The sequence below is a fragment of the Lygodium microphyllum genome, chromosome 16 (assembly GCF_053477565.2).
Source record: "Lygodium microphyllum isolate KBCC chromosome 16, Lygodium_microphyllum_v1.1.10, whole genome shotgun sequence".
Lineage (NCBI taxonomy): Eukaryota > Viridiplantae > Streptophyta > Polypodiopsida > Schizaeales > Lygodiaceae > Lygodium > Lygodium microphyllum.
In genome coordinates this window covers 59,629,462-59,745,127 of record NC_141150.1, presented here as the reverse complement: position 1 = coordinate 59,745,127, position 115,666 = coordinate 59,629,462, and the positions used below count along the sequence as shown (strand labels likewise).

Below are 115,666 nucleotides of genomic sequence, written 5' to 3'. Positions count from 1 at the left end.
CCTTACCCGAGTTGATTAGTTTGATCGACACCCTAGCAGCCCAAGAGACTAACGAAATGTCAGAATCCAACACCACTCCCAAAAACGGTGAGCTCAACTTGGGGGAATTCCTAGTTGACATCTAGCATACGATAAATTGATACGACTTGCCAACCAAAATGGAGTACCATGGAAGACCACCAACCGAGGACATCATAGTGGACCTTGAGGATGTTGAGTTAGTTGCAATGGAGCTTATGTGTAGAGATGCAAGTTGAGAGAGAGAAGAGATAGAGACACATGATTTGTGGTACTGAAGAGTGTACCTTGATAATGATTTTAGATAGGTATATGCACTATGTACAACCTGGCCCTCACGAGTAGACACAGGTACTACCCTTTATCCCAACAACGTCCCCCCTAAAGGCAATGTGCCCAAAGGTAGAGGAAAAGAATCAGCTAAGTCTAAGTATGTACAAAGTTGAAAAGATTATACCTATCCAATACCCTTCATTTGCTAGCAAACCTCTCTGCTGGAAGACCCTTCGTGATGAGAAGGTCTGTAGGGTTATCATTAGTGTGCACCTTGACCAATTCAATGCTCTTGCTGTCAAAATTACCTCTCTAATGAAATGATACTTCACCTATATGTGTTTTGTCTTTGCATGAAAGAAAGGGTTCCGTGCTAACATGATAGCATTTTGACTATCATAGTGGAGAACATGAACCTTAGTAATCCCAAGCTCAGTAACCAAACGTGACATCCATAAGGCTTCTTTGCATGCCTCAGTGGTAGCCACATACTCTGTCTCTGTAGTAGATAGTGCAACACACTTCTGCGGCCTAAATATCCAAAAGTCAGATCCCCCTGTGAAGTTAAACACATACCCTGTAGTGGACTTCCTTCGGTTCGCATGTCTAGCATAGTCTGCATGCGTAAAGCCAATGACAGCTGTCTTCTGCTTACCAAAGCAGATGCACAAATCCTTTGTGCCCTTAAGGTATCTCAAAATATCTTTCACTGCTTCCCAAAGCTTCTTGCTAGGGTTTGCAATGTACATGCTAACCACTCCCATATCAGAGGCAATGTCGAGATGTGCAGTAACCATAACATACATCAAACTGCCAAACGGTTGAAGCATATAGAATCTTGGCCATTTCAGCCTTTTCATCATCAGATGTAGGGCTGTCCTCTACATTGAGTTTCACATATGGAGGCAATGGAACTCCGATTGCTTTCCCTCCCTCCATATTTAAATGCTGCAAAATCTTGGATACATATTCCTACTGAGATAGATAGAGTAACCCCTTTGATCTATCTTTGAGTATCCGCATCATCTTAAGAATGTGATTGGCATCACCAAGATCCTTCATGTCAAAGCTGCCCCATGAAGACTTTGCTTCAATGAATCCAAGGCATGAGTATCCCTACTAGCAACTAGCATATCATCAACATATAGAACCAAGATAATGAGGTTGCCATCTACTGCCTTCTTGGTGTACAAGTAGTGATCAACTTGACTTCTCTGAAAGCCCTGAGACTGCATGAAAGCATCAAACTTATGATACCATTCCCTTGATGCCTGTTTCAGCCCATACAAACTCCGTTTTAGTTTAGAGACCATCGTCTCGTTGCCTTTAGCAACAAAACCTTCAGGCTGCTACATATATATGTCCTCATGTAGATCACCATGTAAGAATGGAGTCTTTACATCCATCTGTATGAGCTCCATATCTTCAACTGCAACCAAGCCCAAAGTGGTTCTTAGAGTAGTCATCTTGACAATGGGAGAGAAGATATCGTCAAAGTCAATTCCATATTCGTGCTTGTACCCCTTTGCAACTAACGGTGCTTTGTACTTTGGCAAAGAACCAGAAGTGACCTTCATCTTATAAACCCACTTGTATGGAAGAGTTTTTTTCCCTTTAGGCAACTACACCAAGTCCCATTCAAGAGATTCCATCTATGATAGCATGGCCTTGAACCACTTCTTACTGTCTAGTCTAGTCATTACTTCCTTGAAGCATGACAGTTCACCACAATCCATCAACATGACATAATCTGTAGCATACTGCGTACAAGGAATAAACCTATTTAGCTGCCTTGAAGGTCGGGTTGACCTACACAGTGAAGATTCTGCATTTGTTGGCTCTGCTAGGTCTAAAATTTTGCATTTATAGGTTTTTTTCCTGAAATATGGGCTTGTAATTATGCATGTACAGTGTTGTCTTGAAATATGGGCCTGCAATTTTGCATGTACAGGTTACTATCCTGAAATTCCAACATTCTGTTCCTGACAGTTTAGGCTGTCCTAACTACATGTTTTTAGGCTGAAACTATGGTGTATCATGGGCAATACCTTATTGGTCATTTCCAGCACCATTTTCTACAGGTATACGCTGTTATCCACTGGGCACAAATGGCTGTCTAAAAGGTACGTCCTCCCTGAAAACAACCCTCTTGACTTCCTCAGTCTTCATAGGCTATTTATGCATGCGATCTTCATGGAAGACAACATCATTGCTGCGTACTATGTTTCTTTTCTCGGGATCCCAAAGTCTATACCCCATCTCACCCTCGTCACCGTATCCTAGGAATATGCATTTACAGGACTTTGGTTCCAGTTTGCTGTGCTCTTCTTTTTGTATATGTGCACAAAAGCCTCGTAGCAGCCAAACACTTGCAAATGAGCATATGAAGGTGGCTTTCTCGACCACTCTTCGTGAGAGGGACTCTCCCCCCCAAAGACCTATTCGACGACCTGTTAATCAAATGAACGACTGCCATTATAGCCTCTGCCCAAAAACCATGAGATAATGCAGCATGGGACAACATCATATGGACCTTATCCTGTATGGTCCGATTCATGTGCTCTGCAACTCCATATTGGGGTGGATTATGAGGGGCAGTGAGCTCCCTCTTTATCCCCTTGCTGTCACAAAATGCTTGAAAGGCTTTGGAGACATACTCCCCATCGTTGTCAGAGTGAAGATACTGGTATCTTATCAGTTTGGTTCTCAACCAATGCCAAGAATTTCTGAAACTTGTTAAGCAGTTTATCCTTGCTATGAATAGGGTAAACCCATACCTTCCGAGTAGCATCATCGACAAATGTGACAAAGTATTTCTTGCCTCCTAGAGAGATAACCCTAGCATCTGACATACATTGGAATGTACTAACTCTAGAGGCAAAGATTTCATTGAAAGAGACTTTTTATGAGATGCATGCGCATGCTTACCATAAACACAATTATCATAGTGCTCAAAATCAACATAACAAAGACAAGGCAAGTAACCTAAACGAGAAAGTACTTTCATTCATGTTTGACTCATGTGTCCCAATCGACCATGCCACAAGGAAACACTTGGCTACTCGGTCATGGCAACAACATGGTCATGCATACTAGATACATGAAGAGGATACATAGTATCGCTCTTTGAGCCTCTAGCAATAACCCTAGATCCTCTGATTTCCCATCGCCAAAGGTGGTATGAAATCCATCATCATCTAGCTGTCCAGTACTAATCAAGCTCTTCTTGAGTTGAAATACATGCCTTACATTCTGAAGAGTGAAGACAGTTCCATGCTAGAACTACAGTTGCACACTACCAATGCCTGTAATGTCACATGCATAATTGTCCCCAAGATGGACAACACCATGTTGACCTCTTGTATAGTCTATAAAGCACTCATGGTGAGGGGTGACATGAAAAGAGGCACCTGATTCCAAAATCCAAGTGTGCATGCCATCATCCGTATCGGCTATCAAAGCATGTGCACTGAAACATGAATAGACAAAGAGTATATCATTCCCAGTGTCACTCTCATGGCTAACTACATTCACCTCTTCAATCTTTACACTGCTCTTCTTAGCAGACTAACTCTCTTTCTTCTCTTCCTTGTTGCCATTCGTCTTCTTGCCCTTCCCTTTCTCTTTTGTTCCATTTATAGCAGTCACGTTTGAAGTGACCCTTCTTGCCACAGTGATGGCATTCAACATCCTTACCACTTAATTTACTTGCGTCCCTTGCTATCAGATTTTCCTTTCTGCTTTGATCTGCCTCTAGTATGCAAAGAATTGGAAGACTTATTGGATGAATTGTTATGCTGATTCATTTCTTCCATGAGTAGAGCACTCTCTACATCAGCATACAAAAGCATAGCATTAGAATCGCTCATAGAAGTCTTGAAGGTATCCCAACTCTCTAGCAGCAGAGTGTAAAGCAAGAACGTAGCTTTGAACTCATCATCAATATTGAACTTCAAAGTGGAAAGCTAGCTAAAAATGGAGTTAAACTTACTAAGGTGAGTAACATTGCAATACCCTCTTTCATACGCAAATCCATGAGTTTCTTCAACTAGTAGACTTTGTTTGCAGCACTCTTCTGGGCATACAATTCTTCCAGTCGCTTCCAAATGTCATAAGCAAAATCCAACCCTTCAATGTTAAACAGCAAGGCATCAGAAATTGATAGCTCAATGGTCGAGCATGCAAGCTCATTCAACTTATCCCAGTCGTCCTGCTCTACATCAACTGGTTTTGTTTCCTTTACTTTAATCGACTTTGCTTGCTTCTTCTACAACACGGTATTATTGCACTACTTTTGCCAAACTGCAAAGTTGTGTGCTCCTTCAAGCTTCTTGATATGCATAAGATGATTGTCACTGTTGCTAGCCATGATTTACAGCCAAATAATTATATGATAGTAAATGGCAGCTAATGCCAAGCAATGGAAGCTCCAAAATCCACTCAATAGTATGTTAGGAATACCCCAAGTATGTAGCAGCAAGAATATACATCATTTCATTGCCCAAAATGCCTCAAAAGCATTCAATGATAGTAAATATACCAATTTCCTGACAAAAACAGAGTGTAGTCCTCAAATTGTTGACAATACAGGTGGTTGTCTTGCAATTCAGGAGTGCAGTCCTGACATTTGAAAAAAATGTATCCTAGAAATTTAGAACTGAAATAACCTCTCAAATTGACTAAGATTGAGCTTTGAAGATCATCCAAAGCTGCTCAAAACATCACCATAATGTTCTTGCATAGAAACATATCAAATTTCCTAATTGATAGTGAGGTATGTTGTCCTGAATATGTAGGAAACTATCCTGAATGTACAGCAATAAACCTGTAGGTAAAGTTGATCCAAGAATGAACTTTAATAATTGCTCAAATGCATTCCAGAATCAAATCCAAGCATGTAACATCAACCATAAGCATGAATACTTGGTTTAGAATGCCTGAGACCAAGTCTAGAAGCAAGACATAATGCATATGCAATCAAAATGTCATTCAGCCCTATTATTCCAGTAGCCAAATATGTTTGCAAAATGAGCCAAATCTCTGTCAAAACCAAGCAAAATGATGGCTCTAATCACCCCAAAATGATCTCTAATCATGGGACATAACATCTCCAAGTTATGTAGCACCAAATGGGCATCAGATAGTTATCACATAAGTGAATCATAAGCATTATTCACTCAAGAAATAGTTGCCACCTTGTTTATTACAGATTTGAATACTGTGTATTTCAGACCTAAAGCTGAATGTATATTAGCCCCAACTGTAGTACTACACTTCAATGCTAAGCATTAGATGCAAAGTTTGAAGCACAACCATGATGCAAAATGAAGAGGAGCAGCTCTATTGCAGGTCTTGATCATGTTGAAAACCAGATCTTCATATCCATGTTGATGGTGCCTTCAGCCTTGATGAAGAGATTGGAATGCTGGTCCAAGTGTTGGAGATGATGGGAAGGGTCCCCAAGTGGCCAATGATGGCTGCCAAAACAAGCTCAAATGAAGAGGGAAGCTTCAAGCTTCAAGACGAAGCTTCAAACCTTGCTACCTTGCCTATAGACTCTTCACAGTGAACTCTTCTTCAACTTCAAACTCCTGCACTTGAAGAAATGCCAAGCTCCTGATTACCTAAACCAAGCTACTCTGATACCAGTTTGTTGAGTTAGCTACAATGGAGCTTCCATGTTGAGATGCGGGTTGAGAGAGAGAAGAGATAGAGACACACAATTTGTGGTACTTAAGAGTGTACCTCAATAATGATTTTAGATAGGTATATGTACTATGTACAACCTGGCCCTTACGAGTGGACATGGGTGAAAGGTGAGAAGGATCGAAGCTTGCACGCGAGCTATGGCGGGAGAGCAAGAGCAAGAAAGAGAGAGACAAGAAATGGGAACTCCAACAGTCACAATGTGTGACCGGGCCTTCCTTTATTCAAACTGTCACTAAAAGAATAAAGAATAAAGTGACATGACGGGCGCTCGCCACCTGCAGTGTGCAGTGGCGGGTACTGTCAGTGTAGTAATACACGGGGCGGCACGGCGGAGGCGCCTTTACCCCCAACAACCTCCCACTTAAAGGCGAATCTGCCCTAGTGAGAGAGAAAAGAAAAAAGAAAAGACAGTACAAATGTACATAGGTACAAGGGATGAGGAAAGGCGATATCTCATCCAACGCCCATCAACCTCCTGAGGAAGGCAAAGCGCTCAGTAGTGAGGCTCTTCGTGAGCATATCTGCAGGATTCTCGTCAATGGAGATCTTGACAAGGTCAACAGACCTGTCCTCCACGACACCACATATGAAGTGATACCTCACCTCAATGTGTTTCGTCTTCGCATGGAAGACCGGATTCTTAGCCAACTGAATGGCACTCATAGAATCCGAATGCAGTGTAGGTGTAGCAGCAATCCCAAGGTCAGCAACTAGATGGCCTAACCATATGGCCTCCTTGCAAGCCTCAGTGGCTGCAACATACTCGGCCTCAGTGGTAGACAAAGCCGTACACTTCTGAACCCTGGACATCCAAGAGACAGCCCCTCCAGCATAGGTGAATACATAGCCAGAAGTGGACTTCCTACTATCTGCATGCCCTGCATAATCGGAGTCAGTGTACCCCACGACCCCTGTATCCTGGCTGCCATAGCAAATACACATATCTGCTGTGCCCTTCAGGTACCTCATGATACCCTTCACGGCATCCCAACGTCTGCAGCCAGGTGTAGCCATATAGCGTGCCACAACACCAACTGCATGCACAATATCTGGACGAGTGGCTATCATGGCATACATCAAACTGCCCACGGCTGAAGCATAAGGGATCTTGGCCATCTCGGCCCTCTGCTCATCTGTCTGCGGACAATCGGCCTGCGATACCTTCACATAAGAAGGTAATGGACAGCCAATAGGCTTTACGTCCTGCATGCGGAAGCGCTCAAGGACTTTATGAATGTACTCCCGCTGTGAGAGATACAAAAGCCCCTGATGCCTATCGCGCTTAATGCGCATCCCAAGTATATGTGAGGCCTATCCCAAATCCTTCATCTCAAAGCTCTTCTTCAGCTGAGATTTAAGAGCATCTAGCTCATCATGAGCTTTCCCTGCTATCAGCATATCATCAACATAGAGTACCAAGATAAGCAAACTGCCATCACGGGCTTTCTTCGTGTAAAGACACGGATCCATAGCACTCCTGCTGTAGCCCTGTGACTGCATAAAGGCATCAAACTTATGATACCATTCCCTAGGTGCCTGCTTCAAGCCATACAAGCTCTTCTTCAACTTGCACACTAGGTGCTCCCTGCTAGGTTCTGCAAAGCCCTTAGGCTGATCCATATAGATCTCATCATGCAAGTCCCCATGTAGAAAAGCCGTCTTGACATCCATCTGATATAGATCTAAGTCAAGCTGTGCAACCAAAGCCAAGACTAAGCGCAGGGTGGTCATCTTAACCACAGGAGAGAAGACCTCATCAAAGTCCACACCATGTTCCTGCTTAAAACCCTTTTCTACCAATCTAGCCTTGTATGCCGGCTTGGGGTGTCCAGGGGTACTTTTCAGCTTGTACACCCACTTGCATGGCAAAGCCTTCTTGCCCTTAGGCAAGGCAACCAAATCCCAAGTCTCATTCTTATGCAGGGAGTCTATCTCAGACTGCATAGCCCTCTCCCAGGAGTTACTGTCACCCCTGCGCATAGCCTCATCATAAGTGAAAGGCTCTCCTGCATCGGTAACCAAAACATAATGCATAGAGGGCTGAAATCTGTCAGGTGGACGTCTGTCTCTAGTAGACCGTCTCACCGCAGGCTCTGCTGCCTGTCTAACTGCCTGTCCAACACCCTGGCCCTGTGGAGGAACTGCTGCAGGCTGTACTACTGGTTGTGCTGGAGCTCTAGGCTCCTCCTGAAAGATCACTCTGCGGATGTCAACCACCTTCTCAGGCTGCCTGTGCATCTTGTCTTCATGGAAGACGACATCATGGCTGCATACTATTTTCCGTGCCGGTGGATCCCATAGGCGATAGCCCATCTCTCCTGACTCACCATAGCCAAGGAATATGCATTTAATGCTCTTTGGATCCAATTTACTCCTCTTGTCCTTGGGCACATGGCAGAATGCCTCACATCCAAAGACATGGAGATGCGCATAAGAGGGTGGCTTACCAGCCCAAACTTCCTCTGCAACCTGGAAATCCAATCCACTGGAAGGAGATCGGTTTATGACATGCACTGCCGTACTAACTGCCTCAGCCCAAAAACTCTCGGGTAGGCCTGCATGGCTAAGCATAGAGCGCACACGCTCCTGAATAGTCCTGTTCATGCGCTCAGCCAAACCATTCTGGGGTGGGGTGTAAGGGGCGGTTAACTGACGCTTAATACGCCTGTCATCACAAAACTGCTCAAAAGCATGCGAGACATATTCTCCCCCATTATATGTCCTAAGGCATTTCAGCCTATACCCAGTCTGGTTCTCAACAAGAGCAAGCCATCTCTGAAAAACTGCCAAGACATCGGACTTCTGCTTTATGGGATAAGCCCACACTTTCCTAGAAAAATCATCAATGAAGGTAACGAAGTACTTCACGCCACCCATAGACATGCAAGGCATAGGCCCACAAACATCGAAATGCACCAATGCCAAGGGCTCACTCATGCGTGGCCTACCCGATTTCTTATGCGTAGACCTATTCTGCTTACCATAAAGACAATGATCACACGAGTCAAAACATGCATAATCCAAAGGCGAAAGATACTGCAAACCAGATAACATTTTCATTCCCTTCAAAGACATGTGCCCTAAACGAGCATGCCAAAGTGATACATGTGGGATAGAACCCACTGCCAAAACATGGTCAAATGAGGACCCAGATACAACAAGAGGATAGAGGCTGCCAGCCTTGGCGCCTCTAGCAAGCACAAGTCTGCCACGAGTAATCTTCCAGGCAGAATCCCCAAAACATACATGAAATCCTGCATCATCCAGCTGTCCTGCAGACATAAGACTGCGCGTAAGCGCAGGTACATGACGTACATCCCTAAGCAAAAATGAACTGCCAGTGGAAAACTGCAACTGAATATCACCCATGCCCACAATGTCAAGAGACCTGTCGTCTCCAAGTCTGACTGAACCAGATATAGTGCGGTAAGAGTGGAACCACTCACGGTGAGGCGTCACATGGAAGGATGCTCCTGAATCCAATAACCAGCACTGTGCATACATACTAGATGTCTCAGTCAAGTGTGAAGCATCAGAAGAACTAGCTACAAGTATAAACTCATCACCACCATCGGACTCCTCAGTCTGCGTGACATTAATTTCCTCAATCTTGACACTGGACTTCGCAGGTACTATGCTGCGATCAGAGGACTTCTCCTGCACTTTATCTTTCCCCTTATCCTTGCGCTTCTCATTGCGCAACTTATGACATTGTGGTCTAATATGGCCCTTTTTTCCACAATGATGACAAGTGACATTTGCATTGCGCCCACGCGACTTACTACGTGACTTGCCACGAGATTTAGATCGACCCTTCTGCGAGTCACGGCCTCGGCCATTACCACGGTCATACCTGTCATTCCTGCCTCTAACTGTCAAAGCATGACTACCACGAGAGGCATCCAAGTTTTTGCGATTCACCTCTTCCTGAAGAAGAGCACTCTCAACATCTGCCAATTTTAGAGTAGCACTAGAGGCACAAAGAGCAGTGCGGAATACATCCCATGACTCATTCAGAGTCCCAAGCAAGAAAAGAGGAGTTACTTCCTCTCCAAAGGTGATATCCTGCGAAGTTAGGTTCTTCAGTATAGCATGGAACTGGCTCAAGTGAGCAGACATAGTCGCATTATCCTTCATGCGCAAATCCGTAAGCTGCTTCAACCAGTACATCTGACTCGCCGGACTTTTCTTATCATAAAGATTCTTGATCTTATTCCATAGATCCCATGCACTCTGTGCTTCCTCAAATACATTATAATGTACCTGTTCAGTGAGAGACAATACAATCGTGGACTTGCATAGCTCATCAAGTTCAAGCCAGTCGTCATTGTCCATAGTTTCATGCTGCTCCCCACTCAGCCGAAGTGGCTTAATCTGAGATTTCTGCACCAAGACCTGCCAAATTTGACTCTTCCAGTAAGAGTAGTTGGTACCATCCAACTTTGTAATGTTAAAGATGGCACTATCATGCGAAGATAGACGATAACCAAATAACAATACTTGTTAATGAAGCAGAACGAGCTACCGAAATCGATCCTGAAGAAGCTCGAGAGACGTTTCGGACAGCTCAGGCTAATTCAGCTAAGGCCCAAGGGAAAAAAGAGATGATCGAGGCTAACTTGATATTCAAAAGGGCCAAAGCTCGATTAGAGGCTTTAGATCCTAATTAATTATAGTTTTTCTATCTCCTAAATTGTGAGAAACAAAAAGTAGAACGGTTCAAGAAGAAAAAATGATTTAAGTAAATAGAGATTCCTTCGGAAAAGTGCCGTGGTTTCTGCGCTTAACCCAAAAGATTATCTCAAATCATAGAACTTATTAGGTATCGACGTACCATAGTATGGTACCTAATAAGTTTTACCTACTATTGGATTCGAACCAATGACGCCATTATGCAGGCTGGAAATGCCTAAACAGTCCAAAACTGCTTGCTGTTTTACTGCAGAAACTGCCCAAAAATGACCAAAACGGGGTCCAAAGGGCGAGCAAAGTGTGCCAAAAGTTGCTGCCCACTTAGTACTAGGTGCGGTACACCAAATCAAGATATTTCAGCATGAAAAGTACACTTCAGTCCACCAATAACTGCTTGCTGTAATAAATTGCAGGTATGCAGTCTAGAGAGCAAACTGTCCCAAAATAGGATCCAATGTCAAGCAAACAATGCTAGGTCCAAAGCCGGCATGAAACGGACATAAGCAAGGCCAATGATAGTGAAAAGAACATGAGCTCAACACCGAAGCATGTCAAAATAACATCCGCCAGTGAAAGGCACACCCCCAGACACTCTAGGCAAAGTGTTCCTGTAACTGCCAAAACCTGACACAAATAGGTGTCTGCTTAAAAAGAAAGATCCAAATATGAGACTTAGCTCATAAGCATCCTGTGAACCAAGAGTACATCAATGCATATCCATAAAGATCGGAGTATGATCCCAAAGTCTCAATGCGTATGTAGCTGCTCAAGACATAAACTGCTCCAAATACATGTAAGTGCTCCAATAGCATGCAGCTGTCAAAGGTCAAGCAAGCATGTAAAATGCTCCCACTGGCACAAAAGGCGTACAAAGCGAGCTCAGAAGCTCAAACAACCCAAGAGAAAGCACCAGTGATAAGTGACCCTGTCAATGCATCAAGCACATCCAAGAGAGCATGACATACATGAAGCACCGGTCGTATTAACCATGAAGCAATACATAAGCCTAAATAAGCTCTCGGTCAACTCAATGACATCCAAATAGCAACCAAGATCAATGATCAAGTAAGCCGGGAATGCTCAAATACATCCAAATCCAAGCTCCAAATGTCGGTATGGCATACACGAACCAAATAGCATATGTCACGAACCAAAGCATGTAATGCAAAAGCCTAACTGTCAATCAGAGACATGAGGCATAGGCGGTCCACGAGCATGCCAAGTCGGTCCAAATGCCAGTGAAGATAGAGCTAATGCGAAGCTCAAAAGCATCCCATAATCTCATACATATGCTCCAAGTCGTCCCCAAATGTCAGAGACATCATGCCAAAGCTCAAAGCATACATCCGGTATCGGTAGGTAAGTGCCAAAGCATGTAAAGTACCTTCAGCCCACTATTATTCCAGCATGTATTTACTGTTCTAAATAGTAGATTTCAGCCCCGAATTCAAGCCAAAATCATGGTCAAACCAAATGCATACATCCTCAATACATCCGGGTAGGAAGTAGACCGCATACGGGCATCAAATAGCTCCAATGGAATGAGGCATAAGCAACAAATGTCAGTGTCAGGGGTGCTGCCCTGTTTCCAGCACTGTTATGCAATAAATGACAGTTTCAAAACTGAGAATGATCAGCTCCCAACCTCAATGTCAAGCCAAAGCATCAAAATGACATCCAAAAATGGCTCAAATGCCCTCCAAATAGGCCAATGATGAGTGCTCCATGAGCAGCAAAGCATTCAGCTGTAAAACGTGGAGGTCAAAATCTGAAAATGGGCACCATATTCAGCGTGTTGAGGCCTGGAGTGCTGCTTTAATCACGTGGCTGAATGTTGAGTGTGGGGGGGCTCAATGATGGCCCAAGGTAGGCACATACCAAGCCATGAAGGCCCAATGCAAAGGGGAGGGAAGATATGAGCTATGGAGCTCAAGAAGAGTGGCTGCCCTTTGTTCCTGCCCTGTTTCAAACTGAGAATACACTCAAATGCCTGCAAATGCTGAAGCAATACCTCAAGGGCAAGGCCCTGATGAAGCTCAAGAAGGCCGGGATGGAGCTCGGGAAGCCGGGGAGAGTCGGAAGCTCAAGAGGTCGGCTATGGCTGCCGGGATGGAGACCCAATGCATGAAGCGAGTCGATGCGAAGGTCAGGAAGCACCGAGTCAAGCTCGAGCAAGAGAATGCCAAGCTCTGATACCAGTTGAAAGGTGAGAAGGATCGAAGCTTGCACGCGAGCTATGGCGGGAGAGCAAGAGCAAGAAAGAGAGAGACAAGAAATGGGAACTCCAACAGTCACAATGTGTGACCGGGCCTTCCTTTATTCAAACTGTCACTAAAAGAATAAAGAATAAAGTGATGTGACGGGCGCCCGCCACCTGCAGTGTGCAGTGGCGGGTACTGTCAATGTAGTAATGCACGGGGCGGCACGGCGGAGGCGCCTTTACCCCCAACAATGGGCACTATCCTTTATCCCAATAGAGGAAGAGCGGATACTAGCACAGTAAGCACTTCAAGGCATAGCCACCCATAATCAGGAGCAACAAACTTAGAGGCTGACGTAGGAGATAGAAATACAGGAGGTCTAGTGAGTTTTATCACTTGCCAATAGAAACATGACATGACCCAATGATGAGAGTGAAGGAGCGCTTGAAGCGACCTTATGTTGAGCGAGCTTCTCATGAAGCGACTCATAGATAACATGGCTACATAGCAGCCCTAGCAACTTTGTTGTTTGCTAACCGGACTAGGTATCACTCCGAACTCCAAAAAGCCAAACAAAGATACTCGTAGTTGCCAAGCAACTCAACAAGTATAAGCTCAACAATGACCCATATAATTTCATAGAGCAGTTTGAGTAGGTATGCGAGGCAAATGGCCTAACAGACCCTAGCCAATGCACACAAGATTTTGGTCTTTGCCTTGGGGATAAAGGACAAACGTGGTACATTAGTCTAGACAATGCCAAACGAAATAATTTCAACAACCTCAAGAGTCTCTTCATCAAGAGATTCTCTGAGACAGGGTACTTAGACAGCCTTATTGTTCGACAGATGAATGTCAGTCAAAAGGACAAAGAGGACATTTGAGACTATGTCACCCACGTGCGAAGTCTCTTCATCAAGAGAATCCCAACTACCCGTAGAGTGATCCAATGAATGAGCTGTCTCCACGATGTTCATAAGTGAGATTCGAAGCGAAGAGCTTTGTAAGGCCTTGGTGAGGAATTCGAACCTACAAAGGGATGTGCTAGCTAGGGTCTTTGAAGAAGCCATACGAATGAATGATCCACTCAAAGAGAGAAGCTCAAGGACCACAAGCCAAGGTAGTGCAACCTTGAGAACCTTAGAGAGAGCCATGACCGCTATAGCGATGAGAGATCAAGCCAAAGTGTCCCAGGAGAAAGGAAAGAATGTTGATCAGAGCCAAGAGTTGGCAGACATGAAGCTAGAGTTGGCTAAGATTCAAGAGATGATGAGAAGGCCTGTAAGACCTCACATTTAGGTTTGCATTGCCGAAGAAACCACCTTCTAGCTGAGTGCATGGATCCTAGATCTAGACCATGTGTCAATTTTTGAGGTGGTTGCCATATCCACAGCCATACAACTAGCCTTACTACTACCTAGGAAGAAATAGACTGCCACCTCATGGAAGGGGAGCTCCATTAGCCCTTCTAGCACCCAATGATTCAAGGCTAGCTATCCCTAGGATGGGCATCAACCCTATGGCTATACCTAGACCACCTGGACCTTTGTGACCCATCCATTGAGTGATGCTCTGGTGCATTATGTTGAGAGGAGCCAAATGAGGAAGATGCATAGGTAAACACCAAATGGGTTTCAGTAAAAAATGTAATTTTTATTTTCCGTATCCTATGAAAGTAATCCAGTGTTCTAATGGATATCAGACTAGTACCAGTGATGGGGTTAGGTCAAGGAAGGGGTAGAGGCCTAGGATCTCAAAACCAAGAACCTATTGCATGCTGGACTTGTAACTAACCACCAGGACACATCTCATCTCGTTGCCCTAAAGAAGAGTAAGATAATCGAGAAAAGACCGAATTGAGATGCCTTGAGTGTGAAATCACTCATTTATATGCCAAGTTCCCTAGGAAGAAAGCATTCACTAATTCAGCTATTGTGCCATCCGTGCCTTTGGGGCTATTTGGAGTCAAGACGCTTGATGGTGAGGCCACTCCCATGTTATTGAATGTCATGACTAGGGTGCAAACAAGGCAAGGCCAGCATCTCATTACCTGGATCTAGCAACCTTGATGTAGCCTCCATGGGGAAGAGGAGTCATAGGAGGAGAATAAAGAGAGTTGAGACATAAATTGCACTTAAAATTGATAGTGCCACTATGTTACCAAAAGGGAAGCAAGTCATGGATGCAAAAGTAGAGACATTTTCTCCTAGGACAATAGAAAAGAGAAGTGCCAAGGTTAGAGAATATCCCGATCCAAGGCACCAATTATAAGTGTTCGATAAGGTCAAGAAGTAGGTGAGAGAAGCATAGAGCATAATGAAAGGCAAGCAGCTAGTAGCTTGCTTGCAATGTTGATATCAGCCATGGTGACTCTACCAATGGGGGATTTGCTTAGTCAAAGTTCCTCATTATGGCGAGAGTTAAAGTAGTGGGTAGAGGGATCTAACAAGCTAGGAGCAGCTAATTTGCATGACCACGATGCAACCATGCAGATATTGAGCCTAACATGAATTCAATGCCTAAGTCCTTGCATGTAAATGCCTTTTGGGAGGGCACAGAGATGCATGCATTCCTACCAGTGGTAGCATTAGGAGACGTCACGAGGAAGCGGATTGTACACACATGAGTAGGAGTCAGTGTGCTTAGCCATGTAGTCCTATAGGCATGGGGTAAGCCATCAGTGGAGACCACAAGGTTTAATGTCACAGTGGCTAATGGCATGAAAGTTAGGCTATTTGGGGTGCTAAAGAATTGGCCCTTGAAAATAGTGGATGTCCAGTTATGAAGGGAGTGGACTATGATATTCTACTAGGCCAACCCTAGATGCGGAATGCACGAGTAATCGAAGACTAGGGTAATGATCTTATATTCCTAGATAATAGGTGTCGAAGGTAGTAAGAGCCAAGATGGACACCTGGAAGATCATGCCGGTCTACTTGGATGCCATCTCCTCTATCTTAAGGGGGACTCATAGGCCAGGAATTTTTATGGGCCATTAATGAAGTATATTCCCCGTCGTGAAGATGAGCAAGATTGGATGCATGTGCTAGCGACCAATCGACCTGCCATTTTTGGACAAAAAAGAGGATTATAAGCAAGCTGCAAGGACAATAGGTGAGTCTCATAAAGCCACCACATCTCAGCTAGGGTGAGACCCCACCTTCAACACCACTTTGCATGATGGCCAAAATCCCTAGTAGACGACAACCTCTTGCCCCTTTCCATATTCCTTCTAATAGACTTGAGCTCCAAGGGCTTCTTGAGTACTTGATGAGGAGGCTAGCCAGTAAACCACCCACCAATCTCAAGCCACTCCAACCTCATGGATGAACTAAAATGGCAATGGACCATGGTGTAGGACCTAAAACTCATGTACAATTGGGCACTGATCACGGATGAAAAAAGAAATGAGAATAGAGACCTAGATAATAGAGCAATCAAAATATAGTGATTTGAACGACGAGTATGAGGACTATTGCTCCACGAATGAGGAAAGTGAAGAAGAGACCAAGACGATAGAGTACAACACAAACAACTGATTGATCGAACAAATAAGAGTAGAATCCACATTGCAAAGAGTCAATGCTTTTAGAATTGAAAGAGGACTCTATAGAATTGAATCTGATCGCACTTGGTTGGATCACTTAAGCATGATAGATTATGAGCAAGTAGAGCTAGTCTAACCAAGTGCCACGCCTCTCTTTAGAACAGAATCAACCTCATAGCTACGACTACCAAGGGAGAATCCCTCCTTTAGCGACGGTTGCAAGTTTAGCTTAGAATTAGAAGTAAGCTCTGAGAGTGAGACCACCTAAAATCAGGCGCACCAAGGGGGACTTGTTAGTCCATTTGAGGCACAGAGATGGTTGAAGTAGGAAAGGAGAGGACAACCAAAGGGGTTGGAGGCCAAACAACAAAGGAAGCCTCAAGACCTACCAAAGTGCTTCACTAAATTCAAGAAGGGAGATAGGGTAGTGATCTTGATGGGAGTGAAGAGGCAGGGATAGGCAAGTGAACCAATAGAAGGGCATGCCAAGGTTAGGGAAGTCAACATAGCAGTCAAGGAAAGGGAGAAGCCTTGACCCATGTTTATAGCTGATGACCTAACCGAGCAAGAGGAGGCCAATCTCATTGCTCTCTTGCAAGAGTACATAGATGTGTTTGCATGAACTCAAATGAGTTGATCCAAGAGTTGTAACACATAACATTCCAATGACTCCTAATGCAACACCAGTAAAGCAATGACCTTATCCGATGAATCCGAAGCATACTCATGCCGTCAAGGAAGAGATTGATAAACTATCGAGGGCTGGATTCATCTATGAGATTGAGCATATGGACTAGGTATATCACCCATCGTTATTGTTTTAAAAAAGAATGTAAAAATCCAAGTGTGCATAAACTACAAAAAAGTCAATGCTGCAACTAAGAGAGACAATTATCCATTTCCCTATACGGAGCACATGCTTAAGATAGTGGAAAAAGAATCCTACAGTTTCCTAGATGGCTTCTCAAGCTATAACCAAGTTCAGGTGGAGCCTGAGGATAGACATAAGACAACATTTGCCACGGAATGGGGTGTGTTTGCTTGCATAGTCATGCCATGTAGACTTACTAATGCACCTGCCACCTTCCAACATCTAATGTGCGCCATCTTCAAGGACATGCTTAGGCAAGAATTAGAAGTATTTGTTGATGACCTATGCATACACTCTAGTTGGGTGGAACACCTAGACAAGCTTTGTGTAGTCTTTGAATGGTGTAGATTATAGTCTCTCTTTAAACCCCTTGAAGTGCCAATTCTAGGTAAAACATAGATGTATCCTAGGGCACGTGGTGTATAAGAATGGCATTGATAATAACTTCTCCAAAATCAAGGTTATTGTTGACTTGCCACTCCCAATGAATTATAAGGGAGTTCAGTGCTACGTGGGACACATAGGGTACTATTGGCGCTTCGTCTTGAACTACACATTGATTGCTAGACTACTTTATAAGTTGCTGATTCTATTCAAGTGGAATGAGGAGTGTCGATGTGCTTATGAGGAACTGAAAAAGGCTCTCACAACTGCACCTATGCTATGAGCCCCAGATTGGAGCATGACCTTCCATGTTCACATTAATGCATCAAAGTTTGTTGTGGGAGCTATTTTGTGCCATATTGGAAAACATAATCTTGACTATCTAATGAGCTTTGCTAGCAAAAAACTCACAAATATACGGAGATGAACTACTCCACGACGGAGAGGGAAGGCCTAGCCATGGTATTTGCTATTGTGAAGAAGTTTTTGCATTATATTTTGGCGATGCCTTTCACCTTCTTTGTATACCATCAAGCTTTGCTTTATCTTGTAAACAAACCTTGCACTATAGGATGGATAGCTAGATGGTTGCATTTGCTTTTAGAGCTTGACTTCTTTGTGGTAGTACATGAAAGGGCAAGCAACATTGCATGGCCGATTGCATGTCCCACATACCCATAGAAGAAGCCACTGGATAGGGGATTGTAGACGAGTTACCCAATGCGTATCTATTTAGCATGCCTACTACTGATGAAAAGAACTTGTCCACGACCGTAGAATTAATGCCATATTGGGCGGATGACATAATCCAGATCTTAGAGCACGGATTACCTCAGAGACCTATCAAAAAGGCCAGGCTAAAGCACCTTATTCTTAAGATTCAACCCTATTAGTAAATTCCTGGCCAACTCTATAGGTTGGGACATGATGACTTATTGTGAAGATGCGTGTGTGAGTACGAAATGCATGATGTGCTAATTGAAGCACATGCTGAAATCACTAGAGGGCACTTTAGTATAGATACCATGATCCACAAGGTGCTACAATCTCGATTGCGGTAGCCCACCCTATTCCGCGATGCTACTAAATTTGTATAGCATTGTGAGGAGTGCTAAATGATCAAATTCCATGTTTGTAAAGATAAGATGGAGTTGACCCCGATCATAGCATGACAACCCTTTGAAAAATGGGGAATCGACTTCATTGGGCCGATGAGTCCTGCGGCGGCACAGTACTCCCAGGCCAAGTACATCATAGTAGCCACCACTGACTATCTCACAAAATGGACTGAAGCTTAAGCCACCATGAAGAACGATTCTAGGACTATGGCTAAGTTCCTTTGGGAGTAGGTGATCTCATGATTCGGCTATCCCATTGAGTTAGTTAGTGACCAAGGCATGTACTTCATTAATAAAGTGATTTCTCATTTGCTATCCACATTCTTGATCATCCATAGGAAGTCATCACCTTACTATCCTCAAGACAATAGTCAAGCAAAATCCATGAAAAAGATCCTAGTGAATATCCTGACCAAAGTGGTCTTTGCCACCTCATGCAAAGCGACTGGGATAACAAGCTCATGGTAGCACTATGGGCCTATAGGATAATCTACAAGATGGCCGTGGGGAAAATGCCCTTCAAGTTGACCTATGGGATCAAAGCAATCTTGCCAGTAGAGTTTTTCGTTCCAAGCTTGAGAGTAGTAGTACAAGAGAGATGGGATGGAAGGGAGGCATGGACGGAATACCTACTCGAGCTAGAATGTCTTACTGAGATCCGGCTCTTAGCTACCCATGCACTAATTTGTGAAAAAGCATGCCACAAGGGTTGGTTTGACAAGCATGTCAAACAGTGTGACTTCAAGCAAGGTGACCTCGTGTTGCTATACTTGGTGAAGGGCCATAAGCAGAAAATGAAATTAAGAGGATTAGAGCACTTCAAAGTCCACAACATTAGTTGAACCGGCAATGTCAAGCTCAAAACCTTAGAGCATGAGGGTATAGGCATCTTGAATGGAAGTTGCCTCAAGAAGTACTACCCTCCAACCCATCCATTGCATGAGCCGCCCAATGCTGAATGTTGAATATGACTCATAGCGCATTCACCTTGCCATTGGCAATGTGCGAATAGTGACAGCTTTCAGTGAGGTTGGCGTGGCCCCATCCAAGCCCGCAGAGCCACCAGTAGGGGAACCTACTGCAAAGTCTAAGGAGGGGGGTCGTGGCTTGTCCCATCCCACTAGGACAAACCGACTACAACCCAAAGAAGACATGGCCTAGCCACTGAGCCACAACTCAAATGGGTTCCCAAATGACAATCATGGACACCTAAAAGCCAACTTACATGGATCCATAATCCCTAAATATCACGCCCTAAGCCTAAGTGACAAGGTCATTGGTATAGAACCAAACAAATGACCAAGCTGCGATGGATTCCTAAAGCCATGTTGCTCGCTCAAGGCTATTATGAAGGCAACAACTGGCTTTGGTTGCTTAAGATCATGAGTGACACGTGCACCCCTCAACTGCCAATCTCCAAAACCTTCTAAGTCACCTAGAACTGAGAAGCTACTTGAACTAAAAGCCACCAAACCCATAGAGCCTCAACGGGTCTATCGACCAAAACCGCAGCTTGCTATCCCTAAACTAACTCAACTTGACACTCTCAATGTCCCTGTTATTCTATAAGTAGGAAGAAGTAGTGCAACCCTGAAGCCCCAAGACAAGCCCCTCACACAAGTCGCTGATGAGGACTCTACTAATGAACAATCCACGCACCAGGCAATAAATGGCTAAGTTATCTAGCCCAGTCAAACCCCAACCTCCTGTAGGCCTTAGACCCTCTTATGAGCATCAATCTATTCTCACTTTGGCCTCAAATTTACCCAAGAACATGAGGGATGTCTTGGTCACTTGCATTAGATGTTTGGATGCCACCTTCAGTATGCTTGCTAAAAGCTACGAGCGGTTGTGGACTTAGGTCTCTTAGAAGAACCTTTAGCAACTGGTATATGCATGATGCCATGCACTTGGGAAGATTTTGAATTCATGTTCACTAAAGTCCCCATGGTATTGTACTTGGTGGTTCTTCCCTACTTGAAATACCATGAGCTATTTGAGAGGCACCTAAGTCATGTCATATTCCTTGATGGAGTATATGCAGGTGGTGACAGTGGTCACAAAGTATTCCAATACCTAAAAGGGAGGATCCAACGGTGAGAGTACGCATTCAAGGTTGAAGTTCTTTGAGAAGACCTCAAAGATCTCATCACCCTAGTTGGTAAAGAGAGTCTTATGGATCCATGCATCAAAGTATACACGAGCATCCATAGTGTATTTGTAAAGTTCACATTGATATGTAAACATATCAATGTGGCAATTGCATATTATATCAGTTGTTATCTAGAAGGAACCCCTCTTCTCCCCTCATTACATAGGTGTATACATGTACATCAGATTTTAATTAAAGGATGTTATATATGTTCAAAAATTTCATTGTAAATTTATTTGAAAGGGAGATCCCTTCTCCCCATTCTCAACTGGATGCTTGGGTGCGCACACACACACACACACATGTTCAAAAGAGTCAAGGTTAGGGTAGGCATTTTTCTCTCCCAGTGTGCAATTGGATGCATGCATCTTATCTCAAAATTTAAAGTGCATGTACACATACACACATTTGAATAGTTTTAAATGTAATTACATAAACACATAATAAATAAAAATAAAAGTAAAAGTATTGTAATGATATGATTTTATCAAGTAATAATATTTAATTAGCCAAAGAATCCAAAAGTTTAGAAGTGTTGGATATTACAACTTATGGAATCTGAATTTTAAGGAGACTATAATTTCTAAAATATGTGGAGCCACATACTTTCCACTGGGGGAATAGTACCCTCAGCTCGGCTGTGAATCCTCCTACTATCTTTTTAAAAAATAGAAGCTAACAGGTGGATTCTCCATTAACATTGTGATTTCATGATGCATTATACTCAAGGGCCAATCATCCTCCATTTGCAACACTTGGGGTGATGGCATCCCTCACAGATGATAGTAACATCCACAGTTGTACTTTCATGTGTATCTTGATCAAGGCACAACCATTCATCCTTGAGAATCCTCCATCTATGATACTTGAACACTAAGCATAAAGTCTACCGTGTAACAAAGTATCTACAATTGGGAAGGAAAGTTGGCTTATCCATCTCAAGTAAGAAAATAATCAACCAAGAGAGTAAACTTGTACTTGAAAGCCATGTTTCTTGTTGTGACTCAACTCTCTACCATGTCAGGACTATGAGTGATTTTCAATGTCTAAGTTTTGCCTACAATCCTTGTTATATAATCCTTTGATGCACTTTTCATGATGTACGTGCTTTTGGTACATCTCAAACCCTCACATTCCTTGAACATATGCGCAAAAATTGTAATCGGTAAGAACCAACTTAAATGTATATTCTTTGAGTCAGTGCTTGGCTTCATAGAGTTTAATATATTTGCTAAAAATTTTGTGCTACACATATGTAAAATATCACTATTACACAATGGCCATTCTATGCTATTGAGATTTGGTACATGTATAGACTCAAGGGTTCCATATTCTTGGCCCTCCTTTGGCAATATATGCTAGCCATAGAAAAATACAAAATTATTTGTGAGTTGCTTGGTTGTATGCCCCTCAAAGAAAAATCTACCAATTTCGAGGTGGTAACACTTAAAACAACGCATAAAACTCTAAACATTTTGCTACTCACAACAATTTGAAGGGTATACTTCTATAAATACAAGATAATTAGCTACATAGATATTACAAAATTGCTCATTTCCAATGTGCTACAAAGACTTATTATTTGCAATGTTTCATTGAATGGTTACAGTGGTGGATGCAATATGTATTTGCTTTTGCATGAATACATGTTGTACTAACACCTTTGTTACAATGTGAGAATAAACCTAGATCAGAAAGAAATCTAGAACTCATGCCATGTACACTTTGCTTGGCTTTATGGGGAAAAAGGTGCTTGCAATGAGGAAGCAATAGAAAAACATCCTCAATCATGATGGCATTTATGTCCACCTCAAATTTTAGGGGCCATTCACTAGAAATTTTTTACATATGTAATTAGAATAGGTTAGACTTTCAACGCCATTCCTTTGATTTTGGAAATGGTTTAATTGTTTCATGTCTCATGGAAATGTGATTACAAAACTTGCAAGGTATTATTAAGGTCTAGATACGTGCACTTGGATTGTGGCATTGAGATGGTGAATTAGTAACATGCTAGATCTTTATCATGTATAGACTACAATCAAGGTGTGCTTGCTTTCAATGTTCCACTTTGTAATGATGTGAGCTCACTTTTAATTTTCTCACACAAAGAGACCTTGGGATTATTTTAGCTATCAAATTTGTAGATTTTATATTTATTTTAAATATCAAATCGTAAAATGTAATGTGTGGTTCATTGACCAGTCCATTGACCATCTTAGTTGGATGAAGATCCCTTGAAAACGTCCTCACTTTTCTTGGAACTATTGATTTAAAATATAGGATAAAGAAAATGAGTATTGTATTTCCATCACATAGATTTGGTGATGGAGGAGCAAAACCAATGTTGCACAACGTTTGTCTATAAGAAAAAAGTTCAATGCTCAACTTTCAGATTATAATATTTAATTTGCTAGATTATGTTCTATCATCCACAATGGTCTCAATTATTAGCACTCCTAATTTTGAGCCAAAACACCACTTTTGGGATTGGTTTGTGGGGTGATGGTGGAGGTAACGAATGACCCCATTCTTCACCAACGTAGGCACAGTGACTTTGGGATTTATCAACCTCTACCCCTAATGTATTTTATGCGGTAATGTGTAACGTACCCGCCTTTATTACGTGTGACGAGTAATGTTTTAGTAGTCACCTAGAGTTTACCTTCCAATCATCACCATCCGTACTCTAACCAAAATGATCGGATTTTGTCTGGCTCTATAACCCTAGGTGTACCATGTAGGGGAAGCGTCCTTCCGTTACCCACGAAGGACCGACCTGAAGGTTCCTAATTGACCTAACATTCACCTATTAACAACTAGCTCACATCTGAAAGTGTCCTTCAAGAGCCTTCTTGTCTAGAAGGAGCAACTGCCATTACCCTTGTTTCATGGAGTACAACTCTTTTTCCCAGTAGCACACTAAGGATTTATGAAATCCCTCGCAGTGCTCTAGCGGCACAGCCATCGTACCTTTCTCCTGAGATAATTTACAATTTGGATTTTGAGACCAAACCCTACGTAATTCAGCAAATCGGCCCTTCCTAGAGTTTACTTCTAGCATTTGTTTTTGGGGAAACTTCTCGTCTAATCGAGACCACCCTGCCATAGGACTGGATTCACGGGGAATCCATCCACCCACTTCCCTCTATGGAAGTTCTTAGTTATCTAATTAGCTACCACATTACATGAAACATATAAAAACAGCTTCACTAATTAAAAAGAATCCTCTTATGCACATTTATTCATTTGTGTAATTTACTCACGGACATATAATCAAAATTTAAAAAAAAATCATTGATTATATTCCATAATGTGTGTTCTCCCACCCATACAGGAGAAAAATTACAATTTCACATGCTGCCTTATCCGGCGCATCTACACATCACCAACATCAAATCCACTTATAGCAATGGTTTTTCGGTGTCCCAAGTAGAACTTGGGACATACATGGGACCAAGTAGTTCCTAGGTGTGTAATAAAGTTACTAGCCAGAGTCCCCCTTGGCACCTTACCCACCTCCTACTTAATACCATCCTTGATGGGAGACCTCTTGCCATTAGAGTCGAGGTCCATGCTTCCGTGGCAGTAAAAACATCCCGTCTTGATATGGGGATTGAGTACCTATCCTTGGGGAAGGTATAGGACTCCTCAATTTATATATGTTCCAATACTTAATTCAATCATGATCTAATCTAGAAAATCACAAACAAGATTGATATCTTCAAGCAGTTATGACTTCAATCAATCATGCAACTTTCAAGTGATGATTAATCTAGTAGCAATCAATAATTGAATTTCACATAATGAACTCTTTCCCTTGGAATTTAACTAAGGGTATCTAGATTTTGGGGTCTCTAACTTCCCAATTTAAGGTTTATTCTTGTAACCAAATTTATTAGCCTTAAGTCCGTTTCTTCAACTTAGAGATATTTTTGGCCTTCAAATCCTCTATCAAAGCTTCTAGATTAAACTATATCCTTGACTAATTTATTCGAGGTTCATTCTTAATAAATCCGTCTTGAAACATTCCTCATGATTTCTCTTTAGTTCTAGAATTCCTTAGTTTTCCTAATAGATTTTAGCATATAAGATGTTCTAATAATTTACCAAGTGAATACTCTAATATCACAATATTTCTTAAGAGACTTATCTTATCTTTATTGAATTTGGATAGAAATTTTTAGAAAAATGTGTGGTATTGCAATTGGTAAAGGATTGTTATCCACACTCATGACTCTATTAGTGACTCCCGTGCTCACAACTCCAATTGTTGGTTCCACATTAGTAGGGTCATTCGCGATTTCTGCTTTTGAATTCTTTTTCTTAAGGGCCATGATGGAAATATGATTCGTATAAGAAGAAGAACACGGTTGTAATACCAATTGGCAAGGGTGTAAGACTCTCAATGATGATGCTGGTTATTGCAGGATTCAATGATGTAGGCCTCGTGGATGGTTCTTCTTGCCTCATGGAGAGCAATACTTATCTCTCTCTAGTAGACGGAAAAGGGACGAAAGTAGAGGTATGACTTCTAATCGAATCGATAGAATAGGATAAAGTTCTTCAGTGTCTTCTCTTCTCAGATTAGAGTAGAAGAGGACGAGAGACCTTCTGCGTATCCCCTTCCTTGGGTTGAATGGAATGATGTCTCTTTGTCTCACAGAATAGAGTCTCCTCCTTCTTGATCAACGTTTCGACCTCATCAAGATTGCTCTTGTTCCCCTTCATGGTCATCCCCAAGCCCTCAATCTATAATTTTGCAAGGGGAAAGAGAGGACGCTTTCTTTTTTAGCATTTTTTGATGATATCATCGATGTTTTAGCGCTTTTGATGACATCATTGATGATGTCAGAGAGAGAGTTCCATTTTTGTAGTGCGAAGATAAAAATTTACGAATCTATGGGTGAGCACCGTCTGGCACGTCATCGAGCGACAGTTACTCCAAGGCTTACAACCAAGGAGCTCCCACTAGGTTGTAGGAAAAACTTCTCGAGAGGTCACCCATCCCGCCAGTGTCGTCACTCAAGTGCACTTAACTGCCAAGTGACTATCCACTAGGCTAGTTCTTTTTTTGTTGTTCTATACTACAAATATAGTTTTAATAAGCTAGTCTTAGGAGGGTCTCCCAAGTCTTTCTTCCATGAACTGGCATATAATACCTCATTAATGATAATAATTATCTTCATAATGAGAGACTATTTAATAATTAGAGTTACTATTTTTTTTAATGTGCAACATAAATCAATTTTCTTTGGAATGTATAAGCACATTAAAATAAACTAAGTAATGGGGATATTACATTCTTTCCTCTTTAGAGAAATCAAGATGTCCTGATCTCGAGAGAAACTGGGGGTTTTCTTTCATAAGGGTTACCTCATCGCCCTAGGTGGCATCCTCTTCAAGATAATCCTTCCACTGGATGACAGATTCTCTAAGGGCCCTATTCCTAAGGATTCTTTCTTTTACATCCAAGATTCTATCAGGTTGAAGTTCAAGTAAACCTTGACTCGGCATTACAACTTGTTGATCATCAAGAATATGGTCAGGATTAGCTACATAGGGCTTCAAGAAACTGACATGGAATACATCATGAACTTTTAGGGTTTCAAAAAGTTGCAGCTTATAAGCATTAGGTCCAAGAGCCTTTATGACTTTGTAAGGTTCACAGTATCTTGGGCTTAGCTTCTTGAATTTTCCTAAGGATAAAGAACTCTTCTTTGGGCGTGAAGACCAAACCCTAGATAAGTCAGCGAATCAGCCCTTCCTAGAGCTTCTTCCTAGCGTTTGTTTTTGGGAAAACCTCTCGGCTAACCAAGACAACCCTTTCATAGGACTCGATTCATCAGGAATCCATCCACCCGCTTCCCTCTATGGAAGTTATTAGTTATCTAATTGCCTACCACATTACCTGAAATATATAAAAATAGCTTCATTAATTTTAAAAAAATCCTCTTGTGCACACTTATTTGTTTGTGTAATTTACTCGTAGACATACAATCAAAATAAAACAAATTCATTGATTATGTTCCATAATGTGTGTTCTCCCGCCCATACAAGAGAAAAATTACAATTTCACGTACTGCCTCATTCGATGCATCTGCACGTCGCCAACATCAAATCCACCTATAGCTAGCATTTTTAGGTGTCCCAAGTAGAACTTTGGCCATATAGGGAACCAAGTAATTCCTAGGTGCATAAAAGATTTACTAGCCAGAGTCCCCTCGGCACGTTAACCACCTCCTACTTAATACGATCCCTACTAGGAGAGCAATCGCCATTGGAGTTGGTCCATACTTCCAAGGTGGTAAAAACATCCCCTCTTGGTATGGGGATTCAACACCTATCCTTGGGGAAGGTATAGGGCTCCTCAATTTATATAGGTTCCAATACTTAATTCAATCATGATCTAATCTAGAAAATCACAAAAAGATTGATGTCTTCAAGCAGTTATGGCTTCAATCAATCATGCAATTTTTAAGTGATGATTAATCTAGTAGCAATCAATACTTGAATTTCACATAATGAGCTCTCCCCCTTGGAATTCAACTAAGGGTATCTAGATTTTTGGGTCTCTAACATCCCAGTTTAAGGTTTATTCTTGTAACCAAGTTTCTTGGCCTTAAGTTTGTTTCTTCAACTTAGAGATATTTTCGGCCTTCAAATCCTCTATCAAAGCTTCTAGATTAGACTATATCATCGACTAATTTCTTCAAGGTTCATTCTTAATAAATCCTTCTTGAAAAACTCCTCATGATTTCTCTTGAGTTCTAGAATTTCATAGTTTTTCTAACAAATTCTAGCATATAAGATGTTCTAATAATTTACCAAGTGAATACTCTAAGATCACAGTATTTCTTAAGAGACTTATCTTATCCTTATTGAATTCGGATAGAAATTTTTAGAAAAACCTATGGTATCGCAATTGGTAAAGGGTTGTTATCCGTGCTCGTGACTCCGTTAGTGACTCCCATGCTTGCAAGTCTAATTGTTGCTTCCACATTAGTAGGGTCATTCACGATTTTTGCTTTTGAATTCTTTTTCTTCGGGGCCATGACGGAAATATGATTCGTATAAGAAGAAGAACACGGTAGTAATACCAATTGGCAAGGGTGTAAGACTCTCGATGATGATGCTGGTTATTGCAGGATTCAATGATATAGGCCTCATGGATGGTTCTTCTTGCCTCGTGGAGAGCAATACTTCTCTCTCTCTAGTAGACGAAAAAGGGACGAGAGTAAAGGTATGACTTCTAATCGAATTGATAGAATAGGATAAAGTTCTTCAGTGTCTTCTTCTCATGTCAAATTATGTATGTGAAAAAGACCATAATTAATTTTTTCATTACAAAGGTGAACAATGAATGGCTTTGTTTCTTCACATGAGTTACAAGTTTTTGACTTGATTTGTGAGAAGCTAGGAAGACATAAAGAGTTTTTAAATAATATCTTGTCACACTAGCATAGATATAAAAGATGTGAGACATGTAATTTTCATCACTTGTGAAAATAATTCAATTATTTTATTTCATCTCACCTCCTTGTTCTCACAGCTTCCATGGCTTCTTTTTCTTCTCTCATATCTTTCTCGTCTTTCTCTCTCCTCATCACTCATTCTTTCTCTTCTACACTCCTTTCTCTCACCTCTTAGTCCTCTTCTTGAAAAATGGTATTAAAGAATCAATCTTTGATCCATTTGGTTACAATTTTCCCCTAGGTTTCCTTCTCAAACTAGTTACATTCAAGTTTCTCAAGGACAAGGTGTCAACCTTGAAGTGAACAAGTGTTGTGATATCCTGACTTTAATTCAAAATATTTTCAACTTCTCACAAAATGGACTTCAAGAACTCTAAAATCATTAAATAGAGAAGATCTCAAGAAAAAATGTGAGAAATGCGGGATCTAGAGCATGGCAAAGGCGGAAGCTATGGAGGATGGAAGATGAAGATACTACTCATGTTGACATTGACAAAGAAGACAACTGTTACACAAGTGAATTAGGTTTCAAGATTGAGACTTGAACTCATAAACACAATCTTGTGTAGGACTGACAATGACACAGAGACTTGACAAAAAGAGACAAGTACTATTGCATTATCATCATATGAAAGTGATAGTCAAGTACATCATTATATAGGAATGCTTGGTAGCACCTTTCATCACTGTGCCTATGGAATCTGTCTCTCTTCCTAGAATGAACTGCATCTTCCTAGCCTAGTTGTTCCATACAAAGGGGCATACATAGGGTGTGATTGGCAGATTCTCAACACCCCTCCTCAATCACAACCTGAAAGTACAAAGTGTGTAGAGGCTTTAGTGAGAGCTGCACCTGCAAAGTGTGGGCATACCACAAACATGGCAAAACACCAGAGGCTATCGCAGAAAAGGCTAAGTGTGGGTACCATAAACATGGTGGACATCCAGAGGCTGTAACAGGGGCCTCACAAAGTGTACAGAGTCTGTAGTACAAGGCTACATGAGGAGTTTTTTTCAAGCTTATGAAAGGAACATTAAGGCAGGTACAATGCTTTTAAAACAGAAAATGAGAGACAAGGACCGATAGGCCCTTGTGGTCTTTTTCAGCATATGATTTCTCTTTGTCAGCATGAAAAATCTTCTTGTCTTTCATCTTTGGTTCTTCAACTTTGAATGACGTGTTCTTTTGGTCTTCATGGCTGATCTTCTTATTGTCCTTTTTCCTTTGCTCTTTGATCTTATGGTCTTCTTGGTCTGGTTTTTCTTTGACTTTGCTTGCAACTTTAGTCTTCATGTCCGTGTCTTTGTCCCCCTCAAGCAAAGGTATCCTCTTTGAAGTAGTGGAAATGTCTTCAAAATCTTCTGATGGATTCATTGATTGAACTTTGATGTAGACAGCTCCATGTCTTTCTGCAAGTAAAATAGCCAAGTCTTGCATGCAATGTAAATGGGCACCAAGAGTAATGTTACTCTTTATAATAGGTAACCACCCAAGAGACTTCATGCTTGGCATTTCCATGATGGAATCAGTTTAAAATTTTTGAAACTTTCCAGCACAAAGTTGAAATCTAATGTGTCAGAAGACACAACAAATGGCAGTGTGAAAAACACACTATGTAGTATCAAAAGATACTATGGTTGAACTGATGATGATTCTTAATGCTTTGATTTTGTTGAAGCTTATCTTCTTGAATCTTTTTCTTGCTGGGAACTTCAGTAACACAGTGAATCAGAGTGACAGAGGCTTGGGTTGAGTGTCAGGAGAGAGAAAATGAAGAATTTTTGAGTTTGAAGGATTTTGGCTATGGTGGAATTAGGGTTTCTGAGACAGGGGCCTGGTTTTTCTCAGATTGCAGGAGCTATACTTGATCATTTTCAAAAATTTTTACATGCCTAGGAAGCTGACTTCATGGGCTATCAAACCCCCATGATAATCGTCAAGATCGCTGGCTGTATGAAGCACGCAGGCAGCTCGAACAGATTCGACACAGTTCAGGATAGGTTTCCGCGATTTCCGCAATGCTGGGCTCGATGATGAGCAATGTTGGACTGTGATGTATCAGGGAGCTTCGCCACGAGTAGAGGAACGTTTCTCCAGAAGGAATCGTGGGCTAAGATGGCCTGTAAGTAAGATATAGAAGCTCCAAGTGCTGTATGTCCTGTCTGGCTATGGCAGACACAGAGCAGAGATTGACAATTTAAGCAATGCTGAGCTATGGAGTGGCCAGTGTCAAGCTCTTAAGTGATAAAAAGAAGCCTTGGAAGTCAAGGAAAAAATGTCTAGAAGAGAGCAGGTTCAGATATGACCTATGGAGAGAGATCCAGGAGCTTCAAGTTGACAGGGTGCTACTGGCTATGACTGCCATGGAAGCTTCAGTGAGGATAGAGGTAAGAAATGGAACCATGAGCTGGACTTGAGCTGACCTGAGGTTAAGAGGGACTGAGAAAGCAGATAAGGGAGTTATGCCATGCCCGACTGGGCTCTGATACCATGTGAGAAATGTGGGATCTAGAGCATGGCAAAGGCGGAAGATATGGAGGATGGAAGATGAAGATACTACTCATGTTGACATTGACAAAGAAGACAACTGTTACACAAGTGAATTAGGTTTCAAGATTGAGACTTGAACTCATAAACACAATCTTGTGTAGGACTGACAATGACACAGAGACTTGACAGAAAGAGACAAGTACTATTGCATTATCATCATATGAAAGTGATAGTCAAGTACATCATTATATAGGAATGCTTGGTAGCACATTTCATCACTGTGCCTATGGGATCTGTCTCTCTTCCTAGAATGAACTGCATCTTCCTAGCCTAGTTGTTCCATACAAAGGGACATACATAGGGTGTGATTGGCAGATTCTCAACAAAAAAGACCCGAGGATCATAACTTGACATTTTCCAAATTGACAAGGACAGTAGCCACCCGTCATGGAAGTTACCGCGTGAACGAGAGTTATGAGTCATATTAGCCATTATTACTGGTCCAAAAATACATCCTATTCCCCCCTGTGGAATCAAGACTCTTCTCGATTTCTCAAAATTCTTGGTGATCGCTTTTTCCCTCGTGAATCAAAATTCCATCAATCTAATTACCCCCAAGCTCCTTCACCAAATTTCCATTTTTGTGGTCTCATGATTAAAGACCATGGCCCCGAAGAAGAAAGCTACAAAGGTCACGGAGGCAGGAGTTGCCAATAATGTTGTAAACATAATTACTACAAATGGAATGCCGAGTACGGGGATTACAAACCAAGCCGCGAATACCATCAACCAAGCACCAGCATTGATCTTCAGGTACTAATTTTCTTAAATAAAAATAGCTAACATGCCTTTATCCCATGAATAGGCAACATAAGCTACATGTGTAAAATAAGATTTTATTCGATTCCTGTAAATAATTTCTTTGAGGAATTCTTAACCCCTGCAAATTCCAAGGGCTAACTTGGGTTTGTACAAGATGAACCTAAGCGAGTATAAGGAAGTTACTGTGTCCCAAAGATTTAATATTTCTGATTTTTGTGTCGATCAAACAAAATCTTTGATGGTGGGTAATAACGGATGCTAATCCTCGGTATATAAGAGACCTTGAGATGCAATTACCAAATGATATTGTTCGTAATTAAACTAACCAAGATTTTCATTTATTCCGGGGGGCAAAGAACCATGAAACTCTAAGGAAGTTATTCTCAAGTATGAAATTCTTGCTTAAATTCAATCCAAACTAATCCCCAAGTAAAAGGAAGTCCAAGAAGACTATTGGAATGTATTTTCACTTATGTTGATTTGTCTCGAAGTTATTTTGCCACTTATGCTAATTTTCCTCGATGTTATTATTTTTGGAAAGAATAGATTTGTCTTGGAATATAAACTTGTTAAATTTTATGTATAATCATTCGAAATAAGATGTTTGTGATTGTAAGCTAGGCACTAACCTTTCCTAAAATTATCAGATTAAAAGATGGATGACTGAGTACAGATCGCCAAGACTAAAGAAGTATTCTAGTGAACACAGAATGCCAACTAAGGTAGTGTTCTTGATGGTGCTAGACCTCCCCAAGGCCAGCGTGAATAAAACCTACTCCAATGGGGTTTTTTTTTTTTACGTTGGTGAGTTAAGACCAATCATAATGTGAAAGGTCTTGCCGTGTTAGGAAACTCTAGTCCGGTAGGAGGAGGTGAGATACCAAGGGGCTCTGGTCATGAACTCCTCATGCCCTTACAAACTGCCACCTACCCTTCAATTTCCAGACTGTGTTTTGGAAGTTCCAATACTAGTTGGGGAACTGAACTTGGAGAGAATAATACTTCGAACAGAAAGCATTGTAAAAGTCATTTTTTTAAATGAACTATTAAGAAGGAATTTATTTACTCTATTTTTATGTCATAAATTAGAGGCGTGTAACAAATTTGTATCAAGAGATAATTCAAGGAAGTTAATTTTATATATTGAACCTAAAGTGGTAGGTAATTAAATAACTAAAACTACTCTCTCGAGGGAAGTGGGAGGATGGACCCCTAACACGGATCTAGACCTATGGCTCGGTGGTCTCATTAAGCCAAGAGCTTCCTAATAAGGAATAAAATCCCCACTTGATGGACCATTAGAAACTAGAAATACTGACTCACATCACTTTAGAATCGACTAATATGGGAGTGACCGAAACTTCCACTATGGGGTAGACTCAAGCAAGCCTAGTTAGCAAACTCTAAGGGTTTTATCAAAGTCCCAGACGGCACTTGCTAGGACATCTCTTGATGGGCTACTAAGAATGTACCGCCAAGGAATAGCTCGAGCAGCACGTTACAGTTGGTAACAAAGCACATGTTGATATAGGATGATGCAAGTAAATAAAACTATTTATATTTACAGCAAAAAAGATATCCTTTTCTTAAATGGTTAAATCTTCTCTTGTTGATATATATTCTTGTTTTCTAGCAAAAAGACAAACCTTGGGAACGATTCTTGATTTTCCAAGTTATGTTTATGTTAGCAATGCACTCCTCTAGTTTCAGCTGGAGAAACAAGATGATGCAGATATTAGATCAGAATACAATCCTTCATCCCTGTATTACGAAAGGTGATGGATGTTAAGTGGAGGGTATTGTTATATTGACACAAACTATCTTGCTTACCTCCAAAATAATTTAAAGAGATTAAGGTGGATGGAAGCCCCTAAGGTTTCCAAGATTTACCTCTTCTATGAGGCCAAAGTAAACTCAAACATGTTCACTAGAGGGAGACAAGTCAAACTAAACTAGTACATCTATGATGAGGTTACAAGGGTTATACCAACTGATCGAGTCATGGTTGTAGGATGCTCTAGTTGCCATAACTACAAGAAAGATGGATTACCTAATCTTCCTCTAAAATATAGATTTTTGGATATCTATTCTCAAAATCCTATTTACTATGCGAAGGATGTATCGCAATGCCATGCCTAGATTGTGGTAGGAAAATCTTTTCCAAGAATAATATGAGCTCGCGAACTACTCAAATAATTTATTCCCTTCCTATTGACATAAAGAATTATTTTTGTCCATTTGTTTATCTCCTTGATAAATCAAAAATAGTAGATGGACTTTTTTTCCTAATTAAAAAACAAAACTCTCTTTTGAAGTATAAACCCTGATCATTGTTTGGAAGGACAAGTAGTACATAACTTCCCTCCTAAATTAATGAGGTAGAGTAAGCAAGTGAACATCTTTTTTTCTGAATATGGTTGGAAAGAAAATTAATCATAAATTTGCATAATCCTCAGAACGTCACCCCGAATCTCAATACTACGGAAGCCCAAGAGAAGAAAATTCTTCTTGAGCAATATAAGCCACCGGAGTTTGGTGGTAAAGGAAGGGACATTCCAACTGAAGCAAAAACATCGATAGAATATATAGAAGACTATTTCACTACTACAGCGACTGCACCATCAAATCAAGCCATGATTGCCAAACTAAAACTCACAGGAGATGCCCATCTTTGGTGGAAGCAATGGTACAAGGACCAAAGAACGCCCAAAGGCGCTATCACTTGGGACAAAATTAAGGGCACAGTGTGGGAGATATCTTCTGCCCTTATATCAAGCCCAGAAGATGAATGAGTTCTTCAATCTAAAGCAGCTAGACCTAAGCCTAGAAGCCTACTACTCCAAATTTGTAACACTTCTAAAATATGCACTGGCAATGGATGTTTCACAAGTATCCAAATTTTGCAATGGTCTTCATCCACCCCTGAATACACATCTTGAATCAATAAGACCATCGGATTTACAAGATGCATTGATTCGAGCAGCTCCAATAGTTCAAGAGATTGAATAAAGACCAAGAAATGCAAAAATTTAGAACAGAAACAGTCAAAATAAGGGCAACTTCCAAGGTTACGAAAAAAGAGCCCAAGGACAGTTCCCGCCATCTTCATCATCAATTTTGGGGGCAACATACATGTGTTTTGCATCATATAGTGCAAGGCAATCTAGCACGCTAGGTGGCCTTCTGAATAGGCTAGACTGCCTATTTTTTGGTCTTCCCTTTTGTGTTTTGTAGGAAACCCCTCCACTCCAGCACATGTGCAACATGTTTAGCCTGCATTTCAAGTAGACGACACTCTCTTGTTGCTAGGTGGCAGCTCTTATTTGTCGGCATGTCATTTCCAGGTACAAGAGGCACATTTTCCAAATGGCCAGACACATTTTCTCCATGCGTTTTACTACTAGGAATCTTCACATAACCTAGGCGGTCAAATTTCCAAGATGAAGAAGCCAAATCAAATGCAATGTGAAGCTTTATACCCACAGAAAGGAGCAATGAAACTCCAAGGTGTCTCTATTGCAATGAACCACAACATTTCAAGAGGTAGTGCCCAAAGCTTGTTGGCCAAGGTCAATTTCGCGGGCAAAACCAAGATGCCAAGGGAAAGGTTGCTAGAATAAACCTAAAAAGGGACAATAATGATAAAGATCCCACAATGGAATCGAATAAAGAAAGAGCCAGAGTATACACCACTCTTAATAAGAAGGGTCCAAATCGCCAATTCTCAGTAATTCAGACACTAGCAAATAATCAAGGTAAACCCTTTCGAATTTTAATCGACTGTGGAAGTACCCACTCTTTCGTATCACCAAAATGTGCAAAAAGGCTAGGCATAAGCATTGTTCTTGCACCTAGAATACTTGTGGAATTAGTAAACGGCAAAGAAGTTCTATCAACATAACAAACTAGTAGGGTAGAATTTAGCTTCGGTGGCAATCCTTCCAAAATGAACTTTCGAATTATAAACCTGGGGGCTTATGAGTGTTTGCTAGGAATGGATTGGTTAATTCCAAATAATGCCCATATCCATTACTTAAAGGGCCAAATCACATTCCAAAATTCAAAGGGAGAACAAGTAACCACTCAGGGGGGAGAAGCAAGAAACTCTAAGGTTCAGCTGGCTAAAGTGTCCCTAATAGTAAAGGGATTAAAGAAAGGATTACCCATCTATCTAATTAAACTTAATAAGGCTGAGCAGGATAGTGAAGCCAAGGATCAACCATCTTGGCTAAAAGAATATGTGGATGTTTTTCTAGACTATCTGACAGAGCTCCCACCAGCGAGGGAAGTAGATCATGAAATTCAACTCATTCCAGGTGATGCCCCCGTTGCCAAATGACCTTACCGAATGTCAATTCCTAAAGCCATTGAGCTGAAAGAACAACTCAAGCAGCTATTAGACCACGGATACATTCAACCAAGTAATTCACCATGGGGAGCCCTAGTTTTACTTCAAAAAAAGAAAGACGAAACACTCTGTCTTTATATCAAGTACCATGGATTAAAACAGGTGACTGTGAAAAACAAATATCCAATTCCCAGGATAGATGAGTTGCTTGACTGACTCCAGGGATCAAAGTTCTTTTCAAATATCAATCTCAAATCAGGATATTATCAACCAAATAAGAATTAGGAAGGAAGATATCCCTTGTACGGTCATTATGAGTTTATTGTGATGTCATTTGGGTTAACAAATGCTCATGCCACCTTCAACAAGTTGATGCAAGAAATTTTCTGACCCTACCTTGATGACTTTGTTCTCGTCTTCTTTGATGATATCTTAACATATTCCAAGAATGAAGAAGACCATGAACCACAACTATGAACAGTTCTTGAAACTATGAGAGCCCACAAACTATGTACTAAAAAGAAGAAATGTGCTTTCTTCAAGAAGTAGATTGAATATCTAGGATTCATAGTATTGACAGATGGCATTTCAGTGGATCATGCACCAAGGTCCAAGATGTACAAGACTGGCCACCCCCAGTAATGATCAAGGAAGTGCGAAGCTTTCTAGGGCTAACGGGTTTGTATAGAGTCTTCATTAAAGACTATGCCTCAATTGCTACACCTCTCACCGACCTTCTCAAAAAGCATGTCTCCATTACATGGACGTCCACCAAACAATCTAGCTTTGAGAAGCTTAAGCAGAGTTTAGTAACTGCCCCTATCCTAAGGCTACCCAACCTCAACAAAGAATTCGAAGTCATAACTAATGCAAGCTCTCTTACTTTCGGCTATATGTGCTTATGCAAGAAGGACATCCAATAGCCTATACTTCAAGAAAATTAAAGATCCACAAAAGAAACTATGCCACACATGATGTAGATTTACTTGTTGTAATTCATGCCTTTAAATTATGGAGACATTACTTGCTTGGTAATAGGTTTTCTCTAGTCATCACTGATCATAAGAGCCTAAAGTGGATTTTTCTCTAGATCTCAATATGAGACAACATCGATGTATTGAGACCTTGCAAGAATTTGACTTTGAAATCAAGTGTATACCAAGCAAGGAGAATGTGATTTGCAAATGCCCTAAGCCGTAAAGCATTCCTTAATGCTCTAATCCTAGAAGAATCCTCTAGGGTTGGAACTCTTGCCACAATGATTTCAATGCCCAGCAACCCTCTCCTAGAAATGGCTAAAGTAGAGGCGGCGAAGGATCCAAGCTATCAAGACTTGTTAAGAGAAATTTCCATCAAGAATTCAAATCCAAAACTCAAGACTAAGTATCAAGATTTTTCCATAAACGAGGACCTTGCCTATTACAAGACAAGACTATGTATTCCTGCAAGGCAAGAACTCAAAAGGAAAATACTCTGGGAAGCTCACGATTCCCCATTTTTGGGTCATCTTGGTTATGCTAAGACTCTTAATACAATCAGAAAAATCTTCTACTAGGAAAGACTCAAGGGTGACGTACTCAAGTATGTCACCGAATGCCTAAACTTCCAACGAATTAAGGCCAAGCATGTCAAGATGCCAGAAAAGCTCGAACCACTTGATATCCCTCAAATGAAATGGGAGTATATTAGCATGGATTTCATAGTTGGATTATCCCCGGTACAAGGAGGATATAACTCCATAATGGTAGTCATTGATATATTGACAAAATCTGCACACCTTATTCCTGTAAAAACCAATTACAAGGCTTCCGATATCGCCAAGCTTTTCATTAAGGAAATTTTTAGGTTACATGGATTACCCCAAAGAATCATCAGTGACCGTGATTCTCTCTTCATCTCAAACTTTTGGAAGAGTTTGTTTAAAGCGCTAGGATCGTAGCTCTACTTTAGTATTGCTTACCATCTCCAAATCAATGGTCAAATAGAGCAGGTCAACCAAGTTATTGAGGAAATATTGAGGGATTATTGTAAAAGGGAACCCAAATGGTGGATCCAATACCTACCCTTAGTTGAATTTGCCTACAATGCATCATACCATCAAAGTATTCAAATGACTTCTTTTCAGGCACTATATGGCCAAGATTGTCTTACCCCATTAAATTTTTCTGAATCCTACCCTACAGGTAAAAGCATCTAGGCAAATGCTGGAAGAAATGGATCAACAAAGTGAAAGCTATAAGGTAAGATATTCAAGCTGCCAAGGATCGACATAAGGCATATTCCAATCAACATAAGGCAAGAACGCATCTTCAAAGAAGATGACATGGTTTTCCTACGAGTTTGCCCAAAGAAAATATCCTTATCTTTGGGGGAATTCAAGAAGCTAAGTCCCAGGTATTATGGGCCATATAAGGTGCTAAAATGTCTAGGGCTAAATGCCTACAAGCTACAACTCCCTAACAACTTGAAAGTACATAATGTATTTCATGTCAATCTATTGAAAGCATATGTCCCTAACCTAGACCATGTACTTAACGACCAACAAATTGTAATGCCAAGTCGTCAGGGAGTCCTCAAACTTCAACCAGAAAAGATACTTAATATGCGGAAGAAGACTCTAAGAAGAAAAACCCTTAGAGAATTTCTCGTCCTGTGGAACGACTATCCTAAAGAGGATGCCACTTGGATTAATCTCATGAATCACTATGTAACCAATATCCCGAGTTTCAATCTAGATGAGGACATCTCGATTCCTCTAAGGGGGAGAGGATGTGATATCCTGATTTTAATTTAAAATCTTTCCAACGCCTCACAAAATGGACTTCAAGAACTCTAAAATCATTAAATAGAGAATATCTCGAGCAAAAAGACCAGAGGATCATAACGCGACGAATTCTAACAAGGTATCGTGTTGTTTTACTCCCCTTTCAGAGCCAACGGAACCATCATATTTGTGGTCTGAGCATCAGATTACATCTTGGAAGCTTTAGATTGTTGATTTTTCCAAGGTCCCCTCCATAAAGAACTCTTCTTCTTAGCCACAACCCTTTTTCTCTAATATAGCCTATAAATAAGAGGCATGGGGAACCATTGAGAGTAGTCCAAATAAGAGGGGAAAGGCCCTTCTTAGGAGTGTAGAGCGAGAGGGAGTGGGGCAAGAGAAGCGCGAGCACAAGAATTCCTCGTCAAGAAGACAAGAAGGATACTCCGCGAGCTCTCGAATTCGATTCCTCTATCCCTTCTATCCTATTCCCCCTTGTGGAATCAAGACTCTTCTCGATTTCTCAAAATTCTTGGTGATCACTTTTTCCCCCCGTCAATCAAAATTCCATTAATCTAATTACCCCCAAGTTCCTTCTCCAGATTCCCATTTTTATGGTCTTGTGATTAAAGACCATGGCCTCGAAGAAAGCTACAAAGGTCGGGGAGGCTAACGCTGCAGACACAATTACTACAAATGGAATGGGGAGTACCGTGATTACAAATGAAGCCGCGAATATCATCAACCAAGCACCCATCATGGATCTTCAGGTACTAAATTTCTTGAATAAAAACAACTAGCATGTCTTTATCCTATGAAAATGCAACATAAGGTGTATGCATAAACTAAAATTCACATGCACAACATGGTCACCAATAATCAATGCTTTCTATTTATGGTATGACTATTTTTTGATGTGCGTATGTGATGGCTATTGCACCCTAAATCCATGCTTGTGATAGTTGGATGGTATAGAGGATATGTTGGTAAAGACTATTGGGATCCCTACACCAATGAATCTTCAACATCTTATGGAATGTCGAAAAGTCTCACCTTGCGAGATAGCCATGGAGTCAAGCACATGTGGGAGTCTATACATGCCATACCTTCCTACTCTAATATGAGTTGTGGAGAGTTTGTTGGGCAAAGAGATTAAAGATAATTAGCATAGAATCAATTGCTTGATATTGATAAGTGCCTAATACATTATAGATCTACTAATAGTAGGTGACATAGATAGTACCCAAGGTATAGATGGCCATCATTTCACAAAATTCTATATTTTGAGCTCAATATCAAGGGTACCCCAAAGTTCCTAAGAAATATATTATGTCATTGAGCTACACAATGTGATATTTTAAGAGGAGCCTATTGCTATTGTAAAACTAGCTAGATAGCCTATAGTAGCGGCTAATGCTCCAGTGGCCCAAATCCCTAATGTTCCACATGATATTTAGGCCCCACATCCTATTTTATCTACTAGAGATAGACAATAGCATGCATGGTTTGAGCCCTCTATGGATTAATTTTATGATGATATATGCTAGTGAGCATCTTAATTATGAGATGAGGCCATGCGCAGAGGTGATGGTCACTCTTGGGAGAGCGCCATGCAGTCAAAGTATGACTCACTGCAAAAAAAATCATACATGGGATTTGGTTCCTTTGTATAGTGCAAAGTGTGCTTTGCCATGCAAATGGGTGTACAAGTTGAAAAGTACCCCTAGATGCCCCAAGCTAGCATATAAGGCTAGATTGGTTGCTAAGGATTTCAAGCAATAGCATGGTGTAGACTTTGATGAAATCTTTTCTCATGTTGTGAAGACGACTACTCTACGTTTGGTATTGGCTTTGGTTCCTCAACTTGACTTGGATCTTTATCAGATGGATGTTAAGATGGCTTTTCTTCATGGGGACTTGCATGATGAGATTTACATGGAGCAACCTAAGGGCTTTGCAGAACCTTTCAGGGACCACCTAGTGTGTAGATTGAGAAAGAGCCTTTATGGCATTAAGTAGGCACCTAGGGAATGGTACAATAAGTTCGATGCTTTTATGCATTCATAGGGATATTTCCATAGTGATGTGGATCCGTGTTTATACATAAAAAAGTTTCATGATGGAAACCTTATGATTTTGATCCTCTATGTGGATGATATATTGATTCCTAGGAGTGCCTTGAAAGGTCGGCTTAACAATGAGCTTTGAGATGAAGGATATGGGACAAGCCTCACATATTCTTGGAATGTGCATTACTCATGATTGCTCTAAGGATCTCTTTTACTTGTCACAAAAGGAATACATCCATAAGGTCCTTGAGCAGTTTCATCTCCAATATGTTAAGCCCATTGTTTGTTGTCCTTTACCTTCTCATGTAAAGTTTAGTTAGGCCAATTGTCTACAATCTAATGAGCGGAAGGCAGAGATGGCCAAGATCTGGTGTGTAAATCAGATGCTAGATGCATATGTAGCGAGTGCCAGAAGGTCCCCAAGAACAAAGAACTCTACTTAAGCTCAAAAAGCAAGAAAGAATATTTGCACGACATGAGGCAAAAAGACAAATTGGGTACAATCTCCTCCTATGCCTTGTGTGAGCACTTCACAAGGCATGTGTTTATAAATTTATTCATCTCAAAGCTCAAAAATAGCCCAATTTTATAATAAGCATGCTTTAGCTTTTATATTTGCTTTTGTCCAAATAAAGAATAAAGCGATTGGGTGGCCCAAAAGTAGGGTTGTGCCTAAATACGATGTCCAATAATGAAATATTTAAACTGTGTATCCATGCGCATACAAAATAATAAACATTTATCAAGTGCTTCAATAAATAAGCACGCCTAAATAAATATTAGTGCCACACCTTTAATGATAAGATACGTGTCCATCAAAAATGATAATTTCTTCTAGGTAATCTGAATACATGCTATCGCCAAGTGCTTCCCAATGCCAATGCTACCTACTCTACACATCAACTGAAGCATTCACAATTGTTAGAAAATAATAAAATTAAACAAAAAAAAGTGAATACCTAGTAGTCTTCAGCTACAAAATAAATAAATAGGTTGGAACTCTGTCCTAACCTTAATTTAATAAGAGTGCACTCTAAACTCATAAACGTCCATTAATTTAAATATGTATTTTGCATAATCACCCGCTATGGAATCACCCACGCGCACATTAAATTAATATGACGCCCAAAAAGGACAGGCATCCCCATCAACTTCTCACACAAGGAATCCACCTTGTGTACGAGCCCCAGCATATAAATATAGTTTTACGGAATCCACTACAAAACCTCATGGAATCCACCGTGGAATTTTAAAAAAACTCACGAAATTCACCGTGGAATATGCCTCCTAGCATCAAGATCTCTTATACATCCATAGTCGGAAATTTGATATATGACATGTAGCTACTCGTTCTAATATAGCATTTGTGGGGGAAGTTGTGGCACACTATATTGCTACACCCGGTCTGGGCAGCATTGGGATGCCATCAAAGGTAGTTTGTGGTACCTAAAGGGCATAGCAACTATGTGCATTTGTTATGGTGGCCAAGATAGAGGAGTTGTGGGATACACTGACTCTAATTATGCTGGACATGCAAATAGTAGGAAGTCCACCTCTGGCTAAATCTTCACCTTCGCTAGAGGTATTGTCTCTTAGATGTTCAGGGTGTAAAAATGAATGGCCCTATCTACTATTGTATAGACTATGTTGCAGCCCCACTGAGGCTTATAAGGAGGCTCTCTGATTTTGCTAGACCTTGGCATTACGATGTGGTCTCTACACTGCATTCAGATTCTATGAGTGCTATTCAATTGCCCAAGAATTTGGTATACCACTTTATTTGAGAGGTCATTGAAGACAAGTCCATTGAGCTTGTCAAGATCTCAACTCACCAAAATCCTGCAGATCTGCTCACTAAAAGTCTCTCAGTAGAGCATTTTGCCTTCCTCAAGGAGTTAATGGGCCTTAGATGAGATGATGTCTTTTCTCATCCTGTTGTACTTATGTACATTTGTACTATGTCATTTTTTTATTGTTCTCTCCTCATCACTAGGACACATTTGCCCTTAAGTGGGAGGTTGTTGGGAATAAAGACACCAATGCCTAGTTGCTTGTATATTAGTTACACTAACAGTACCCGCATTGTGTATTACTTACCCGCACACATATACACTATAGGTGGCAGGCATCTATCACTATCACTTTATTATTTATTCTTTCAATGACATTTGAATAAAGAAAAGACCAGTCACATATTATGATTATTGGAGTTCCCACATCTTATGTCTCTCTCTCTCTTGTTCTTGCTCCTTCCACCATAGCTCTTGCTTCCGCTCCATGCTTCCACTTCAAGGCTCGCTCCCTTCAAGGTCATTGAGGACAAGTTCATTGAGCTTGTCAAGTTATCAATTGACTAAAATCGTGCAGATCTACTTTACACTAAAAGTCTCTCAGTGGATCATTTTTCCTTCCTTAGGAAGTTGATGGGCATTGAATGAGATGACATATTTTCTCATCCTATTGTACTTATGTACATTTATATTTTGCTAGTTTTCTCTTTTTCTCTCCTCACACTAGGGACACGTTCATCTTTAAGTGGAAGGTTGTTGGGGATAAAGTTACATGTACCTTGCTGCCCATATGTTAGATACACTAACAACACCCACACCATGTATTAGTTACCCACACACCTATACACTACAGCTGTGGCAGAAGCACCCATCATTGTCACTTTATTCTTTATTCTTTCAATGATATTTGAATAAAGAAAAGGTTAACCACACATTGTAAATGTTAGATTTTCCTCTCTCTCTCTCTCTCTCTCTCTCTCTCTCTCTCTCTCTCTCTCTCTCTCTCTCTCTCTCTCTCTCTCTCTCTCTCTCTCTCTCTCTTGCTCTTGCTCCTTCTCCTTCTCCTTTTCCTTCTCCTTCTACCATAGCTCTTACTTCTATTTTGTGCTTCCACTTCAGGGGGGTCACTCCCTTCAAGGTCATTAAGGACAAGTCCATTGAGCTTATCACGATCTCAACTTACCAAAATATTGCATATCTACCCATGAAAAGTCTCTCAATAGATTGTTTTGCCTTCCTTAGGAAGTTGATGGGTGGTCTCATCCTATTGTACTTATGTACATTTGTACTTTGCCACCTTTTTTTTTCTCTCCTCATTAGGGACACATTTTCCTTTAAGTGAGGTTGTTGGGAATAAAGGCAACTATCCCTAGCTACCCATATATAAGTTATGCTAACAATACATGCGCCATATATTAGTTACATGCACACTTGTACACTACAGTAGTGAGAACCCATCACTATCACTTTATTTTTTATTATTTCAGTGACATTTGAATAAATAAAAGTTGGATCACACATTGTGATTATTGAATTTTTCACATCCTCTATATATATATATATATATATATATATATAGCTCTTGTTTCCGCTCCATGCTTTCACTTTAGGGCTCACTTCCTTCATTATCAAAAAATCTATGCTTATCTTGGAAGGCAATAGTAAATCTTCAAAGAGAGAGACATTGTGTTTTTATTTCTCTGTTCAAAGAAGAGCTTGCTATCATTGGGTGAATTCAAAAAGCTAAGCCCAAGATATTGTGGACCCTACATGATTTTGAAGTGTCTAGTGACCAATGCTTACAAGTCACAACTCCCTGAGCCCTTAGAGATCCACAATGTCTTCCATGTTAGTCTACTAAAAGCTTATATACCCAATCTTGATTATGTATTGGGTGATCAACAAATTGTAATGCCAAGCCAAGGAGTGCTTGAGCTTCAACTTGAAAAAATCATTGGCATAAAGGAGAGAGTCATTGGGCATAGTGCTTTAAGTGAATATCTTTTCCATTGTTGAAAGAATATCCTAAAGAGAATGTCACTTGGGTCGACAAGGAAGCCCTAGCTAAGCATATCCCCAATTTCTTTCGAGACAATGACATCTCAATTCCTCTACATGGGAGAGAATGTAACGACCTTGGATAAACATTGCTTTTAGAAAAAAAAAGGGAAAAAAAGGAACTTCCAATACATTCTCATGTCATCTCAGCATCATCATAATCATCATTCACATCGACATCAACATCACCATCATCCCGTGTCATCATCACGCTCATGATCCAAAAGTGCATCATCTTAAACTCTGAAATCCAACACCGAATCAGTGTAAAGGGAGGGCAAGACTGATTGCGATTAGAACTGCAACACAACCAACTCTACACTTGTCTCACACACACACACAAGAAGAAGAAGAAGAAGAAGAAGAAGAAGAAGAAGAAGAAGAAGAAGATAAGTGAGAGAAGCATAGGTAGAAGAGAAGATAGAATAAGGAGAGAAGGATCGTAGAGAGAGAGAGAGAGAGAGAGAGAGAGAGAGAGAGAGAGAGAGAGAGAGAGAGAGAGAGAGAGTGTGTGTGTGTGTGTGTGTGTGTGTGTGTGTGTGTGTGTGTGTGTGTGTGATCGATATCCAAGTAGAGCCACCATAAAAATGATGGCAGACATACTCAAAGTCAACACAGACAGACACTAAAATTACTTTCGCTACATAATGCCTGGGTTGGAGAGCCTAACATAATCATAACATAGAGATCAAACACAAATGGTACTCAAACTCAATCCAAAATGTATCACCAAAGTAGAGACCAATACATCAATTTGAGACCAAATGGTCATAACACAATATAAGAGACTAAACAATTTCAGGATACAATGACTCGGGCAATACTACTGTCGAATGCAAGTACTCAAAAATAGTACAAGATATGTGATGTTGTGAGAGCACCCCATATGCTAGTCAAAGAGGACTTGTCAGACAGAATCAAGCAGGATATGCCATGGAGCAAGAGAACTCCTTGTATTGCTTGGCCTCCAAGACTTGAGTATGCTCAAACAACAACAACCCAACTGTCATGCTTCACTTCCCAACATTATATAGGCAATTGCCTACAATGGGACATTCTCTCTACCCATGTGTTGTGTTAAGGAGCGCGGCATTCTCTCTACCCATGTGCCCTATTTGATAGCCTTTACTACACCTACACCCGTCGGATCCTTCATGCACCATTAGCAACTCTGGCTTAAATAGTATTGACTATCATCATCTTTAGCATTAGCATGCACAAAGTGGACTCAAACCCACAGAACTAATCATTGATATCGCTATCATCCTCTATGTTGAACACATCATCCGCTTGGAACTTGTCCAATGGTGTGGCCAGAGGTGGAGCTAGAATGACCAGTGGTAGAAGGAGAGATAGTATAGGGTGAGATGGGTTGGGATTGGTGGGTGGGGGCCAAAGCCAAGGCGCTATTGGGGGCCTCTTGGTGGGTGGCAAAGTAGTGGGAGGGGATTGTACTGGAGATGGTGCTGCTGCAACCACCACATGTCAGTGCAAGTCCAAAGGGGCGGTTGCGAAACCTTGTGGTAGATGAGCTCAAATGAAAAGCTTCTACAAGTAAAGGGCTCCCAGCCAAATTCGGTACTATGTTGTTGGTCCCAATCAAAAGTGATTTGAACGAGGTGAGCTTGGACTCCTTTCAGTTGGCTAGGACTCAGCACTAAGGAGGGCATGGATCCAATGTCAATGTTTGAGGGATAAAGCTTCAAAGAGAGAGTCAAGTGGGCCTAGAGTTGGGTGATGCTAGCCAACTTCATGATGTCAAAGGTGCTAGTGGAGGTGTTTTCAGACAATAGATCATCCGAAAAAGAGGATAGTTGTCTCCCTAATCCTGGCATGTGTCATTGGGGTTAGGGAGTTCAGGTACCAAGCTCTAACGTAGTTCTTATCTACAGTTGTAGCCTTAAGGTCCGAGTAATCAACATTTTGAAATTTTCATGGGATAGTTGTACTACCATGCTATTTGAAATGATGTAAAGAGTAGTTCTCCCTATGGAGTAGCTTGATGTCCTGGAGGAAGCCAACCAAGGCATTGCTAGCGAGGCCACTTTGTTGCCAAAATGACAACCTGTAGAGTCCAACAAGCTGGCTTATGGTGGCCGCCTAGGCATGGTGATGTCCATAACTAGGTCTAGCATTGTCATTCTTGTCAATGACTCGGCCAGAGATTAAGGCCTAGAGCTAGAGATCACTTGATACTCCATCCAATCCTACCTCTAGAACCTTTTCAAAAGTGGGGACTGCACTTCATCGATCAACTACGGCATATACATGAAACAAGGATATCCTGATGGTAACATATTATTGCACCAAATGGATCAAAGCATGGGCCCTATACAGTGAATTCAATCACCAAATGCCTCTTTAAAGATGTATTCACAAGATATGGCACTCCAATTAAATATGTCAGCTACCGAGGTACACATTTTGTCAATAAGGTAATCAAGGAGCTCACATTATTCTTTCTTATTGTAGATAAGAAATCCTCTCCGTACTAGCCACAAACTAATGGCTTAGTTGAATCTACCAACAAAGTCTTGTGTAAAATCTTAACCAAGTTGATAGATCAAAATAGAAAAGATTGGGACAGTAAATTTTCCACAGCACTATTTTCGAACATCCTTCAAAGTTACCACCGACATGACCCCCTACAAGCTCCACCTTTGGTCTAGAAGAAATTACCCCGTTGGAATTTGTCATTCTGAGTTTCCAACTAATGGTGAAAAGTCTGACTCATTTTTGAAGCATCCCTTCCATTTTAGATGGAAATCATATCCCATTTAGAAGAAGATCAAATCCATAGCACATATATTTTGACCGAGGTCCAAGCCTAGCAGAAACACCAAGTCCACCGACTGTTCAAGAAACCATTATTTTAGAAGGGCCAACTCATCCTGATCTTTAAGACACATATAGAAAAACCTCCCAACAAGCTCAAATTCTAATGAAGCAATCATTTTTGGGTCTTTCATGATCCTTGCACTAATTCCTTCTATTCGATAAATTTACAGTGCAAGTTACTATTGAAGCCTCTAAATGGATTTCGACTACTCCACTACCATACTAACAACCTCCAACGCTGCCCATCTTTTATCACATTGAATCCACTTGTTTCCAATCCCCCATTGCATTTTGGCCTTCCATGCCCATTGGTCACCACCTCCATATCAAATGGCTCCCAAAAATTCCCACCTGTGCTGACATGATGCTCATTTATGGCCCCCACTCATTTGATGATATCCTTAATGGTGGCATGATTCCTCAAGAATCTCATTCGCATCATACTTCGTTATGGCTCATTTTGATGACATGGCATACATGCATTGGCCACAAGCCTTTCACATTCACTCAGTAGTCTTTTAAGGAAGTTTTTTTCTACCTCCACCCCTATTTATCACCTCCCATTTGTATCCAGTATCTTAGCTTCACCACCTCCTCTCTCTATCTTGCCTCTACATCCCTCTTCTTAGGTCTCACTTTCATGGTGGCAGACTTCAAACTCGCCATCGAGGAGGCATATCTAGCTACCACTAAAGCCATCAATAGTGCGCAGTCATGGCTTAATGCCCTATAACCTACTCACTTCATCATCCTTCCTTGGAGCTCTATCCTGGTTCACCCAAAAACCCTATCCATCCTACAGCAGCTTGACAAATGCACCACTATCTGCATCCACAACCATAAGTATACCCTATCTACCCACCATATCCAAGAGAAGTTGGCCCTTTCTAACCAAGGCAAAACTGACCCACCAACACTCTCCACCCAAGTGGTGAAAGAGATCTTCAACCCCACCACCAACAAAGAGTACCAATTGAGCAATCTCCTTGCACCTCATAAATCGAAGCAGGAGACTCTCGGATTCTTAATCAAGGCCCTCTACCTGCATGCAAAGGCATTCAACGTCTCAAAGAATGTAGCCTCTCTAATCTTCTCACCTTCTTCTACTGTTGTTATCTAGGCTCATATCCTCAAGGACCACCTCTTTGTCGAGGCCAAACCTATTGCCCCCCAACCAATGGGACCAAAAGGGCCATGTCAATTCAACTCGTGAGCATTGTTGGTGCATGGATAGGGGGCTTGTACTCTTGTTGTGGGTCCTCCTCCCGCTAGCACTTTTGGCCCTTCAACTTGAGGAGGACGAGCTTAGTGGAGAGGCTGATGGCTGCAGTGGACTTCTTGGGTGAGGAGGGGTGTGAGGTCATTGAGTGGAAGCAATCTAGGACAATGGCCTGGTGGTTGAGGGCATTCTCTGGGTGGTTCTCCACTTTGAGGACTTGGTCTTCAATGTTCTCCATAGCGGGCGAGACCTCCTTTTTGAGTCCTTGTCCTTCTATTTTTTCTAAGGGGTTCCTTACAAGGTTGGGGATGGGGTTTGAAAGCAGTTCTAGTCTCAGGATGAGATTGGGCAATGTCTCCACTGATGAGATAAGTAGGTAGGGGTGTCATGCAAAGCAGGGGGCAAAAAAGGAGAGTAAAATATTGCCCGCACATCATTTTCATGGCCCATTACACCCTCACCACTTGTCCTCATCCCGACCAAGATCAACTGGGAAATGGCGCACCAATCACTAAACTTCATGAATGGCTTCTTGACTCGATAGCAACACTAGAAACAACAAGAGCTCACTATGCAAGTCAACCATCTCAAGCAAGCAAACACCACCCTCTCCGAGTAGCTATGCCAGAAAGACTCTACCCTCTACGACTAGCGACGATGTGACTAGAGGCCTGCCAACATGCCTAGCTTGCCTTTGTCAATGATGTTTGAAGTTGAGCCTAGCAACAATAGGAGAGGGAGAACATGTTTCTCCAGACATGGGTAGCTACAGCAGAAAACCCAAACAGTGTGACCCCACTCTTCTTGGAGGTCAACGACTACAAGAGGGAGTGGATCAACTATTGAGAGAAGCTATAACGCAAACTCCAAGCCACCATGAGGGACTCGTACTCTAAGCTCCCACCTATGTCGAACAAGTTGGATAATTCCACACTAAGTCCACCCCTCCTACCCTCCTACCACTACCCATCATGGCCTCATCCCCTCCCCAGGACCAAGGCTAAAGTGCCCCCATTGGCTCTACCCCAATACACTCCATCTCCGGCTCAATGGCCAAATTCAAACTTGTCGCTCTATCAAAGGACCCCATCCACTCTTTGGATCCTAATGGATTGGTCGATCAGAGAGTTTGCACCTAAATTAAAACGCTCCATACCTGCCAACAAAGGGAAGCAGATCATCATGGAGAAGCCCGTCAACACCCCTAAGTGAGAAGAACACTTCATCAAAGCCACCAGTCCTCCGGACTTCTTCGACTTCTCCACTAGCACCAATTTTGTAGATTTGTAGTAGATGATGATCGAACACTACCAAGCATTGGAACAACGTAATGCTAAGGTAGAGGAGAAGCTCTAGGTGCTTCAGAGCAGGCAATGCTAGACGTGAACGAGGATTGAAAGATAGAATCCCATCTCCTCTAAGGGTAGATCTGAGAAGAATCGCAGGCTCCAATAGCCTCAAAGATGAAGAAGGTTGATACTCCTTGCCCCGGTTAGGATTCCATAGACCACCCTACCCCAAAGCGATACTGCTATTCTTGCCTCTAGCAATCTAATGCCATAGCTGGATAAGAACCATGCCAGAGCCCGACATCCTTGGTCTCATCAACCATGAAATAATTTCCATATACATCACGTATGCCTTACAATGTTGCACATTTGATTATTAAAATAATCAAATGTTACTAGCAAGATTAAAGCATCTCAAAAATTCCATGTCCTCATAACATAAAAAGGTCATTGTCATGGCCAATTCCTTATTGGGAAAAGAGCCCCATTTATTGATAGCATTGTAAAGAGGTTAACTTGGTAATGCATTCAATGGTTATCATTTGGAAAGTATGCAAGTAGGGAGTTTGTGGATCCCCTTGAAAGCAATGAATAAGGTCATAGAAGTTGTAAAAGATGAGTCACATTGTTGTGGATCCATGACTGAATTTGCTATGTCTTAACACAAGGCTGTTAGGTAATCTACCACAAGACTATTAGGTTATCTATTTGGCTATTCATTGCCAAAATAAAGCCAAGTTTTTCAGGTATGTATTGAAGCATTCCAATAATGTTTTCTTCTAGTGGATGGAAGGGATATGTTGTTTGTTGTAGATTATGTGTATTTCATTGACAATGAGGGTTGTTTTGAGGCTTTTGGATTAGGGAATTTTGTTGATTTTTAAGAGAATTTTAGGGATGATTAAGCATTTATATGTCAAGCATTTTTGCATAAACTAAAAACCCCTAGTGAAACATTAGATAGGTAAGTTTTTTTTAGGTTAGTTGTTTGCATGACTAATTAACTTGTTTTTTTAGCTGAATTTTCTTATGTTTGTTTAGAATAGAATTTGTTTTTATCATTGTATTTGATTTTTTTAGCTTGAGATCTTGATAGTTTGGGTCAAGATTGATACTTTTTGGATAGGTTAGAATTGGATTTTCAGTTGTAGTTGCTTGACCTCTTGAATCATATATATTTCTTGCAAATATCTTTGCACATCACGAGTATAGATTCACGAGCACTTCACGTTGCTGATGCCAGGAGGCATATTCCACGGTGGATTTCGTGAGGTTTTGCGATGGATTCCGTAAAATTTTATTACCGGGGCTCATACACAAAGTGGATTCTTTGTGTGAGAAGTCGATGGGGACGCCTATCCTTTTCGGGTGTTTTGTTAATTTTATGTGTACATGGGTGATTCCATAACGGGTGATTCTGCAAAATACATATTTAAATTAATAAACATTTATGAGTTTAGAGTGCGCACTCGGGAGAAATTAAGGTTAGGATTGATTTCTAACCAATTTATCTATGTAGCTGAAGACTGCTAGGTATTCACTTTTGTCGGTTTAATTGTATTATTTTTCTAACGATTGTGAATGCTTCAGTTGATATATAGAGCAGGCAGCGGTGGCAATGGAAAGCATTACAGGATAGCGTGTATTCAAGTTATCGTCAATATTTTGATGGGTGCGTATCTTAGGCATGTCGCCTATATTTTGTCGCTCTTATTTATCAAAGCGTTTGATATTTATTTATTATTTTTGTATGCGCATGGGCGCACGATTTAGATATTTGTATTGGACATTGTATTTGGGTACGCCTGACTTCTTGGGTGCCCATTAGCTTTAATCTATTTTGTAATTTGGGCTATTATTTGAGCTTAAAGATGAATAATATATGAAATACATGCTTTGTGGAGCGCTCACACAAGGCATGGGGAGAGATTGAACCCAATTGGTCTCTTGTTCATGTCGTGCAAGCTTTCTACATTGATTTGTGTGCAAAAAGTAGAGTTCTTTTGTTCTTGGGGACCTTCTGACGCTCACTACGGGCGCATACGGCGACCGATCTGTGCACCGGTGGTATCAGAGCGAAGCTGGGATCGAGAGCTTCCAATCGCTTACCATCTTGCGCGAAGGCAGAGCTCTTAGAACGATCGAGCTCTATAGTCAGTTTCGTCGCAAACGATCGATACCAGCGTGTTCCTAGTGGTCAAGAACCCCCTTCTGCATCCTCTAATCGCGAAGGACCAGCTTGTGTAGGCGGAGGACCACGTGGTTATCTTCTTCTTCAAGTCGTCTGTGTACAGATAAGTTTTTACTCCATAGCTCAAAAGCTTCAAAAGCTTTAACAATAAGCTTAATAAGCTTAATAGTAAGCTTTAAAAAGCTTACTCCACGAATTTCTCAATCGACGGCAAGAGTATGTTCTGGGCGGCGCCGATTTCGTCGCCAACGTCCTCAGATACACGAAAATCAGCTTGTTGATTAAAGCTCTTAAGCTTTTAAATCTTCCAAGTCTTCCAAGTGTACTAAATCTTGCAAGTCACAGAGATCACTAAAGACTTATTCAACAACTCCCATAAAGGCAGTTCACACGCAGAAGCACAGAATCCGTCTATTGCTCTCTGGTAGACCTTGTTCACACTTGCTGACTTACTGAACCAGCTTTAGCAATGCAAAAGGTCATACGCAGTTTCTACGCAACATTATTCTCTTGGACGACGGTTGTGACAACGAATACCACAATCGCAAAGGACAAAGACTACAAAATCCAAACAAAATATATAATCCTTGTATATCCTCCTTTGAGCTACGCTCATCCCGCTAATAAGATTTCGAGAGTGTGAGGACTTTTGGATTTTGCAGGATAACTGAACAAAATATGGATGATTTTATGGCTGAAGGTGATTTACCCAAACCAACGATGGAGCAAAAGTTAGATTTGATTATGATGCAGCTCGATGAAGAACGAAGAGCCCGACAAGCTTTGCAAGTTCAATTGGCTAATTTGCAACAATCTACCACCGACCAAGATGGACCGCAACCCGAAGATATTATACGACGTACCATCGATGCGACACTTGAAGCCCAATCCATCCGCAAAGAAACAAAGATAAGTAAAAGAAACTTCAAATTTCGTACTTCAAATGGATCACAAGATGGAAAGACTGTACTTGCTTTTATCATTCCATTTGATGATTACTTCCATGAAGAAACATATGCTAAGAAAGACAAAATTAAATACGTCACTAACCATTTAGTTGATCGAGCATCCTTATGGTGGACTGTGGTCCGCAAGAGCATTGAATGTCCTACTACATGGGAGACTTTCCAAAATAAGTTTTTGCAGAATTTCCTTCCTCCTCAATTCCATGAAAAAGCCATCAATCAATGGGATCTTCTACAACAAAGAGATCGTGAACCTATTTCCCAATACACTGAACTTTTCTGGAATGCTCTACTACAACTACACATGCTCGAAGATGTACCTGAAGCAACTCACAAACGCAAGTTTATGTCTGGCCTACTTGGACATTTCTATGCAAAAGTCAATATGCTCAAGCCAACAATCCTTGAAGATGCAATTTCCTTGGCCCATGACACTGAAGATTGGATTCGCGAAAGAGACAAGCGACCACAACAATTTCCAACTAATGGTAACTATGATTCCAAACAATTCAATTCAAATTTTCAAAGATTCAATCAAAGTCGTTTTCTTCCATCTTCATTTCGTAAGTCTTGGACACGACCACCTGCTTTGCCATCAAATACCAATCCAAACCCTAAGCCATCCTCACAGTCAAATCCCAACATTCCTAAACTTCCTACCCTTACTAATAATGTATCTAAAGCCAAACCAATAGTCTGTTAAAAATGCCATCAACCTAGACATCTAGCAGCTAATTGCCAAACCAAAAAGCCATCTGTCCATATCAATTATCTTGGAGCAATCGAAGAAGAAGAACGTGAGGAAATGCCTGACTTTACGGAAGATAATGACGACATTGGTACTACTTCGGATAGTTTGCCAGGTATGCCAACTCCTCATTCTTTATTAACAATGAAATGTTTTGTGCATGGTAAAGAAAAGACTATTTTACATGATAATGGAAGAACACATGACTTTATTTCTGCAAATTTAGTCAAAGAATTGAATTTACAAACTATTTCTACACATTATCGCATTAAAGCTGCATTTCTATGCACAATATATAATGGAACACAAGAAGTGCATAATTTAGAAATTAAAATTTGTGAATATATTGAACGAAGAAATTTCTTAGTTGTACCTTTGCAGTCTAGTAACATTATCTTAGGAATGCCTTGGCGTCATCAATATATTTCTAACACAGATTATTCTACGCATTCAATTAAAATTTATTTTCAAGGAAAACAAATCACATTGCATGGTATGTACGCTTCTAATAACTTTTCACTGCTTACTCATACTCAGGCTAAACGTGCATTACGTAAAGGTAGCAAATCTTATTTAATATGGGTGAATAAACTTCAAGCTAAAGAAAAACAAATGCATCCTAGGCATACACAATTTCTTACCCAATTTCAAGATTATTTTGCTGTTGATTTACCACCTGGACTACCACCTTCACGTTCTGAGGATCACAAAATAGATTTAATTCCTGGAACACAACCACCATGTAAAGCACTATATAGACATAACCAAATTGAATAGAAAGAAATTCAAAATCAAATAGAGGAATTGCTTAACAGAGGATTAATTAGACCTAGTAGTTCTCCATTTGGCGTACCTATTTTATTAGTGAAAAAGAAGAATAATACTTATCGCATGAGCATTGATTATCGTGTCCTAAATAAAATTATTGTTAAGAATAGATATCCGATTCCTAAGATAGATTATCTTATGGATAAGCTACAAGGATCTGCCATATTCAGTAAGATAGATCTTAAATCTGGTTATCATCAAGTAAGATTGGATAAATCTGATATATTCAAAACTGCATTTAGAACATAATTTGGACACTATGGATTTCTAGTTATGCCTTTTGGTTTAACTAATGTACTAGCCACATTTAGTCGTATGATGAATCGCATATTTCTGAAACATCAACATTGTGTCATAGTATTCTTTGATGATATATTGGTATTCAATAAAAATGAGAATGAGCATTATGAACATTTGTCTTTAGTTTTTAAGTTGTTAAAAGACAATCAATTGTATGCTAATCCAGAAAAGAGTAAATTCTTCCAAACAGAAATTGAATATCTAGGACATATTGTTTCATCAGAAGGTATTAAAGTCGACCTTAAAAAGATAGAAGCAATTTTAAATTGGCCCATACCCAAAAATGTGCATGAGTTACGTTCTTTTCTAGGTCTTGCTAGTTTTTACAGAAAGTTTGTAAGGAATTTCTCATTACTTGCATTACCTTTGACAAAACTTTTAAAGAAGGGTATTGTTTATAACTGGTCTGATAATCAACAAAAATCCTTTGATTTATTGAAACATGCTTTAACTCACGCTCCTGTATTACAACTACCTGACTTCAATAGACCATTCTTCTTAGTAGTTACTGATGCTAGTGGATCTGGAATAGGAGCCGTCCTTATACAAGATAATCATCCCATAGCCTACTCTAGCTGTAAACTCAAACCATCTGAACTTAAATATTATACATATGATAAAGAATTGCTAGCTGTAGTACAAGCTTTATGTCAATGAAAACATTTTTTAATGGGATCTGAATTTATGATCAAAACTGACCAACTAAGCATTAGATATCTCCTTAGTCAACCACAAATATCTGACCGACACATTAAACGGGCCGCTTTTATTCAAAGTTTTTATCCCCTTATAAAATATCAATCCGGAAAAGAGAATGTTGTAGTTGACGCTTTGAGTAGAAGACCAACAATTCATAATATTTCTGTGATATCATTTGATTCCCTTATCCCTATGAAAGATACTTATCATCAGGATCTTACTTTTCAAGCTGATTGGAATAAACTAGTTGCAAATAATTAGATTCCTATTGATTCACTGTCTTACAATAATGGATTCATATTTTATGAAAAAAGATTATGTGTGACTGTTCCATTTCGATCATTTGTTTTGCATGAAATTCATTGTCCTCCATATCAAGGTCATAGAGGAATTATATCTACTTTGCGTACATTGACTGAAGATTTTTATTGGCCACATATGGACACTAATGTATCTAACTTTATATCTAAATGTTTAGTTTATCAACGAGTTAAAAGACACCATGGTAAACAATATGGTTTACTAATGCCATTATCTATTCTATCACAACCATGGGAACAGATTTCAATGGATTTTATCACTGGTTTACATAACACTAAAGCTAATCATGATATGATTTGGACTGTTGTAGACAGGTTTAGCAAACAAGCATATTTTATTCCATGCAAGAAAACTTTAACTGCATCTCAAGCTGCTCAATTATTTTTGAAAATTATTTTCACTAACCATGGTTTACCAAAAGTTATTATTTCTGATCGTGATTCTAGATTTTGTAATAATTTTTGGATTACTTTGTTTACTAACTTATGAACAAAGATTGATTTTTCATCTGCATTTCATCCTGAAACAAACGGTCAAACAGAAGTTACTAATAGTACTATTTTAGATCTTTTGCGTGCTTACACCATTTCAAAATCACATACATGATATACATATCTACATTTACTTCAATTTGCATATAATAATACACCACATACAGCTACAAAGAAAGCACCATTTGAAGTTATTTATGGATATAGATTACCTACACATGTTGCATCATTATCAAACAAAATTCAGATTGCTGATGATATTGCTAACATGCATACCACTATTTTTTATGAAGTTAAAGATATGATTGCCAAAGCCCAGCAATCATATACAAAACAAGCAAATAAGAAAAGACAGGCTATGAATTTTAAAGTTGATGATTATGTTTAGTTATAAATATATAAACGTAGATTACAAAGTGTAGATAAACACCCAATAATGAAATTAGCACCTAGATTTTATGGACCATTCAAGATCATACACAAAATCAATGACAATGCATTTAAACTGGAATTACCACAACATTGGAAAATTCACAACACCTTCCATATCAATTTATTACGACCTTTTAGAGGCCAATTACTTGTACACCCTATCTATGAAAACCCTCCTTTGTTAGATGATAAAACTGAAATCCTTGAGTCTGAAACTATTATAGATACTGACTTTCTGACCACTAGAACTGGCCGTAGATATTCTAGATATTTGGTAAAGTTTAAAAATCATCCTGTTGAAAAGGCCCAATGGATGCACGCTAGAGACTTAAATGCTTTCCCCACTCTGTTAGCTCCACATTGAGCTAATAGCAATTGAGGACAATTGCTATCCCACCCCGAGGGTATGATACCAGGAGGCATATTCTACGGTGGATTTCATGAGGTTTTGAGATGGATTCCGTAAAATTTTATTACCGGGGCTCATACACAAAGTGGATTCTTTCTGCGAGAAGTCGATGGGGATACCTATCCTTTTCGAGCGTTTTGTTAATTTTATGTGTACATGGGTGATTCCATAGCGAGTAATCACAAAATACATATTTAAATTAATAAACATTTATAAATTTAGAGTGCGCACTCGTGATAAATTAAGGTTAGGATTGATTTCTAACCAATTTATTTATGTAACTGAAAACTGCTAGGTATTCACTTTTGTCGGTTTAATTATATTATTTTTCTAACAATTGTGAATGCTTCAATTGATGTGTAAAGCAAGCAACGGTGACAATGGAAAGCATTGGAGGATAGCATGTATTCAAGTTATCGTCAATATTTTGATGGACGCATACCTTAGGCATGGCGGCTATATTTTGTCGCGCTTATTTATCAAAGTGTTTGATATTTATTGTTATTTTTATATGCGCATAGACGCACGATTTAGATATTTGTATTGAACATTTTATTTGGATACGCCTGACTTCTTGGGCGCCCATTAGCTTTAATTCTTTATTGGCACAAAAGCAAACTCAAAAGCTAAAGCGTGCTATTTTGTAATTTAGACTATTATTTGAGCTTGAAGATGAATAATATATGAAATACATGCTTTATGAAGCGCTCACACAAAACATGGGGAAAGATTGCACCCAATTGGTCTCTTGTTCATGTCGTGCGTACTTTCTACGTTGATTTGTGTGCAAAAAGTAGAGTTCTTTTGTTCTTGGGAACCTTTTAACGCTCACTACGCGCGCATACGACGACCGATCTGTGCACCAACTGCGCTTCACGAATGCACTATACTCGAGGGTTGTCTCCTGATTTTTTCAAGTATTTCCATGCCATGGGTTGGATTGATGCACTTATTGCACCATCATTGAGTACTAGCACAACATGATGTCTATTGCAATTGTATACAATAAACCTTAGATGCACTAACACTGGAGAAAGCACCTTTCATTGTGCATGCACAAGTTGGGATATTCATCACTAAATTAGTAATCTCAAGTTGAGTGGAAAAGGTAATTGGGTGAGTTAGAGAGTCGTGAAGGACACCTACAATTGTGGGATGGATTGTTTATTTGGTCAACATCATGAGAACTAGCTTTTTTCATGAGACATTGTGTGAGTTTGAGAGTTGTAAAGGACACCTACAATTATGAGATGGATTGTTTATCTGATCAATATTATAAGGACCAATTTTCTCCATGAGATTGTGATTTTTGGGTAGGTGGAGTGGAGTGCAACATTTCTTTCTTTCACTAAGAGTCAAGAGGTGAGGTTAAGGATTGAAATGTAATCAAGGAATTGGATTTGCATTTTGCATGATTCATGGACACTTATAGATAGGATGGACACAAATCCTTTCAAGTGCATTCATTTCTCCATGTATTCCATCATTTGTTTAAGTGCAAGCATTGATTTCTCCTTGCATTTTTTCCAAAGATTGGTTGATCATCTAGTACATCAACGAGGTATGATTTCAATAGGAACATCACATAAACAAGCACAAAAGAAGCTGAAGGTGTTAATAAGTGCACAAAGGAAAGCTAGGATATATTTGTGTCCTTACTGGTATTCATTTTTTTGAGTTTGGCATCGATAATGTGTTCAATATGATTCAAGGCTTCGTTAGTTGCGAGATGGGTTGTGAGGTGAAAGAAACCATGTTGGCATATCCATAATTTGATATACATGAAAGTTCTGACCTCACTTTACCGCAATTTTAGATTGATGTTGATTTTATTCGAGATTAGAATTAAAGTTAGCTCAATAAATTATATGCATTTTAACAGGTGGCAACTAAAGAGGCTTGCAAAACAATCTCTCTTCATTATCCTCCGCGGCAGGAGCTAAATTCAGGTCTACAATTATGTTTCCAAGGAACCTTGACCTTAGTGCACAAAGCATATATTGCTTTGTATTAGTAGGTCTACCCTAGTTTAATCCTAACTCCAATAGGCTTTTTTCCCAAAAATGAAGCTTACCTACTTGGCAAAAATGACAGTACTTATCAAACTACCTGAGATCACTAGCCCAAACACAACCCATGCTTGACTTTTAGCTTGTTCCCCTAAATCCCTTTGAATAACTCGTATGAAAGCTTGCTCGCCACTAAACTACGGGAATAATCATTCCCTTCGTACAGCTACCATGCAAAACTTGATAATCCCCAATACGAAGCCATGAAATTGCAAGCAGGAGGAATACTAAGAGACCATGGAATTGCAAGTGGATAGAAAAGAGACTGTACTGCTGTTTAATAATGTCTTTACTGATGCTTAATAATGTCTGTTATTGATGGATAAAGAACCAGCATCATGGCACTCGCTTGTTCCAACCAGTTTCTTTTTCACAATGTGAATAGAAATAGATGTATATTATCGAAAATGTACAGCCTTACCACTGGTATGGATGAATTGGCAGTTACATCAACTGTTGTCATTACTAACAGTTGGAATACAGGAACTACCTTAAAAGGGCAATACTTACATGCACTTGTGCACGCTAGCTAAATTTGGGACTGGATAATACATTCCGATTAGGTACACGAGTCCAATAAGGTAGTGGCCGATTACTGCAGAAGTGACTAAGCTTTGTTGATCTTGGGCAATGTGGATGTTTGAAAGCACTTTGAGCAATGGCCGATTATCACAACATGTGCCAAAAAGCAAATTTTTGCAACCCTCAGCTTGGAGTTGGGAAACCCTTCTCTCCCCAAAATGCATGAAAAGAAAGCCTTAGACTTGTGCTTCGACTGCACCCGTCTGTTACCTGGCCACACAGCACATGTGGGTACTACCAAAAAGAATTAGCCATACCTACTCATTACAAAACCTGATGGGACTTATCATCCATGTAACTCCTGCAAACGGCAGCACAAAACCTGGGCTTGATTATGAAAAATCAGTGCCAAAATCTGCCTCTGTTCCTGCTCAACAGCTGCAGCATATTTTGTGTGAGCCTTCTCTCACTACCACAACAATCCCATGACAGCATTAGAAGTGCTGGACTGTGGAGCCAAAATGTACAAGTGAGACTACAGCTCATCTCTGCAAGGCAAGTATACAAGTGAGATTTCAGCTCATCTCTACAAGACAGGTATTCCTTTAGTTTGTCTTTTTCTCCCTTCTCCCGGCAAGAATGCGTGAGATCTGCAAACCCCTACTGAAAGCCTGGTTGAATAGAAGTCTTGTCTGGAAATCAGAAATGAAAGGGAACCACGCAAGTGTGGCCACAGGTGCAAACAGCAGGAGGCCCATTAAGTACTCATATTTCCGAGCTAATGCCTTAACAGAATCCCACATGCGAAGTTTCCTTACATAAGGACTGCAGGCCTGAGCAATCTGAGAGCAGAGCCAACAACTTTGTAAAAAGTTTCAAGCATGGCAGCATGAAATTGCCCAGTGAGAAATAGGCAGAAATAGTAGTGCATTGCTTACCTGAACCAATGCCCATCCAGTAGGAAGAAATGCCAATGCACTGACAAACACATCCCCAATAGTGAGGTGCCCAACCACAAAAAGCACAATAATTATTGCCAGTAGTGAAATGAACAGGAAGCCCTTGATTAGCCTGAATGCTAGCTGATAGTCTGCACTAAAGAGTGTTTTACCCAGCACGGACACACCCTGGTATCGATCAATAAAACCAAGGAACATCCATTAGATATAGAGGACATGTGATACAAAACTTCTCTCCCCCCCCACCCCCGCTTTTCTGAATCACCTCATTCTAACAGCTTACTAGTTTTCAACGTTGCTCAGTCCAAAAAGAGTGCATAATATGAAACAGGACCCCTCCTGCTTACCTTTAGAACTCCTAGCACAAAAAGGATAACCAACCAAGACACCATGTATACCTATCATTTAAAGAAACCTCAACCTATTAGAAACACGTGAAGGCGTCCAGCATCACAGAGTTGCCATATGTTCTGAGGAAGACAAGTTGAAACAACTCACCAAAATGCTTTTGTTGTGCTGGGTTAAGTGCAGATGGTACACCAGTCCGTATTGATAAAAGAAAAACCTCAATGATAAGATAATCTCAATAACTCTACCGCGAAAATCGCAGGTTCTCAAATGGGATTGCTCATCTTCCCACCACGATTCCCAACTCTTGTCTGCTGGCACACCAACCCCACCACGGTTGCTGACCCATTTATTCCAGTCTTCCCAATCATCAACAATCTTTTGCCATTCAAATCCTGATGGGTTGAACAAAAACGGTGCAAACAGCCATGTCCCTACTAAAAACCACAAAGAAAAGATAATAAGGAGATAAGGGACTGTCTTTTTCACAGACTCACTGTACACATCATACACAATCAGAAGTATCAAGAGTTCTAGCCCCTTGGTGAAGTGACTGCGAGAGTACAGTCTATAGTTCTCAGCAAATTTTGCATGAAAAACTACAAAACCACGGCCAGTGGGCCTGTATTTGGCACCACCATGAAGCAAGGTTCGGCCATAAAAATGTACTTTGGTTCCCATAGAGAAAGTGAAGAACACAGGTGCAAGTTGAAGCTGCATGATAATAAATTCACTGAGAGCTGTGCGAAAACCCCGCTCCAACCCAATCTCCATCACCATTGGAAGGGCCATCAGTAGCCCGATTTGCACAAACGATTGGGAAGCCAATGCAGCCTGCAGAGATGTGTTATGTTGAAGACCTGCATACTGGGCCAAGTTTCCTTCCAGACCACTAAGGGCAAGATAGATACGGCTGTAGAGGAACACATAGACAGTGAGCACAACAATCTGCAGTCCAAACAAGAAAACAATGCCAGGACTCAGAATACATGTGACAGGGCCAGAAAGTAAGACAACTTTCAGAACAATCTCCATGAGAACAAGGAGACCCACCGAAGTGCTAAAGTAGAACCCAACTGTTGTAAAATAAACCGATAACATTCTGAAGAAGTCAACGCGATGACCAAGTCGATAAATATCTCGGCTCATTGTCTGTTCGCCATTCCCATTGGCAATTTTTGCTTCAAACATTGATATTTGATTAAGCCCCACATCTCTGCCTTTGCCAACCTGTATATATTCATGGTGGGTAACATTCCCTCGCCGCAAAGTTGTATTGAAACCTAGCATGTTTTATGACAGATTTCAGTTTAACACCAAACCAAAAATGCTCAAAAAAATATGATATTGGGCTTTCATACTATAACCTGCAGAAGTAATCTCCCACAATTTCCTCAAACTGAGCTGATATTGTAGCTCAAATGCTCACAAGGAGCTATGAAATTGAGCTTTAAGATTCTGACCTGCAAAAATGTCCTCGCTCAGGTTGATCCCACGGGATGCCTTGCTTATGCCACCTCTAGTTATATGAAACAATCTGTCAAAGACATCTGGATGGCCATAGTGAAAGCGCACCCTAGAACAGAAAGAAAGCCTTTACTTTCCACTGCATTATCAGGACAAGAAGATGCAACTATACATATCAAAAACTCTCAATCGGTACTAACATACTTGAGAGGGTTTGCCAAGACTCTTTGTCCAATTGTGACAAAGCTAGACTCCTGATTCGACATGAATCCAGCTAAAGATGAAACACTGCACAACATGTTGCATATTACCACATTCAATGGTCAGGTGCAATTAGCACGGAACAAAGACTTTGAGCTCTGCCAATTCATACCTCCCAGTAAATATGTGTTCACGCATTCCCAAGATAGAAGGTGGCCCCACTCCATCGTCATGGAGAAGCTCTTGAAGAAAATTCCTCATCTTAAGAGCTTCTTCCAGATAATTGTCCTACAAACACAGGAAATGAGACCCATCATTTAGAAAATGATATGTATCGATATCCAAGAGTGGATCAATTACCATGCCTGCACAAGTTAAAAATAGCATTATCAGAAGCTTACCTGATTCATGTCAATAGCCTGCAATGCCTCACCTCGTGTGAAAATAATAGCATGATTTTGGTTCTCTGGTTTACCTTCACCCAGAATAGGCCTTCCAGGCAACTTTATTTTGTAAATCACCTGATTGTGATAAAATTTTACGCTTGATCAGGAAAATTACTACCTGTACATACCCTCTAGCACCAATTTCTCTACTTTAGAGCCATCCAGTATTGTACCTGCTTCCAAACAATGATGTACTGCCTATGTATACATAAATATTGGCATAGACCTTATTAAGGCCAATGTAAGGATCCAAAAACACTTGCCTGATCCTGGTCCTTATCAGCAGCTTTAACAAGGACAGAGTAATACACCTTGCTCTTCCTGTCCTCAACCTCCTCGATGTAGGCAACTCTTAAGCCTGGATATCTGCACAATCACACAAGTAACCGGAGCGAAAAACCAGCTTGTCAGAATTTGCAGTCAAAACACACATCAATGACAACTTGCTTTCTGTTTATTAAAGAGGTGATTGACATGTTTCTTAACTACTGGCACCACAAATGGCCCCACGAGCTACAAAAGATGCAACGACAGTGACATATCAACTAACCAAGCACTCTAGCTCCTTATTTTTGGTCTCTCTCATTGAAGATATAAAACTTGAACAGTACATCGTACTATTTTTGCATGCGTGAAGTAAAAACAGAGGAGCACAAACAATGTTCTCCAATTCCATACATTCCATTGAGTCTCTATTCAATGGACATTTGAGTAACATAAATGAAAGCAAAATCAAAAGGATTATCCATCATCAAAGCCGTGTAAGCCAAACATAAATTGAAGTTTCATAAAAATGAGAGCTAAAGGCCTAACCACTGGTCATCATCACAACTTGCAAAGTCACTAGCTAAACCCTTCGCCATGCCCATACTGCCCATAGTCACATAAAGAAACCTCCCAACCTCTTATAGTAGCTTATTCGGGCCACCTGAATACTGGTCTAATGACATCAGTTGCCAGCTGGGTGCACTTCACAACTCACACACATGTTAAAGCTATTAAGCAACCTTATTAGGGAAGCAAGCACAAAAAGAGCACAAGCGCAACCACATCTAGCCCATTCACCCTCCAAAGTTGACTTGAGCTACAGTTTTCAACAAATACAAAGAACTGCAGTTTTCAGGAAATAAAAAGGACTGCTTGCAATCTACTTGCAAATAGAGGAACATCAAGAGACACTTACATAGTGCCAAATACAATGGACATCAGTGGAGCAAAGCATTGAAAATGAGGGAGTGCCGAAGATGCTTAAGGCAAAGGGTTACGGGTGTGGAGCATCATATCTATCGTAACTTCCATGGTGACTTTTGAAAGAATGAGAGAGGAGATCTCTCAATAGTTTTATTGGGACCCAAGGTAGTAGTTTCGATGTGTTCCTTGTAATCTGTAGACAGGTTTTTCCTACAAGTTGCTTTATATAGACTGACAGATTCTGGTATAGAACAGTGAGATTCCTTGTGCTGGTTCCGGCTCACAAAGTCTAACTTCACTAGGCCTAAGACATTTTCCTCCAGAGTATTCCAGATGTGCCCATCATGTGGACATAAAAACCTTAGGAGTGCAGGTGACATGGTGAGCTTCTAAACATTGACAACTGGGCAAAGCTCAAAAATGACGAGGGAAAGACACTTTTTTGTGCAGATCGTTTCCACCTCTTCAAAGGAGGGAACTTGGTAAAAGTCTCCCCCTCTCCATCCTGAAGCGGGAGAAACTTTGAAGGGGTATTGTTGTTTCTCAGTGCTGAAACAAACAAACCTGCATAAATATCTACAGGTACCAGACCCCAGATTTCCTTTTCAATAGCTCCATCAGAGAAACAAAATTCTGATCTAAAAGTAACTGCAGAAGCTTTAAAGGGGTTGCACAATGTAACAGCAATGAGGACTTCTGCAGATAATCTACCATCGGATAGCTGGACTCTATACTGATCACCATTTCAACCCACAAAATTTCTGCAGTCTCAAATAACCCAACACAAGAGCTATCCAGCTTAATTTACCTCTCTATTCCAGTTGCAAGTTGTTGAGGAACCAATTAGGAGACTCATATGGCAAAGCAAAAAAAAAGGCTTAAGCACTTCAGAAATTATTATGAAGCCCCTTGCAAACATTATGGTCACCATGTTAAAACAATCGACATGCTAAACAGTCATATTTTCCAGGAAAATGAACAAATACACAAAGCTACAGACCCCATATATTAAACAACTACCAGATTGTTAAGACACTATTGTGCATAATCTATCGATGAACGCAATGTAACAACTTGTTATAATCTATCGATGAACGCAATGTAACAACTTGTTAGGATTTCCAAGTGGCATCCGACCTGATGACACAAATCATTCAGAAAATATACATATTCAACATCCGATAGTTTATCTCATTCTGCAATAGTTCTCACTCTGCAACTTGTATAACATCAAAAAGGAACTAAACAACGCACATGTTTGCGAAAGGTCTTTCCCAAACGCATATCCATATTTAACAGATTCAAGCATACTTAGTTCATGAATATGGCTAGCAAGTTATACTCACTTTTGCATCAACTGAGAGATGTCATTTGCCCGAGCATCCAACGTGTGCTTATAGTATGCATAATCTTGACAAGCAGCCACATATGTGAACTTTATATCAACAATAGCTTGAATCTTTGCATGGAGTGTCCGTTGTTTCTTGCCGCCATCACTTTTGTCATCACCAATAGACTTACAAAACTCTTCGTAGCCTTTCATAATATCTGGTTCATATATAACATTTGATCAATGTCTGCAGGCATGGGGAAACATGCAGCTTCACAAAGTGCACAACCTAACAGAAACAGCAGCTCACCAGATCTTGGAGCCATATCAAAGAAGGCCTGCAGCTCAAGTGCCTTCCTATAGTACATCATACCCCTCACTTGACAGAAAAAAGAATGACGAATCAAGGTTTCATGAGATTACTAAAAGCAAAACATAAACCTCTATGCTTCACAGAAGTTTCAACAGGAAATCACCTGTTCTGCTCAGAGTTTGAGCACGATATGAAGCCCATTTACAAACTTTGCGATCAAATTCTGTACCTTTCCCAAAATCTGTCTCTTTATGATTTGTTCGTTTAAGAAAGTTGCCCCATTCATCTGCTTGACAAAAATACGATGATTCAATCGAGATGTTATACCTCACAATCGCAATAACAAACCTGAGTAGGTAGAAAGCAAGCACCTGGATAAATTTTTTTGAGGTAATAAAGAATGGAAATGCCATCCTCATTCTCATCTTCCAGACCTTTCGGTGTATACAATATCTCTTCATTGTAATAAGGGGTTAGGACACTGCAAGAAAGGCCAGCATCACAAACATTATGCTAGATCCACAGTGCTGACAGTGTAAAGCTTTATCTGAATAAGAACCTGAAAGACAGCATGTTGTTAATTTTTGGAGGCCTCGGCATATCCATAAACAGAGAGTTGGTAAAGAACGCAATCCGGCGTCTTGCTTCCAAGTTTCTCGGGATATCCACTGAAGACTCAGTTATAGTTAACAGTAAACGGAGCCTTCTGACCTACAGACAAGGCCCTGAAGGGTCAATACTTATACACACCAAACTGAACATAAGATCACAGCTCAAACCTTGCAATCATTCCAAAATCACCTCACTACCTTTGATTTCAAAGATTCTTCGTTTTGAAGAGGATACTTAATCGTATCCTTCTCAAACAGCTGGCGAGTTCTTTCATTAAGAGTCCCCATTTTCTCTTCAGATCGTTCTAAAGAGCCTCCATGGCTTGATTCTGCCTGATCACTGTCAGCAATACAATCATAAGCAGGAGCTCAGGGAGTAGAACCTGAACCCATCTTTGGCAAAATCAGAACAAAGAAAATACTTGGATGACACAAGACCAGAAGGGTAAAGCTTAGAGTAAAGAAACACTAAATTAGCTCCTCCAGCCATTTTTAGAAGAATCAGAACACAGAGGATAGTTGGATGACACAAGGAACCAGAACAGGAAAAGCTTGAATGAAGAAACAATTTACAAGAGCAGAAAAAACTGCATATCCATTTGGTTTTATACATGCACATGTAGGTTGCAAATAAAGTTATACCTACTTGGTGTCCATTTTTCCACAGAATAAGAAGTCTGCTATAAAAAACGGGCATGCATTTGGCAGGTACACTGAGCTATACCAACTATGTGCTAGCCATGGTACAATCAGCCATTCAGCATGATCATTGATGTTAACATGTGAAAAGTACGTTCCAAGATTGGAGAACTTCATATAATGCAAAAAAGTTATTTCCACATGACACAGTAGCCAAGACATAATATGTAATCATGTATCCTAAGCCCTAGATTATTGATCATGCTAACTCCTGATATGGACAGATTTCCTAGCATAAGGGCATCAACAACTTTCAAACATTGCACTTCATGAGAGCCTTTTCTTATGGACATGCATGCTTGGTCTCATCATATCAATTGCATGGTTGCTACGAAAAATATTGCTCCTCCAACTCATCATGCATATGGTATCTGGTGCTTTGGATGAGAACACTCCTCGTATTTTTGCAGTTGTCCTTGTTCATGAGAGCTTACGTCGGTAATGAATGAAAATATCTTTCCACCAAAAATAGTGAGTACCCATTGATGAATCAATGAAATATCTTCAAATTTGAACTATTTTTGCCTATAAGATGTTCCACCCTAAGGCATCTATCTACTTGCTAGAGCATTTTTGAGTGAAATAAGCATTCAACAGAAAAAGCGGTGGTCAAGGATGCTCTCACATTAGAGAAATCTGGTTTGCAGGATGCAATAAGAAAGTTGTGACTTTGCATATATGAAATGTTATTCTTTAAAACTGTGAGTGTGCATGTGCCCAAACAAAATTTGGACTAAAAGATTGCAAGTGTGAATGTATTACCAGAAAAAATCAGAAAAGTATTTTCAATCATTTCAAACAAGGAAAACATGTTATATCACATTTGTGCCAAACAGACTGTTTTAAAAACAACTCCAGCCAACACCACAATTCTAAATATAGAGCATGCTTTCTCCACAAGAAGTCAAAAAGGTGGAGGCACACACACTGAAGATGCCCACGGGTGAACATCTCTTGTATATACTTCATGGATATCCTGGAGGAGAAGCGTCACATACTCTTTTGTACCATCTCCAACTTCCTAGAAAGAAGTTCATCAGGCCTAGGATACTGAAACAAAGCTGTAATGAAAGCAGCACTTTATCAAGAGCTTTAAAAACATACCAAAATCTTCACAAATTCAACGATTTTCTCATGCAAAGAGGGAAGTTCTCTGAAATTTAGAGCTTTGTGAAGTGTCTTGCTATCTATGTTCGATTGTAGGTCATTAAAGATCTCTTCTACAACCCTGCACAGACAAGGATACACTCAGCCTCTCGCTGAGAAAACGATAACATAGATTTATGTTGATGTGATTCATCTATAACCAAAGAAGGGTAAGCTAAATACTTTTTTTCTTTTTCACCAGTTGCAATAACATGTAGGATAGTGGAAAGAAGATCATAGCATTCTTCAATGGCACACTTCATGTAGACATCATTATCAAATCGCTCAAGAAGTTCATCATTATTTCCTGTGTTTGTGAAGTCCTTAGCTATATCAAGTGCCAAGACTACCTGCAGCATAACAACCCTCAGGGTTTGAAACAAATCCCCTATGAATATGCATCATCACAGTTCGCACTAAAACATTGACCATTGAGATCATAAAATGTAAGATCTTTGTAGCTCAAATTACATGTATAGCACAAATTGTCTATAGCAGTGCACCTAAAAAGGGGAAAGAAAAAAAGAAAACAGTAGAGACCAACTCATAACCTTATTTGCCAACAAAAACAATGGCCATTGCATATATTTGACAGAAGGGTCTGAAGGATATGGAACCAGAAGAAGCTCTTCCTCCTCATCATCCATGTAATCCTCTTTACGAAAGCTATGAATAATTGAATTCCAAAGTTGTGAGAACTGAGCAATTTCAAGTGCAACATCTGGTGCACTTTTGGAATAATCCTGGCAACCAAACAATTTTGGATATTATGACATATCAATCTTATGTTTGACACTAAATGAAAAAGGTAAAATCTACCACACCTCATGTTCAGATTTATTGAGCTTCTCATTTACAGACTCATCCATATCATCATTCAGTTTATCATGCTCAATGTGCCGTTTGTATAGTTCATCAAGGGGTCTATAAGATTTTCTAAGGGAAATATGGCTACGTCGAGTTTTCCCTTCAAATGAAGATGGAACCAAATTTGCATTGAAGGCCCCCGGTAGTGAACGGAAGCGTGACCTGAGCATTGCTAAAGTTCGAATCTGGCATGGGAAACAGAAAAATCTTACCAAATCAGACACCATCGTCTTACCAGGTACAGAACATCAGCAAAAGCTACACCCCTTGAATGTCATGGGAAACACACAACATCGTGCAAAAACATACACAACTGTCTTATAAGGTACAATACATCAAAAAGATATATCACTAAGATGTCAGTTGTTCTGATTAGCAAAATACAGATAGTAATGATAGGGGTTGTGTGGTGTGGAGAGAACTTGTTCTTTTTGAAGTGAAAGGAACATGCAAGCAAACAAGTGATTTGTCCAGACATTAGCCTTTAGATAACAAACCTCTCCAAGCCGAGAGAAAGCCCCATTGATTCCACCAAATATAGTGGACCAGACTGCATACCAAATCTGAGTGTCCATGAAGTAGACCTGCCAGCATTATCCGGAATAAGGCCCCTGAAAATCTGCACATAGATGTTCTCTAACAATCAACATTCATTGAAACAATCCACCATTACCATGACGATTGGAGCCCACATAGCAAGAACCACTCTGAGATTGTGCTTTTCTGTAGCAGACATAACATCAATTAAAAAGCACTGTGATATAAATGCATATCTTGAAAAAAACATGACCTGTGTAATTTTAGGGTGAATATCTGGTGATATCACACAAAAATTTGAGAATAAAATATAAAATATGACTTACCATTGGGGAAGAATTCATGCCATTCATACTGTCCAGGTATGGAGGCACTCATAATACTTTTGGTAGGCCCCACTAGAGGCTTCACCTGTGATTGTCATGCAGGCAACCAAGCAACTGTTAAAGATAAATTCTACGTGTGCAAGTCACATCAGTCCAGACTTCATCTCTAAAACAAAAATGACATCATCTGTCAACAGCAAATCAGGACAGGTCTTACCTCTATGTAAAAACTGAACAGAAATTTGCTCAGGAGAAGTAAAATCCAAAACACGGTATACCTGAAAAAGCAAGAAACAAGTACAAACCATAGTAAGGAATTGGAAGATCGGAGAGAGAAAACAGTCATCATTATCACAGGCTTACTTAAAAAGAGTAAAAGGATTATCATGCATTCCACGTCCAATGAACAACGGAGGCTGCATATAGAAATAACCCAAAATTGTGAGTGATAAGCTCGCTAAATCAGCTAGGCAAAAAATTACACTATTTTCACTGAATCATATACTGTGAAGTTTCAAAGAACTTGCAACTGTTTCACCTGAGCCCACCAAAGGAGCAGGCGGATAAGTCCCCAGTCAGACTTCTCAATAAAACGTCTCAACATTGGGAACAAAAACATCAATGCAGCCAGGGCATCTGGAACCAGATATACTAAAATCGCAGATATGTACAGTGAAGGACTTTGAGATTGACCCAACCAATTTTTGAGAGTTGTAACCAGTCCAGTTGTATTTCCCCACGTGTGAGCGTAGCAAACAGGAAGTACAATTACCCATGCTATAGCAACCAGCAATTTGAGGATATACCTGAGCATGTCAGTGTATCTCATGCTTCGCCAGGCCTTGAAGCTCAAGCAAATATCCACAATTGCTGTGAAAACACTCAAGCAATAAGCCCCGATTATTTAGTAAATCCAACAACCATAGACTCCTATTAAGTAAATCAACCATATACTCCTATGTTCCCCACATTTCTCATATTTTGTAATCTGACAATCTAAGGAATACATCAGTTATCCACCATTGAAGCCTGCAAAATACCTTGAATCAGTCGCAGAATTGCAGAAGTGATGAATATACTCAAAACCTTCTTGAAAATAGGTCCATTAAAGACATCACCAAGTGAACCAGATCCATTCCATGCCACTATGATCATAGCCTGAATGCAATCACTTCACAAACCCTTAGTGCTTTCAAAGAAACAGGAGAAACAAAAGGAAACAGATGTAAGATGCTTACTTGAAGAGCCAAAATAAAAAATGACCACATCCTATCAAAGCTTCTGAAGATGTGCCAAAAAGAGCGAACTTCAACAAAATTAGTTTTGCCATTCCAGGAAGAGTGAGGCGTCAAAAAAAGTTCCCTCTGCCAAATAAGCTTACTGCATCAGTCTTGAAACCTGAAATTCCTCGTCACTAGAATAAATGCTTGTCTGTCAAAACTTACAAGCTTAGCCTTACTGTCAGATCGCATGGCACCCACTTCTCCTACAAGCTTTGCATCACTCCTGGAGCGGCTAGAGCCTGTATCATCTCTAATATGCCTTGACTTGTTATGCTTGGCAAAAAACTCTGCAGTCTCTCTCATAGGCCAACTTAGGCGGAAGCACTCAACAGACCTAAAAAGACGACAGCATCCAGATCACCCTGTTGCATCATATATCTCTAGAACCAGCTGTACCCCGGAAAAGTTGTAGTACAAACCAGAAGTATTCATTTAAATCATCATAATTTCTCCACTGAGAGTGCCTGGCAGTTCCTTGTTCGCTGGCAGCTACTTCCTAAATGCAGGAAGTTTCAGAGATTACTCCACAATAAACCAGTAAATCTTGCAGAAATTCATCCCAAATCCTAAACTACATATTACCGCTTGTATGACTTGATAAATGGGACATATAACTTTGTTCAGGAAGGAATCGGGTTCTTGAGGTTCTCTTCCATATGCCGGTTTCACATTCTCTCCTGTGACAGAGCTAACATTCCCTGAGAGCATTCCATGCACTTCTCCCGCCATCTAAATTCAAATATTCCTGTCAGGACTAAAACAAGCAGCTAACACAAAAACTTACAAACAGTTCAACTAAGCACCAGTTAACATACATGGTGGAATATATAGCATAGGCTCTCTGGCATAAATCTCAAATTTGCAGCTTCACCCCAGATCAATAAATAGAGTCCCATGTAAAGAATCTTCCTTTGCTGAACTTCTTGTTGTATAGTCGGAAGCCTTTCACAGCATTACGATAGAGCAAAAAACTTAATGGACTCCTACCAAATCTTAAAATGGAAATCCAGGAAAACCAGGCCTGCCTTTCAAATAATGTATGAGAAGACGGAGATAAACACACCTCAAATTTTCTTCCCGCCCTAAGAAACTGCACCAGCCTCTATAGTTCTTGAATAGCTTTTTCATGACACTATTGATCGCTGCATCACTCAGCTGGGCTCCAAACCAGAATTAAATGCATCATAGAAACATGGTATACTAAACATAAAAACTTGGACAAATTTACTCAAAGAAAATTACCTTAAACATTGTATCTGACTTTGGAATCTGGCGAACGTGAACATTTGCCAGCAGAAGGATCAAATGCTCCCTTTGATTTGCTACACTGTCTTTCTGCAATTAATACAAAATTCTCATGATTGAGCCAATTAAGCATCTCAATAAAGTAGTCCTTGCCTTTAAAGCAGCTTCTTCAACAGGAACTACCTGAAATCCAAACACCAGCTGCAGCCAATCCAGAAGATCAACTTCTGCCCTTGTTGTTGGTATTCCAGATTCCATTGATTCTTGAGGCCATAAGAGCCCACGAGTATTTCGAAGAGCTTGAACAGCTGCCTTGATCTGTTAAGGATAGAAAGCTCTAAGATCCTTCCTGCCTCCCCCAGTCCCCCCCCAACCCCATCCCACTAATAGAACCAGTTCCTTCAGCGGCCACTCACACCAACCAAGGTCCACACAATTACATAACAATCCAATGTGTATTGGAGTAGTCTAAAACATTTCCTTCCTTTTACACACTTCTAGTTTCTATTTTTACTAGCTTGCCTTTCTTTGTTTAGCTCCCTCACTCCCCTCTCTTTTTCTTTGTGACCAAGGGGCTTTTCTAGTGGTACAATGCTCATTCTTTCAATCCACAGACCCAGGTTCAAATCATGCTTTTTATTTATATTACTAGATGCCAATGAATTGAAAAAACATTCTTTATGAGATGGATCTACCACTCAAAATATGGAGGAATGAAACATTTCTCACCGAACAAGTATAGAAATTGAACTCAAGATATTCGTCACCATGCATTCACCAACCACTATTTCTTTTTCGTGAACATGGAATTAATGGATTGAAATATTTACAAAGGGCCTTTTGGCCAGCAAGTGGGCTCAAAGACAAGTAGAAAACACAAATGGAGCCAAAAGGCTAGAAAAAATATAGGTCTACAATAACAGCAAAAGGAGATCATGAAGCAGACACAATTGGGGTAGTGCAAAAGAAATCCAATAGAGCAATGCCCAAGGTGCCACATCCACCACAATGAATTATCCCAAGTGTCTAGTCATCTCTCCCTCAAGAAACAATCCCACCCTGCCAACCCAAAGCATGTGGGTCTTTCTCTATACGACTAATGAGGATGGACTTCTGTACATTGATGTTGAAGCCCAAGGCCAAGCCAAACTGTATTGCTCTATCCACATTAGACTTCTTAGCATTGAAAAACATAAACGAATCACTTGCAAGAGATTCACGCAAAATAGCCCCACTAGGAAAAGCCAAACCAATGATTTCAACATCAATCCCCGACTTGTCCATAGGGGAAGTATAGGATGAGTCACCAACACAAACAACAAAGGAGTAAGGGCCATCCCTAACAAAGGGACTAAGTGGGAGCAACCTACGTAGTTACCTCTCCATTAAGTATTGTGCACACCTTCTTAGCCTTGAGAAACATCAACGAATCACCTACAAGAGATTCACACAAAATAGACCCACTAGGAAAAGCCAAATCAATGATTTCAATGTCAATCCCCCACTTATCCATGGGGGAAGCATAGGATGAGTCACCAACACAAAGAACAAAGGAGCAAGGGGCATCCCTAACAAAAAGACCAAGTGGGAGCAACCTACACAGTTACCTCTCCACTAAGTATTGTGCACACCACACCATTGGAGCTGATTGTATCAATAAGAGAAGTCAATGGCCCAAAACATGGAAGACATAAATGCCTAAGGGGACACGCATTTGCCAATTATGCCAACATAAGGTTGAATCCAAGAAGCACTTCATTTGCAGATGTATTACACATTATGAAACCAAAGGGAGATTCCATTGCCTTTTTGAGAGGGGTCTAGGCCTCTCCGCAAGGTTATGAAGTACAAGGATCAAAAATGCATGGGATTGTTCCTATTGAAGCTTCGAATGAACAAAAAGAAGCTTTTAAGGAGCAAGATAAAAGCAGAGACTGAGGCAAAGCCAATAAGCCAACAAGTTCTTACAAACTTCTTCAATGCTAGCTCCATACGGGTCAGCTAAAGGATCATCCAAAGATCATTTTACACATGATGGTAGATGGTAGCCTATACTTGTTGTCACTAGGTATATAAATATCAACATATTTCATCATTCTTCATTTTCATTGTTGCTCTCAAGTCAAGATGACATGGTTAAATTCTTTCTCATAGCCTATTCTAACTTTTTGGAGATGTAAAGAAGCATCATTGACTAGTGAAACCAAACCCCATCCATAGCAATGGTCTTCTTTAGACATTCAACCATGAAATGCCCTAGTTGCCCACAAGAAAAATATTGCCATGCAAAGGTTCCCCACCTCAAACAATTGTGCAACAAAGGCATTCCCAAACAATTCAAGCACAACAAATTTGGCCATTTGCATGAGGTATCCCAAAGAATGCACATGCATTGCGATTGGCAACCTGCAAGCTAAGGGGAACCAAAATCATGCCAATTGCTCCCGTAGCACCCTTAGCCAAAGGTTAATAGATTGTGAGACAACATTCAACATCAACCAATACCAAGCATTCCTACCAAAGCAACCATTGGAAGTCCACCAACAATCTCGAAGCCCCTACATGAACCTAGTGTGTATCAAAGAGCAATGGAACTCTAACCAAAAGACCATCCTAAGCATTGGTTGATTTGAGCATTATCTCATAGAAGCCCTATGGGCCAACAAAGATTTCATCTACACAATCTCCTTGCAAAATGAAACTTAACCATTGGCAGATCTAAGAGAGCACCTGTGACATTAATGTGACATTAATGTAATATTTAATGTGACATTAAGGTCACAAATATTGAATGTGACATTAAAGTGACATTTAATGTGACATTAAGGTAAATCAAGGGGAACACGCACGAGGATGACCGTCCGGGCTCTTGGGCGCCCGAACGGGGTTAAGGGGAGCCTAGAACTAAAAAGAGTCCAAGAATAGTAGGACTCACCGAGGTTTGACGGCTGGCAATCGGATCACGATGGTCTGGCCAGCAATATACTAGGCAAGGCTAGGAGGTGAAAGGAATCACTCATGCTCATTCATCCCGACTGCTTTCTCTGGCTTTTATGGTCTTCAGAGTCATCTGCCATTGGTATCAGAGCTGACGGGTTTAGTCGTGTGGATCTGTGGAGTTCTTCAACGAAAAGGCAGTCGACGGGTTTCAGTCGTCCCGCTATTCATTTCAATCGACGGGTCTTGCCTCGTCGACCCGTGAAGGACCCGTGAAGCCGCTGGTCTAAAGCGCCTGGTGACACGTCACATAAAATAAGACGTGACGATTATCTACGTCACGAATTTTATGGCGGGAAAGATATCTTTTACATGAAACGCAGTATGCTGGATCGTGCGCCGCCGAATCCTGGCTCACGCCCGTCTGTAAACGCACCAACGGATCACACGTTTTTTCCCCTTTTCGCAGGCTGAAACTGAAGCTATTTTCTGATGCATGTGTGATCAATCGATTGCACGTTTTGGAATTTTTCTCACCAGCCTCGACTGCACTTGCATCACAAGTACAAGCTCAGCAGAGAACAAGTTCAAGAAAGGTGCATTGATAGCCTGCATGATTATTAAGAAGGGGGCTGAATACTAGTCGTTTCTGCAAAGAAGCTCCATTTCCTGCGTGACCAACTTTGTTCGGGCGATAAAATTTGTTCCTTACTCTTCGGGTTTATTTACAAACCAGCAACAACTGTCTGCCATTAAAATCAGGGAAGTACTTTACTTTGTATGCAAATTTCTTATCTTTGCTTTCCAATTCCAGTGTATTAATGGCAGAAAAAGGGAAAGAGAGAGTAATGGAAGGTTCTAGTTCTGGGGACCACCCTATGGTAGATCCCCATGAACCAAAGATACAAGAAGAACAGTGGGAAGAATTTTTTGCTACACGAGAACAATTTGATGATCTTTTAGCTCGTGTGCAAGCTCAGGGGGTTCAAATGGAATTTTTAACCCAAACACTCACTGAAATAAAATCTCAAATAACTTTATTGTTAAAAAGAGATAAAAATAAGATAGAAACCTCGGATGTCCCATCTTCATCGAAAGATTTAGATGTGACTATGCGAGATCCTAAGGAACCCCACCATAAGTTGAGGGATAATCCAGTTTTAAAGGATATGAAACCCCCTCAGTTTCACGGGGAGGAAAAAGATAGAAATAAAGATACAATCTTTAATTTCCTCCAAAAATGGAAAGATTTACATAAACTTAAAAATACCCCACCACATCTCCAAGCACTGGAGACTAGTTTAACTTTGGGGCCCAAAGCATATAACTGGTGGCAAACTTTAAAGGAGGCAAATAAAATACCTGAAACTTGGGCTCAATTTGAATCTGTCTTTTTGAAAGAATTCCTTCCTGAAAATGAAATGGAAAGAAATTGGGAAGATTGGGATTATGTCAGACAAAAGGAAAGACCCCTGCTGACATATCTGGAGGAATATCGTGAGATAATCCTCAAATTGGAAGGAATAGATGAATTTCAAAAAACGAGAGGATTCATTAGGGGACTAGATAAAGCCTGTAAAAAGGAAGTAAAAAGGAGTTCACCTAAGACGCTGGAAGAGGCAATTAAATTTGCATTAATCAATGAAGATAGTGTGCGTCCAGGTACACTCACTAGTCTCACTAATACGGAGCCCAAGTCTAAGGAATTGGAAACCTCAAAATTTGTGGGCAAATTTAAAAGGAAAATGCCATTCTTTAAGGGTAAAAAACAACCTTTTGAAAAGAAACCATATGTGAGGCCAAAGTTAAGTCCTGATGACTTTGATAAGGCCAAAAAAGAAAAGTTGTGTTTCAATTGTCTATCTCCTAACCATGCTGCTTGGAATTGCCCTCGAAAGAAAAAGAGGGAAGACAAAGGAAAGGATAAGGACAAGGGCAACGGAAAAGAAAAACAAATCCATGTAGTGCAGACCTTAGAATTAAAGGAGCATGAAAAGTATAAATCTTTAGAGGTCTTGCACATGGATGTACAACACAAGTGTTGTATGTCAACTTCTATGTGGCAGCCTACTTTTGGGCCACATGATTTACTTAGAGTACATGGATTGATAGCTGGAAAGAGAGTTAGAGTCATGATTGATGACTCTGCTACACATAATTTTATTAATTATGCACTTGTCAAAAAATTGAAACTTCCCCAACAAAAGAGTGCGCATCAATATGTTGTTCGTATGATGCAAGGCCAAGACAATAAAATATGGGATACAATGGTATCCAATTTGGAAATTGAGATTCAAGAATATAAAGATAAACTTGATTTCCAAATTATAAACATGGAAAGAGCTGATATTGCTCTAGGGAGGGAGTGGCTATGGGGATTGGAACCATCCTTAAAACGTAGTTACCATCATAATACATTGGAATTTGAAAGGGATGGTAAGACTTTTGTCATTCAAGGTGAACATGAAGTATCTGATAATCCTTTGTTGTGTTCTACTGAAGTTCAGAAGCTGATAAAGAAGGAAGTTTGTGAGATATATATGTTATGGTCTCTTCCTGTACACAACACTTTTACTTTCTGTAATATAAAGCAACAATTTTCTTATATTTGTGAGTTGAATGTTAATAATGAATTAAGTAGTTTGTTAGATGATTTTAAAGATGTGTTTCCTTCTGATTTACCAAGTGGCCTTCCACCAGATAGGGGTGATATAAATCACCCAATTGACACAAATAAAGATACACACCCTATTTCTAAACCACCGTATAGATTAAGTGAGACACAGCATCAAGAAGTTGAAAGACAAATTAAGGATTACCTTGATAAAGGGTTTATACAACCCAATAATTCACCTTGGGCTTCACCAATTTTATTGGTAAAGAAAAAAGATGGTTCTATGCGACTTTGTGTTGACTATAGAGCACTTAATAAAATAACAGTGAAGAATAAATTTCCTATGCCCAGAATGGAAGATCTTTTTGATCAATTGCAAGGGGCAAAATTCTTCACAAAGATAGATTTAAGATCAAGTTATCACCAAGTAAGAATTAAGGCACAAGATGTTCCCAAGACAGCATTTCGTACTAGATACGGCATTATGATTTTTTGGTGATGCCTTTTGGCCTCACTAATGCACCAGCTACCTTTATGAAGCTGATGAATAGTGTTTTACGGCCCTATCTAGGAAATTTTGTAGTAGTCTTCTTGGATGATATCTTGATCTTTAGTAAATCAAGAGAAGAACATTTGAAACACTTACAATTAGTATTCCAACTGTTAAGAACACATTCCCTTTATGCGAAGAAAACTAAATGTCAATTCTTTGCACAAGAGGTCAAATATTTGGGACATATTATCTCGAAAGAGAAAATCAACATGGATCCAAAAAAAGTAAGGGCAATTATTGAATGGCCATCTCCAAGGAACCTGGAAGAGCTACAGATCTTCCTAGGTTTATCTGGATTTTATCGTAGATTCATTTGAGATTATGCCAAAATAGCTGTTCCAATGACTGACCAACTTAAAGGGAAAGGAAAAAGTTTTTATTGGGGAACAGACTAAAATGAAAGTTTTCAAAAACTTAAGGTAGCTATTGCTACAGCTCCAGTACTATTAATTGTGGATCCCAATAAACCGTTTGTGGTTGAAGCTAATGCCAGTGATAAGGCGATAGACGCGATCTTATTACAAGAAGGTCGACCAATTGCTTTTGAAAGCAAGAAATTAGACTGTGCAAAACAGAATTATTCTGTTTATGAGAGGGAGCTGTATGCAATAGTTCATGCAATGAAGAAATGGAGGCACTATTTGTACGGTGCCAAACTTTTGATTTTATCGGATCATGAAAGCATTAAGTGGCTTAATGATCAACTGGATTTACACGGGCGTAAAGCCAGATGGGCCGAACTCCTCCAAGAGTTCGACTATGAGATAAGATATAGAAAAGGAAAGTATAATATAGTAGCCGATGCACTCAGCAGAATGCCAATCATTAATGAATTGAGTTTTACTCAGTTCACTTCCAACTTGCTTGAATCTTTAAAAGGGAAATGTCAAGTTGATCCGGCATATTTCAACATATGGGAAGCAATAAAAAATGGGGATCCAAATGAAAGTGCTTCTACTAAGGAAGGAATATCTGAGAATGTTCAACAAGAAAATGGAGCATCAGGGGTTGCTCAAACTAGATTCAAGTGGAAGAATTTTACCATTGATAATGGTTATTTACTCTACAAGGGTAGGGTATGTGTCCCGAAAGATATAGAAATAAGGCGCCATATACTCTTTGAGTGTCATGATACCCCTAGTGCGGGACATCAAAGAGTTAATAAGACTTATAGTCTTATTAAAAGGCAGTTCTATTGGCCTGAAATGAATAAGGACGTCCTTGACTATGTGGTCAAATGTAATAAATGCCAGGTTAATAAAGCTGAAAGATTGAAAATGGGAGGACTTCTCCATCCACTAGAGATTCCTTCGGGAAAATGGGAGAGTATCTCCATGGACTTTATTGTTGCTTTACCCAGAATACAGAGGGGGCACGACTCTGTGTGGGTGATTGTGGATAGGTTAACCAAAATGACTAGATTCATTCCAACTTCAACTGATGTTAAAACACCAGAATTGGCTAGATTGTTCGTAGAGAACATATGGCCTTCCGGCAAATATAGTTTCTGATCGGGATAGAAAATTTGATAGCCAATTTTGACGTGCGGTATTTAGAAAATTGGATACTAAACTTAGCATGAGTACAGCGGATCACCCGCAAACAGATGGGCAAACTGAAAGGGTTAACCAAATCCTTGAAGTTATGCTTAGGGCATATGTAAGTAAAAGGCAAACTAATTGGGAAGAGTATTTACCGATAGCAAAGTTTGCATATAATAGTGCCAAGCACTCTTCCACTGGATATAGTCCATTTATGTTAATGTATGGGTTTCAGCCCAGAGCTCCTTTTGCAGTAGGACTGCATAAGAAAAAGGTTCATGCAGCTAAAGATTTTTTGGAGGATATGAATAGTATGTTAAAATTTGCTCAAGAAAATATTAAAAAAGCTTAAAATCGAGCTAGAGCATATGCAGATCCTCACCGAAGAGACATCTCCTTTGAAGAAGGAGAATTGGTCTATCTTAAGGTGCCTGAACAAACTAAAACTATGAAAAAGGAACAATGTCCAAAGCTTTCACCAAGGTATTGTGGTCCTTTCATAATACTTAAAAAGGTGGGAGAATTGACTTACAAGCTTCAACTACCTGCTGGTAGTAAAATACATCCAGTTTTTCATGTAAGTAAATTAAGGAAGAACCTGGGTGATTGGATAATCTAATCTTAAATGATGACATTGAGGAGCTATTCAATGACCAATCTAATCCACATGAACCAAAAGAAATATTAAATGTTCGTAATAGACGAACAAGGAATACTATTTATCAAGAATGTTTGGTTAAGTGGAAAGATTGTTCAGAAGAAAGCTCAACATGGGAGCGAGTAAATACTTTAAAAAAAAGGTTTTCCGATTTACAGTTAGACCTTCCAAGTATCGTTTTCGAGGACGACACCGATTCTTATTACTTCTTCAGTGTGTGAAACTTCAAACAACGAGCCAAGCTCCGTATCCGGTTTTACATTTGAGTGGCCTTCCTCTCCTCACATGAACAAATTCAATCTCAAGAGAAGGGCCCTTATTCCCTCCAACCTCATCCCTTATAGAGATGCTCTTCTCCACCTTTGAATGTACTCTAAAAGCTTTATTTTTTAGCATTTTGTAAGGTTTTCAAAGCTTTTTTGTTATTTATGCTTTTCGACTTCATGTTGTTGCAAGCCTCGTATGGCCATCAACACCTTCGTCATTCTCCATCCTCGAATGTGATATGACGATCCTTCATCAATATGAGATAACAGGCTTGATGAGCTCCTCACCGGCCTTACAGCTCAATAGTCATGTCATCGACTCCGATCCAGCACCAATGCCTCATATTGTGTCATAGAAGCAATGTTTTGTGCCTCAGGAAAGCCCATGCACGAAATCTGCATCGGAGCAGCTGCTTGCATGGCAAATATCTTGTTCCTCGCACCCTACCATCTTGCTTACAAAGCAATCAACACTCCCACAGCACTTGCCATAGTGAAAATTTATTTTGTGTCTATGTAGTGATTGGATAAAAGTGTTCAACCTTGGCATATAAATTGGTTAAGATTCCCTCGAAGGCTCGTGCTTTTGGAATATTTTTATCACTGTGGCAGTTATTGTTTTAGACCCTACTCCTCGGTAACTTTTGGCATTATGTTCCGGTTGTGTTATGGGAGAATATTTTACAGATCATGGAATGTACTCATTAATCATTTACAATGATCTCAGTAAGTAATTAGTGCCATATTGGTAAATGTTATTATTGCCAAGCTGACCACCAGGTCGTGAGGTTTTCCTTGGAGATGTCTTTCATTCATATTTGCGTTCATCGGCTCTATTTGAATTTGATTTTCAGCATCCTTAAAATGTTATGCTTCAACCATTATGCATTGCCGCTACTCACTACCATCATTCTAGTTCGTACCTTTGGGTGTCTTGCATATGCACACATTCCCCAAGAACTCAAAAAAAAGTTGGATAACAAGGCTGTCAAATGCATTTTTGTGGGATATAGTAGTGAGAGAAAAGGCTACAGACTCTATGATCCTATTTCTAAAAAGGTGTTTGTCAGTAGGGATGTACTCTTTGATGAAAATTCAGAATTATCCCTTGCTGGTTTATACACATATGAGGCTGCCTGTGATGTATTTGAAGGGCTGCTGGCCATTACATTTGGTGACTCAGCTGGAAGTTCGGCAAGTGAACTCAACGCTCAGCCAGCTGCTCCATTAGAAGATGCAAAAAATCAGCCATCGGCTGATCTGAATAATCAGCAAAGTGCTGAAACTGAAATCCAGTAAGAGCTTATGCACAGTCAAGAGGCAAGACAAATGCCTAGATGGTATTTATAGACTATGAAAGATAGTCATCTCGATGCACCCATGGCTGGTCGTACTCGAAGGCAAGCTCGTATGCATGATACTGCACATACCATGGAATTTGTTATCGCAACAAGCACACTTGATGAGGAGCCTGAATGTTTTGAGGATGCACAACAAAGTATGCATTGGATGGCAGATGCAAGCTGAATTGGATTCTATCACTAACAATCAAACATGGGATTTAGTGTCTTTGCCCCTTGGGAAGAAAGCCATTGGAACAAAATGGGTCTACAAGTTGAAACAGAATGCAGATGGATCCATTGACAAATATAAGGCAAGGCTTCTAGCTAAAGGCTATGCACAGAGAAAGGCATTGACTATGAGGAGACATTTGCTTCTATCTCCCGTATGACGATCATCAAGTCTATGGTTGCTTTGGCTGCCCATTATGGATGGACTGTGCATCAGTTGGATATTAAAACTGCATTTCTACGTAGGGAACTTCATGAGGAAGTATATGTACAGCAGCCCATTGGTTTTGCAATCGAGGCATCTAAACGCTTGGTTTGCAAGCTGGAAAAGGCTCTATATGGTTTGAAACAAGCTCCTAGAGCTTGGTATGCAAAGATAGATGCTTTTTTGCTCAGGCAAGGGTTTATAAACAGCTCATCTGAACTATCCTTTACATATGTAAAGAGGGGGGATCCATGCTGATCATTTGTCTATATGTTGATGATCTTTTGCTTACAAGGACACATGCTGATCGAATTTCAGCATTCAAACAAAATTTGCAGCAAACTTTTGAAATGTCAAACTGGGGGTCTTTGCATTAGTACTTGGACATTCAATTCATGCATGATGCTAGAGGCATTGCTTTATCACACTCAATATACATTGGTAAACTTCTTGAGAAGTTTGGCTTACAAGATTGCAAGCTAGTCTTTACGCCAATGGATTACATGATAACAATGATTTGTTTGATATACACACATATGCTCCAACAGTTGGATGTCTTATTTACCTATGCAACACTGGGCCGAACATACAGTTTGCAGTTTCAGCCCTGAGCAGATATATGCATCAGCCACGCATATCACATTGGCAAGCTGTTAAGCGTGTCTTTCATTACTTGCAAGGTACTAGATCTCTTGGATTGCTTTATGCCAAGAAGGGACCACTGCAGTTACATGCTTACAGTGATTCTGATTGGACTGGTGATTATGATTCACGTCACTCCGCTAGTGGCAATTGTTTCTTTCTTGGCTCATCTTATATATCTTGGCTTAGCAAGAAACAGTCCACTGTTGCCACATCGTCATGTGAAGCTGAATACAAGGCAGCTTTCACTACCACAATTGAATGCCTATGGATTAGACGCTTGCTAGTTGATCTAGATGTATCTATTACGAAGCCTACTCCTTTGTTCACAGACAGTCAGAGTACAATTGCAATGGCACGGAACCCAGTGTTTCATGCACGCACAAAACACATTGAGATACATTATCACTTTGTCAAAGAGAGGCTACATGCAGGTGATATCAACCTTGTCTATTGTCCTACCACCAATAATGTGGCAAACATCTTCACCAAAGCTCTTCCTCGTGACAAATTTGAAGGATTTCACAATGCTTTAAATTTGATCTCCTTTGGTGGCGGATGATCCTTGTACTTTTGATCACTCTTCACTCCAAAGGGGTTTGTTGGGTTTTCAATCACGCCTACGCTCACAAGGGAGTGTCGGTGATCAGTAGGACACTGGGGCACTTTTTACTCTCAGTACAAGAGGTTTTTTTCCCCGGACTGTCTTCTTTCGTATGTGCTTATGTCACACACTTGCGGACACTTATCGTGTTCGAGTGTGAACACCCCCTACAACCCTAAGGTTTAAGGGTTGTACTTTGTACTTTCAAATTACACTCTTTCGATCTATTGCATTGGGTGTCGTGCTTCACTCTCCACACTGTCTACTGCACTTTGAGCTGAGCTTCGATCCTCTCTCCATCTCACAGTGGTGTGGGCACTTATTTAAGTGTCAATATTGGGTGTGTACACCCGGTGTCTTAAAGTAGTGACACTACAATCTAAAGTAATAAGAATCAACCAAAGTTTCTTATGCACCACCATAAGGATACCCGAGTAGTACACCACTTTGCTACCAACATTAAAAAATACGAAAACCCCAACAATCCAAAATGCGACCAAACTCTTCATGACTTTTGTACATGACAACACACAACACATTCCAATAATTCTCATGCAAAATGCGCCACATGTCATGCTACTTACAGAACAAATCTCACAAACATTTCAAGTAGCAATTTGCATGATTAAATCAGAATTAGATACAAGGCTGATTACGCCTCCATTGGACTTTATCCACCAAAACCTCAAGAATTCCATCATCCAAGAAATCTACGAAACCTACAAAAGTATTCTGCTTTGGACAAGTAGACTACAAAGTGGAAGGACCAAATCTATTAATCGAGACTAAATGGGGATATCTACGATCCAACGTGGTGATGACCTTGCTTATGCAATGAAAGGCAAGGCGTACCAGGCATTTAGTAAATACATTAACAACTCCCACTCTATTCGAGGCAAGGAAAGAAAAATCAAAAGGAGCATTATCAAAAGGAAATGCAACTTTCCTTCATGCATAAGTACACAAGGACCTGAGGGGATTGAAGTATTAAACTTGTGACGACGGAGCCTCCATGCTTTTAGTTTTTTTTTAATGCATGCATTGAGTCAACATCCTTATCCATAGTCCTTTGCAAAGATATTTCACTATATGGACTTGGGATTTATTACTAATCTAAAAGCAAATGCTACTAATCTTTGCGAAGCTTTGGACATTTGGATTTGTTTGGACATGCATTGCATTTCTATATTAATGTTGCCAAATCATCCCAAATTGCTTCCACAGGCTCAAATTTGTCAAATTTGGGATGGCAATATGTGCTTGTTCCGCAAAAAGATATTGTGAGGCATCTTTGCTATCCCTTGGGTGTGATGTGCAGCCTAAACACTTGCTGAAATAGATCTCACAAAGTTTAGAAGCCCAATTTGTTTATTGGAAATCTCAATCTTGGCCCTTTCATGTACGCCTTATTAAAGTGGCACAAACCATCGTGCATACCGTGCTCACTTATTTTTGCCATTCCTGCTTCTAGCATAGTCTTGTCTTCTAGAGATACACAAAGGTAATCCTCTTTATTTGCATCTCAAGAGACATTCGCACCCATTTGGCCAAATACCTTGCCTATCTTGTCATAGTTAACTGGGCCAATAGAATTAATCTTCCTCTTGCAAGTAGCATCCTCATTTTCAATCTCCTCTTTGATTTTCTCCTCCATGGCAATCTCTCTTTGAGCTGTAGTTCTAGTTGGATATAAGTGAGTAACATCTTTAATGATAGGCTTTGTGACATTTCTCAACTTTGAGGAAACATTGAGGATCTCAAAGGCTTTATAACCAATGCTAGACATTATGCTAGACATTGGCTTCAACACTTGGTCAAACCTATACCTAAGCCTGCTCACCATACTAAAGTCCTTGTTCATCACTGTGACCCTCTATGCATAAGCAACAATAATATAAGCATCACTCATAAAATCTATAATAAAGCACTCTATAGCCTCTTGCAAACACAAAATGGCTGAAAGTTGCTACTTCCTTTGGAGTCCATCAATTGTGGCAACTCTAGACAATCTATCAACTAATGTGGTTTTGAGGGATATTACCTCGCACCTCCACTTTATACTATGGAAGAAAGACTCAATGGATGCTAGTATATCATGGATATCTTGGAATCATGTTTGTACACTTGAATGCATAAGATCTTACCCTTATCCATAGTCCTCTGTAGAGAGGTTTCAATATTCTTAACTCAACTACTAACATGTCTACATCCCCCACAAGGGCAACATTTATATCCACTTTGTTCAAACACTTCGACATAAAGTGACCCAACTGCCCACAAGAAAAGAAGTGGCCTATAAAGGTGCCCCATTTGAGCCAAAAAAGTAATGGACACATAGCAAAGCGGTTTTCGCAGAACAAATTAGACCTCTTACGGCCAATACCCCATAGTATACATAATATGTTCCAATTATCAATACCATACAGCAAGCTTCAACCTCCACCCACATGGGACATTCACATTGAAATAGACATTGGAAGTCTGCCAATACTACTATCATCACTATTATTCTTTTGATCTAACCTTATGGAGAAGGTGACCATCAAAAGGTAGCTTAGCCAATAAACCATCCTCCATCTGAGAAGAATACAAGAGCACCCATAAAAGCCCTCAAGGCCTACAAAAATTTCATCCACACAATCAACTTGCATCAAAGAGGCCTACCATTGACCAATCTAAGCAAGCATCAAAATTCTTCCCATGAGAAACAATATGACACCCTTTTCATGAAAACCAAAAAGTGAGCACAACACAACCTTAGTATCCACATTAGCATCCACAACATCTTCCTCAATCTTGTCCACGACACTAGAAAGATTTTAGTAAATATAATCGCCCAATGAAGCATTTGCGAATTCAAGCAAGTGCTCCCAATCCAACTCGTGGGAGTCCTCAAAGACAATGACCGCTTACGCACGAGCGAACAAGAATATGCACCATTTCTTCCGTGCATAGAACGGTTTCCTCTTCATCGTTAGCCACGGAATCTAGAGCAAGTGTAGCCTCGAATCAATCCATGAACACAATATCAAGGCCAACCATGTTAGCTTTTCACCCTTTCTCTTTTTGTTTCTCTATCACTTCTAGTCTATAATGCGTCTTTGGTTAGGTACTTTCTCATGCTCTCTCCCTCGTTGTGCTACAAATCTCTATTTGCACAGAACCGTTGTCTCTCTCTCTCTCTCTCTCTCTCTCTCTCTCTCTCTCTCTCTCTCTCTCTCTCTCTCTCTCTCTCTCTCTCTCTCTCTCTCTCTCACATAATGGGTATTTGTATTAATTTACGAAAAAAGTACATGATAACCAAATTACAAAGTACAACGTGGGTCTAGGCCATCAAGTAGTAACCAAATACAACAAGATCAACAAAACAAAAGACGAGAGTGTAAAAGGCACCTCGGGAGTAGACGAACAGAAATTATCAAGAGGTTTGACAAGAGTTTGTTGCATGTGCTTGCTCCTTTGCTACCAATGTCTCGAGTACACCATCTTTAAAGAAGTCCCCCAACGCTGCAAAGAGATTGGATCTCTGATGATCAACCCTAAAGGAAGAAGGCACATCCACGACGTGGAAAGTAGAACCAGGATACCTGCAATCCCATGGAGTGATAACTCTACCAACCACATCGAAGGCCAACTAAACCCAAGGGTCAAAGGCAAGCAACGTTGGACAAGTCAATGGCTGTTGTTATTGTTGTTGCATTGTGAGGGGCAACAGATCCTCTGCAATGGTAGGAACTCGAGCAACAAGCACATCTAAGGATTTGTCATGACGACACGAATAAATGTAAAGAAAATCCTACAAAGGAGGGGCAGCAAGAACCACACGCACTTAAGTCTCCTTTGCTTTTCCCTTACGTCATTGGGCTTCCATCCATCTTTGTGTTCCCAAGTTAGAAGAAGAAACAACTTGCTTATCTTTGGACAAAGTAGGCTGAACAATTTGTTGCTCTAGAGAAGAGGGGGGACTGGTGTTTATCATTGTTGATGGGCTTATCTGCCAAAGTGCTCTTGTGATCAAGACATTCAACCATGAAGTGACATAGTTGGCTACAAGAGAAATAGTGGCCAGCAAAAGTACACCATTTGAGCCGAAACCAAAGTAGCCGCATGCATGTACAATTGATGCACAACCAACTAGGTCATTTCCTAACGATATCCCACAACGTGATAGTTTGTTTTAGTTGGCTACCTTCAAACTGGGGGGTACCAACACATGGCCTTAGGCAACCATCGCACCATTGAGAGGGGCCCAATAGACAACACAATTCTCCACTTCCACCCACACTAGACACTAGTGCTTCAACAAACATTGAAATTCTAGCAAGGGGCACCATGTGACAATAAGCACCAACTATTTCTCAAAGAAGAGAGGCTGCTTTAGGAGAAGGAAATCACGGGCTGAAGCAAAGAGAAGCACAACCTCAAAAAATCCGCACGGACTGACAAAGATCTCCTCCACACAATCAATCTAGAGAATGGTGGTCAATCACTGACGAATCCTAATAAGCACAAGAATCCGATCCATGAAGAAGAAAATCACCCCTCACTCATGAAAAGCTGCAAAGAAACGAACCACTTGTTGGGTGGGCACCTATGTATCCAAAACATCCTCCTTGGCACAAGCAAGGATAGCTCGATGGTTATGCTCCACATATTCTTCCAAGAGAATATTCACAAACTCAAGCAACTATTTCCGATTTGTTTCCTACAAATCTTGCGAAACAAAAGCAACCTTAGCATACAAGTGAGGCGGAGAATTCTTCATGAAGATACTTGCTGCATTTGATGGAGGGTTCAGCATCAAGTGGCGGCTGAGCCACCTCCTTGATGCAAGGCACCATGTTTTCTTCCGCAACTTCGTGTTCCCCGTCCATGTCTAGACAAAAACCCTCAACAAGTTGGATCCACGTCGTCCATATTCACACCTTCCATTGAGGATAGGGACAATCAAAAGATCATTCTTCCTCCTTCACCTTTTGGCACTACCAAGCCCTTGTACACAACAAGCAAAGGGGAGGATGCAAACACCGCAACAAGTTGCGTGCTCGCCAATAAGGCTCCAAAAAGAATGTCGAGGCAAGCCAAAAGCCTAACAAGGCAGTGAGGCAAAAGGATGGCACAACAAAACATGAGGGTTGGCATCATAGGCCTGGTGGGGCAGCAAGGTGCCACAAGGCTGAAGGACAAGTTGGCGTAGGTAGACACGCCACTTGACGGCCCTGATCTAAAGCAAGGTGCCGCAGATCAAATGGTTGCAAAAGAGAAGCCCCGACAAAAAGGAAGGAAAAGGCACAAAGGCAAACAGCATGCACAACAAGGTCAAGGCAAGGAGACAAGCCAACGACCTGGAGAGGGCCCTCTGTTAGGTCGCAAGGTCCAATATGGCAAATCAACACCACATGATCAGGTCAATTTACCAAGTTTGGGTTACCTACGCACGCAAAGGGGCAACACTTGTATGCAAGGTTGCACCCTGTAAAACTTCTGCCCGCTTACGAACAATCTGTGAGAATGCAAGCATAGGCTGTGACTGAGTGTCGAAATGCAAGCAAGCAAACCTTTATGCAATCGCAAACTAGTGAACCGCGCTATTGTCCACCCACCAATAGGTCACGATTCTACAATCACCAACCGTAACTTAGTGGCAAATTGCAGTCCTCTCTATGCTCCTCCCTCATTGTCCACGCTTGTTGTCTTTTTCTATATAACAAAAAATGGTATTAATTACGAAAAAATATAAGCACAAGATTACAAATTACAAGATGTTGGATGTCTCTAGTCAATCACGCATAGAAGATACAAAGTCATGGCAAAGAAACAAAGAAGATTGCCGTATGCCAAGGAACTAAATCATCTCTAGCCAAGATATCAACATGCTATAGAAGTTGAAGCTGCCATTGGAGAAGTACCTTAAGCTTCGCAACAAGATGATGAATGCCCAAGGCGACATCAAAAAGAAAGATATTGCAAGCAACCCAAATATGCCAGCAACCCCAAAATCTGAAAATGTAAAATAGGATCTTCATATGGGCTTGTGGAAAACCATTGTATTTAGCTTTCCGAAAACCCCATCCAATGGACAAATCCTTGTGCCCACCAACACAAGCCAAATGTCCAAGAGAAAGGCCCAAGTCTTCCAATCAAAAGAGCAAGAAATGAATCTTTGACGAGGAGACTCAATGTAGCCAACCTTCCTTCCGTGGATGGGTGCTAGATCCCTGATTACAACTTAATTACAGCAACAAACAATTAGTGCAAATCTGAAAATACAAATTTACCTACTGATCTTGCACAATGCACACCCGATTGGCCCCAAAATTGACACCCCTTTTGGTATTTCTTTAGCTTTATTGAAGAAGAAGTTGATTTACCACGTCACACTCTGACATTGCTTTGCCCTTGAGCACATTGTACACTCTTACATTCATTTACAGCATTCATTCACTTCAGAGTTGTGTTCTCTCTCTCCCTTCTTCTATTTGTGTTTGAGTTTTTGCATTTGAGTTTTGAGTTTTGTGTTTAGGGTTTGAGTTTTGCCCTCTATGTCAATGTCTGTGTCTTTGTGTTTCTGTCGTGGTCGTACACTGTGTGTCCTCAACCCAAACCCTAGCAACCTTCTTAACACAAGCTGACCATTGTTGTCTACAACAGTCTGGTGCCTATTTCCAACCTATCACACACTGTTTGGAGCTGATTTCAGCATATTGACTATTGTTGTTGCTTTTTTCCTACGTTTTTAGTCTTTCTCTCTCCTGCAACCTACGTTTTTAGTCTTTCTCTCTCCTCACCTACGTTTTTAGTCTCTCTCTCTCTCCTCACCTGCGTTTTTCTACTAGTTACAACCTCTTACTCCTTGTCGCATCCTCCTCCCACTGACATCTCACTTCTAGCCCTTCCACTGCCCTCCCACCCCTTGAGGTGGACATTGCGGTTCGCTCTTCACACCACCCTCACACCCCTTGAGGCAAACATTGCGATTCGTGGTTCATGGTGACTGACCTCTTCCTTCTTCAACCCCACCCCTCGGAGCATATGCGTCTTCCACCAGGCACTCCTTGTGCCACCTCTCCTTTCTGGGCCACAGAGATCGTTCTGCATCGGCTATCAAAGTACTATGCTCAAGGCAATAAGACGCATCCGATGCGCACTAAGTCCTTTCAAGCACATGGAGGATTTATTGGCGCCACGACCTCGTGGAGATCGTCACAATGCCAACAGCAATCTTCTCCCACCTATTTTCAAGTACAGTGGCTACCACTGCCCGCAATTCTGCAGTTCGATTCTACAATCTACTCCATCAAGAGAGCGATTGTTTGATACCGTTTCCTCGTTAGTCCACTCCTTCGAGCAAACAATGGTTGCTCGACTCCGTCCTCTTTTTCGACTACCCAATCCGCTCCACTGAGAGACGACTATTCCCCACCTCTTGCCCATTTTGAGCCCCACCCTCGACTACTCAAGTTCGAGAGGCTACCTCTAGGAGCTCTTCAACACCCCAGATACCTTCTTCGACACGACCGGCGGCACTTCCTTGGTCATCAGACATTTCAGAGTTTGTGACCCATGAGTTTTTGGATTCCCTATCTACTTCAAAGGGGAATGTTATTTCTTTGCCCTTAGAGGGGGCATCTACTTCTTCAACTTTAACAAGGGCCCCTCCACCTCCCACCTCAAAGGGAGAACCTACTCCGCATGAAGTTCTTCACCCATCCTCCACTTTCTTGGGGTGGCTGTCTATGACCAATCATCTCTTCTACCGATATCCAAGATCTTCAAGTACCACCTAGATCGAGACCTCGAAGGTTCAGCCGCTACTTGGTGACGAGGCCTTCGTATTCCTTCCGACATGGATGCACGAAGCTAGTGGCTTCTCTCTCAAGGTAGAGTTTCGGGTTCTCCAATTCACTCTGTCTACTATTCTTTATTGTAGGTTCCCTTTCTAATGGAAATCTTAGATCTTTGGGATCCTCTACATCTTTTTCCTCCTCTTCTCTTCTTGCCTCAGTCACTTGGTCAACATGGAGCCACCTCTGGAGATCGAGTATAGGCATATCCTTATGGTTCTCAATACCACACAAAGTATAACATTCCTCCTATGCATTGCATATCTTAATCTTTGTACTAGAGTGCTTGGGCAAGTGAACAATTTTCCCACGAGAAACACTGTTGTGCTAAGAAATGCACTTAGCCACTTAAACAACTTCAAAATATGCCTATTTTAGGCTTATTTTAGCCAAAACCCTAAAATGAAAAGCGGATCGAGAGAGTTAAATGGAAGAGGATCTAGAGTCCTAATTTTCTATAAATAGGCAACCAACCCTTCACTCTTGTTCAATCTCGTTTTTGCAAATTTCAAGTGTTTCAACTTGTTGACCACACCCCGTTCGTAGAGAACATCTCAGCCGAAGCTGTCCATTGCTATCTCCATCAGTTGGCGCCTGATTTTCAACCCTCTTCCCACAGTTTGGAGCTGATTCCAATCAAGCGATTGCTATTTCTGTGCAGACCTGCTACCGCACAACCTATCACGTAATCAAAATCCTGTTGCCAACGTTTTTAGTCCTTCTCTATCCTGCAAGTTGTCCTACCTACGTTTTTAGTCTCTCACCTGTTGCCTACATTTTGTCTTTCTCTCTCCTACAAGCTGTTCTACCTACGTTTTTAGGCTTTCTCTCACCTGTTGCCTACGTTTTTAGTCTTTCTCACTTCTCACTATTGTTTGCATCAGATCCAACTTCTCACTACTGCATTTACTGGTATTCGACATCCGAAGGCAACCTTGCTATGATTCTGTTAGCCTGCTCTTATTCAGTCTCAGTCTGTCATCTCCTGGTTGTGAGCTCCTGTCAGAGTCTGACAGGAGACAGAGGAGCTCTGTCAGTGTGTTTTCAGTCTGCTTTAGTCAGCATGTTGCCCTGGGCATTTTACAGCCCAGATCTGGGCTGTTTTTGGGGTGACTGCCCATTATTTTGGGCAGTCGGACCAGTTCTGGTCAGTCGGACCAGAACTGGCCAGTCGGACCAGATCTGGCCAGTCGGACCAGATCTGGCCAGGTCAGCCAGTTTAGCTGGTCGGCCAGTTTTCTGGCTGGGGGCTATATAAAGCTGCCCCCCCAGTCAGTCCAGCATTCATCTCATTCATGCTCTGCAGGTTCAGCACTGCTCCCTCCGTCTCCGTCTCCGGCATTGGTGCTGCCTCTGCTTCCAGTCTGTCCTGGTTCCCTCACTGACGCTCCGGGCTGCGTGCAGGGACTGTTCTGTCCATTCCAGTGTATTCAGCATTCATCTCAGTCAGTGCAGATTTTCTTCCTTCATTCTCTGCTTCATCTCTCCTCTCCTCTGTGTTCGTGTTCTTCTTTCGCTGCGCACTCTCACATGGTATCATCGCCTGATTGAGAGCACGGAGGACACGAGAAATACCTTACTGCTGCTGTTCACAGTCCCACAACAGCCAGGCGATTCCTTCAGGAGGCTGCCAACAGGTCTATTCCAGCCAGGCGACTGCATCAGAAGGCTGTACAGCCTGCGTTTGCTGTACACAGGGGCTGCCACGTCATCCAGTGACGCAGCAACCCTGCGTTTGCTGCCAGGCGACCTCCTCTGCTGCAGGGCGACCCTCCTACAGCCTGCGTTTTGCTGTTTTGCAGGTCGCTTCTACCCTGGCTGCTCCTATCCTGCAGGCGACCTCTGTCTGGGCAAGTTCCCGGTGCTGGTGGTCTCGTTTCTGGTGTTCGCCATCAGATCTATTTGCGTTTTGCAGATCCAGGTGGCTGTAGGCACTTTCTGCCTGCATCTTGGTGGTTGGTGACCACACTGTTGGTCCTATTTCGTCAGCGGCACAACTTTCTTTGGTATTTTGCAGATTGGAAGATGTCTTACCAGTTTTCAGGCTTTGAAGACTCAGAGGATGAGCTTCTTTCTCATCATTCCTCTGAGCGGAGGCGGGACTATCGTGAAGTTCGACAACGGGATGACCCTCCTCGCACTCGTCCTTCTTCAGTCCATGCATCTCAGAGGGTTCCATCTACTGCGAAGGTTTCTTCAGTAAAGACTGCATCTACTGTGCGGATGCCTTCCTTGATTCCCTCTATCCAGGTGCCGATTCTCCCTTCCTTTCCGAAGGAAGACAAGTTGGATGGTTCCAACTATTCCCTATGGTCATGCAAGGTGGCTTGCATCCTTGATACCTTTGATCTGTGGGATCTTGTTTCTTCGCCCATCGACCGACCCCCCGTGGATCCGTCAGATGGCACCTCTATGGACCGTGCAGCCTTATGGGATCGACTCAACTCTCGAGCCCGTTCCTTTCTTTTTATGAGTCTCCATGATTCTGTTCTTGTACATGTTCACAGGTTAAAAACCGCGGCGGAAGTATGGACAAAGCTTGCGTCTTTGTATCAGCACAAGACATTTGCCCACAAGATTTCCCTGGAGAAGAAGTTGCGGATGCTCAGTCTTGATGGTTCTTCTTCCATGAAGGAGCACATCACGAAGATGGAGGATATGCGAGGCGAGCTCGCCTCTCTTGGTCGTCTGATATCGTCTGAGGATATGGCGATGATTCTGTTGACTCAACTGCCCTCACCCCGCTATGATGTCTTCTACACCAGCCTCATCACTACGAGAACCCGTGAGACTCTCCTATGGGAGGAGCTTTCCCCGCTTGTCTTGGAGCATGACGAGCGACTCAAAGAGGTGGGAGCCAGTGGCTCCACCAAGGCATTTACGGCTGCCACAGGTGGTGGCAAGAAGAAGAAACAAAAGAAGGAGAAGTCCAAGGACAAGAAGGAGGAAGATAAGAAGGATGCAAAAGAGAAGAAGCCCAAGTGTCCCCATTGTGGGAAGGGCACTCATCCCGAGGAGAAGTGTTGGCAGAAGTATCCCCATTTAAAGCCTAAGGAGAAGGACTCAAAGGCGGCCCCAGCCACAACAGAATCTGCGTTTGTGCATCTCTTTGTTGAGGAAGACACTGCCCTAGCTTCTACCACACAGGAGAAGCCTTGGCTCGTCGACAGTGGAGCATCTTCACATATGACCTTCCGTCCGGATTGGCTTCAGGATCTTCGTTCCAGAGGGGGTACAGTCACCATTGGTGACAATTCTACAGTTCCTGTTCATGGAGTGGGGACTTTACCTATGTTTTCAGACCGGCGGTCTTCCTCCGCCAAAGTTCTCTATGTGCCTGATTTGGGTTTTAACCTATTATCTGTGCATGGTCTTACTCAGTTAGGTACCCGAGTCATTTTTACTCAGGATGCAGTCACAGTGGAGGATGCTTCTACAGGTGATGCTCTTTGGACAGGTACACAGGAGGGTGGGCTTTATACGCTCACAGCCTTGGTTGCGCGGACTTCCCATGAGCTTGGGCTGCTCTGGCATGCTCGGTATGGTCATTTGAACCTTGATTCTCTTCGCCGGGCTTCTAGGAGGAAGATGGTGGAGGGACTTTCTGATTTCCCTCCTCTTCACACTTTGTGCCCTAGCTGCTTGAGGGGCAAGCAGCACAGGCAGCCTCACCCGCAGGTTGCTTCTAGGAGGGCTACTTCACCGCTTGAGTTGGTTCATACCGACCTTTGCGGACCTATGGGCACGGCCTCCCTTGGGAAGGCCAAGTATTTGATGCTGATTGTGGACGACTTTAGTCGTTATGTGTGGCCTTATTTCTTGGAGTACAAGAGCGAGGCGTACTCCCGTTTTTGTGAGTGGCAAGTGTTTGTGGAGACCCAAACAACTTCCAAAGTCCGTGGTGTTCGAGCTGATCACGGTGGAGAGTTCACTTCTCACCTTTTCTCTCAGTTTTGCAGGGATCATGGTATTCGGGTGGAGTATTCCCATCCGAACACACCATCAGAGAATGGTGTGGTGGAGCGTGCAAATCGGACCATGATTGAGATGGCCCGATCTATGCTGGAGCATAGGAGTCTTCCTCATTTCCTTTGGGGTGAGGCGGTGGCTACAGCGGTGCATATACGCAACAGCTCTCCGACTTCGGCGTTACAGGACATGACTCCATATGAGGCTTTCTTTGGAAAGAAGCCTTCCGTGTCCCATTTTCGCATCTTTGGGTGCGATGCTTTTGTCCATGTGGACAAGAAGAAGAGGAAGACGAAGTTCGACTCTAAGTCGAGAAAGCTTATCTTCGTTGGTTATAGTACGACCACGAAGGGATATCGGCTCTACGACCCGACGACGCGGCAGGCTGAGGTGAGCAAGGATGTGATCTTTGATGAGGCTTCAGCCTCTGAGGATCCGATTGATGGTTCTATTTCCGATGTTTCTTCATCATCGACGGACCCCCCCCCCCACCTTCTCTCCCTTCACTTCCTTCCAGGATCACCCTTAGCACCCCCCCTATTCCTCCTCCTCCTTCGGCTTCCCTTTCTCCTTTGGTGGATGTGCCTTCGTCTACTACGAGCTCTTCTACCGCCTCTTCGGGATCTTCACGGGATATACAGCCTTCTTCAGATGCGGAGGATTTACCTTCACTCGGTGAGAGGGAGTCCCTCTCCGATTTGGGTGCTTTACAGGTTCCGGAGACCCCCCGGTCTCCCTCACAGAAGGAGTCTCTCAGGATTCCTTTATGGTATCGCCGGCTCATGCAGGATTCAAGTGTTACTCACTTTCCTGCTTCTTCTACAGGTCCTCGTCGATCAGCCCGTTTACAGGCCCAGCGGGACAGTTCACTATGTGTGAACTATGCTCTTATGTCACAGATTCTTCAGGATTCCGAGCCTTCCACTGTGGAGGAGGCTCTTGCACAGGATATTTGGAGACAGGCTATGCGGGCCGAGCTCGACTCCATCGAGCGAAACCATACGTGGAAGCTTGTTCCGCGTCCCGCGAAACGGAAGGTGATTGGTGTGAAATGGGTCTTTAAGACCAAATATCTTGCAGATGGCTCCTTGGACAAGCATAAAGCTAGGCTTGTTGCCAAGGGTTTTGCCCAACGTGCAGGGTTGGATTACTTTGAGACTTTTGCTCCTACAGCTAGGATGTCCACCATCCGAGTGCTTTTGGCTCTTGCTGCTCACCACCGTTGGCCTGTCTATCAGATGGACGTCAAGTCTGCTTTTCTTAATGGCGTTCTTGAGGAGGAGATTTATGTTTCACAGCCTCCTGGTTTTCTTGTGCAGGGGAAGGAGGATCATGTCTACAGGCTGCGGAAGGCTCTTTATGGCCTAAAGCAGGCTCCTCGTGCTTGGTACCAGCGGATTGACCGCTTCTTTCTACAGAGTGGCTTTGCGCGCTCCGCTTATGATCCCAACCTCTACTTACGGGTTGTGGATTCTCTTTCGGTGTTCCTCATCTTGTATGTGGATGATCTTATTATTACAGGGAGCGACACTCAGCAGGTGGAGCATACACGGTCCATTCTATCCCAAGAGTTTGACATGACGGATCTAGGGATCCTTCACTTCTTTCTAGGTCTGGAGATCTATCAGATGGCACAGGGCATTTTTATCTCGCAGCACAGGTACATCTCCGAGCTTCTTTCGGAGTTTGATATGGCTGAGTGTCGGCCTATCTCATGCCCTATGGACCCTGAGTCCAAGCTTTTGACAGCTGGCGTTCCTCTTACCGATCCCACCCGTTACAGGTGCCTTGTCGGCTCTCTTATCTGGCTGCTTCACACTCGGCCGAATATCTCCTTTGTGGTGGCTTTATTGTCTTCCTTTATGCAGACTCCTACCCAGGATCACTGGCAGGCGGCCTTGCGGGTTCTTCGCTATTTGCAGGGGACTCGATCCTTTGGGATCATGTATGGAGATGGGATTACCCTTTCTGGATGGAGTGATTCTGATTGGGCAGGTGATGTGGATTCGCGACGATCCACTACAGGTTTTGCTTTCACCCTTGGATCTGGTGCTGTCTCTTGGAGCAGCAAGAAGCAGCCTACTGTGGCACTTTCTTCTACAGAGGCTGAGTATCGGGCCCTATGTTCGACCGCTATGGAGGCAGTTTGGCTCCGTCGCTTACTCGCGGAGATTGGCTTTACCCAGACCGGACCTACGGAGCTGCGCGTGGATAACCAGAGTGCTCTTGCTCTGGCCAAGAACCCGGTGTTTCATGCTCGTACGAAGCACATTGAGGTTCAGTATCACTATGTTCGAGAGCGGATCGTGGATTCGGAGCTGGTGGTGGTCTATTGTCCTACGGCGGCCAATGCAGCTGATCTCTTTACGAAGCCTTTGCCTCAGGCTTCTTTGCTTCATCACATGCGGTTCTTGGGTCTTCAGTCTCTCCCAGGAGTTGAGAGGGGGTGTTAGCCTGCTCTTATTCAGTCTCAGTCTGTCATCTCCTGGTTGTGAGCTCCTGTCAGAGTCTGACAGGAGACAGAGGAGCTCTGTCAGTGTGTTTTCAGTCTGCTTTAGTCAGCATGTTGCCCTGGGCATTTTACAGCCCAGATCTGGGCTGTTTTTGGGGTGACTGCCCATTATTTTGGGCAGTCGGACCAGTTCTGGTCAGTCGGACCAGAACTGGCCAGTCGGACCAGATCTGGCCAGTCGGACCAGATCTGGCCAGGTCGGCCAGTTTAGCTGGTCGGCCAGTTTTCTGGCTGGGGGCTATATAAAGCTGCCCCCCCAGTCAGTCCAGCATTCATCTCATTCATGCTCTGCAGGTTCAGCACTGCTCCCTCCGTCTCCGTCTCCGGCATTGGTGCTGCCTCTGCTTCCAGTCTGTCCTGGTTCCCTCACTGACGCTCCGGGCTGCGTGCAGGGACTGTTCTGTCCATTCCAGTGTATTCAGCATTCATCTCAGTCAGTGCAGATTTTCTTCCTTCATTCTCTGCTTCATCTCTCCTCTCCTCTGTGTTCGTGTTCTTCTTTCGCTGCGCACTCTCACAGATTCAAGGTCCGTTCAAAGTACGACACACTCTCCAGCTCATTACCCCTGCCTTGATCCTTGATATACAGGAGTTCGAGGTTCAATATTCAATCACTACATAGTGTGTTTGCTATTTGAGTATCGTATTATTCAATAGTTATATCACTTCATTTATTCACTAAATATGGGTAGAGGGAGTACAACAAGCACCTATACAAGGGGTGCCATAATTCCCTAGATACCAATCTCTTCTAGACCTTTGCAATGGTACAAATGCATCTTACACACACAACTACAAAATGTACACAATTGAAAAAGAGAAAAGAGTGGGTTGTGGCATTCAACCAATCTCATAAAGCTATCGACTCCAAGGTTGCTCCCACTTGAGATTCCACAACAGATCAAGGAATAGAGATTATTACAAAATCCCAAAGGTCAAAATTGTGAAGGATGCACTCAACTTTACACGACCATAGAGGCTAGTTCATCCCATGTAATACAAATAGAGAGTAGTATCAGATGCGAATGGAGGGTAGAACATGCACTTGCATAAGGGGTGCCATAACTACCAATCGAGGATTGGTAGCCTTGAAAGTTTGAGAAGAGAGAAAGATAAGATGGTGGTTGAGAAGAAACCTTGTCACAATGCCTCCTACAATCCTCATGGTCATGGCTCTGTGAACACTAATCTTCACAATCTCAATCGTTACTTCAACAATCCTCATGATCCCAATCAACACAACCCACCTTCCAGAGTCTCCTCATAAACCATAGATATCCTTCAAAAAAAACCTACAAAAAACATGAGAAAAGATTGCTCGTTTGATTGTTCTCCACCTCCCATCAATCTGCTAGGCAGCAAACATTAATGTGCGACGGTGTAGATGAGGAGTATCTGAGGTGAGAGAGACAATTCAATGCAAGCAAGCAAGTTGTACAAAAATTGCAACTACCCAAGGTTTGCAAGCTAGAAACGCAGCTTGTCTAGGACAGTATACTCATTATTCATTTATTTTCATTCATTCAACTATGTTCTTTCTTGTGTTTTGTGCTTTCACTTTAGTATTTAAGTTCACATTGTTTCAATCATAGTCATACACTATTTTCTTTTGCAAACCCTAGCATATGTCCACATGGTATCAAAGACAATGCTTTTCTAAAGAGTTACCTGAGGCTATCATGAATTACTTGGTTTGTTCTTGATTTCACTATACATCACATGCTCATTCACAATGGCTCAAACCGCTTCATCTTTCAATGTTTTCTCAATTCACATCAAGTGGAGCTCTAATGAGACATTATGGCCTTGATTCAAAGGTCATTGGCCAAACGACAAGCATCCCTCATCTAATATCTTGGTCTCTTTGGGATGGCCCTTTGAATTACTAAGATAAAACTATCACATTTGTAGCCTCAATAGGTTTATTACACAACCAACATGCACACATTGACCAATGGCCTAACTACTTTGGGATGGGATGCCTTAAGAAAAACACAAAGTGAGATACACTTGCAATTCCTTTCTAGTTCCCATTTCACGCTTGAGAGGAGGCAAGCTACAAGGAGCATTTATCATTAAACCTTTAAAACAGCCCCAAAACTTAAATATTACCAAAGTTTCCATCCCATAAGTAAACACTCAAACTATGGAAGGATCTACATCTATAAATAAAAGGCGGCCTAGCCACTTGCTTCATCCCTTGTTTAACAAGTTTCACTAATTCCAACCATCAACCCTCCATCATATGGCTAACCAACCCTCGACCAATTGCTACCACGTCTTCATCTCCAAGTACCTTGTCTACTATTGTGTCTTCTTCAGCTACTACCTCCATAATCAAGCAACCTCTCTATCAACTCATGACTTGTCTTTTGTTGCTCCAAATTGCTCCATTTTCACACCAACAAGCCACCTTACATCTCCCACACCAATTTTTAGGCTGCATTTTACACTTCATGGCTAAGGTTGATTGGTGAAGAAAAGACCAACTAGCATGATCAATGGCTTTTTCAATATCTAGTTCAACCATAAAACCTCCTAACCAAATGCTTTAGCATAGACATTTTCCAAATGAACATTCACAATGTTGTGCATAATGTGCCTTCCCTTAATGAAGCCATATTGCCTCAAATGAATCAACTCCAAAAAGGCTTTTTTAATTTTATTTTTGCAATTATCTAAGAGAAGATTTTATCAAATGACCATCCAATGCAAGGATAACCTTAGGCAACAGTTAAGACATAGCAATCTTATAATCAACTATCATCTAATCAAACCATGACTCTAGAGCCTTAGAAGTGACACTAAACTATCCAATCTTCTCTATCATCCAAGTCCAAAACAATCGTGTGTATGTGTGTGTGTGTGTGTGTGTAGAGAGAGAGAGAGCATGTGAGTGTCCTTCATGAGTTTCATTTATGTGAGCGCTTGACAAATTAAAAACAAGGTGTTTGCGATGTGACAAATAAGTGAAGGGAAGATATCAATCGATTTTGGTGCACAATCCTTTGGACATGTTAATCTAGACCTTTTACTCAAAGTGCATGCAAGGCTCATCAATTTCTATTTTTGAGGTGCCAATTGTGCATTGAAGCTACGAAAGGCAAACCACTAATCTTGAATATTGTAACATATTACTACAAGGAAACCTTCTAGAAAAACTTAATAGTTAGCATAAATTTTCCTTTGAAAGCACATTTGAACACCTTAATAGGTGCAAATTGAAGAGCTTGTGTCCTATATATATGAGAACCAAACACCTTAGAATGAACATATTGCAAATCAAAGAGCTTGTGTCCTATATACAAGAGAACCAAACACCTCCTTAGTATGAACAGATTGCCTACAACAACCTAAGCCAAGCATATGCATCCTAAGTTTGACAAAATAAATAACTCTTTCTCAAACCAATCATTGTTTAAATACATTTTTATATCTACATAAATGTTAAATACCTCCGGAAGTATCATAATTGCTTGAGACGAGCTGGCTGGGTCAAGGGGTAGAATGTTATAAGCAACATAGATTTCCGTCTTTGCTTGCACATCTAATCCAGCTTGCTCAATCTATTTTGTCAAATGTGTTAATATAGAGAATATATAGTTTGCTAAAAAGGCTTCCCATTTGGAGAAAGCATCAAACATCATCAACCAAAAAAATGGTAGAACACAAAACCCACCTCAGGGTCAAGGGACTCTGTCTGATTGACTGCTCGTAAAACATCAAAGAGCACAGATGCTGTCTGGTATATTCTTGCAAGATGAGCACTTCAAGGCCCCAATTTAAAGAACCACATGTAATCAGAATAGTGCAGAATAGACGAAACCAGCATTCTCATCTATAACCAACTTAAATGGGAATCAAAACAGAACTGCAAGGAAGGTGTGATCGAGGGCAAATTTCATACCGATTTGTGTGATTTTCAGTACCATCCAGCTTTTTGACATATGCTTCGTAAAATTTCTGATAATAATTCTGTATCTCTCGAGGATCATTTTTGGCAGTTCTCTGCGCTTTAGTGGGTTCATCATCCTAGAAGGCCATATAACATAAGCTGCAGAATTAGAGCAGCTCCCAATGCCTATACACCAAACAAGCTGCAGGTGAGAATTGAGTAAACTAATAAAACCAGCAGGGTTAAGATACCTTTTCTAACTTGTGGAGTAGAGCTGTCTTAAATTGTCGAACGCCACGTCCAGCAGATATAGGATCCAACTTGTGTGCCTTATCAAATGCATAAAACCGACCTGCAATAAAGCACTGACTCATTTGATTGTGTTCTATAAAAAGAAGATAACTTAGGCTCTCTTTCACTCTACTTAGAAAGAATCTCCAGAACTCCAATGATTGAATGAGCTTACAGAGATATGCAACCCGCGGAGACTCATCTTCGACCTCATTTGCTACCCGTAAGATGGGTGCAATCGGAGAAAGCGATGAAGGGACAATTTCAGGGTCCATAATATCAAAGTTCCCTGTTGTGTACGTGCGGGATAGCCGCTTGGAAGGGACACTGTCGAGACCTCGAGAGGACTCCATTGTGCTCTACACTTACAGTCTACCAGTATGTTCCCACCTAGAAACCTGCAAGTCACAGAAGAAGTCTTATTGCACAGAGCAATAGTTCAAAGCTTGCCATAGCTTCTCCAAACACAGTAGATACATGTGGTCCATGCAGTGATAGCATAAGATGCTCCAATACATGCGATACATGCACTAGGAACACAAGGACCCATAAGCAAGCAGACCATCCAAGTCCCTAAGTAAAAAACATTACATGTTCCACGATGCAAACCTGCTATTTAACCCACATCTGGTTCCGTGCCTTGATGAATTATAAGGCTTCATGTTTAGGGCTGTCACTATGGCAGGCAGAGCCATTGGCAGGAGCCTCGTACTGAGCTGATGACCGGTAAGCAACAAAATGATAAAACTGTGATGATGCTTGCTATTCAAATCCATTAGAGCCGCACTCCTTGAATGAACGATCCAAAGGAGGCGTATTTGCTCGGCCTGGACAAGGCTAACATGCCAAAGAGGATACATGATCCTCAGCCAATAATGTGAACCCTGAGAACGTATAATCAAAATTCATTGTCTGGGAGGGGCCCAAAATGATCTTATCTCGAGCTCCAGGGCTTTCTTTTCCATAACTCAACACTAAACTTCCTGAGCAATTGCAATGGCTGTGGAATTTTACCAATGCCATTGAGGAGGGCTGGCAGAGAGCTTGTATGAGGCACTTGAAGCCGGCATAAGGGAGGTAGAACCGATGGACTTACCCGAGGAACGGTGCGGTGCCGGTTTGCTGGCGAGTAGGGACTGTCTTAAAGGGCAGCTCCATTGGGGCAGAGGAACATGTTGAGAGGTTCTCTGCGGAAAAAGGGAGCTGAATGTCAGCTTATGATCGCGAGAGAAAGAGACAGAGACGGAGACAGAGACACAGAGAGAGAGAAAGAGAGAGAGAGGAGTCAAAGCGTAGGTATGCAGGTCAGCAGAGCTGAAGCGAAGAAGAGACAAAGTAGAGGAGTCACCTGAGGGTAGCCATTCGCTTGCTTCAGAGTCGATTCAAGCAGTCGTTTTGATGGCACGGGTAGCCATTGCCTGGGCACCTGCAGAACACGGAGAGAGGGGGAGAGAGAGGCCTTTGGTGAAGTAATGACGAAGGCTGTAGTTCATAATGATCACGAGCTACAGTAGCTCGTGAGTAAAACAGAGACACAGAGAGAGAGAGAGAGAGAGAGAGAGAGAGAGAGAGAGAGTACCTAGAGAGAGGAGGAAAGCAGACGCAACAAAGACTGGAGTCTGGAAATTTTAAGCAATATAATTCTCTAAATTATTTCGTAATTTATTTATACCTCACTTTTTCCTATTTGCGATTGCTTGTTTTAAAGGCCTGAACATGAGTTTCCAAATAGAAACAATGGTGGCTTAGCCAATCATATCACATCACATCACAATATAATTAATTCACTACAATTAGATATCTGTTCGCATTTTTTTTCTCGCATTACTAATCTTTCCATATTACATTTTCCTGATTAATAATTTCTCCAAATCGGCTAATTCACTTTTTCAAAAAGAGAGGGAAAAGTGTCGTCTCTGAAAAGGAGTCATTGGTTGATCTCGAGGGAACCCCCCCCGCCCCTCGCTCTCTCTCCTCATCACTGGTTTCCATTATATCATAATCATATCTTAACATAAATTTTGTATTAGTGGATCTCATAATACGCCTTCTTTATCAATAACCTATCCTCGGACTAATCGCAGCATTTTTGTCCCCTCTCGTTTCTTTGGCCCTTTCCTAAGCTCTCACTCCTTGCCCCATTATCAACATTATCTGAGTGATCTTGTCGAGACAGACATGTTCAAATGCTGGTTATCAATCAATGTATTACCTCGAACACTAAGTTTTGTCATATCATGCCCTAAGGGTTAGGTTAGGCCACACATTCTCTCAATCTAGCATTGCCCATTGCCCATCGCCTGAATCAAGGCTCATCAAACCCTCTCAATCAAGCACTCTACCTAGTGGTACTATGGGATGGTGGATCTTCAAACAAAGTTTGCCCCATTTAACTTGAGTTAAGAGGCTTACTTTTAACAAAGCGGGATTTTCCCTTGTTGGGAGCTTGGTTCTAGGAAAGAATGTTACTAACAAAAGGGCGATGCTTGTGCGTATGCTCTTACACAATTGTTCAACCTTGATTTTGCTCTTAGATATCATGTCTCTTGGCCTTTAAGCATCAAAAATAGTTGGCAATAGCATCAATCTTATCTAAGCATAATTGCCACCAATCTACACTCTTAATGAGCTGACAAGCTTCTTTCTTATAGCACCTTTTGCAAGCAAAATGACTATGGATGGGGAAGCACAACCCCAACCTAATTACTTGAGGAGCTAGTCAAGTAATGAAGGCCAAAAGCAGTTGTTGAATCAAAATCCCATAATTTGACTTAGGTCGGTTACACACTGCCCTAGCCGAGGCAATGGAAAACTTGTTTGCTCTCATGCTTACACACAAGGTGCGAGATATTTTGACAAAAAATAGGCATTGGCCCACTAGCAATAGGAAATGTCCCTTGTTTATGTAAGTGAGAATTCAATACTTATCAAGCGCTCCTTCAACTTTTTACAAAAAAGGAGTTGTCATTTAGTCGTTGGGCATGGACAAAAGTCTAGATAGTGGAAATTTGTCCACCGAGCGCAAATTGCGGGTCAAATGAGATTGAGACACACAGGCTCTTGACACTTTCTTTTAATGTGCAACCCATCCGTCCTCCTTATGTGTAACCACCCTTAATAGCGCTTGTCACATACATGCAATGTAGGCAACCCCATGCAACCCAACCATGAGTGTGCTACTTGGTAAGTGCATAGGTCTTTGAGATACTTCGCTAGTTCAAAGGCTTGTTCTACTAAAAGCACGAGACTTTGTGAACAACATGTTGAGTTTTGCATGCAAGCTTCAAGGAGACATATGGGAACACGTGCACGTGCTAACCCCCCCTCCCCTAACCCCATTGTGGAAATATTTCTCAAGTTTAAACATATAGAAGCACCTTCTTTGTTTTTTATGCATTTCATGAACTATAACACTCCACTTTGAATGTGTGCTAAATGGAGACTGAGTAAATATGTTACTTGTATCTATGATACATGCAAGCTTTTTGGGGTAGTAGGGCAATGTGGTAGATCATAATATGGACCTTTCATTTTTCCCCTTAGCCATTACATGAGAAAAAGTGTACATTTTGGGTGAAATTTAGTTATTGTTAAGCACTAGTAACTCAAAAAGACACTACGATCTACAATTGCTTGTAGAAGCAATGTAGACTATGTTTGATAAAAAGGTGGATGACCTCATCTCTAGCACAAGGATCTTAAATTCCATTATACATAAGCCTAGGATCCATTGGAAAATTGTGCAAATGCCATTACCTTTTTAATCTATTTAGACCTTTACTTCTCATGCAAACAATGTCATATCACAACCTCAATGACAAATATTGCATTCGATTTAACATTGTATGTGAGTCATTTGTTAATACAAAGCTAAACTTTATTCTCACTATTAATAGACAATAAATCTTTCACCAATGCTTGTTGTTCACTTAAGGTTTGAACCCTCACTTTCATTCTCCACTTCCTAGAGCCAATGAATGCATGATTTGTTTATTCATGAAAATGCATTTAGCCCAATGCACGAAATGGGTATATCTTTTCACCAATGATAATGTCCAATTGATTGACATTGTAAAAACTTCTAAGTGCAACTTAAGCATCCTCAAATAAAAGTGTTGAGCTAAAACTTTCACAAAGTTCACATCATTATGTGTCCTTAAACCAATGTCTTATGGAAAAAATTAAGATGTTCCAACAAATAGAATAGCATTGGAAAGTCAATGGGCAATATAACTAGGCTTTAGAAGGTTGTTAGATCGCAAGTCCTTTTAGTGACAACTTTCCCTACTAAACTTCGATTGATAATATTGCTCATGACATGACAATCATGTGGATTCTTCTATTAAGAGTAGAAAGAGCATATGTCATTCAAACCATTTTAGTAAACATAAAAATAAAAAATATTGATTTTGTTTATGCATTACAATTGGAACAAGTGGAAATAGGTAGCTCTACCTTACACTATAGTTTATAACTTGCAAAGAGACACTTCCTTTGAGTATTTAGCAAGGCCTTAGATGCTTTATTATACAAGCCACTTTTGTGCCCAATTCAACTCTATTTGATAAGTCCATATCAATAAAAGGCACCTCTAACCTTTGTCTAGTTGAGGTAAATAAATATTTTCACAAATGCAACCTTATTCCTTTCGAATCATACAAGCCAACAAGCTACTACATAAAGAGATGTACTTGAAGTAGCCCTTAACAATAGTATAAATTCACCCAATATTAACTTCTTTAAGGGAGTTATATTACACTTACAATCATAATTTTGCAATAACAACCCAAAACTAAAAAAGGCTAATGAATTATATATTAGTCCTTAACCTCTCTTGGAAAGCAAAACTTTGCTAATAGATACATAGTAGCTTGCTAATATTTAGCAACATTTATAAGCTTGAGGCATTCTACACTTCACTCCAATAAGAAGATGGACCATATAACTTTCATATAAACTTCTCACATAAAATGTTTTAACCTATATAGAATCAGGGACAACTAGGACAACTAGACTTCATTATGAAATAATATCACTAAAATGAGTTCCCCACATGACATTTTCCCTAATGGCTAATTGCTTATCTAAAGGAACAATAAAAATCATTTTTGTTTTGATTGAAATAACTATACGACTATACAGTATGTGGACTAAAAATAATGCATGATATGGTACTAGTACAATAGTGCATTATGTCCATGGAAAGTGAAAGCTTAGAGTTAGGGAAGATGGAGACAATTTAGCTAAGGCATGTTAGCTATAAACATTCATATTTACAAATAATAAGAAACTCCTTTTTATCTTCTACAACAACATAGCCACTACATCAATTTTCAAATTTATTAAACATGCCATTGCATGATGCATGAGAGCATGCTTAGGAGCCCCATAACATCACACAACAACTTACAAGTTACATCCCAAATATCCATCCAACCACTAATACCTTAAAGCAAGCATAGGCTTTGAGATTGGAGATAATTGGCCTACTTCCCTTGTAATAGTAAGGGGGGACCCTTTGTCTTACTAGGTTTCATATAAGAAGACTAAGCTTATCAAGATGAAGAAAAGGGCATGCTTTTAGTCAATGAGGCTAAAGTACATTTGCACTGTAAAAGATATCATGGCCAAGTACTTTCCTAGTGACTCTTTGAAGGTATAACTAGGGCATTGCAAGAGGATATGGTGTTTTCTGCTTTCAAATAGTTCGAATGTCCTTCCTTGGAGGGTGTTGTTTATAAAGCTTCTTACTAAGAAGAACCTTCAGAGGTTTAGAGAAGTCAATCCCTTTAGCTTCTTTTGTCATGGAAAGGAAGAGAATGTCTTTCAACCTTTTCAATACAATTTCTATGTTGAGAAAATATGGAGGAAGTTTGAGAAACTTATGCTTAAAGTAGGATTGTCATAGCTATATATACTTTGATACTTAGTAAAAAGGATCCCCATTTTTCTACTAACAATCAAACTTTCATGAATGCATGTCATCTGATGTCTATTCTCCACTTACTTTTATGTTAAGATCGAGCCATTTATTTTCAAATTGGGCATGTCTTCTCACAAAAGTATTGGTTTTACTAGGGGTATTTCTCTTTCTTGCTCTATGAAGTTCTAACAAATTCAATGGGCATCGTAAGAGCTCATGAATTTCCAAAAAGTTCCAATGGACATCATGTCATCTCATGATTTAAGAGCTCATGGGCTATACAAACCATGAGTTGCATAGGAAACCTCATAAGAAGCTTGAGTGACTATATATTTGTGCATACAAAACAATTGCGTGGAAAATGCCATCAAACTCAATCTATATGTTAACTATGTAAGTAGGATAGAGATGAGTATGACTCAAAAAATCCATTACAAAAAAGAAACTTCCTTATAATGGCCTAATTTATATAGATTGGTCAAGTCCATCACCCCTCCTTAGTCTCCCAATTATTATTAGCCAAGAAGGAGAATGTTTTGAGCACCATGGCATTCAATTATTAATTCTTTGTGCACGTAACTTTGAAACATTGAGTCAACACTTTGCTATATAAAAAGTTGACACTCAACATATTTATAAACGAAACCTTAATTTTCAAATGTCTAGGTGATTATGCGTAGCACAATTGACATCTCTAACGAGGCTCCTTTATATTGTGAATCCAATTTCCACATTTGAAGAAACATGCAAATGCCATCCAATTGATGCAATAGTACCTTGGTTGATGTAAAACACATAGTAGAAAAAGTCGCAATCATGTTAAGCATTTACTTTTTTTGTACATCTCTATAGGTATCTAAGTATTATAAATATTGAAAACTTATGGATAGTGAAGACAGAGCAAACTTGTCACTCAACATGATTGATTTTGGTGGGCTGCCAATATAGTGATGGGATATTTGGAATAGGCATGTTGGCAAGTCAACCTTTATTCCTCATTAAATTGGATTCAACAAATGACAATTCACCATATCAATACAAGTTTAGTACCTAGTAAGTTTCTACTCACGCATAGGCTATTATGTTTACATGCTCCAATGTCATGAACTTTCACCTTGCAAAATAAGAAACTTTGGCAAATCAACGAGATATCCTAAAAACAAGGATAGTTAGTTAACTCTTGAAAGTAGACTTGACCTTAATGTAAGAGATATGTGGACTTGAGTTTTTGTTTCTCACCTTCTACACATGACACGGTTGTTTCTTTCTCTTCTAGCCACCTTCATCACTATGATCCACTCAATTGGTCTACTTATGTGCAATCGCACCTTCCCACTTGTGTTGCTAGCTAGCACATAAGTTAATTAACTTACATGCAATAGATACTTGACAAATCAATTAGTTGGATCAATAAGAAGATTCTCTTTTGTCTGTGAGAGGAGTTGACCTGTTAGTTCTACCCTAAGACCCCGATGTGCCTAGCAATAGTAAGCCTCTCCCTCACCCACAAAGGTAACGGTCTCACTTAAGGTGTGCAAGACATATGTGAGAGCCATTAATTGACTGTTGGGTGAGTGGATTCTTTGAAGATGCCTTGGATAACTAATAAGATGGTACCCCCAACCTTAAATTAGTTAGCATCACATTAGCAACCCCTTATGAGGGCGCTAGTAGGGTGCAATATAGCTCTAAAAGCTATTTGATTTGAATGTCATCCCTTGCGATCCTCTCTATCACTAATTTATTGCAACCACATGTCACGCTCCTGGGGCTTGGCTCTTACATTTTTAAAATGTGAAGTTACTAATATTAAGTAAAACATTTACACGATCTTAGAAAGATGCAATTAGCTTAGCAAGCATATGCTTGGCCACCTTGAGGGCGGATGGTTTTACCTAATACCCCAAAAACCACTGTCAATTTTGAGTACAGACATTCTTTTACGGAATCCACAACACTAGCAAGGCAATTGGTTCTACAAAAAAGGACTGCATTTTTGCACAATCAAACCAATCTAATGATGGCTGCTTTGATAGCGTACCACAACTGAAATGAGGTATTGGTAAGGATTACCTTTATGACCCAAAGGCACCTATTTGCAGTTGATTGTGTTGTGCATGGACCAGCTTTGTTCGTGAAGCGCATGATATACTTCCAGCACTTCTTTGTTTCTCTACAATGCCAAAACGAGTGTGTGATTGTTTCATCATCTCCTCCTCTACAAAACAAGCACATTGGCGCAACATGCATGAGCTTGATGATACATGCTTCATGGAACTAGGCCCTAGGGTCTTGCTTGGCACGAGGGAAGAAACTGCAAGCCCAAAGGGTGCCCCAAGCACACGCTTTTGGGATTATCCATTTATTCTAAATTAAATTCTAGCGGGTGCTTTGATCGTCGCGGCCCCTAATTTCCAAATTCCCCGGGGGGGGGGGGGGGGGGGGCGAAAATTTTTAATTAAAAAACATTTGTCATATAAAATGCCCTGCAAATTTTTTAATTAAAAAACATTTGTCATATAAAATGCCGCGCAATCATAACGCTCATATCAGTGCGTACGCCTTGCAGTCTCTGCGCCCGATCGGACGGTCGAAATTCAAACTACCCATCTTCCCGGCTTATTTTGCATTTTTTATTTTTTAAAATATTGGCCGCCCTTTCGTCACCTTTCAAGGGTGCGCGCACTGCGTTCAACACCTCGCCATTGGAGAACTATTGGTCCCATGCGCCTGTTCTTCCCATGCTTCCATTAAGCGCCCCGGGCTCCACCCAACCTTCCCCCCGTCAAGCACCTTCCCATCAACATTTGTTGGAGCTTGCAATGTGCCTTTTAGGGTGAAATTTCGATGAAAGCATAAAATATATTGCAAATAGTAAAGAAGATTTTGTACATTAGAGGGGGACTCAACGCATTGACATGACTTAGTTTATTTTCATTGAATTCTCAGTCGACAAAATGCGAGGACAATTGTTAGTCTTTGTAGTCCACATGATAGGGGTGTCTAGGAGGAGTTGGGTTGTGGACTATGGCTCGGTGTTGGGGAGCGGGTTCAGGCATGGGCACGGAGCTAGCCCCTATTGCGGATGGTCCTCCTCCCATATGTTCTTCCAAACTTCTTGTCGCTTTGTCCAGCACGCCTGGTAGGCATGCAAGGCTGGGGGGACCATCTCCTAGCCAAGGCATAAGTGGAAGCACTTCCTCTGATTTGTATGTAGACGCTTTGGGCGGGACCATATCAACCGGAACTTGGATAAAATCATGAGAAGCAATTGTAGAAATGATTGACTGGAACAGTTCTGCAAATTTGCTTCTTGATCGTCACTTCTTTACCTTAATTGGAAACTTTTTTCTAACTTTTCTTGATGATGGCTCCAACTTCCTACGTGGTGAGAGTTTGGCATCTTCTTGGCACTTGTAGGAAACATTCAACTTTTAATTGGAAGAGAATATCAACATGCTTTTTATTAAATACATGCTCATTGCACTGACACTAGATTATCCGTAGATAGAGGCCTTGGAGAGGAGGGTCCATAGTGACAAGGAGAGGCCATTGGCCTCCCCTAACAATAGTTCTTCCCAAGTAAGTTTATAAGGGTAGCTAGGGAAGATAAAGCTTTAAAGCCAGTTGAGGTAGTCGCGATTGAGAGGGCAGTTGATGAACATATGTGGGATGGTTTCCTTGGCCTTGCGGCATCTAGTACAAAGACCATTACCAATTCCAATAATCTCTACTCTTTCTTGCTTCCAAACAACTTTGTGCAGGATCAGCCACAACAAGACTGAAATTTTGGGTGGGATGAAGCTGGCCTAGATTTGGTGGAACCGATACTCCCACTATTGGGGGTTCCAGTTTATTATCCATTTGTGATTCAGGTTAGAAAATATTTTTTTGTTGCCTCTGAGGAGATTAGACAGAGGGGTAAGGGAGGGTTTATCCTCTCAACCAAAATCCGAGATTTAGACCCATCTATCAATCTAAATCATGAGAGGGTTAGTGTTAGTCTAGAAAATTTTTCTTATCTAAATTACCCTTAGATCATCATGGTTGAGCCTAAATCTATTTTTCAATTCACGATAGTCTAACCACTTCTTACTCGACCTGTCCCACAAGTCAACCTAGACATGTATACCCTTTCTCTTGAGCTTGGATGTTAATTCAGATTGGTTCTCTTCAATTGGGGGAAGAGAATTGCTTAGCCAAATTGAGTCCTTGCTAATTTAGTTCATAGCACACTTAGGCTTATGCAAAGGATGAGGTGTTTATAATATTGCCAAGCTTCCCACATCTGCCTTACTACCAAAGAGGCTTTTGTTTGCTAGTAACTGAAAGGACTATTGTTTGGATGGGAAGATTTTGAAACGTGTGGCCTTCAACTCTAAATGCCATGCTTTGCTCAAGGATGAGTGTGGCCCAATCTTCTTCCTCGTTCAGTAGACACCTAATAATCCATTTAGTTGCCAACTTGTTAGTGGCCATAGAGTTCATATCGATGATCCCCAACCCTCCTTTATCCTTAGGGAGTGTACAAGTAGACTGGGCTACCTTGGGACACTTATATTTGTTAGGGTCGTCCCCCCCCAAGAAAATTCCTATACAAGGCCTCTAGTCGTTTGAGTGCACCTTTGGAGGGTCTCCAACATGCAATGAAGCATATGCGCATCAGGATGAGGATATGCTTTAGCACCACACATCTAGATGCAATGCCTTGTTGTTCCAACTTGTTCTAGACTTTTTCTATTACCCAACACCATCTACATTTGAGGGTAACCCTGAATCCCATTGGAATACCAAGAATCTTGAAGACTTTCCCCTCAGGGATGACTTGGCAATTGACTTCAAGGATCCATTGAGGTGGCTCATGAATAAGGATCATAATGCCCTTTTTTGAATGGTTTATCTAGGAGCCAGATGCTAGATAGAAGGTTTCTAGGCATTCCCAAAATGTTGCTAAGGACTCCCTATCGTTATTAAGTGTGGCATTGGTATTGTCAGCAAAAAGGTTAAGGATCATGTGTTTGCTACGTTGGGGAGTTTTATGCCTCTAATTTTTCCTTGCTAAATCTTGTCATGTACCAGCCAATCGAGGCCATCCGCCGCAATTGCAAACAAAAGGGGTGCCAAGGGGCAACCTTGTCTTATAGATATCCTTAAATTAAACGGGACAATGAGCTTGCCATTAACAACTATTGAGGTTGTAGTGTTTCCAAAAAGAACTAACATGAATTTGACAAACCTCCTCCTTGACCCCATATCTACTAAAAACTACAAAATAAAATCCCATTCAAGTCCATCATATGCTTCGTCGAAGTCAATTTTGAGAAATACAAAATCCTGGTAATGCTTCTCAACATAATCAATGCCTTCCCATAAGCTAATAATTGCATCCAATATATATCTTCCCTTGATAAAACCCTTCCATTCCCTCCTAATTCATGAGTGGAGATGATGGGTTAGACTATAGGCCAGGGCTTTGGCAAATATTTATATGATGAGTTAAAGGCAGGTGATAGGTTGCCAATTACATAGTAGATCTTTATCTCCTTTTTTATGTATCAGCTTCACCACTCCCTCATTTAGAGAGGGGGAGGGCCCCAAAGTGAATTGCCTCTTTCCATACTACTAGTAGGGGGTAAATCAAGCAATGTTTGAAGCGGTGGAAGAATTCATTTGGGAGGCCATCTAGACCATGGGAGTTTCCTTTAGCTAGGGAGTCTATTGTGTCCGAGATTTTTGTTGAAGAGAGGTCCATATCAAGAAGTGGTGTTATCTTTAGTGGAATAACTCTCTTTCTACACCATGTTATTCTAGCCTTTGTTGCTATCTCGGCTTTAGTAGCCTATCTTGGTCTACCAAGATAGCAATGATGTTAAAAAAGTGGTCATGAGTGACATGCTGATTTTTCGATTGGTTGGTTGCCAGGGCTCCATCATGTTGTCTAATGAGGGGGACTCTCTCTTTAGCTTGCTTGGCTTTTAGAATTTTAATAATTTCTTTGCTAAGGCAGTCTCATTTGTCCAGCCACCAATCACGAAAGTAGATGTGGAAGGTTTGGGTTTCTAATTCTTCTTCCTTTCTCAAGCTACCTCTTTGGAGATCACCTGTCCTTGGAGGTGGATTTCCCCCTAATTGATTCTTTCTTCTATATTGGTGATTTCTTAATAAATATGGGTCCTATGCTCTTGTCTAACTCTCACAAGGGTTTGCTTTGCCTTGCTAAGAAAAATTTGGGTCTTCTTGATTGCGGTAGACCATTCTTTAGGCTGGCTATCCCTCGCGGGGAAGTGACTATCCCATATGCTCTTAATTCCCAGTTGGATAATTTGGAATTTGAACAATTGTCAATCAACATGGAACTATCATGACCTGAATATAGATGGAAGATCTTATGAGAATGTGGTCAACAGTGGTTTATGGTCTAACATGACTAGAGTGTGGAACACCTTTTACTGACAATTCAAGCAAGACATTAGGAGTTATGTTGAGCCATAGCACTTATCAAGTTTGGCTTTTCTAATATAGGGGGAGTTTTGGTTATTAGACCATGTTGCCTAGGTTGACTGTTGCCCTTT

The 115,666-nt window shown here is 40.9% G+C and overlaps 1 protein-coding gene across 1 annotated transcript; it reads right to left on the bottom strand.

Moving 5' to 3' along the window:
• Positions 1–59,940: 59,940 nt before the first annotated feature.
• LOC148022882 (callose synthase 3-like) lies at positions 59,941–104,724 on the bottom strand. Its single transcript, XM_087695824.1, has 43 exons — positions 104,520–104,724; positions 104,268–104,358; positions 103,347–103,569; positions 103,132–103,232; positions 102,893–103,017; positions 102,665–102,752; positions 102,441–102,551; positions 73,253–73,387; positions 73,067–73,159; positions 72,888–72,979; positions 72,640–72,766; positions 72,407–72,553; positions 72,244–72,320; positions 71,987–72,158; positions 71,780–71,905; positions 71,582–71,699; positions 71,080–71,411; positions 70,905–70,957; positions 70,759–70,819; positions 70,542–70,626; positions 70,352–70,401; positions 70,176–70,262; positions 69,636–69,863; positions 69,363–69,554; positions 68,995–69,161; positions 68,770–68,893; positions 68,592–68,686; positions 67,165–67,306; positions 66,915–67,066; positions 66,727–66,836; positions 66,519–66,641; positions 66,353–66,421; positions 66,059–66,260; positions 63,785–63,887; positions 63,477–63,596; positions 63,248–63,363; positions 63,079–63,162; positions 62,871–62,983; positions 62,461–62,690; positions 61,558–62,355; positions 61,407–61,457; positions 61,039–61,227; positions 59,941–60,942 (listed from the first exon to the last, which is right to left on the bottom strand). Exons 3-43 carry the CDS (start codon positions 103,522–103,524, stop codon positions 60,706–60,708), a joined length of 6,003 nt encoding a protein of 2,000 aa, XP_087551950.1. The 5' UTR covers positions 103,525–103,569; positions 104,268–104,358; positions 104,520–104,724; the 3' UTR covers positions 59,941–60,705.
• Positions 104,725–115,666: the final 10,942 nt, after the last annotated feature.

Bases quoted from the DNA above. Each gene is read 5' to 3' on its own strand.
- LOC148022882 (XM_087695824.1), bottom strand. From the start codon at position 103,524: ATGGAGTCCTCTCGAGGTCTCGACAGTGTCCCTTCCAAGCGGCTATCC. The intron at 68,687-68,769 runs GTATGTTTTTAA...ACTTCTTTCTAG, and splicing joins TTGAATTTGTGAAGATTTTG to GAAGTTGGAGATGGTACAAA. The intron at 61,458-61,557 runs GTGAGTTGTTTC...TTTAAATGATAG, and splicing joins AGCACAACAAAAGCATTTTG to GTATACATGGTGTCTTGGTT.